Genomic DNA, 121,896 nt, shown 5'->3' with positions numbered 1-121,896 from the left:
ATGAAATGGAGTTTTAGGAAAATTCACTTGTGAAAGTAAGAAAGCTAGGGGGAGACCCCTCACAATACTTAGGCTACATATACATGGTTGCTCCAAATATCTTTTTCCTGACAAAGTTGCCTGAGGTCACCTTCAACAAGATTTCACTTCACCACACTATGAGCGGGAGTCCTGATAGAAACCCACATAGTAGGCATCCATTAAAAATATTTGGACAGTCTCTGCTTGGCCTGGCACTGTGTTAGGCCATAGAGGCTGGAAAGAAGGGAAAAGACCCCACTCCTGCTGGAGGAAACCCTCTGACAGTTAAAACAGAAAACCTGACATGTATTTCAAAGGGGAAAAACTGACAGGCTTTAAGCATAGGTTGGTTCGACTGGATATAGGAAAGAAAGACCCTGTCAAGTTAGCCAAAAGTCTGTTTCCAACCTGAAGACTAGTCAAGTGACCATGGCCCTGAGCAAAGAGAGCCAGGACAAAGCTCTGGTTTGGGGGAAAGGTCAAGCTCACTGTCATTAACAGACAAGTCCTTTGCTTCTTCTCTTTGTGCCACTGTCTGACTGGAGTGAAAGCCCTTCCCTGACCAGAACTTAAGAGAGAGAAGGTTGGTGCAACTATCCCTCAACTCTAATGTCACACCTCTATCAGCTGAGGTCGCTTGCCGGTCTCCCTGAACTCTGAAAGATATAGCTTCAAACGGCGCCCAGAAGGGGGCAGTGGCCAGAAGCACGTTCACCCGCCCTAAAGCATAGCCTTCTGGACTTAAGACTATCATTCGCGATCGGGCTGAGCCCGGGGACAAAGGTCCAGCACTCAGCAGACACCCCCTCCGAACCGAGGCCTGAAAGCGGAGGTCTAGAGTCCCTTCTCTTATTCCAAATCCCCGTTGCTCGGAATCTAAAACCTCGACTTGGTGGGAAGCCAGTCAGAAGGTATAAAACACACACACCAAAAAAATAAATGAGCCCGATTTAAAAGGGGGTGGCCCTTCCTCAACCCCACCCGCTGGTGACTCACCTCCCTCCAAACCAGGGCCTGCCCCTCCCGTGCCCGGTGCCAGGCGAGCAAGGCGGGGCGGGTCCTAAGGTGGGTTCCATCCCCGAGCCCTAGGCGGGCAGACAAGCTCCAGCGTGTCCCCTCGGGTGTCCCTGTTTACTCCGAGTCCGGGAGCGAGGTGGGGGCGGGCCCTCACGGCCCCTCCTCCACCCCGCCCCCCTCCACCGCAGGCCCCAATCCCGGTCCCGGTTTTACAAAGTCTTCAAATCAAAGCTCAGCCTTTCCGAGTATCTCCACCACCAACTGGCGGTCCCTGCCCCCACTCCGGGCAGGGGAAGCACAGTCACCGTTCCCCCAAGGAAATCGGGTCTCGGCCCAGACACCCGCTCCTGGACCCCCCAGCGAGGGCCTGAAAGCTTAGGGTATGACACCGAGTTTCAAAGAGGAACGCTCAGATCTGCTCGCCCACTACCCCAACCAGCCTTAGCCCCTTCAGCCCTCTGGAGCGCAGGGGAGAGGGCCAAGTCACCGGAGAGGGCGCCCCAGGACCCCAACCGGCTAGCGGGCTCCCGGACTCCCACTCTCGGACCGCTTCCCAGAACTCCGAAGCTCGTCGCGGCTCCGATTCCCCCTCCCCAGGGCAGCGCGCCAAATCGACGCATGCGCATTGGCAGGATTGCCGCGTAGCTCTTTCTCCCCCCCCCCTTTTCTTTCCCCGCCCCTTCCCTCCCTCCCTCCTGTCTCCGTCCCCTCCCTCTCCCCCCTCAGTCCCCCCCCCCCCACGGCACTTCAGTCCGAGGAACAGCGGTGCGAGCTCCAGGCCCGTGCACTGAGGAGGCGGAAACGAGGGGCGCCCCTAGAGCTCCATCAGGCCCCCTCCAAAGGCTCCCCACCCGGTCCACGCCCCCCACCCCCCCACCCCGCCTCCTCCCAATTGTGCATTTTTGCAGCCGGAGGCGGCTCCGAGATGGGGCTGTGAGCTTCGCCCGGGGAGGGGTAAAGAGGAGCGAGGAGTAAAGCAGGGGGTGAAGGATTTGGATTTGGGGGCAGGGGGCGCACCCCCGTCATCAGGCCCTCCGGAGTGGCTTGGAACTCTACCTCTTCACCCACACCCTGGTGCTCTTTGCTTGAAGGAAAGAATAAAAATAGAGAAGAGGAGAGCAGGATAAAGGGGGACCCCCCAGTTGGGGGGGCGAGGGTGAGAAGTAGCAGGACCAGAGGGGAGGGGGCTGCTGCTTGCATCAGCCCACACCATGCTGACCCCGACGTTGCTGCTGCTGCTGCCCCTGCTCTCAGCTCTGGTCGCGGCCGCTATCGATGGTGAGTGAGATTCCGCGGCCCCCTCGGACCCCTGGGGGCATCCCCTCCCCAGCCCCCACTCCGGTGTACGGATGGGGAAGAGAGACGCGGGAGGGGGTGCCTTTTGTTATCCCAGTCCAGCTGACACAGCAACGGCCCGACTGGAGGCGGGGATGGGGGTCCGATTTGGGAGATGGGGGCCCTGGGCAATGATGCTTGGGGGGAGCCCCCAGTCCAAACAAAGACCAGAGGCCTGGTTAGGGAGAAGAGGCTCCCCTTTTTCTGATCCCGGGATTGAGAGGCCTTCTCTTCCTATCCCTGGTTGGGGAGGGCCTCCGCCTCCCCTACATCCTCCACCCTCCCACCCCCCATCTGAATTGTGAAGGAATTCAGATTTGCAATGTACAGCAGCAAAAGGGGGCGGAGGGGGGGGGCTTTGCAGTAGCCTCTGGAGGCTGGAAGGGGAAGCCGGGCCAGGGTGCCCCCCTGGGCAGAGGGCAGACAGGCCCGAGAAGGCTGTAGGTGGAGAGAGGGAGGGCCCCCTGCTTGGGTGTGGAATCGCCCCCGCAGCCTTGGAGGCCTGGGTCCATAATTCGGGGCTGGCCGCCTGGGTTCCGAAGTGGGCACTTCCCCTTCTCAAGGCCTCTGTCAGTAGCCTGGGTAGGGCTGTGTTGGGGGGTGCAGGAGAGGGCAGCATGCTATGTGACTTTGAATTTCCCTTCTTAATTCCTGGGAGCTTTGAGATGAAAAGACGTCAGATGTCATCATTGGGGAAGGGGGCTGAAGAATGGCCTGGAAGGCTGGGGTAGGAGGGTGTGAGGAGGCTTTTTTTTCCCTGACTTCTGGCTTGATCGCAGTTTGGATTGGAAGGAGAGTTGGAGGTTGGATGGGGGTTATGGCTATGCTCCCCCCACCCTAGTTCCTCCACTCCTTAAGCAAATATGTTTAACCCCAACCCCACCCCATCTCACACACTGTATACTGCCCTTAGTCTTGGGCTAGAACTGTGACCTTTTGGAGGAAATGGGGTCCCCTCTCCCCTTTTTCTGTCAGCTGTTTTTCCTCTTACTGTGAGTCACCAGTTCAAGTCTTGCCCAAGCTTTAAGCTGGGGTCATGGGGTTGGGCTGGGTTGGGTTCCTGACTTGAAAAGGGCTGGGTTCATCCCTTCCAGACATCTTCTCCCTCTCACCCAGGGACAAAACAGCCTCATTACCATCATACACCCCTCCTCTGTCTTGTAAATCATGGCAGGCTTGGACTAGGAAAATTTTTCTATGAAACCAGATTATCTACCCCCACCCCCATCTCTTCTCCCTAACTTGCTTCAATTGGGAGAAGAGGGCTAGAGGGTCAGGAAGCAGCTGTGCCCAGAAAAACAGTTTATTCAGTGACCCTCAATCATGCCATCTTGGGGACTGTCTGCCTCCCTCCCCCCACCACCCTGAGCAATTATCTGTCCAAGAGAAGAGGCTCTGCCCTGAAAATCCTCCAGACCAGCCCACATACCACCGTCTGCCCTTGACTCCTTCCAGGATCGAGTTCTTTCCTCTTTTGAGCAGCTCTGTGAGGGGAGAAGGGAAACTGAGGCTGAGAGATTTGTGTGCAACTGCCTCTGGGAGGGAAAGAAAAAAAATGAGCAAAGAAGACAATCAGGACCCCCATGAAAAAGGGCAGATGCAGTTAGGCAGTTAGGTAGAAGCAAGGGGGTCTCTATGGAAAGCAGAAGAGGTCAGGAATGAGCTCTAGACAGCTGCCCTCGCAAGGTCCTAAAGGGGTCCTAACTGCCACACTGAGTTGTCCGTGGTAATTAGATGAGGGAGGCTGGATATGTTCTCCTTAGCTGTCTTCCTACCCTTTCTTGAAATCTCTGCCCTGTCCATCTCTGACTTTCCAGTTCAGACAAACTCCACAAGTCCCAAGAAGAGGACCCTTCCTCAAACACACACCAGTATTTCCATCCCTGAAATGGGAATATGAATATTCTGCCGGGTAGGAAAGGAGAACTGTATAGAAACAGATAGGTCCTCCTCTATCCAGAGGCAGCGCCTTGCCCATGTCCCTGTCCTCTTACCTCTGGATGCGCAGCAACTGAACTTCCTTCTAAGCTTTTCAGAGAAGAAAATCTCCCTGCCGAGCTCACCTGACTTAACATTTAACCTCCTTCTTCCTGCTGTCCCAGACCTTGCTGCTTTCCCTCTGTGCCTGAAACTGCCTCCTGGGTCCCTTTCTTTTTGGGAAGAATTGTCATTCCTCCAGTAGACAAACTTTAGTTTACTTGCTGCTGGGGAGGATGGAGAGAGGTGGGCTGTAGAATAGGAAGAGGGATTATTGATGACCCTGCTCCGTGATCAGGGGATATTTTGTAGTGGAGAGGGTACCCCCAGGCTGAAAGAGCTCAGAGAAGAAAGCTGACTTCCTCTCTACCGATCCCACACACCCACCTTGAGCAGATATATTACCACTTCTAGAAAAGGTGGGCAATTGAAGTGATCTATGAGTCTGGGGTTAGCCTCCTGGCTCCCTGAGGAAGGTTCCAAACTATATTCTCCCTGCCCAGACCCATATCCTAAACATCTCTCCTTACCCTTATCTTTCAAAGCAAGGATGGATAAGAAATTCATTGGGGATTATTTTGATATTTGGGGTTGTTTCTCAAGACTTCTTTTCTATCTAATCTTGTTCCTTCTCCATTTTCTCCAAATTCTTTTACCCTCTACTGCTCCCCCATCACTGGGCCTCCCAAAGATGTTGGCCAGGGTCATGGCCCAAGTCAAATCCTGTCCAAATCCCCCTACTCTTCAAAACTCCTTTCTGGGCTGGGGGTGTAACTCAGTGGTAGAGCACATGCTTAGCATACTTCAGACCTTGGATTGGATTCTCAGCACCAAAAAACCCCCAAACAACAAAAAGCGACCCTCTTTCCTTACCTTTGGGAAACCTTTCTACACATGCCTGTGGCCACTCTTTTCCTTCCTGCTGTAGTTTCAGCCTCCCCAGTATTCTAGTCTCAGGGGGTCCTCCCCACCCCTTGAACTCCCAGTTTTTCGGGTGCTCCAGCTCTGGGTGGAGGGTTTGCTGTCCTTGGACAATCTGATGCCATTGAGCCAAACTGCATAAGGGTCCCTGACTTGGTGATGCCAGTGTGAGCACCAGGGAGCCTGCCCCCCCTGTGTTCTGTCCCAGATTTCAGCTTGGTTAGCAGGATCCTGCATTGTTTGGAGAAGGAAGCAGTTGGCTCTGGAGTGTTTCCGGTGCAGTGGCCTCAGGCACCGGTGTAAGGCCTCCCTGAGAATGAGATGAGGGGTGAGGGAAGAGAGGCAGTCACCCCTCTTGTTGCTCCTGGGGAAAAGAGTCTTTCCCAGGCCACGGCTTCCCTGTCTAAAGATCACAGCTTCCTTCTTCCCTCCCTCCCACTCTGTGGGAGGCAGTGACCCCTATTTTTTCTGGGTCTCCAGAAAACCATGTCTGGGTCAGATACTGTTAGTGCTAGGACTCTGCAAGCCAGGATATATGCTGCCCCCCACCCTGCTCTGAATCTTATGAGGTAGTCATTCTCTGGGTTCATCCCAGGACAACTGTGTCACTGTCTTGGCAACCACTGGGCTGAGCCCCCTTCCTATCTCTTTGCCTGTCTGCTTTCCTGTCTTTCTTTCTTTTTTCATACCAGGGATTGAACCCAGGGACACTCAACCACTGAGCCACATCCCCAGTACCCACCCCAGCTTTCCATTTAAGACAGGGTCTCACTAAGTTGCTTAGGGCCTCACTAAGTTGCTGAGGCTGGCTTTGAACTTGTGATCCTCCTGCCTTAGCCTCCGGAGCCGCTGGGATTTCAGGTTGTGCCACGGTGCCAGGCTCTGTCATTTGTTAACACATGTGTGTCATCTTGGCCTTCCAGAACTTCTCTGTTGCCCTTTTGGTTCCTCTCTTATTTGCCTAGGCTTCATGGCATTTTCTGCCCTGACTTTCTGCCTTCTGTTGCTTGTCTTACTTCTTCTGTGTGTCTCCATTCACCTCTATTAAGGCTTGGTATCCCAAAAGCTATGTAGGTAGGATAGGGCGTCTTTCCTACTTCTTCCCTAGCTCCCACATGACCATTTTGGAGTTATTCATCCTCTCTCTGGCCACATCCAGATTGTCCAGGCAACAGTGGAAGTTCTCTCTCCACTTTCCTCCAAGCTCCTTTCACTAATTTTGGGATGGGTTTTAGAAAGTTTCTGGAAGAAGGAAACTTGATACCTTTTGTGGGCCAATAGGGGGAAAGGAGGTATTTCAGAAGAAAGGAGGTTAGACTTATGTCAGAACTTCCTCCTGTCAAGAGAGTCTGAGAACTGAAGGAAAAAGATGTGGAGAGTAGGTCAAAAGCTGAAAGCTTTTACTTCTGGTGAGCAAAGGCCATGTAGGGGTGTGGTGGGAGGGCTTATAACGGCCTGGTGAGAGATAAGCTGACCTTTGCAGGCATTTGAGGGGTCTGGATTTTATTTGTGGGGAAAGGAAAAGATGATAGGGAGGTCATGGGTCAGGCTAATGTCCTGCTGAGTCAATATTGACTCAAGATGGAAGGGGAGACCCTTCTCCTCTCCTGGCGGTCCAAGTCACCCCATCTGTCCATCTGTCCAGGCCGCAAAGCAGAGGCCCAGACTCAGGAATGACAAAAATGTGTCTGAGCCTCACTGAGCTGCAGGAAGGAGCCACCGGGTAACACCCAAAATACATAAAATTCAGTGGAAAGCTCTCCGTTTGGTTCTGGGAGGCCCTTGCTGCCCCACCCCCATGTGTTTGAAAGGTCAGATTCCTGTAGGCTCTGCCCCCCAGCCCCTCAGCACCCCTGGCTTCTCTGCTCTCTTAGATATACATTTGGTTCCCTTTAAAAACACCTCCCACCAGCCTCAGAGGGAGAGCCTCTGTCCCTTCAGCCTTGTTCAGGTCTCCTAGTCCTTGAGGAAGTCTCATCTGAGGCTCCCAAGGTATTTCGAAGACCCAGGTCTCTCCTCTGGAGAAGACTCTGTTGAGGCCTGGGCTCTTCCCTCAGCCTCTTTTGCCTCCCTTCTCCTCCCCACCCACAAGTTCCCAGAGTGGGACAAAGGATGACAGCCAAGGCCCAGGCAGGGCAGTGGGGTCTGTGTTGTGTCTGGACACACACCCAAGCCCACACCTCCTGCCCTGGCTCCAGCTTGGTGGCCCTGGGGGCCATGGCTGGGCTGGGTGCCTGAGTTGGCGGGGTGTGTGTGTGTGTGTGTGTGTGCGTGCGCGCGCGCTTGTGCGAGGGTGTTGGCCAAGTTAGCATGGCGGTCACATTCATCTCCAGGCAAAGCTGAGAACAGACTGGCCCTGTGTCCTGGTGTACTTCCTGCAGCCTCACTTACTCTCCTCCCTCTCCGTCTTCTCCTCTTCTCCCTCTTCACCTCTCTTTGACTCACCCTTGTCCTTGTCTGTCTCCTCCATGCCCTCCTCCTCTCCGAGGGGCCCTGAAGGCCACACTCTTCAGTTGTCTCCCACTCTGTGCCAGAGTGCTCCCTGCCATTTGTTTCCCTTCTTAATCGGGCTCCACACGCTCAGTTACTAATCATTCCTCCGTCTCCTCATCTGGGTTTTGAGGCTCTAATTGCGTTAATACAAAGTGTTTGAGACTTGTGGCTGGCCAGAGCAGAGCCAGCCCTTAAAAGTGTTAGCTCAGGTCATTGGGAAGCCCTTGTTCTCATGAGGTAGGGGGAGGTAGGGGAGGCAATTATTTGCTTCCAAACTTAGGGCAACGTTGACCACTATCAAAGCTGCAGGCCACCAAGGTGGGTTGCCTGGGTGCTGTGTTCAGGGGCAGAAGGCTCCGCAAAGGGCCGGCTTTGCCTGTAAGCAGATTATAAGTTTTCTCCCCCACCCCCACCCCAGCTCCTTCCCAGCTCAGAGAAGGCTTCCCTTGGCTGTGGAGACTGCCCCAAAGTAGGTTATGTGTTTCTTTCCTCCCCTCTTCCCCTGAAGGAAATCAAAGACAGGCCTCAGCCTTTTCACAGGAGATTCCGAGGGCTTTCTCCACCAAGGCTGATGGGAAGGAAGTTCCTTCACTTTTCTCTATGATCCTTGTGCTGCCCTGGAGCTGGGGAGATGTGCACCCACCAACCCCTCTGCCCTGGGGCCAAGGAGATGCTGCTGTGGGACAGGGGCTGAGTCTTCCTCTTCCTTTCACTTGCTCCCATCCCCCACTCCCCTCCCTCTGCAAGAGCACATCTGGTTTGTGAATCTCTCTCATTCCAGCTTTCGGAGTTTGCCAGCTGCTGTTTCCTCTGTCGAGTTCAGGCCAAAAATGGGGGTGGGGGACAGTGGGGGGACTATATGAGGGCCAAAGGAGGGGGGACCATGGCTGGGACATGGAATGGTGGGGAGGTTAGAGTGACCAACCAGTGACCTCAGGCCCTGGCTGCAAGTTCTGCCTTCGGAAGGAGGAGGGGCATGAGTTAAGTTCCAGGTTAGGAAAGGAAGATGTGTCATGGGGTCTGGGGTGGCCTGGAGGTCCCTTTCTGGGTTCCAAACATCCCATCTGCCTCTAAGTCCCACTGTAGCCCCCTCTCCCCCCCCGCGGCTGGCGGCTTGGCTGGCCAGGGAAGTATGGTTCTCCGCATGCTAACTAGGCTGGGGGCTGTGTTTCCTGGGAAGACCTCACAGCTGGCCCAGTGGGGCAATGAACTCGGCATTATCCACCTCCTCAAGGGGCCTTTATTCCCGGCTCAGGGTGGGGGGAGGGAGGGGGACTTCGGAGGGGGGGCCTGGCCTGGCCATCCTTGATGTGTTTCCTGAACTTAGCTCTGGTTCTGGCCAGGGGCCTGAGTGCAGTCCCCTTTGCCAGAGATGGGGGCTAGGGAGGGAGGACATTTTAGTGTGGCCCCCAACAGACTCCCTCCTTCCTTGGAGCCCTGACACACTTTTCATACAATTCTGTCTCTGCCCTGAGTTTGCATTAGTTGTGTACAGCTGTCCTCCCTGGGGACTGTGGCTCCCAAGAGACGGAGTGGGCATATCACCCTTCCTTGGCACCCCTGCACCTAATACAGTGCCTGGCGCAGAGCTGGCCTTCACTGTGTGCCAGTGGCATAGAAATGGACTCAACACAACCAAGGAAAAGTTGACAAGGAATCCGGAGGCTGGGAACACAGTCTGGGGTTGGAGTGAAGGACTTGGTGAATGGCACTGTGTCGGGGTGGAAGAAATGGAGAAATGGCTCCCGAGGACCTGGGGGAATGGAGGCTGGGGTGGACTGCGCTGGTGAAGTCAGCTGAACTAGGTTGAGGACTGGTTTTGTCACTTGCCAGCTGTGTGACCCCAGGAAAGTCTGGCCCAATTTCTGTGAAATGGTGGTGTTAGCTGTCCCTATTTTGTCATCCTGTGGAGAGGATTAGATGAGATGATACATGGAAAGAACTGGTTTACCACAGTTACCACAGTTCCCGGCACATACTTAGCCCACAATATTGAGAATTAACTGTTAACATTCACCATTCTCATTCCTTTTTGGAATACAGGATGGGGGCAGGGACAGGGACAGGGACATGGGTGGGAGGGTAGGGCCAGCAATTCTCGGATGTAGTAACTCTACAGGTTGGCAGGGCCAAAACTAGCTCTTAGAGCTCGTGCCAGCCAGCCCCCTGCCTCTGCTCTCCAAGTCTAACATCCTGAGCAATATTTACCTCAGGATAGCTTCAAAGTCCCCCTCCCCAGGTCTAATTAGCAAGAGAAGACATGACTTTAGAGAGTAGAGGTAGAAGCCAATCTCTCAACCCAGCCTTGACCTTCTGGCCTTCTGCAGATTCCATTCTGAGCTATGCTGTGTGCCAAAGGCACCCCCCCCCACACACACACAGTCCCACCTGGGGGTCTGGTGCTTAAGGTGATGGGTCAAGGGACCAGGAGTGTCCTAGAGGGCAGAGAAGTAGAGAGGTTAGCACACGCTGCCATCACTGTTAGTCAGCAAAGCCAGGGGTGCTGGTGTCTGGTCAGAGTAAGTAACAAGAGCAGCAAGGGCTTTGACCCAGAAGGAGCAGCAGGGACACACTGGACAGGCAGCCTAGGGGACTTGGTGGTGGGGGGGGACAGTAAAAAATCCCCTTGAATCCTTCCCCTCCCCTGCCACAGGTATGCAATAGTGTCATGGAATGCCTCCCAGCCACCCCCAGCCCCCAGGCACACAGACTGCTGATGTCTGGTTAAAAGGAGGACTCCTAGGGAGCTTTAGAGTCTCAGAGTTGGCCTCCACCCTTCATTTGCATTCTCTTTTTTCTTCCTTGCCCCTAGCCCCTAAGACTTGCAGCCCCAAGCAGTTTGCCTGCAGAGATCAAATCACCTGTATCTCAAAGGGCTGGCGGTGTGATGGTGAGAGGGACTGCCCAGATGGCTCTGATGAGGCCCCGGAGATTTGTGAGTACCTTTTCTGGATTCTTCTCCCTAAACCCTTGACTTATCCCTTTCCTTTGGCAGATGTTTGGGATGAGGACAATTGCTCTTTAGCCTGGTGTGGACCTTGTTCTGTGACAATGTTTGTCCATGACACAGCTAAAACTGCCCTCTCCCTCCTCTTCCAGGCTCCCGGCAGGGAGCCGGGTGTGCGTGGAAATGGCACCTTAGATTTCTCCCTTGGCTGCTACACCCTGAAACCTTGTCAGGGACAGAGTCACTTGGCTTCAGCTTTGACAGAAGGAAATGGCGTGGCCATCCATCCTTCCCTTCTAGCTCGTTCCTCTCCTCCCCAGCTTTGAGCCTCCCTGGCCCTTGATGAGTGGCCTTCAGGCCCTGCCCGGTACTCTTTACGTCCTCAGGCTCCCAGGCCAAAGGCCACACATTTTTGCTCGGCCTCTGTACCAGAAGCCCCACCCCCATGTGTTTCCCGACACCCCATCTTCCCCTGCCCCCAATAAATGGTGTAATCAGAGGCAGCTGTTTAAACTGGGAGAAAGGTCCCCGCCCAGCCTTCACCCTGCCAGTGGGGGTGGAGAACTTGCTGGCAGGACCCCAGAGTCCTGGCAGAGTTCTGGGGTCTCCACCTTCATCATCTCCCCTTCTTGGCTAGGCGATCCTAGACGGTTGGTCTCTGTCCTCTCTCCTGGGCTTTATTCTGCTCCAGTCCCATATCTTCTCCCCATGCCCCTACCCATAATTATCAGGAGTAATTTTAGGGCAGAAAGGGAGCCACCAGTTCTCCCTGCCTTACCCCTACACCCTGCCCTGGAGGGCTTGGGGCCAGGGGTATTGGCCTGGAGTCTCTTCTTGTCTGATGACAACTTTGCCCCCACATTTCTGACTCTGTGCTCTAGTGTTAGGAGTAAAGAAAGCCATTCAGAGGGGCTGGATTTGGATTTTTTGTGCATTTTTTTCTTCAGTTTGGTGTAAACCCCACCTTATTCACATCCCTACTGTTCATACTCATGGATGTTCCCGAACCCCTAATGGTCACAACATACCCACCTGACACGTCCAACTCTACTGAGACAAAGGCATAGACACATTCCCACAGTTCATGTCCACACTCTCAAACATGGAGGCAGAAACAACCTGAGCTGGAACAGATGCCCCAGACACATATACTAACAGAGGCACTGTATACTAACCCAGACTCACTCACAGAAGGGTGTGGAAACTCACATACCCAGCACCCACACTACATAGTACAAGCCACTATCCATTGCACACCGCCCCTCACTTTTGTGGATGCACTCCTATCAGGCCCATGTGGATCTGCACTTAGCATGTGCACACTCTGACACCCTGCCTGGCTGGAGGGCACCAACGGGCAATGGTCTCACCATTTTACACATCCTCCTGGTATCTGTGAAAATACCAAAGGTATGACACACCAGTTGAACACATCCTCTGACCCTTCTCAAATCCTTCCATCAAGTTGCCGCTCTGGGTTGGAAGTCCAGGTTAGTGCTGTCCAATAGAAATGTATTGTAAGTCAGATATGCAATTTGGAAATCTTCTGGTAGCTACATTAAAGAAAAAGAAACAGGTGCAATTTATTTTAATATTTTATCCATTGTATGCAAAGTATTATCATTTTAATATAATGTCCATAGAAAATTATTAGAGATCTTTTGCCTTTTTTAATATTGTCTTCAAACTCCAGTGTGTATTTTTTATGTTTTTAACTAATTAAATAGTTTATTGTTTAGATGGACACAATACCTTTATTTTATTTATTTTTATGTGGTGCTGAGGCTTGAACCCAGTGCCTCACACATACTAGGCAAGCACTCTATCACTGAGCTACAACTCCAGCCCTCCAGTATATATTTTCTACTTATAATTTGTGCTCATCTCATTTCAAGTGCTCAGTAGCCACATGTGGCTGGTGCTACATATACACAGTCCAGTTCTAGAAGATTTGGTGCTGCTCCCTAAGCTCCATGCCCTGGAGATCTGTGGAAAGGAGGTGTTCTTTATCATTTGAGCTTATCCATGTTCCCCTTAGCTCAGCAAAGCCTTTCACCTCTGACTTCAGCCTGCCTGCTGAGTGTAGATTCTTGAGGCATGCATTGGGGTCCACAGGCATAGAGTGTCTGTGGAGTAGATCCTTTGCAGAAGGCCTAGTTTTCCCTCTCTACCTGGCTATTCTCAAATGCATTACTATTGTTGGGAATGGTGGAGGAAAGCTCTAGGTTGAAGGGTCTAACCAGCCCCGAGGCCTCTTGAGATCTAAAAAATATAGGTGACTGAAACCCTGTCTCAACTCACCCCACACTCCACCTACCCCCAGTGAACAGCTGGCCAGACAGCTGCCATAGCTAGCTTGGTCATGCCAGCCTTTCCGTCTGCCCCCAGGTCCACAGAGTAAGGCCCAGCGATGCCAGCCAAATGAGCACAATTGCTTGGGCACTGAGCTGTGTGTTCCCATGTCCCGCCTCTGCAACGGGGTCCAGGACTGTATGGATGGCTCAGATGAGGGGCCCCACTGCCGAGGTAAGCACTTTCACATGCCCTTCTATCTCAGGTGAATGCATGAACCCTCAACCTGGCATCGGGTGGGATGAGCCACCTGCCATCAGAGGACCATCCTTATGCCTTCAGTGATGATGAAGCCTGTCCTGGTCCCCTGCCCAGACTTGCCATCTGGGCCTCTTGGGCATGGAGCTTGATCAAACAGCCCTGTGGACCTCAGCAATGGGCCTTGGCTAGGCATTTCCCTGTGGCTGTGTGTGCTTGGACAAGTCACCCCACCTCTTCAGACCCTAATTTCTCATCTTTAAAATGAAAGATCAGTGTTTTTATACACTTTGTTTTCAGAAGTGGAATCTTTTCTTCAAAAGGGTTCCTATGTGATCCTGAGTGTGAGCAAACAGAAGCAGAGGTGCTGTGATGGGAGCTGGGGTCAGGGTCTGGTTTTGTTCACTTGCTGCCCTGCCAGTGCCCTGGAAGGCAGCCTCCAGGAACTGCAGATCTAGGAAGGGTCCGAAAGCTGCTTTGGTTCCTCCTTTCCTGGCAGTCCACATCTTGGAGGTGGTTGATGGATGGGAAACCATCCAATCTGAGGAGGGAACAATAGGATGATAAGTCAGATTTCTTCCCACCTGTGGCTCAGGTCACAAGCTTTGCAGTCTTCCCTTGAAAGTCCCTGGGGGGCATGAAGAGTCTGGGTCATTGCATGAGCAATTGGGGAGGAATCTGAGATGGAGTGACAGAGCCCTTGGCCCTGCCTGTCTGGGAAAGGTGACCTCTGACTGCTGTCCTGTAGGCTGGGCCTGGAGCAGCTGGCCTTGGAGAAGCCCTGAGTAAGCCCTGGGGGAGGGGCATTTATAGGGGTGGAGGGTCAGGCCTGTGTTTTGTGCCATACACATGTCAGAAAACATCTGCCTGTGGGAGGAGACACATCTGGATCCTTTCACTTGGGCAGGGAGTGTGGAGCAACAGAGTTTGTGGAAGATCTTTTTCCTTTCCTTTGGTTGATTTTATCTGAATCTCCTGGGAAGGGATATAGAAAATGGGCTTAGGGGCTATAGGCAATTACAACTCATACCCCCTTCCTACAGATGGTATGTTTCCAAGTTCGCTTCCTTCTGAATACCTTTTTAGTTTTGAAAACCGCCCAGAACCTGTAAGGCCTAGGGTTGAGACTTCTTTCTCTGTTATTACAAAAGTTGGGCCTCTTCACCCCCACCTCATATCCAGAAGAGAAACTCAAGAGTTCTAAGTTTTTCAGGAAAATGACATTCCCCTGCCTGGGGGGAGGCTAGACAAGCAGTGCATTTGGGCTCTCTGGTGGAAGTGGGGAAAAGAAAGAATAACTGGGGCCTGGCCCCCCATCCCAGCTCTTCCTGGCAGGCTTAGTGCCTTAAACGCCTTAGCATCTCAGCGGTTCTCTCTCCTAGGTGGGGAGGGTGGCGGGGGTGTGAGGCAGCTGGACAAAGGGGTCTTTGTGGCCCAGCCGCCTGGCCCCACGCAAGGCCATTAATTGGGTCGCTGGTCTGGGGGGGGGGCAACTGCTCTCCCACCTCTCCCCCCTCCTGTCTCTCTCCCTGCTGTCTCCCTGTGGAAGTGGGTCAGTAGCAGAAGAAAGATTAGAAAGGGATCCTGAGGGAACCAGTTTTGCACCTCCTCTGCATCCTCTACCTGGACCTTGGGTTTTGTCTCTGAGGTCCCTGGGGCTCAAGGAACAGATTGGAGGGGTGCTTCCAGGCCAGCACCAGGACACACGTGATTCCGTGCCAGCCTTTCCCCCTCAGCTGAAGCCAGCATTCTAATCCCTGGGCAGTGCAGACCAAGAGACACATGAAAGGGATAAGACTCACTGTCCCCTCTTCCTGTTGACCCCAGCAAAGTACTAGAACACCTCCCATAGGGACACCAATAGTCCCAAGCAGCCATAGCAGGAAGAGGTGGGTTCTAAACCTTAACTGGCTATGTGACCTTGGGCCTGCCTTAGGTCCTCCTTGGGTTTCAGTTTCCTCACTTATAAAATATGGTACATGCTTCCTTCCTAAGGCCCCTTCCCTCTCAGACACTGCAGCCCTTCAAAGTGGTTTCTGAAGGCTAATTGGAGATGGGGAAGGTTGCCTTGGAGTGGGGGTGGCTGGTTGGTCTGGAGGCCTGAGTGTGTATCTCTCTGGCCCCTATGCAGAGCTCCGAGGCAATTGCTCTCGGCTGGGCTGCCAGCACCACTGTGTCCCCACACTCAACGGGCCCACCTGCTACTGTAATAGCAGCTTCCAGCTGCAGGCGGATGGCAAGACCTGCAAAGGTATGTGAGCTGTGCTTGCCTGCATATGTGTGCATGCTGGGGCTGACCTGAGTGGGGGAAGCCAGAAGGAAGGGGCAAGAGGGGGAGTTCAGGTCATGGCTAACCGTTTGTTTCCACCAGACGTTTGCAAATTCATATTAAAATTATAGATTGTATGGGAATTTTCTTGTTGTAAAAAAGTTAAAACATTATGCATAAAAGCCAAAGTTTCTTTTAACAAATTCTCTTCCATTCTGGTCCCCTTCCCATCTCTTTGGAGGTCATCTCTGCTATTGGTGCTATCTAACTTTGCAGACCCTCTTTTATGCCATGTATCTACACACGCTTATGGAAAATCGAATCGGAAGTATTACTTATGTGTGTATTACTCTTTTTTGCATACATAGACCCCATACCATACTCTAGGATCTTTATAATGTTTTTCACTCCAGTGTGTTCCAGCAATTTTTTTCAATGTTAATAAGTAGAAATCTACCTCGTTCTTTTAAAAACCACTGTGACGTATAACTATTACCACAGTTTACTTGGCCTTTCTCCCTATTGATGAGTAAGATGTTCCCATTTTTCCCCTGTTACAAACAATGCAAACTTTTCTGTTTTAAATTTGCCTCCCTCAGTCTTTGTTGATGCCACCTTCTCAGCGAAGCCATCCCTGATCGTCACGTTGGGAACAGTGCTGCCCAAACACAGTTAAAGTGTGCCCTCTGTGTTCTCTGTCTTCTCTCTTGTGTGTGTGTATGTGATATTGGGGATTGAACCCAGGGTCTTGCACATGCTAGGCAAGGGATCTGCCAATGAACTACACCCCCAGCCCCTCTCTGCTTGATTTTTTTCAACGACATTGGTCATTTTCCACTGCACTAGCATTGCATCATGTACTTTTTCTTTGTTTCCCTTATTATTATAACAGTATTCCATTTATTAGCAGAATATAAGTTTCATGAAGTCAGTGATGTGGGTCTATTTTAAAATTCACTGGTATTAGTACATGCCTATAATCCAGCTGTTCTGGAGGCAGGAGGATTGGAAGTTCAAGGCCAACCTGGGCAACTTAGTGAGACCCTGTCTCAAAATAAAATAAAAAAGCAGGTGAGGATGTAGCTCAGAGGCACAGCATTTGTCTAGCATTTGTAAGGCCCTTGGTTCAATTCCCAGTATTGCAAACAAAATAAAAATGTTGAATTCACTGATGTATTTCCTCTCCCTGGCACATAGTATATACTCAAGAAACCTTTTCTGAATGAATGGCTGGCTGATATAGATAGATAGATAGATAGATAGATAGATAGATAGATAGATGTTTCTCTAGAGTAGATTCCAAGAGTGTACTTTCTGGATGAAAAGGTTTGGACATTTCATACTGTAATTGATTCTGCCAAACTTTCTTTCAGAGTAGCTATAAGAATGGACACACTGGTGGTGTCTGAGAGCACCCGCGTTCCTTCCCTCATTACAGTGGAAATGACCATGTTCTTCTCCTTTTCCTTGGTAGACTTTGATGAGTGTTCAGTATATGGCACCTGCAGCCAGCTCTGTACCAACACAGATGGCTCATTCACGTGCGGCTGTGTTGAAGGATACCTGCTACAGCCAGATAACCGCTCCTGCAAGGCCAAGAATGGTGGGTGAAGTTACTGTGGCCACTCAATGCAGTTCCCTGATGAGTAGTGGCCTAAGAAGTCCAAGGGCTCTAACTTCACTGACCCTTCTCTACCCCACCTCCAGAGCCAGTAGACAGGCCCCCTGTGTTGCTGATTGCCAACTCCCAGAATATCCTGGCTACATACCTGAGTGGGGCTCAAGTGTCTACCATCACACCAACCAGCACGCGGCAGACCACAGCCATGGACTTCAGCTATGCCAATGAGACCGTATGCTGGGTGCACGTTGGGGACAGTGCTGCCCAAACACAGTTAAAGTGTGCCCGCATGCCGGGCCTGAAGGGCTTCGTTGATGAGCACACCATCAACATCTCCCTCAGTCTGCACCGTGAGTCAGCCACTCCCAGCTTGGAGGGCAGGGGAGGGCCGGGGAGGGCCGGGAAGTTGAGCAAGGTGGAGGGTGTAGACAATATGACCCCTGTCCGGGGCAGAAGCCTAATCAAAAAGCCCCTGACTGAGGCTGAGGCAGGGGGCTAGGCACAGTGTTGCCTGTTTGGGACAGGGGCAGAGCCATGGCAAGGCCTCTTCTCCTCTCTCCAAGCTGTCTCTAGATGACTCTCGCATTTCTGGCCCAGGACTGAGGGAGGTCTCTTAGGAGAAGGGAGGGCAGAGGGGATAGTGAATAGTCAATCTCCAGAGACCAGGGACTGTCCCTTCTCTGAGAGAAGAGTGTTCATTAGACCGCAGAGGGGCTTTCCCATGCAGTAGGAGCCTGAGGGAGCCCTGTTAAGCTGTGAATGAGAGGCAGAGGAGCCAGGGTCTGGCTGGGTCATCTTCCATGTGCCATTCTTTCCCTTGGTGACATGACCAGAAAGTCTTCCTGCTGTGGGGTGGGCGCTGAGATCCTAAGGCTATTTCTATTGCGGTCAGTGATTATGCTGGGAGGAGCTATTCCCTTTAGGTTCCCTGGGCAATACTCTGTAGTCTCAGAGATGAAGAAGGGGTGTCATGGCTCAAGCAGGGTTGAGTAGATCCAGTTCCTGGAGTAGTCCCTCTCTTCTCAGAGTGGTTACACAAACAAACAAAAACAGCTTTAGAGTCAACATGTGGTATCATCACATTTCTACCAAATGCCCCACAGGGGTGAGGAGAAGAATATGGCTTATGATTGATCTGCTCCCACCTCCCAGGGTAAACTGATCCGTGACCTTGAGTAAATCAGAATTCCCTCTCTGACTTGGTTACTTAATCTGCATAATGGGTTTGAACTTTTCTGTCTAGATCAGATAAACTAAAGTAAAAAGTCTTCCATGAGGTTTAGAATTGTGAGCCTTGGGCCTTTGTAGAAGATGTTCTGTTTTTTCAGTGTTAGGGATGGAACCCAGGGCATGCTAAGCACATGCTCTACTACTGAGCTACATCTTTAGCCTCTCTAGAAGATCTTTAAGTTCCTTGGTTCAGTTCCTATAATGACCCCCAAAGAAAACAAAGATCCTAGGAGGTTACAAGGGATTCACTCTGGGAGAGAGAAAGGACCCACTTGGGGGTGGTGGAGAGCAGAGGAGCCCTTCACTCTCTGTGGCCTCATCATAGGATTCACACCACTGCCTGTGACTCTTCCAGAGCATTCCAGATGGTGTCTTTAGGCTGTTGGCATCAAAGGCTCATCTTTAATCAGACATGGGTCCTTGGGGTGATGGGCTGAAGGCTACCAAGCTCTTGAGGGGTGAGAAACTCAAGAAACCCTATGGTCATTAGGGTTCCATTAGGGTGGGATTGAGGCAAAACCCCTGGAGACAGCTACCTACCTCCTGCCCTCACCTACCACCCCACTCAATAAGCATGGTTGGGCAAATAGGTCCAGCAGTCTCCTCTCCAGCCCTGCCTCAGTGACACACATTGGGCCTATGAATAGGTGGCTATGAGGTGCCCTGAAGGGAACCTTCTCAATTCTGCTTTGGCCTGGTCCTTCATCCTGACTTCCTCCCCAAGAGATATAGAAAATAACCTTTGGAAGACCCTCCCTCTGAAAACAGATTCCCTTGCCTTCCAGTCTGCTAGGTTCATGGGGGCCCCTCTGGGGCAGAGTCCCCGAGTCTGGAAGAGACCAAGTTTTTGGGGGAAGTGAGGGGTGAATGAGTGGGTTCCCCTTGCCTTCACTTCTGTCCCTCCTTGCCCTGCCCCCATCCCACACCCCTGACGCCAGAATGTCTGGCTGTCACCCTGAGGATGGTTGTTTTGCTCTCATCCCACAAACTAATTATGGGCCCTGAGCTGAAGATGTCGGAAGTGTCTTTCCCTGGCACCCTCCCCCATGCCCAGCTCATCCCCCTCCCCAGGAGGAGGCCTGCCCTGGGGTATGGGGTGGCTGGGCCAAGTACTCACCTGCTGTAGTGGGCTGTTGGCCTGTAATTAGCTCCCCTGGAGGATGAAGGAAAAGGCTACTGCTTTCTCCTGCTTTCCCTGCCCTCCCTGCAATCACCCCATTCTTTGCTGTGACTGTGACCTCTGTGGACCTTCCTCAGCCCCACACAGGAGGTGGGCCCCTGGAGGCAAGAGTCTGACAATTGAGAGGTGTTGGAGCCAGTGAAGCCAGCCTGCTATTGTGGGGAGAAGCGGGAGTCTGCCCCAGAGAAAACTCTGGAAACAGAAATAGAATAGAAAAAAGGAAGGAGGCCAGGAAGTGAGCCTGGTTCACAGGAGTCCTGGGGTGCAGGAGCCAGATCTGCTCTGAGTCCTGAGAGCCCTCAGGAGGCCTCTCGGGGACCCTGCAGAGTACGTGCCCTTGCTTCCCTCTACTGAGGCCTGGAACGCTGACCCTTCTTCCCCCAGCCCCATGGTTTTAACAGCCTGAACTGAGGAGGAGGTCATCTCTTCCCCTCCTACCTGGGATTACATCTTGGGGTACATCCTCCCACTTGCTGCTATGCCGTGGCATGAGGAGACCTATGTGGTTCTAAATCTATGACTGGAGACCTTGAGTGGTCAGAGCTAGAAGAGAAGACCCTTAGCAAGCACCAGGGGCTAGCCCTTAGTTTTTTCTTCTTTCTTTCTTTTGGTGCCGGGGATTGAACCCAGGGGCACTTAATCACTGAGCCACATAACCAGATATTTTTATATTTTATTTTTGAAACAGAGTCTCACACTAAGTTGCTTAGGGCCTCACTAAGTTGTTGAGGCTGGCCTTGAACTTGAGATCCTCCTATCTCAGCCTTCTGGGAGGCTCAGCAATTTAGCAAGGCTCTAAGCAACTTAGCGAGACACTGTCTCAAAAACAAAATATAAAAATAGCTGGTAATGTGGCTCAGTGGTTAAGCTGCTGGGATTTTAGGTGTGCACCACCATGCCTGGCTATCCCCTTAGTTTTCAATACTGCTTCTCCCAAAGAGGCTATGTCTTAATTTTAGGTGGTACACGGACCACCTAAAATATATATTATATATAATATATTATATATAATATATATATTATATATAATATATTATATATAATATATATATTATATATAAATATTATATATTATATATAAATACATAATATTTCATAATATTATTAGGAAATTTCTATAACTAGCATATCTATAGCATCGATTGTTTAGGATTCAGCAAAATCAGAAAAGAAAGTTGATTTGAAGATATAGTAAATATTCATGCAAACCATACATACACATGGCAAGTATTTTGGAAGTGATATACAAAAGGCTGAAGTTCTGGAAACTAAGGCCCAGAGGGATCAACAGACTTGGTAGTTCCAAGCCAGGACCCGGCCTGCCGACACTAACCACACACCCACTCAGGGGGAGTTCTGCAGGGCTGGCCCTGGCCAGGGCTATCAGTCAAGTCTACTGGCTCCTCTCCTCCCTAGCTCTGTCTTTCCTTAGCTGAGCTCCTCTGGCCTGTCCTACCTTCAGCCCTGAGGAAGTTTCCACTATAGGAAAAGTAAGGTAGGGGGGCCCTGGGCAGACGGTGGTATGGCAAGGAAGGATCTGAGGTTGTAGGGGGCTAGAAGGGAATGGGGTCTGCTGAAATCACTCAGCAGGGTTGGACTATGTAAGAGAGGATGGTCTGGAGGGTCTTGGAGGTTCCTGGGCTTTCCCTCCCTGCCCCATGCTACATGGAGAAGAAGGAGGTGAGCGTGGAGGCCCAGAAAAGGCCCCTAAGCTGCAGGCAGCAAGGTTGCGAAATGGGTCCCTAAGTCCAGCTGGCCAACTTCACTTTTCTCTCCCTCCCTCTTTTTTTTTTTTTGGTGTGTGTTTTTTAAAATCACAACAGGAAATGGGGTAGTGATTTGTCTAGAGGGAGGCAAAGAAGGGGCAAACAGCAGCTTCTCTGAGTGGTATGAACTGGAAGGGGTGCTGCTAAAGGCACCCAAGGCCTCTCCCATGCCCACAGAGCACTTCCAGATTTTATGTGAAAGATACCCCCACTTCTATGGCCTTTCTGACCCATGGGGTGTCAGAATACAGGGGAGGAGATGTCTAGCCACCCTACTTTTTGGCCCTGGGCCCCCTGCATCCTGGCGCTTTGGCTTTCCCTTCCTCTGTTCCCCTTCCTAGTTTCCTAATCATCTAACAGCCTTTTCTTGCTCCTCCTCTTCCAGCCAAGGTCGGGCCCTGTGTCTCCAGGCCCAGATCCAGCCCTGTCCTCTCCTCCCCCGCTGTCTCCTTGAAGTTGCCTCTCCACCCAGCCTGCCCCCAGAACCCTCCTCCCTGTTTTCAAGCCAAAGGAAGTAACTTAACCAAGACGGACATGTTTTAGAGGCCGGCAAGGATTTCTCAATAGTGCAAAGACCCTAAGACAGTGGAGTAGAATCCTGGCGTCTCATCTCTGGGATCCAGGATGAAATGCCTCTTGAGGACCCTAGCCAGTCCAGAGGAAGGGAGCAGGGTATAAACTCCAGGCTGGAAGTATGAGAAGGTTCAGAAAGGCTACCCAGGGCAAAGGGTGGCAATGTGGCTAAGGTCTTCATTGGAACAAAGAAGAGCTGAAGCCAGGGCCCAGCAGCAACAGCAATGAAAGTCCATGTCATCTAGCAAAGCTTCCACCAGGCCTGTCCCACAGTCTCCTCCTCCACCTTTGAAGTCCCCAGATTCTCAATCCTCCCAACCCTCTAGGTTTGAGATCCCTGAGTGGATTAGAGACCATCCTCTCCCAGTGTCCTGGGGCAGCCCAAGGTCACAGAAGGAAGCAGAAAGGGAGGGAAAAAGTCATATCCCAGCTTTAGAACAGCAAAGTGAGGACTCTGTATTCAGTAAACATTTGTTAACTGAATCAATATATGTGTGTCCAGTGCTGGGGACAGAGATGAAAGGCAGTGTCCTGCCCTCCCATTAGCTTAGTCAGGTGAATAGGTTGTGATGAAAGATGCCCCTGCGGCCAGTGGAGTCTGTAACAGGGAAAGCTGCTTCCAGTGGGGTAGGCGTCCTCTGGGAGCCTGAGCTGGTGTAGAAGAACAATGACTCTTGGTCCCCAGCTGCTTGCCCAGAAGGCCTGCCTTTACCAGGAGGCCTTAGGGCGCTGGCTAGAAGCACAGACTTAGTAGAAAAGGTGGGACAAAATGGAGTTGGTGTGAGGGAGCATGGTGGCCTGAACCATAACTCCTGTGTGTGGAGTGCTTATTACGTGCCAGGCCCTGATTAAGTGCCATTAATGTACCATCCCATTTTACAGATATGGAAACTGAGACAGAGACATTGAATAACTGGCCCACAGTCCTACAGTTCCACAGTTGAAGGTGACAGAACCAGAATTCAGACCAAGGCAGCCAGTGTCCACAACCTGGTTGGACCCAGCATTGGAAGGGCAGGGGTCCTGGAATCAGGGCTAGAATTCAGTGTGGTCCCTTGGGGTGTGACTAACATGGAAAGTGGATTCTCCCTCCCCATCCTGGACCTTGCGCCATACCCTACAATCTTTGACTGTGTTGGGGGACGTTTTCTCAAGGCATAAAGACCCCATGCTTCCCCCAGATTTCCTTATTTTAGAGAAAATAACTGAGTCTTATAACTGGTAGGGCCTTCTTGGGAATCTGGTGAGGGCCTGTGTTTCTGGGAAAATAGCCACAATTTGGGAAATACTTCTTGAACAGTGTGGGTGCTGGAGAAGTTGATAACAACTGGAATTGTGGGGAGTGCAGCCTGCCCAGCATTGAGCTGGGGGTTGCAGGGAGGGCTTAGCACTTGCAACACACATCCCAGGTCTACTCTGGGACCTGGAACTAAAGTCTTTGGCAACATCATAGACCACCTATGGTCTCCTCTCTGATTCACATTTTTCTCTCCTATTCCCTAGTCTCCTTTTTTTTTTTATGTTGGAATCCCCAACTTCTCTGCCACCAGACCACCACCAAACTCCTCCCTCAGAGTCCTTCCCTCCCCTTGGATTTATTTGAGATTCTCCTGTCTGAAGGACTGGGGCCTTTGGTCAGGGCTTCCCCTGAGGGTAGTTCTCTTCTAAGTTTGTGGAGCCAGAATGCTTAGGGCCTCTAGGCCAAAGCCCAGGGCTCCATCTGGCTCCCAAGCCATCCAACAGTTAGGGAGTTGCCCCAAGTAATCTATGGGGGAGCTCTGGAGGGAAAGTATCCCCTCCTAACTTGACCCTATCTTTCTGTGTTGGCTTTGGCATGGTGGCTGTGTGTGTGTGTGTGTGTGTGTGTGTGTATTGGGGCAGGCAAAGGAATCTGAACTTTAGGAAAGAGGAAAATAATGTGGTGGAGGGGGTTGGATAACAAAGGATTTTTGCTTACAACTAATAGTCTCCAGCTGCAAAAATACCAAAGGGGAGGCCAGGCAGGCCAGGACTCTGGTTCTTGCCAACTCCTCACCGGCCTGCTGAGTGGGGCCCTTGCCTGGCCTTTGGGGAGGTGGAAGGGGAGAACAGCCAAGGGTAAATATCTGAGAGTAGGGACCTTCTCTCCTCCTTCCTTCCTGGAAGTGGGAAGGAATTCAGGTCAGCCACATCCTGAGGCTTGGGAGGATGACTGTGGAGATGGGGGCACCCAGGGATGGGGGCACCAGATCTCTGCAGGTTTCTTCCTTCTCTTGCCAAGGAATGGTGAATGGGGGGGGGGCAGGGGGGTTGCAGGGTGTTGCCAGCCCTAGGGCTGGGCAGTGACTCAGGGAAGCCTCAGGAAGTTGGAGAGGACATATGTGCCAGCTGGTGCTGGGAAAACAGCTTGACTGATGAAGTGTGCACACAGGCCAGCAGTCCCAGACCCCTACCGTGCCCACCAAAGAAAGGGCACACAGCCCTGTTTGACTTTGCGCTGCCTTGCTGGCTGCCTGGGGCTGTAGGCAGGTCCCCCACTTTGGGCCTTCAGTTTCCTTTGGAGGTGGCCCAGGCATTCCTTTTAATCTAGTTTCTCTCTGGTAACAGTGTACAGGGCAGTTTGGTAGCCTGGACCTTCTTTCTCCTTGGTCTGGGCCTTCCCAGGCTAGGCTGCCCTGTCTCCCCAGGATGAGGACAGTACTGGGGGGCCTGCAAGAAAGAGTGGCTGGGTTTAGGGATGTGTCAGCACTTAGGGGGGGTAATACCTCATCCCTGTGACCTCTTTCTCCAGTCATCTTGGGGTGGAGTTTACCAGAGGGGACCTGAAGAGGAAACTGGTTTGATGAAGGCCTACAATTGGCTCTTTCCCTTCCTCCCCACCCCAGCTTCAGTCCTATGACTGTGAGTCAGTTACCCCGCCAGCCAAGTTCCTTGGGAGCCATGTTCCTGTTCCCTTTGCTCCACCTCCTGCCACCCCCCTTACGCTCCTCACCCCCCACCTCCCCACACCCCTGCCAACTGTTAGGAAACAGCCCCTGAATCCCTGTGGAGAGGAGGGGGGATTAGGGAAGAGTTGAGCAGAGCTGAAGTTATTATACCTGTAGCTGTGGGGACACAGAATAAGACCTACTTAGGGTTGAGTGTGGGGAAAATTTCAGTTAAAGGCAGATAGGCCAAAGATTTCTTTACCTGTTAGGACAATTGGTGAAAGTAGTGTTTATGGTAGGAATTTCCCAGTTTGCAACAGGCATTACTTCTGTTGGTAGTAGTTGGAAGGAACAGTGGAGGATAGAAGGCCACTAGTGGGTCCTAGGAGGAGGGGTCCAAAGGAGGCCAGCAGTCCCAGGCTTCCTGCCTCCTAAAGTTCCACTATCCTTGCTCACTCCTCCTTTCTTTGTCCCTTCCGGGCCTCTTCCAAACTCTCCAGAACTGTAGCTCCAAATGAGTGGCAGCACCTGGTCTCCGTCTTCTCCCCCGATTCTCACCCTCCTGAAGCCCCCTCTCTTTCTGAACCATTCCCCAGTTTACCTTTGGTGTCCTTTCTTGACCCTCCCTATAGACTCTCTCCTTCAGGCCTGTATTTTTTCGCCCGTTCCTTCTGATCTTCTTTAGGAAGTTGAGCAATAGGAACATGGAAGAAACAGGGTTGTGGGGTAAGTAGAGGAAATTTGGCCATGTTACTCGTTCCCAACCTTGTACCACCATGAACTTTCCCTTTTCGATGTGAGTGGATCCCATATTTTGAAATATTTTTCTCCCAAACTGGGTTTATTCATGTGTATCCTGCTTTTCCATTTTAAAAATTTATGCAACACGGGTAGCTTCTGGTCAGTTCTTCTGGTTAGCATAAGATAGGTAGACTTACCATATGAAGTGAAGCCAAAAGTCTAGCCAAAAGCAAAGATGTGATGTTTTCATTAGCCTGGATGCTCTTATCTCACGTAAAAGCAGATTTGAAAAAAAAAGTATTGGAATGAGCTAGTGAACCTGTCCTACCTTTTGGTACCCCAGGAAAATAGTTCCTGTTCAAGGATGTGCTAGAGTTGTAGAAGAGTGTTAGTTGACCTCAGCTGGTTTTTACCCAATACCCCTGCTTACAGCAAAACTGAGCCCAACCTGGAGAGTTGGGGCATGTCCAGGCTACTCAGAGTCCAGATGTGTACAAAGATGGCTTAGGAACAAGACCAAGTGTGATGCTGCTGATGGTCCCCATAGGAGCTGAGAGAGAGGAGATGATATTGGGTACCCTGGGCTCTACACCAGTCAAGAGGGGCTGCCTATGGGAGGATCTGCCTTCATAGCTGTTTCATTCACACTCTCCAGACGTGGAACAGATGGCCATCGACTGGCTGACGGGCAACTTCTACTTTGTGGATGACATCGATGATAGGATCTTTGTCTGCGACCGAAACGGGGACACGTGTGTTACTTTGCTAGACCTGGAACTCTACAACCCCAAAGGCATCGCTTTGGATCCTGCTATGGGGTGAGAGTGGCAGGCGGGGATTCTGGCCCTGGAAGTGGGGAGGCAGACACTACAGTAGGAAAGAGGGTGTCCAACGTCCAGACACCATTTAATGTGCATCTGCCTACAGGAAGGTGTTCTTCACTGACTACGGGCAGATCCCCAAGGTGGAGCGCTGTGATATGGATGGGCAGAACCGCACCAAGCTGGTCGATAGCAAGATTGTGTTTCCTCATGGCATCACACTGGACTTGGTCAACCGCCTTGTCTACTGGGCTGATGCTTACCTGGACTACATTGAAGTGGTGGACTACGAGGGCAAGGGCCGGCAGACCATCATCCAGGGTATCCTGGTGAGGGAGCTTTTGTCTGAGCATATTGTGAGGGAACCATTAACCAGGGCCTTCTGGTAAGGAGGAAGCCTTTGCAGGGGAACTGATCTCTAGACCTCCAGGTAAATGGGAGACAGTATGGGAACATGGTTGTCCCCAAGTCCTTTGGGGGAGTTAGGTGGGCAGGAGCACTTCAGACACAGGAAAGGATATGGCTTCCACTGATGGGAATAGTCATTTTAGAGACACCTTTTATTTCCTTTTTCACATATGCTCTACAAAATAGCCCATGGGAGATGAGCAAGCAGGTAGGTTATTCCCCTTTTGGCCAATACAGGGGGAAAAAAAAAAAGCAGGGTTCAAAGATGCTTATTGACTTACCTGAGGTCATACAACTGAGCAATAGTATTGAACTCAGTCAGGAAGGCTTGCTATTCAGAGTTGACATTTCCTTTGTGGATAGTTAGGGTGAACAGCCATACCAGTTTGCCTGGAACTGTCCTGGTTTTAGTCATGAAATTCCCAGAAACCAGTTGGCCACCCTGGGTAAGCAATGTAGGTAGTGGGGGGTTTTATAGGGCTTGCTTGAGGCAGGTATATCTTCTTAGCCCTCCCAAATTTGGGGACTAGAGTCAGGCTAAGAGTGTTCTTAAGAGTTTAGGGTCCATCTCTAACTCTGCCTAAAGTCATTAAATCATCTTCTGCTCACCTAATTCTGTGAGGGATATGGTTTTTGCCATCCAGGGGTTTGGGTGAAGTAGGTGGGACAAGTCAGTAATCACACACCACGCCCTTGATAGCATAGAGTCAACAGAGAGTGTAGAAGGAGAGAACATCTCTTGTTAGAAGGTTTCAGAAGGATGTGAAAAATGAGTGGGATCTTGGTAAACATTAAATCTCCAGAACTGGATAGAGCAACTGGAAAAGACAATAATAAAGTGTGGAATTAGAAACCTGTACGTGGTTCGGTGCAATGGCACACACCCATTCTCTCAGCTACTTAGGCAACTGAGGCAGGAAAATCACAAGCTCAAGGCCAGCCTGGACAACTTAGACCCTGTCTCAAAATAAGATACAGTTTTTAAAAAGGGCCTGGAATATAGCTCAGTGGAGAGTACTTGCCTAGCATGTGCAAGGCCCTGGGTTCAATCCCCAGCACTGCAGAAATAGAACAAAACAAAACTGGAGGGTAAATTTGGGAAAGCAGACAATGGAGTTTGGGTGAGAGCTATGGAGCTATCCAGGGGCAGAGAAGGAGTACCTTCTAAACTCCTGTTGACCACTCTCATCTGCCATCTCAGATTGAGCACCTGTATGGCCTGACTGTATTTGAGAATTATTTGTACGCCACCAACTCAGACAATGCCAACACCCAGCAGAAGACAAGTGTGATCCGTGTAAACCGCTTTAACAGCACTGAGTACCAGGTTGTCACCCGTGTGGACAAGGGTGGTGCTCTCCACATCTACCACCAGCGGCGTCAGCCCCGAGGTGAGCAGGCTCCAATGGCCCCTCCAAAGGTGGCTTCACCCTGAAAGGGTTCTGGGCTCAGGCTCACAGCCTCTCTCTGGACCCTCCCATGGGGACCCTTTATTCTTTCATATCATGAGTGCCTCTCCTAGTCATTCACCCCAGGCTTCCTACCCTGGCCCCTTCCTACCCCCCCACCCCAGACCTTTTCTCTCATTCTGCTCCTCCCAGTTCCCTTACTGGGCTAGAGCAGGAACACCTGGCCCTGGGCAAAATTGGGACTGTCCCCTGACTACTGGAACCCCCACCTGAGAGAAGCCTGAAGGTTAAGTTGTGGTGGGGCAAAGGTATCCCCATTCTGTGGCTTCCAAATCCTAAAATGGAACAACAGCCGCCAAGAACCACAGCAGCAGGAAGTGTTTCAGACTTCAGAAAGATTTCTGAGGATCTGGACTCAGGGTCTTTAAGGGATCCTGACAGCTCTTCCCCCTGCCCCCAGTGCGGAGCCACGCCTGCGAGAACGACCAGTATGGGAAGCCAGGCGGCTGTTCTGACATCTGCCTGCTGGCCAACAGCCACAAGGCACGGACCTGCCGCTGCCGCTCCGGCTTCAGCCTGGGCAGTGATGGGAAGTCCTGCAAAAGTGAGTGACAGGGAAAGGCGGATGCATCTGCTGGGGGTGGAAGGGTGTCCTCAGATGTACCCCTCACAGCCTGCTGCTTCTCTTTGAGATGCAACGAAGTGAAGGCGAGATGGGACTTGAACAGGGCTTTTCCTACTGCCCCACTTGGGCTCCATAGAAGTCTATAAACTGCAATCATTCATTCACTCACAAGTATCTAGTGAGCACTGGCCATGTGTTTGGTGCTATTCTGGAAATGAGGATTCAACAAGGTAGATGTCATCCCTGGCCTTATGGAACTTATAGTGTAGTCAGAGAGAGATAAATAAATATGACTTTAAATAATAATAGATATATGAAGAAAATAAAACAGATAATACCGTTAGTTACGACAGGGAGAGATTTCTTGAAGATGTGGTATTTGAGCCAAGTTCTCTGTAAAGTAAGAAAGCCAACCATGTTGAGAAGAGCATTTCCAGCAGAGAAAATCGACATGCAAAGGCCCTGAGGCCAGTGTGAGCTTGGCGTGCTAGAGGAACAGCACAGAGACCAGCAGGGCTGAGTGGTATGAGTAAAAGGAGATAGGGAGGGAGAGGCTGGGTTTTATTCTAACTGAGATGAAAAGCTTGTGGTGACTGTGGAGAAAAGAAATGACGTGATTGGATTCACATTGTGTAAAACAAAATCACACTTCTGGTAGATGGAGGATGGGCAGTAGGGAAGTAGCCAGGAGGCTATTTCCGTGGTGTAGGCCAGAAGTAATGTGGTTTAGACTAGGATGGTAGCAGAGGAAGTTGTGAAAAGCCATCAATTTCCAACACATTTTGAAGGTACTCCTTTTAGGCCACTAATTTCATTAACAAGTAGTGGATACTTAACTGAAATCATGCTGTCTTTCCTCCACTTCCCACCTGAGCACACAAGTCAAAATCTCAGGGTGCAGTGGCCCTGGACCCAGAGTCAAACTTGTCAGTGTGTGTTCTGTTCTTCTGACATAGAACCCCACTTTTCTCACGTCTCACGACCCTGCACAGCCAAGGCAGTGCATCCCTCCCACTGAGAAGAGTGTGTGTGTGTGTGTGTGTGTGTGTGTGTGACTTCATGCCTATTTGTGCCTTCTCTAGAGCCGGAGCATGAGCTGTTCCTTGTGTATGGCAAGGGCCGGCCAGGCATCATCCGGGGCATGGACATGGGGGCCAAGGTTCCGGACGAGCACATGATCCCCATCGAGAACCTCATGAACCCCCGGGCCCTGGACTTCCATGCAGAGACGGGCTTTATCTACTTTGCTGACACCACCAGCTACCTCATTGGCCGCCAGAAGATTGATGGCACTGAGCGGGAGACCATCCTGAAGGATGGTAAGAGCCTCCACAGTTGGAGGCGTGGGTAGGACTCGTGAAGGACATGGCACCCGGCGGGAGAAATCTGGGGCCTAGGCATCTCTTTCTTCGTGCCCTGTCAGCATAGTGAGTCCCCTGCTGAGCAGTTGGCTGGGCTGGTTGGCATGGAGATAAGGGGATAGACAGGTTGACCCCTGTGTGACCCTCTTCTTGGCTGAATCAAAAAGAGGCAGGAGGATGGATGGGTTAGGCAGCATGGGCCGTCCTCGCCAGCCCTTGGGAAAACTCAGGGTCTCTCTGCCATTGGCTCAGAGCCCTGGTGCTGCACACAGCACACAGCCGGGAGAGGCCTGAGGCCCTGAATCAGAGCCAGGCTTGCTAAATCAGAGCAGGGCACACCCACACGTGTGCACACACAAGGTCTATGCAGCTAGATCTCACAGACACCAAAAACTGTACCCTTACATGTCACTAGAAAATAGTGCTTTGTGAGTTGCATCTAGTTTTTTTCCCTCTGAGCTGCTTGGGCAGGTCCACCATTCACTGTCTCCTGAACACCATGCACATGGAGGCTGCTGTGTTCTATGGGTACCATGCCAAACCTGCACTTGAGCCCCACTTGGGCTCCGTAACCGGTCAATCTGGCTGAGGCCAGTTACCACCCTTTGCCCTTCTCCCCACTCACTCTCTAGTACAGCTCAGAGAACCTCCGTTGTCAGCAATCATAAGACTGTGGGGAAATCAAAAGTAACTCCTCATCAGGAAAAGATTGGGGTTCCCTATATCGGGGGAGCTGCTATTTAAAGGACATTTGAGATGAAACCTTTGGCTAAGTGAAAAATTACTTCCTGATTTATTCATTTTGTTAGTTCAGGAGTTTTAGGCTTAGAATCTGGCATCACACTTGTGCCCCAAACCATGTCACATTGTCTCAGCTGTCCACATAAGCACAGGCCCCAAACTGCCCACATGTGAGAGCCCACGTCAGCCACATAGTTTCCCAGCCACCAGGTGCAGTTTTGAGTGATTCTGCCTAACACAGATGTGGCCACAAAGTGATCTTCTTTGTTCCTCCCTCCGGCCTCCTCTCATCCAGAGCACCAGGTGCTTCCCACCTCCCTGACGGGCTCCAGTTGCTCCCAGCTCCTGTGTCCTACAGAGTCAAAGGCAGACACTTTGGAGCTTCTTTTGTGGCTTCCCCTCATGGCTTCCTCAACCCCCACAGGCATCCACAATGTGGAAGGTGTGGCTGTAGACTGGATGGGGGACAATCTGTACTGGACAGATGATGGGCCCAAGAAGACCATCAGTGTGGCAAGGTTGGAGAAAGCTGCTCAGACCCGCAAGACCTTAATCGAGGGCAAGATGACACACCCCAGGGCCATTGTGGTGGATCCACTTAATGGGTGAGTCCTCCCAGTCTTGGGGTGGGAGGAGCCAGGAGTATGTGGGTCTCAGAGAAATGGGGAAGGAGATGGGGAGGGAAGCCAGGGAGGGCAGCTGAGGTAGGCCACTTAAGCAAGAAGAGAGGTTGAAAGAGGAGCAGATGTCTCTGTCTTCAGGGCATTGGAAGTGATGCTTTCAATACATAAGTAGAAATTTGATCCTGTCCTCTACCAGTTCCCCTTACCCTTTGAATGGGCTCAGAGTCCTCTGCCGGTTCCCCTTTCCCTTTGAATCAGACCCAGGCTCCTTATCTGGCCCGCATGGCCCTGCCCTACAGGGCCCTATAGGTTTGCCTGACACTTGTCTGACCTCATCTGCACCTCGTTTCCTATACTTAGGAGTTCTGTGCCTGCTGCCTGCTGTCTTTTCCTCAAACAGACACCCCAGCAACCCCTGCCTCAGGGCTTTTGCTCTTGGACTTCCTCTGCCTGGAACGCCCAGATTCTTACAGATCTGATTCCTTCTCCATGTCAGGTCTCAGCTCAAACGCTACCTCCTCTGAGAAGTCTTCCCCTGCTAGGGTCCCCCCAGCTGCTGTTCAGCCACTCTCCATCCCATCACTGTTCCATTTCCTTCCTGCTTTTATCATTCTCTGACGTGAACTACTTCTTCTGGTTCTTTTGTGTGTTGTGCTGGGGGTTAAACCCAGGGCCTCACGCATGCTAAGCAAGCACTCTACCATGACATGACTTTCTTGATTGACTTGTTTCTCATGGGAGTGGCGACCTTGGCTGACTTGGTCTCTGCTGCATCTCTGAGTGCCTGAACTATGCCCACTTTCAGTAACCACTCAGCGAATGTTGGTTGAATAAAAGAGATATGAAATGAATGCAATGTGTGGTCCAAGAATGAACAGGGCAGAAGACCCCTAGAAGCGGCTCTGGACACCACTCACGAATCAGGATTGTAGAAGAGGCTGCTGATGGCATAAGTGGCCCATGTGGTGCTGACCAGTTGCTGCCCACAGGTGGATGTACTGGACGGACTGGGAGGAGGACCCCAAGGACAGTCGGCGAGGGCGACTGGAGAGGGCGTGGATGGACGGCTCACACCGAGATATCTTTGTCACTTCCAAGACAGTGCTTTGGCCCAATGGGCTAAGCCTGGACATCCCAGCTGGGCGCCTCTACTGGGTGGATGCCTTCTATGACCGCATTGAGACCATACTGCTCAATGGCACAGACCGGAAGGTGGGCAGGCATGTGTGCATTACTAGACCACATTTATACATGCATGAGGCTATGTGTGAATATATGGGTATCTATGTGAGCAGGCCTGTGTGCTTCATGTATGTTTACCTGTGTCTGTAGTTGTATATATCTCTGTGTGTATGTTTCCTTTATTGTGTTGTCCAAGGATTACTTGTGGTAGTGTATGTTTGTGTTCATCCATCACACACATACACAGCATGCTTCAGTGTGTCTGCACTAAAGTATGAGACCCTGAGAGATGGCATGTATGTATACCTGTTCATTTGGGTGGTTGTGCTCCGTGAGTCATGTGTGTGCCTAGGTGTGTGGACCAAACTCTTAGTACATAAGGCCCTTCATGATATGGCCAATGACTACTTCTGTGGCCTCCTTTCTCCCCTTTGTCCCCATATTGCAACTTTCTTTTAACAAGTGATGCTAGACAGCTTGTAATTCCTAGCACACATGGCAGTGCCTCTGCCCCAGAGCTGTGGCTTATGCAGCTTTTTCTGTCTGAGAATCCACCCCAGCTCCTCTTCCCACTGGATTTCTCATGTGTGCCCTCCATGAGACCGTGGTTGCTCAAACACAAGACCATGTATTTTTCTTCTCTGAATGCCTACCACAGTTTGGCCCTTAATATATCATGATAAATGTTTATTGAATGGAGAAATGAATTCTGGCTCTCTGCTCAGTAGTGTATGTGGGGTAGGGGAATTTAAATGAATATAATGACCCCAAGAGAAGACAGTATGGGCAACCTCGTCATCTTCATCCTTTCTACGTTACCTGTGGGGTCAGGTTCTGGCATCTCACTGTGTGCAAAGCTATCACCCGTATTAGCCAGAGCACCAGGCTAATGGGCAAAACAAGGGCAAGGCCCCGAACATAAACAAATGAATGTATGTAACATTTATCTCCCCGGGCCTCCCTCAGGCATACCCCCTTGTCTCCCCAACTCCTCAGAAACGTCCCCTCCATTTCTAGATTGTGTATGAGGGTCCTGAGCTGAACCATGCATTTGGCCTGTGTCACCATGGCAACTACCTCTTTTGGACTGAATACCGGAGTGGCAGTGTCTACCGCTTAGAAAGGGGCACAGGAGGCACACCCCCGACTGTCACTCTTCTGCGCAGCGAGCGTCCCCCTATCTTTGAGATCCGCATGTATGATGCCCAACAGCAACAAGGTACCCACTTTGGCTGGGGCTGGGGGCAGGGTGGTACCTAGATGGTGGAGTGGATATTGAGACGTCTCCCAACCCAGTTTGACTCTCTGTTCCTGTTTCTCTCCTTGCCCCATGTCAACATGCCCTTTGTTCTTTTGATATTTCTTTCCTCTTCTGTCTCCTCATTTTATGTGTCTCCTTGCCAATCCCCTCCCCTCCTAACCTTTCCTGATCCTGCTGCACCCATCCCTGTTCTGTCCTTCCCATATGCCTCCCTGTGATTCCTCCCCAACAGTGGGTACCAACAAATGCCGGGTGAACAATGGCGGCTGCAGCAGCCTGTGCCTGGCCACCCCTGGGAGCCGCCAGTGTGCTTGCGCTGAGGACCAAGTGTTGGACACAGACGGCGTCACTTGCTTGGGTACAAGGGGCCTGGTGGGATGGATTGGGAAGCAGACCCCACCAGAGGGATGTCACAGAGAGGGCAGGAGAGGCAGAAGGACCCTGTGGGGCCTATAGGAAGCCAGGCATGGGGGTGAGAGAAGGTTCTGGGGGCTGGGAGGGGATCAAGGGGCCTGAGGGATGGCGGAATGTGAAAGGTTATGAAGATCAAGAGAAACTGAGTGAGAAACAGGACAACTATGGAAGGAAGAAGATATTCTTGACTCCTTTTAACTTTAATTCCCCATTATCAAAGTAAAATAATAGTAGTTCAAAATATTGGAAATTAGAGAGCAAAAAAGCCCAAAGCTCACCATCAAATACCCACCATATTGTTAGCATGGTGGTAAATTACACACCATCCTTTTTAGATGGGTTATACTGTTTTTTGTTTTGTTTTGTTTTTTAATGTCATTGTATGTTTATACCTTTATTTACTTATTTATATGCGGTGCTGAGAATCAAACCCAATACCTCACACATGCTAAGCAAGTGCTCTACCTCTGAGCTACAATCCTAGCCCTACACTCTTGTTTTTTACACAGCTATCATCATAGCTATATATGAAATATCTTCTACTACCAACCCCTGCCTTCCCCTTTTTTTTCTGAGACAGGGTCTCACTGAGTTGCTGAGGCTGGCCAGGAACTTGAGATACCCCTGCCTCAGGCTCCTGAGTCTCTGGGATATAAGCCTGCACTACTGTGCCTGGCCTCTTCAGCATTTTTGACTCATGTGTCATAGTATTTTCTGTGTTATTATTGTGTTATTTAATTTATTTTTTATTGCAATGTTGGGGATCAAACCCACCTGCTAGGCTAGTGTTTTACCACTGAACAACATCCCTGACCCTTATTGCATTGTTTATATATCCCTGTTGTTAAAAATAAAAGGGGAGGGGCTGGGGTCCTGGCTCAGTGGTAGAGCACTTGCCTCGCATGTGTGGGGCAATGGGTTCGATCCTCAGCACCACATAAATAAATAAAGTAAAACTATTGTGTCCATCTACAACTAAAAATTTTTTAAATAATTTTTTAAATAAATAAATGAATAAAAGGGGAGTCTGGGGATGTAGCTCAGTAGGTAAGGATTTGATACCTAGCACTACAAAAAAGGTTTTAAAAATAAAAGTGGGCCATGTTCATTGTAGCAAGAAATAAATATGAAGTATATAAAAATGTAAGGCAGAAAGTACAAATCACCCCAAATTCTACCACCCCTAGATAAGCACTGTTGCCATTTTGGGGAGCATCCTCCCAAACATTTCTCTCTGCATTACTTTTACATAAATGGAATTGTGCTGCACATGCTGTTCTGTGTCCTGCTTTTGTCACTTGGCAGTATGTCATGAACACATAAGCAGCATTTTTAATCGCTAAAATATATTTCATTTAGTAGTGTTCCATATTTTGTTCAACCATTTCTCTACTGTTGGATGTTTAGATTGTTTCCAGTTTTTTGTTGTTGTTGTTGTTATAATAACAGCCAGCATTTATTGAGCATATACTCTGTGCAGAGCACTGTTATGAGTCTTTCTCATGCAGTAACTTAGTCCTTAAAACATCCCTGTGGGGAAGGTGTTTTTATTATTTCCACTTTACAGGTAAAGAAACCAAGGCACAAAGTTAGAGCAGCATTCAAACATAAGTCTGACTTAGAGCCCATTTCTTTCTTTCTTTCTTTTTTTTTTTTTGTACTGGAGATCAAACCCAGGAGTGCTCAACCACCAAGCCTACATCCCCAGCCTTTTTAAAAATATTTTATTTAGGGACAGGGTCTTGCTGAGTTGCTTAGGGCCTCACTTAGTTTCTGGAGCTGGTTTTGAACTCACGATCCTCCTGCCTTAGCCTCCTGGGATTATAGGTGTGCATGCATCACCATGCCCCACAGAGCCCATTTCTTTTCTTTTCTTTTTTTTTAATATTTATTTCTTAGTTGTACACAATACCTTTATTTTGTTTATTTATTTTTATGTGGCGCTGAGGATCGAACCCAGAGCCTCGCACATGCTAGGCGAGCACTCTACTGCTGAGCCACAACCCCAGCCCCAAGAACCCATTTCTTAATTCCCACTCTGCCATTACTCTCATCTTGTCTTCCCATATTCTGGATGATTTCTGTACAGCAGACTCCCAGGAGTGAAAAGGGTTAGTGGAATTTAGTGTTCAGCTAAGATGGAGAGAGAGTATCGGCAGAGGAGGGTGAGGCACGGAGGGGCCAGGGTAATGAAGGTCATCTTGGTGGACATTGAGTTCACCAGCAACCTGGGAACCCTGTACAAATAGAGGTTGGCATAGTCTAATAATGTGAAAGTCAACACTGATTTTTTAGAAAAGAGAGAGAAAGAATACACAGGAAGCACTAGTGAGATGCAAGGAGGACACACACCTACCTCCAGGCTAGTGGTTCATGGCATAAGGAGAGAAAATAGCCACCCATAGGACCCAGGGAAAATTTCATAGGTTGGAGATGGGTAGATTGGGTCAGAAATGGAAAGTGCACAGATGTAGGGCCTGGGAGACAGGGGCTGACACTGTGCTCCTGGATTTTTGCACTTACCAATGTGAATGTAGACAAAGGACACAGTGATTTCACTGTTAAGAATGCTAAAACAGATGGTGATGTGTAACAACTGTGTTGGAGACAGGAAGGGTGGAGCCTGCAGAGTTCTGAGGCCTGTCTTCACTTCTGCTGGTGGGGTAGATACATCTGCAAAAAAAAAAAAAAGGTCCAGAGACCAGGGCAGGGTCCTGGGAATCCCCGAGATGACTTCCAAGGGGAAAGGGCAAAGAGCAGGGGCAGAGAGGGCTGCTTGGTAGTGAGAAAAGTATGGGACTCTCTTGGAAGCTGTTTTATGCTTGGGCTATGTCAAAGTACAAAAATTACTAAGTAAACATCAACAGTGTTTCTTGAGAAACAATTGTAGCTTCCATCCAGATAATTTGTTCATGAAGATTCATGTACTAGGGATAATTACTCTGTATATTATTAAAACATAGTAAAGGGCTGGGAAATGTGGCTCAGGGGTGGAGTGGTTGCCTGGCATGCCCTGGGTTTGATCTCCAGCACCACTGATGATGATGACGATAATAATAATAATAATAATAGTTATTATTATTATTTAATAAAACATAGTAAAACAAAAAAACATACAGGGGGCTTAACCTGGGTCTGACCTTCCCCCTCACATTCCTGTGGTGCCCACAGCGAACCCATCCTACGTGCCCCCACCCCAGTGCCAGCCAGGCGAGTTCGCCTGTGCCAACAGCCGCTGTGTCCAGGAGCGCTGGAAATGTGATGGAGACAATGACTGCCTGGACAATAGTGACGAGGCCCCGGCTCTCTGCCGTGAGTGTCCCCACCCCCTGAACCCCCCACCTGTTGGATAGCAGGCAGAAGGCTCTGGTAGCACCTGTCCCTGACTGGGCAGATAGAGAACTGGGGTCACACCCTCTCACCCCACACCTGTCCCCTCCCCAGATCAGCACACCTGCCCTTCAGACCGATTCAAGTGTGAGAACAACCGATGCATCCCCAACCGCTGGCTCTGTGACGGGGACAACGACTGTGGAAACAGTGAGGACGAGTCCAATGCCACTTGTTCAGGTGTGGAATGGGGGTAGGGCAGGTGGGCAGCCAGGCCTGGGAAGACAGAGAAGCCTCGGGGAGAAATGAAAAAGCTCAGGACCTCGAGGGCAGAGGGGATGGATCTTGGGAGAAGGCAAGTCTGCCCCTTCCCTGGAAGGCTGGCAGGGCTCTGCTGTCAGGGAACTGGGGGACAGGGGAGCTCCAGATTGGAGAAGAGCAGCAAGGCAGGGCGATCCTCTTTGTGAAGGACACAAGAGGCCTCTTGAGAGACGAGACATGAGACCATATAGATGGTTTCGAACTTCTCCAAGAGGAAGGGTTTTGAGCCCTGGGGAATAAGGGTCTCCAAAGGCAGAGAGTAAAGGCAAATAATCAGGGAAGAAAAGGACTAAGAGAAGGTCAGGGCTGTAAGCACTCCTACCTGTCCCCGTCCCCCAGCTCGTACCTGCCCACCCAACCAGTTCTCCTGTGCCAGTGGACGCTGCATCCCCATCTCCTGGACCTGCGATCTGGATGATGACTGTGGGGACCGCTCTGATGAATCAGCCTCTTGTGGTGAGAGGGACAGTAGAAAGGCCAGGCTGGGCCTGGTGGTGGGCAGAGGAAGCCCATGAGCCCATGCCCTGGGGTGGGGTCCTGGAGAGATCCTGCACCTTAGTACCTTGGTGGCCTTGAGCAAGTTACTTCATCTCCATGGCCTCCGTGGGTTTCATTTGTCAAGTGGGGCCAATAACAGCACTGACATCACAGCACTGATGTGGGGGCTCAGGGTGCTCAAGCACACAAAGCACTTAGCCCAGGGCCTATAACGGTGCCTGGTAGGAATGAGGGAGCAGTTTCCTGCTGAGCACCTGGCCTTCCTTCCCCATCCGAGTGGCCTACAGGCTGCTGGTTATGGGAGGGCCCCCTGTTTGGTGCATGAATGTTGTGTGATCTTGAGGGCCTTACTCGGCTATCCTTTCTCCCTGACAGCATATCCTACCTGTTTTCCTCTGACGCAGTTTACCTGTAACAATGGCAGATGTATCAACATCAACTGGCGATGTGACAATGGTAAGAGCTTGCCTCCAGTCACCCACCCCCATTCCTAGGAAAGTTAGAAGCCACATCCAGATCCTGGATAGGGAGGAAAGAAGCTTTAGAATCAAGAGCTGGGGCTCCCTCCAGTACACAGAAGTCCTGCTGGGTTGGCTGAAAGCAAAAAGGAGCCAGAAATGCCATAGGAAACCAAGGCTGACTGAAGGGAGGCCCTACCCATCGTCTATTAGCACCATTTCTGCCCCTAGCAGGGCCTGAGCTGCCCACCCTCTGACAGGGCTCAGGGGCCAGGGTGAGATGAGCAAGAAGGACAGAGCAATAAGAGCCTGACTCCTTTTTTCCTATAACCCCCCATTTTCTGGGGACCTTGGTACGGACCCTAGGCTCTGGGCTCCAGGCCGGGAGCCCACTTGGCAGTCAGCCATGGACCAGGTGATGTCAGCCCCAAGTTGCAGGGGCCTCCACATGTGTAAATGTGTGCACAGGTGACTGCTGTCTGTGTGTCATCTTGGGATCTGTCGTGTCTGGTGTGGTGTCATGTTGTGATGTGCTGCCCCAGTGGCTCCAGCCCTGGCTCGCATGTGCAGATGGGTGGGTCGGCGCCATGTTGCCCTCCTCCTTGCTGGGTCTCGTGTGCCAATGGTTGCCCTGGCGGTTTCTGTGTTTCAGAGAAGGATTGTGGGGACGGCTCTGACGAAAAGACCTGTCCTGAGCCTGCCGGTCAGTGCATAGAAGCACATGCACCATCACCCCAGAGTCCCAACTGCTCCCCAGGATCCCCAGGCCCCCTGCCCCAGAGCTAAAGTCAGATATGAAGGAAAAGCAGCAGAGAGGAGAAAAGGGGGGGGAAAAAACAGAAAGAAAACAGTGGATGAGGAGGAAGTGGAAAGGACAGAGGGGACCACTCAAAGGAGAGATGACAGAGAGATGGTGAGGAGAAAGCCAGGATGTGGGGGAGGAGAGAGTTGGGGAAACAAAATAACTGGAAAAGGAACAGGAACACGACCCAAGAGGGACAGCCAAACCCCAGCCTTCCCATGTGTCCTATGGATGTGGGGGAATTTCAGCAGCCTCTAGCCCAGGGCCCAGAAGACAGGGTGTTCATTCATCCAGGCTCAGACACCTTCTCCAGAACACCCCGACCTTCCCAGCTACAGGCAGGCCCCTGAGAGCTAGCACCCAGTCATGGTGCCTGGGGTGCCCACGCTCAGACTGGGGCCTCATGAAACCCTCTTCAGCCCAGCAGAGAGGCCCTATCTACATTCTGCCTACCTCTGCCTCCCAAATCACAGAAACCCCTGCGCGTCCCTCCAAAGCAAGCAGACCCTGTTCCCACACCCCAATGAAAAGGGAAAGCAACGTCTCCTTTCCCACCCCAGCCTTTCTGAGACTGAGGAAGGGGCCCTCCTGGAGCCCACCCTGCCCCTGCCCCACGGGCCATGGTGCATGCTGCAGTCTATGCAGTTTCTGTGTCTTTTCTGTTTGTTATTTTCTCAGTGGGAGGTTGGGGGGTATCTGTGGGTGGGAATGAGGAGGTGGAGGGGGCCAAGCTGGGGTCACAGAGAAGGCTGCTCTGCTGACCTCCTTCTTGCCTCTCCCCTTCTCCCCCCAGACAATGACTGTGGGGACAACAGTGATGAGGCTGGCTGCAGCCACTCCTGCTCTAGTACCCAGTTCAAGTGTAACAGCGGCCGCTGCATCCCTGAGCACTGGACCTGTGATGGGGACAATGACTGCGGGGACTACAGCGATGAGACACACGCCAACTGCACCAACCAGGGTGGGCACCTGGGGACCTGCCGGGGGGGGGGTGGTAAGATCATGCCTACTGCATCAGCCCCTTGGCCCATCCATCCATCTGCCCACCTCACTGTGGGTTGGTCAGCGTCTGGAAACCCAAGATAGCTGAGACCTGGCTCTCTCTGTCCTTCAGGAAGTTCCAGTCCTGTGGGAGAGGGAGATTGCCAACAAATTATTGCCACACACTGCTAAGATCACGGGCTTCGAAGTTGGGTGGCCTTGGGTTTGAGCTCCAGTTCTGCAACTTATTATCTGAGTGGCCTTGGGCAAGCTACTTAATCTCTGTGGGCCTCTGAATTTCCTCTGCAAAGGGGGGTAATAATAGCACTGACATCACAGCGCTGATATGGGGCTTTAGTGAGATTGCATAAAGAGCACTCAGCACAAAGCTGTGTTTGGTAAATAATAAATTGAAAAAAAGGGTGCTAGTAGGTAGGGATGAGTGAGCACAAGGGAACCAGAGCGGGGAGGGGTTGGCTCAGTGAGCCTCAGATGCCCAGGCCTCCAGTGCTCCTGGGAGTGTGGGGGCTGTTTCCTGGAGCTGCACAGGCCCTCTTTAGGTATATTGGTCTCTTAGTTCTGGCTGATTGTTGCCATGGAAGAATGTAGACCAGAGTTGCCCTGGCTTCAAGAAAATCAGAAATGATGATTTTTGTGTGAAATCCACCCAGATTTTTAACACTGGCATATTAGTTTCCTAGGGCGTCTGTCACAAAGACCACAAACTGAGTGACTTAGACAACAGAAATACATTGTCTCACAGTTCAGATGGTTAGGGGTCCAAGATCAGACTGTCAACAGGGCTGCTCCTTCTGGGGCTAGAAGGGAGCACCTGGTCCAGGCCTGTCTCCTCACTTCCACTGGTTTTCTGGTGACTTTTGGCATTCCTTGACATGCAGATGCCTTACCGGCTTCTCTTTACATGGTGTCTTCCCTGTGCATCTGCCTCTGGGTCCAGTTTTCTCTTTATATAAGGATACCGGTCATTAATTAAGCCCCACCCTAATGACCTCATTTTAAATTGATCATTGGCAAAAATACTGTTTCCAAATAAGGCACCATTCATAGGTATGATGGGCTAAATTCAGCCCATAACCACTGGTGGTTGATTTGAAAAGTTTTAAAAAAACACCACAGGCTAAAACCTTTCTGCAGGCCTCATCTGGCCCATAGCCTGCCAGCCTACAAACTCTGCCTTAGGGAGTTAAGCCATGCTCCCACACAAGTAGGAGTACTGAGCAGCACTGAGCACCTGCTGTGAGCCCAGCCTGAGAGGGAGGACCAGGAAGGTCACAGGAGGCTTGGGAAACAGTAACCAAGTCTCCAGGGCCACCTCTGAAAAGGTCTCAAAGATGGGGAGACAGGTGTTAGTGCCTTGAGTTTCTAAAAAGGAGCCCCTAGAGACTGTATGGTATAGGGAAAGAACTCCCTGGCCCTTCCCAATGGCCGGACGAACCTGGACAGTTGGCTTCCTCAACCTAGGCTTCCTCTGCTATGAAATGAGACGCGACTGGTGAGGCCTGGCACATGGCATCAGGGGTGTCCCGACTGGTAGTGATGGTTAACTCTGGTTCTGACCTGGGATGGCCTGGGACCATTTGAAAGGATTTGGTGAGGGATTCAACTCAGGGTAAAGGGACAAGAGGGCAGGACTTCCAATGGGGGAGGGGAGTGCACTGGAGAAGCCAGTAGTTAAAGACTGAGGGGAACCTGAGCACTTCCATAGGGTGATGGTAGGGTCAGGCAGACCAGTCAGGCTGCAGAGAAGGCTCCTGAGGCTGTCCCCAAAGTGGGCAGATTACAACAGCAGGGGAGAATCAGGCAGAGTCTTGTCGGGTGGCACTGGGGACCTGTGGAAGGTGACGTGATGTGGGAGGCATTTTAGGAAGGCAAACCTGGAAGGCGATTAGATTAAAAAGAGATTCAGGGGCCTGAGGAAGGGAAGTGAGCTCAGAGGCTGCTACTGAGATGAGAGCATCAGCCTGTCCTTGGCGGGGAAGGTGGAGGTGCGGGGCCACAGTGGTCCGAGTATGAGGCTCAGCCCAGCCATATGTGCTTCTTACGAGGGTGGTATGTCTGCTGCACTCCTGGCCCCCAGTCAGGTCCCGGCCCAGCAGCCAGAGCCATCCTGATGGAACAGCTAGTCCTGCCCCAGTGCTGGCCTGTGCATTGGTTCCCTACACAGCTGGAATAAATGACAAAGCCCTGTCCATGGCCTGCAGGGCCCCTTCCCCTACCTCTGACCTGTGCTCCTGTCATTGGTCTCCAGTCCGCCTCCTGGGCATTTTCTGAGTACGTGGAGTAGTCCTGTGTCAGGGAGGCACCAGCGGTCCCCTTTGTCTGGAGTGTGTCCAGGTGTCCATGCAACTCGTTCTCACTTCAAGTGCCTCCTGCCCAGAGGCCTCCCCTCACCTTATCTAAACTATCATCCCACCCTGCTGGAGCCCTACCTGGCTTTGTCTCCACAGCATGTGTCATTACCTAGATCTGTGTGCCGTCCTCATTGTCTCCCTCCCCACTGGGACCTGAGCTCCACTGGGGCAAGGACTTTTTGTCTCGGTCACAGCCTGTACCTTGGACTGTGCCTGGTACACAGCCAGCACTCAAGAGATGTTTGTAGGATGAATGAGAGAAACAGGCTAAGGTGGGGGGCATTGGAACTCTGACCTGGCAAATCGCCTATCCAGTTGCCATCACTTGTGTAAAATGGGGACATCAGACAGGGTGGTCGCTGTGTCCTTGAAGGTGTAACATCTGCCTCTGGTACCAAGTTAGTGCTTCCAGGGGCATCAGCATGGCTCACAGGACTCTCCAGGCTGCCTCAACTCAGAGCTCCAGGCTGGGCATAGTGGGAGGGGCAGGGGGAAGCTGACTGGGAGCTCCTCCCCCTCCTGACAACCTCCCCTGTCCCCCTGCAGCCACAAGACCCCCTGGTGGCTGCCACACTGATGAGTTCCAGTGCCGGCTGGATGGACTATGCATCCCCCTGAGGTGGCGCTGTGATGGGGACACTGACTGCATGGATTCCAGTGATGAGAAGAGCTGTGAGGGAGTGACCCATGTCTGTGACCCAAATGTCAAGTTTGGCTGCAAAGACTCAGGTGAAGAGAGTTGGAGAGAACCTGCCCGGGGGGTGACATGGGCAGGAGGAGAGCATCTGGAGAATAGAGCAGTGGCAAGGGGGACAGCACTACTGTGTGGGGTGGGAGTAGGGACATTGTGACACAAAGGCATCATATACTGGAGGAAGCATGAAGGGGCCAGGGCCTGCACAAAGACCCCCCCTGGAACAAAACCCTGACCAGAGTTGAGCTTCAGTACTTCCTGCCTTTTTCGTTGGCCATGTGAATTTGACAGAAAAAGCCTCAAGGTTCCTAGTGGGCCCCCAGACACTGCAGTGATGACCCTATTAGAGAAGCCCACTAGGACTGGGAAGAAAGGCAACGAGGGGTCCCACTCCACTGTCCTGGCTGCTCATACTGCACCCATTCCTCAGCTCGGTGCATCAGCAAAGCGTGGGTGTGTGATGGTGACAGTGACTGTGAAGATAACTCAGATGAGGAGAACTGTGAGTCCTTGGCCTGCAGGCCACCCTCACACCCCTGTGCCAACAATACCTCAGTCTGCCTGCCCCCTGACAAGCTGTGCGATGGGAACGACGACTGTGGAGATGGCTCGGATGAGGGCGAGCTCTGCGGTGAGACCCAGGGTCAGGGGAGTGGGGAGGAGTTTGGGGCTAAGAGCCAGCAACACCCAGAGCAGACACCAATGGCCTGTGTAGATGTAGGGCTCACGGTGCCATGGTGCCAAGTATCCCACAACGTTAACAGCATTTACTCCATGGAGCAGCCCTGGGAGGCAGGGACCATTACATATCCATTTCACTGATGGGAAAATGGAGGCAGGCACAGAGAGGTTCAGTAACCTGCCCACAGGTGCAAATCCCTCACCCACAGTCATACCAAAGGGCAGGGAGGCTCAGGCCTGTGGGATGCAGGCACGGAGTAGCGTGCTGATGGTCAGTGCAGGCTTCTTCAGGAGGTGGAGATTTAACTGGATTCCCAAGGACATTTGGCAGAGCTTCAGAGTGATTAAGAAGGTGGGGGAGGAGGGTGGACATTCAAGTTCCAAAGAAATGAGGTTGGAGGAGTGGTGGTGGGTTAGGAAGTCTGCACCGCGTGACTTGGGGTAAGGAGCAGAACAGCCTTATCTGTCCTCCGAACCAGGCAGGGACCCCGCTCCTTGAAAGAAGAGTAGGAGATAAGGCTGGCTGGGACTGACAGAGAAACTGCTGACACACCAGTCAGGGCTGGCGGTTACAGGGTGTGTCAGAGGACCCAGGGCAGAATATTCCCAGCCACACCCACCCAAATCACCTCAACCAGGAAAGCCAGGGGGAAGGGGACTGGACTCAAAGACCCCCCACCAGGAAGGAAGCATGAAGTTGGGCTCCCAACTGCAAGCCTGAGAAGGGACAAGGAAATAGAAACTACAGAGGGAGAAGTGGGGAGAATTGAAAGGCTGGTCCCAGCTGTTGGGTGCTGGGTCCCAACCCTGACTCTGAGGGAGCCTGGCAAGCGTTGGGACAGAGGCTTAGCAGGAATGGAGAAGAAGGGGCTGTGGGAGGGGTGCCAGGGATTGGCCCTGGGCCCCTGCACAGGGCTTGGGGCCAGCAGGACCTCCTTCCAGTTCTGACCCTGGGCCTGTCCCCTGCCTTCCCTCCCAACCCAGACCAGTGCTCTCTGAATAACGGTGGCTGCAGCCACAACTGCTCGGTGGCACCTGGAGAAGGCATTGTGTGTTCGTGCCCTCTGGGCATGGAGCTGGGGCCTGACAATCATACCTGCCAGATTCAGAGCTACTGTGCCAAGCACCTCAAGTGCAGCCAAAAGTGTGACCAGAACAAGTTCAGTGTGAAGTGCTCCTGCTATGAGGGCTGGGTCCTGGAGCCTGACGGCGAGAGTTGCCGCAGCCTGGGTAAGACACGGCGGAGGGTGGCCGAGCAGGCCAGGCAGGCTGAGGCAGGCCACTGATCTGCAGTGAACTGGGTTTGGGTGGCCACCAAATGCCAAAGGCTGAGTGTTTCATCTGGGCCCTAGTGCCATAGCCAACAGAGACCCTGCTTGCACCTGGACAGGGTGAAACAGGCAGCAGCAAGTCCCTCATTGACCCCATCACATCCCTCCCACCCTAGACCCCTTCAAGCCATTCATCATTTTCTCCAACCGCCATGAGATCCGACGCATTGACCTTCACAAAGGGGACTACAGTGTCCTGGTGCCCGGCCTGCGCAACACGATCGCCCTGGACTTCCACCTCAGTCAGAGCGCACTCTACTGGACTGACGTGGTGGAGGACAAGATCTACCGTGGGAAACTGCTGGACAATGGAGGTGACTCCCTGGCCATGCCTCCAACTGACTCCAGGGTTGCATACAGATTGGACACTTGGGGCCACAGACCCAGATCCAGGTGGCCCCAGGCAGAGGCCTTAGCTCCCCATCCCCCATATTCCTGTTAATTGGGTTAGATTTTGCTGTGGGTCTCAGTGCCTGATGCCCCATAATTATCGTCAGCAGAGCTGCCAGCCTGATAATTAACAAAATGATCAGCCTTTCTTTGGAGTGGCCGGGAGCTTGGCTTCCCAAGTCCTGGAATTGTAAACTTGAGAGGAAAAAGCCCCAGTTAGGGGTGGAGTACCTGAGCCTCTGTCCCATGGTAGCCTGAACCATTGCAGGCTCTGTATTGAGCACCTGCTGTACTTTCGGGCCATGGAAAGACAGCAATGATCAGGTCAGGCTGTTTTAAATTGCGTGGTTAAGGAGGATCCCCTAGAAAATGACATCTGAGCAAAGATTCAGAAAAGGCACATTTTACTAAAGGAATCTGTTGTCCATAATAAAGGAAACTTGAAACCATCTCAGATATCCATCAATAGGGGAATGGCTAAGGAAGTTATGATAATTTTCATACAGTTCAATAGCTTCTAAGTAATGAGGTATATATGTACGTATTAGCATTAAAAAATCTTCAGGACATTCTGTGGGTTGACTTCTAGAAAACACTGTCTTCATATTGAGTCCAGGTCTGTCCCCCAAAACCTCCACCCTCTGCTCTGACAGCCTCCTCTACATTGGCCCTTTAGACAGTTGCATGCAGAAGGTGGCTCCCCCACCACCAGGCTTCTCCTCTCTGCTTGACTTCCTGCCTGGGTGAGGGGAATGGGGGTGTCAGGAAGTCCACTGTTGGATCTGGGCTAATCAGAGGGATTAGCAGAGGTATCATGGTTGAGGGTGAATCATTGAGGAGTTCTAGGATTCACGTGTTTACCCCACCCAACCCAGGAGACTCTAACTCCCCACAACCCTCTTCTCCAGCCCTGACCAGCTTCGAGGTGGTGATACAGTATGGCCTGGCCACACCCGAGGGCCTGGCCGTAGACTGGATTGCAGGCAACATTTACTGGGTGGAAAGTAATCTGGACCAAATTGAAGTGGCCAAGCTAGATGGAACCCTCCGGACTACTCTGCTGGCTGGTGACATTGAACACCCAAGGGCAATTGCACTGGATCCTCGGGATGGGTGAGGACACTGCCCAGCCCCATTCTGGCCCACAGGCCCCCTGAAGTCCCATTCAGCCTAGCCAAAGACACTTGTCTTCTTAGTGCAATTGGCCCCCTTCTACCTTTTACCTGTGGTCCTACCACTGGCACCCAATTTTGGACCTCCTAACCCCCTCCCCATTCCCAGGATCCTGTTTTGGACAGACTGGGATGCCAGCCTGCCCCGCATCGAGGCAGCCTCCATGAGTGGGGCAGGGCGCCGCACTGTTCACCGGGAAACTGGTTCTGGGGGCTGGCCCAATGGGCTCACTGTGGACTACTTGGAGAAGCGCATCCTGTGGATCGATGCCAGGTCAGTGCCCTTGGGAGGCCAAGTCAGGAGCATCAGGACCTGCAGGGACGAGGTTAATGAAAAGATCCAGGGGGTCTAGAACCAGAAGCAGGTGGCAGAGGACCCAGCACTGTAAGAAGAGGATTATGGTGAGAGACAGCTGAGCAGAGGAGGCAGGTTGGAGAGGTCAGAAGCAGGGCTGTCGCCAAAGTCATCTAAGCCTGACTCTCCTCTCATAATCTGTGCTTTCTGCTGGGGTTATGTCTACCCAGAGCAAGGGAGCCTTCCCAGTTAGTCTGCCCGGAAAGGGCACCTTTTCTTCACTTGTACAAAGCCCTGTGTGCTAACCGCTGGCCTGGGGAGAAGGGAGCCAGAAAGTTCCCTTAGGGAATGGGAGAGTAGCAACCTAGACCTGCCAGATTCCCACATCATGGTTCCTATGCCCTCATGTGCTTTTATGGGAGGGCAGTGGGCCTGGCACAGGAGGGGGGGTGCCCCTGAGCAGGGTGCTCTGAAGGCTGTGATCTCAGCCAGCATCCTCACTCTGCCCGACCACACTCTCAGGTCAGATGCCATATACTCAGCCCGTTACGACGGCTCCGGTCACATGGAGGTGCTTCGGGGACACGAGTTCCTATCACACCCATTTGCAGTGACGCTGTATGGGGGGGAGGTGTACTGGACCGACTGGCGAACCAACACGCTGGCCAAGGCTAACAAGTGGACCGGCCACAATGTCACTGTGGTACAAAGGACCAACACCCAGCCCTTCGACCTGCAAGTGTATCACCCCTCCCGGCAGCCCATGGGTAAGGGGCCTGGGGCCTCTCAGGCATGAGATGGGAGGGGTCTGTCAGGACAGCAGGGGTTAGCCAGTTTTTTAGCAACAGATGAAGGTCTAGCAGCAGCAGATGCTGAAACAGGGAGTGAGAGTGGGCAAGGAGGGGCTGGTCCGGCTGAGAAAGGCCATGTAAGGACCAAAAAATCACAAAATATTCTTGCTGCTTTTCTTCCTTCCCTTCCCCCAGCTCCCAATCCATGTGAGGCCAATGGGGGCCGGGGCCCCTGCTCCCATCTGTGCCTCATCAACTACAACCGGACTGTCTCCTGTGCCTGTCCCCACCTCATGAAGCTCCACAAGGACAACACTACCTGCTATGGTAGGGAAGCCCCTTCCTCAGGACCAGGAGTAAACTGAGGCTGAAGGGGTGGTCTAAGGCACCTAGGACTCCTGGTTTAAGCAAAGGTTAAGTCCCTGCCAAGAGGGGTCTCAGAAGGAGGGGCCCAGGTGATAAGCACTGGGAGAAGAAGCTGTAATCCTGTCGGGAGTCTACCTCTGACAGGGCTGCTTCCCCAAAGGCAAGGGCAGAGGGAACCTCAAGAGGAACAGACCCTCATCGGGTGGATGGGCAGCCTGGAGGCAGGGGACCACCTCAGTGACTGGCCTCACACCCACAGAGTTTAAGAAGTTTCTGCTGTACGCACGTCAGATGGAAATCCGGGGTGTAGACCTGGATGCCCCCTACTACAACTACATCATCTCCTTCACGGTGCCTGACATTGACAACGTCACAGTGCTAGATTATGACGCCCGTGAGCAGCGTGTTTACTGGTCTGATGTGAGAACACAAGCCATCAAGCGGGCCTTCATCAATGGCACAGGCGTGGAGACAGTTGTTTCTGCAGGTTCTGTCCTGGCCCTGACCCCTCCACTAGTGGGTGTGGCCCCCCTAGCCTAGCTGCTGACCCTGGTCCCCTACCCCTGCTCACTGGTCTTCTTGATCCTGATATTCCTTTTTCAGATTCTGTTTCCTCTCAGTGCTCCAATGTGACATTTCCTGGCTCCTGTTCTCCAGAAACCACTCCAGCTCCCCTCTTGACCTATGCCCTGAAAATACCCAACCACCAACCCTCTGCTTATTCCTCCAGACTTGCCAAATGCCCATGGGCTAGCTGTGGACTGGGTATCTCGAAACCTGTTCTGGACGAGCTACGATACCAACAAGAAGCAGATCAACGTGGCCCGACTGGATGGCTCCTTCAAGAACGCAGTGGTGCAGGGCCTGGAGCAGCCCCATGGCCTGGTCGTCCACCCCCTGCGCGGGTCAGTCCAGGGCCCAGGCGTGGGGAGCTTGGGAGTGGGGCCAGGAAAGAAAAGACTGTGACCCTCCCCTCTCGACATCCTCCTCCAGGAAGCTCTATTGGACCGATGGCGACAACATCAGCATGGCCAACATGGATGGCAGCAATCGAACCCTGCTCTTCAGTGGCCAGAGGGGCCCTGTGGGTACGAGCTGGCCCTCCCTTTCTCTATAGCCCTTCTGTAATCCTCCATCTAAAGATGCTCACAGGGTCTCTCAGTTTCCCCTTACCCCAACAGTCCCCATCTTAGTGCCTGTCCTCACCAACCTCCCCACCAGAACCACATGCCCTTTACACATACTCCGTTCCCAGCCCTGGGTCCACCCTGGTGCCAGGCTCCCTGGCAGTGACACCTTCCTCTTTCAGGCCTGGCTATCGACTTCCCTGAAAGCAAGCTGTATTGGATCAGCTCGGGGAACCACACCATCAACCGCTGCAACTTGGATGGGAGTGGTTTAGAGATCATTGAGACCATGCGGAGCCAGCTGGGCAAGGCCACTGCCCTGGCCATCATGGGTGAGGGCCCAGGAGGGAGTAGGGATGGATGGGAGCAGGGCTGGCCAGGCCAGATCTGTTGGGAACAGGGTGCTGGTCTGGGGGTCACCCTATGGGATAGGTCTGATGACTTCAGGACATCAAGCCCTTCAGGAGAGCTACGTGTAGGGCCTCCCTAAGGATCTCATTCCCTCCTGCCACCTCAGGGGACAAGCTGTGGTGGGCAGATCAGGTGTCAGAGAAGATGGGCACATGCAACAAGGCTGATGGCTCAGGGTCTGTGGTCTTGCGGAACAGCACCACACTGGTGATGCACATGAAGGTCTATGACGAGAGCATCCAGCTGGGTGAGCAAAGGGAACAAGAGCCCTGGTATCCAGGCTTCACCGGCAAGGGGGTTGGGAGCCAGAGAGAGGCTTCAAGCTGCCACCAAGAGCAGCCTGCCAAAACAGTGGGGCAAAGGGGATGAATGGGGATGAAAGTGGGTTAAGCTCCACTCACCACCCACAGGGTTTCCTTTTCTTCATTCCCACAAAGGTGCCCTATAGGTTTATAGTAGCCGGGTCACAAGGTCCAGGCCGGGGAGGTCAGAAGACCTGAGAGTTGAGTTGGGTGGTGACCCCACCAGGTCCAGGGTAAAGGTGGTGACCATCCTGTCCCTGAGCAGCTGATTCTGGGAGGGCCATCTAACCCTTCTCTCTTCCTTCTGCCTCCTTTCCCCAGACCATGAGGGCAGCAACCCCTGCAGTGTCAACAATGGTGACTGCTCCCAGCTCTGCCTGCCCACATCAGAGACAACCCGCTCCTGCATGTGCACAGCCGGCTACAGCCTCCGGAGTGGACAGCAGGCTTGCGAAGGTCAGTGCTCAACCTGTCTTCCCTGCCTGGGCCCAGGCCCCCAGCCCTGACTCCTCCAATCCTACAGTGGTTACGACTTCCTCTTCTTACCTTGGTGCCAAGACTGTAATCATTATGTATTATCAAGGGTTTTCTGGGCTAGATACTTAGTAAAACTAAGCATGTGCTGGGTGCTGTGGGGAAATCACAGGGACAGGACTTCCTGTCCCTATGCTCTGTAGCCTGAGCCAGAAGATGGGATCAACATGACAGGGAAGCTGGACCATAAAGTGGCTATGACTGCATTAGGTTTTTGAGAAGATGCCAGCAAGAAAGGTGTGTTCTGAGCTGGATTTATAGGACAGATAGGATTGGAGTATGTGGCTCAAAGAAGAGGATACAGCTCAGTGGTAAAGCATGTGCTTAGCATTGCACAAGGCCCTGGGTTCAATCCCCAACACACACACACACATACACACACATACAAACACACACACACACACACACACAGAAAAAAGAAAAGCAGATAGGGCTATGCACAAGGCAAGAGGTATAGCTAAAGCCAAGTAACCAAAGTTCGGGAGAATAAGTGGGTGTGTGCAGAGGCCCTGAGCTGAGTGGCAGGTAGGGTGTGGGAAGTCCTGGTGATAAGGCTGTGAGGGAGGGCGAGTCTCCTATGTGTTCTCTGCCAGTAATGCCTGGAAAGTGATGTTTGGGAAAGATTAACCAGGTGGCAGAGAGCCCGCAGAATGGGGGAGGGAGAAACCGAGGCAGTTAGACCAGTTAGGAGGCTATTAGGAGTAATCCCCATGTGGAGTTGGGGCCTGGTCTGGGCGGAGCAGCTGGATTGAAGGGAAGGGGTGAGAGAGACTGAGAGACATTTCACAAGAACTTGCTAACTGATTTACAAGCTTGCCCCAGGACAGCATTTCCCAAAGTGTACTTCCAGGAACCTCCTTCTTTGATGTGGTGAGATGTTACAGAAACAAATGCTGGGTTGAACCAAGTTGGACAGTGTATTTTTACTGCACAACTTCTCAGAGCCTTGAATATGCTTATGTGCTGAGAATTTTTCAAGAAAGCTCTCCAGTGTCTGAGGTTTTCACTTGACCAACCATTCATTCTTTTTTTTTTTTTTTTCATGGAGCCTGAGCAACCAGGGCCCACTTAGGGATTCATTTGGGGCTACACTGTGTCCACAGGATAAAGACAAGGGATGATTTGGTGATGCCTGGAAGTGGCGCCTCCTGAGAAGTGGGTATAGGGAATGAGACTAGCTAGGTGCTAGGAAGGTTTGAGTTTCAGTTGGGAAAGGGTTAGGCATAGAGCAGAGTCGGGACAAAGAGGAAACTAAGGTCAGTAGAGCACAAATTTGAAGTCCTGATTCTCTGTTCAGTCCTCCCAGACTCTCCCTAAGGCCCTTTGAGGGGTAGTAGGTTTGGTTGTTGGAGGAGGGCAGAGCTCAGGGAGAGAAAGCTGGGTCTCTTCTGCCCTCTAGTGGTAGCTAGAGGTCCAGCAGAGCCCTGTTCTCCAGACTTACTGGTCTGGTGACTCTTTCCCACCAAGCTCCAGGCTCCTGGCCTCATGCCAGAGTGTGTATATATGGTGGGTAGAGAACATGGCTTGTGGGCAATATCAGAAGAGGATGCAGATAACAAGTTAAGAGTGACAGGAGCCAAGCCTCAAGGATGTCAGCAAGGCCCATGCATGAAGTGTCCTTGTGTTTCAGGTGTGGGTTCCTTTCTCCTGTACTCTGTGCACGAGGGAATCCGGGGAATTCCCCTGGATCCTAATGACAAGTCAGATGCTCTGGTCCCAGTGTCGGGGACCTCGTTGGCTGTTGGCATCGACTTCCATGCTGGTGAGCCGTTTGGTAGCGGGGGAGTGGGACATGGCCAGGATCTTTGGGGGGGTGCACTCTGAAGCCCAGTGACAGGCTGCCTGCGCTGGCTTGAAGAGAACTTACTAGAGCTTCCCCACTGCCCACTGCCTCACCTTCCAAGCACCAGGTGCCTACAGCACTTACCCACCTCTACCCTGACCCACTCTGTGACTTTGATCCCCTTCCTTGCCCCTGCCTTGTTGAGCATCTCCTGTTGGCTCCTCTACTTCCAGAAAATGACACCATTTACTGGGTGGACATGGGCCTGAGCACCATCAGTCGGGCCAAGCGGGACCAGACATGGCGCGAGGATGTGGTAACCAATGGCATTGGCCGTGTGGAGGGTATTGCAGTGGACTGGATGGCAGGTGAGCAGTGGGAGAGAACAGGGACTCAGGGTGGGGCAGAGGACTGGGGGGAACATGGGGCCTCAGAAGAAGAGGGAAAGGAGTAGGCAGGAGCCAATGGGGAGCTACATAGGGATCTAAGGGCAGAAGGGTACCAGATAATATGTCCCCACTGATCTCCCTGAGCCCCACCAACTTCCTCCTCAGGCAACATCTACTGGACAGACCAGGGCTTTGATGTCATCGAGGTCGCCCGGCTCAATGGCTCTTTCCGCTACGTAGTCATCTCCCAGGGTCTAGACAAGCCCCGGGCCATCACTGTCCACCCGGAAAAGGGGTGAGGAACTAGAAAGGCTGGCTTGGGTCTGGCACTGTCACTGAAGAGGTCCCTCTCCTGCATGGTCTGGGGACTGACCTTCCACTTTCACCTCTATCCCGCAGGTACTTGTTCTGGACTGAGTGGGGTCAGTACCCCCGTATTGAGCGGTCTCGACTAGATGGCACAGAACGAGTGGTGCTGGTCAATGTCAGCATCAGCTGGCCCAATGGCATCTCAGTGGACTATCAGGTTTGGATCCATACTCAGCCCTGCAGCTAATGGGCTAGATCCCCCTGGCTCTGTGCTCTACCATTCTGAATCTCCTTGTGATGAGCCCCATTCACGGGGAAGACATGGAACAGGGAGAGTCATGGAATCTTCTAGTCCATCCCCTACCCAGAATAGGTTTTCTCTGCCCTAGGGATGATGGAAGGGTCACTCAGAAGTGGGAAGTGGAGGGACACCTAGAGAGTGGCATCTTAGGCAAGTCAGAAGTCAGAGGACCTGGATGAAGTGGGGAAAGCTAAATTAAGGGTTCCGTGCAGGCCACACACTGTTCTGGGATATGGGAACTGGAGGGAAACATGGTTCTGAAGCAAGGTGGGTACTTCTGTCCCACAGGATGGGAAGCTATACTGGTGTGACGCTCGGATGGACAAAATTGAGCGCATCGACCTGGAGACGGGTGAGAACCGTGAGGTGGTCCTATCCAGCAACAACATGGACATGTTTTCAGTGTCTGTGTTTGAGGATTTCATCTACTGGAGTGACAGGTGCGGGCTCTGCCTTGCCATCTCTCATCTGTTCCCTCCCTCCTGATTCCATCAACACCCTGCTCATACCCTTCCCTTCCCCCCAGGACTCATGCCAATGGCTCCATCAAGCGCGGGAGCAAAGATAATGCCACAGATTCTGTGCCCCTGCGAACTGGCATTGGAGTGCAGCTTAAAGACATCAAGGTTTTCAACAGGGACAGGCAGAAAGGTGAGGCTGAGGCCCTAGGCTAGGGAGGAGAGTCCATTGAGGACAGCCAGGTCTAGGAGTGAGAGGGTCTGGGAGAGAGGTTTGACCCACAGGGGCACTTACCAGTGACTCCCAAGACCCCAGGATTGGAAGGAGAGGTTTATCTCCAGGACAGATCTGGATGTTGGGCTCTGGGTCCTGGAGGGTCATCTGAGCTGAGGATGAGCAGGATGGAATTTCCACTGGACTCAGCTGACAGAGGCACCAGTGAGCCTTTTCAAAAGGTGGACTGTGCCCTCTGTAACCCCCTCTCCCCACAGGCACCAATGTGTGTGCAGTAGCCAATGGTGGGTGCCAGCAGCTGTGTCTGTACCGGGGTGGTGGACAGCGGGCCTGTGCCTGTGCCCATGGAATGCTGGCAGAAGATGGGGCATCTTGTCGTGAATATGCCGGCTACCTGCTCTACTCAGAGCGCACCATCCTCAAGAGCATCCACCTATCGGATGAGCGCAACCTCAATGCACCTGTGCAGCCCTTTGAGGACCCTGAGCACATGAAGAATGTTATCGCCTTGGCCTTCGACTACCGAGCAGGCACCTCCCCAGGCACCCCTAATCGCATCTTCTTCAGCGATATTCACTTTGGGAACATCCAGCAGATCAACGATGATGGCTCCGGGAGGACCACCATTGTGGAGAGTGAGCCAGACCCCATGTGCTCCCAGGAAGTGGGGGTGGGAGGGTCAGTGTAGACTTACAGATATCAGCCAGCCCACCCTACCCTGGCTCTGAATTCTACCTGCTGTAGGTCCCTAGCTAAGAACCAGTTGGATCACTGTGTTGTTGTAGTTACTTCAAAGTTTCTCCTTATCTGGAGTCAGGTGGCTCCCTTGGGGCCTAATTCTGCCCATAGGCTGCCCACAATATTCTCCTAGCAGAGCCCAGTATGCAAACCATAGGCTGCAGACTCGGGCCAAGGTGCAGCTCCAGTCCCTTAACATTTCAGTAGCTTGGAAAAGCTTCTCACTCTCACCAAGCCCTAGCTTTCTCACCTGATGGGAGACAGGATCCCAGAGATGCTACATGTGAAAGCTTAGCTCGGCACAGAGAAGTCATGCTCAAGGGTGGTTACACCCATAGGACTGTCCTACTATGACAGACTTTTAGCTCTTTGGAAACTGCTATGTTGCCCCACTACATTTTCTCTGCTGCAGGCTGGTTAGCTCAGTCCTTTTGATTCATTTATTCATTCCTTCATTTAGTTGGTCCATAAAGATCTGCTAGGAGCTGAATGAGGTGCTTTGTATACAGCAGAGCAAACCTGTTCTCGCTGGGACATCTTCTGTATCATGAAGTCCTGTCCACATGTCTGTAAACAGGCATGTGGGTGTAACTGGAGTATGGCTTAGTGGTAGAGTGTGTGCTAAGCATGCACAAAGCCCTGGGTTTTATCTCCAGCACCAGAGGGGGGAAAAAAAGTGTCCAAAGCTAAACTCAACACTCTGAAATCATGGCTTGATCAGAGAGATGGGTAGAACCGCCCCTCCCTCCAGGGTGTTGGGACTACAATGCAGCACAGCCTTTTGGCAGCTGCTCTGTCGTACAGCTGGAAGCCACTAACCCTGAGTCTTCCTTCAGTACCACCATTCGGCTCTGTCTCTCATAGTGCATGTAGTTTAAGATGTCTCCTTTACCAAACGATTCAGTTCAGGTCTTTTGAAATAGGAAGCTCCCCACTCCAGCCCAAGCAGGAGTCAAGTTATTGAGGTCCACATTTAGGTCTGCACCCCAGTGGGCAGAATCGGTAGCTCTTGAAAAGTGTGAGCACACATAAGCCAAGTTGCCCAAGAGTGGGCTGATAGCAAGAAGGGTTAGGCAGGTAGGCCGTGGATCACTTGAATGGGTGATGGTAAGGTGGTCCAGGAAGAGTCAAGATACTAAGATAAGAGTCAAGGTACTTTGGTACTTGGGGCACCAAAGTCTCTGTGCTGCTCCGTACACCCTATACTCCCCATACTCCCCCTTCCAGCCAGAGAACAGGTGCCTCAGGCCATTGGCCTTAGCTCCTGCCCAGGCTCCCCTCTGGCTCTGCTCTTTGGCCCACTCCCTACCGTGGCTGCTCCTGTCTCTTTACAGACGTGGGCTCTGTGGAAGGCCTAGCCTATCACCGTGGCTGGGACACTCTCTACTGGACAAGCTACACAACATCTACCATCACCCGCCACACAGTGGACCAGACTCGTCCAGGGGCTTTTGAGCGAGAGACAGTTATCACCATGTCTGGAGACGACCACCCACGGGCCTTCGTGCTGGATGAATGCCAGAAGTGAGCTGCCAGGCCTGGGGATTGGGAGAGGTGGGCTGAGGGGGCAGCAAAAACTGCTTCAGGTAGCCCCAGGTTGGGGATGGAGGAGTTGTAGAGGTGGGCAGCAACCCAGGTTTCACCCTTCTCTGCTGTGTAGCTTCAGGTGAGCTGCATAACCTCACTGAGCTTGTTTCCTCATCTGTGATATAGTAAAGGATAATACTCAGGTGCTGGAACCAAAGGGAAGGTCAGAGTCGTGGAGGACACTTTGGCTTTTGTGATCGATTCACTCGTCAGACAGCTAAGTTCAAGGCACAGAGTAGGTCCTCTAGTGCTCTAGGACTCAAAACTTCAGGTAGAGAATGTTCACTGAGCCAGGCACAGTGGCGAACGCCTTGTAATCCTAGCAATTTGGGAGGTCGAGGCAGGAGAATCACAAGTTCAAAGCCAGCCTCAGCAACTTAGTGAGGTCCTAAGCAACTTAGAGACCCTGTCTCTAAATAAAATATTAATAAGGGCTGGGAATGTAATGTAGCGCAATGGTTAAGCACCCCTGGGTTCAACCCCCATTACCAAAAAAAAAAAAAAGAAGAATGTTCACTGAACCCCAGGAATGTGAAATCCATAGGCTGAGCCTGTTGTTCATGCCCCCTAGCTGGGCAGAGCAGTCCTATTCATGGGCAGCAATGGCAGCAGCACAGGGCTGTCACAGGGACTGAGAGGCATCATGGAGGCTGTGCTCGGCTCAGGACCTGAAAGTGGGAAAGTCAAAGCCTGCATAGGGAAAGGCCTTTTGAGTCAAAGCCTAGGTGAGGGAAAGCTAAAGGCAGGGAAGGACAGCAAGGGGACCTCCGCAGTTCTTCAGGGTATTGGCAGACCAGGAAGCTGGGATCGGGTTGCAAGGAAGGCAAGAGGGTAAGCCAGAAAGAACTTGAAGAAAACCTCCTATGGGTGGATGCTCCCCAGTTCCCCAGGGTCTACCTGGGGTCTTGCTCTGTGCTCCTGCAGGCACAGCCCTCACCCCACTGTGTGGGCCTCTCATGACCCACCCTGCACCATGGCAATCCTGGCCCACATGTGGACACTTTTTTCCCTGATTCAGAAGCATTTGGAATGTTTTCAAAAAGCTTTACTAGGAAACTAAGGGACAAACAAAACCCAAAAGCCACTACATAGAAACGGTGAGTGTACTGAACTGAGATTCCTCACCCTGATGTAATTCTAATCCAGCCCCAGCCCAGCCTGCCTGGCACAGCTGACCCAGCACAAGGGCCCTCTGTTCCCTCCTGCCTCAGCATGTCTGGCTTGTAGGGACATGACTGATGACGAAGATCCAGGCTTCCCTGCCATGACCCTTGGTGACCCCACCTGTCTGGGGCTGGCCACAGGGCCTGTCCTTCATAGGCCTGGAGCCTCCTTGAAGGGACCATCATGCTGGGCTCCCTGGCCTGCATCCCACCCCCATCCCAGGGGAAGGTCCCTATGGTTACCCACCAAGTTCCTTTCCTCTCACCCCAGTCAGTTCTGTTGTTCACTGAGCAAGTGGCTCCAGAGAACTAGGGATGTGCTGAGGACTCAGTAGGGAACAAGAGAGTTGGAGCCCTGCCTCAGGTGTGTCTAGTTCTACTGAGTCGAGGTGGCAGGGAGCTTTTTGACTGTGTGCCCAGGGCGTGCCCTTGACTGGATGTCAGGGAGCATGTTATCACAGAGGCCGTTCTAAGCCCTAGTCTGAGCGATGGCTGAAGTACACTGAAGCTGGGGAAGGGCACAAGGTACACAAGGAGACAGGGCAGGGCTATCTTGGGGGCCTTTCTTGGCTAGAAGGAGCAGGCACTTTGGGGGAGCTGGAAGGAGCTGTATGGAACAGACGGAGGGGCAGATGTGAGCAGAGGCTCAGATGACCCTGCCTTCTTACCAAGGCTGCCTGGAAGCTGGCATTGGGGCACTAGAGGGCCTGGGAAACTCACAGTCAGATGGGTAGAAGGTCTGCCATATTCCTGGCTGCTGAGTGCTTGTCCCAGGAAAGCCTTCCTCTGCTCCCACTGTACCTTCCCATGGAGCAACTTTACCAAACTTAGAAGCCACCGTGGTGTCACCCATAACCCCACACATGCAAGTTTGTTGACTACAGGAGGAAAGCCACCTCCCACTGTGAATGTGACCTGGGCTGGATCTGAGGGTGTGAAAGTCCCTGGTGGGGACAAGTCAAGTCAGCTCTCACAAGGCAAGGAGGGGACTCTAGCTGCTGTCCCGGGACACCCATTTTCTCTGGACAAGCTGGAGGGAGATGGTACCTCTCTCCAAACTCCTATCCTGATTCCATGGTCATCAAGAACCCCTGGCCCTTCTCCAGGATGAGGCCTTTACAATTGCAGCCTTGTCCTCATGAGCTCACAGAGACTCAGGAGCAGCTCAGCTCCCTGATGGACAAGAAGCATAGTTTTCCTCCATGGCCCTAGCAGAGAAGGCAATAGTTCAGTTGTGGTGGGGGACTTAGTTGGGGGTAGTAAGAAGAGTGAGACTAGAGAGATTCAAAGAGATGAGTCCCCCAGCTGTGTGATAAGAGCAGTAACTAGGCCAAGGCGGGAGGGGGCAAAGACAGGTCCTACTGGAGAATTCAATGACATAACTGGCTTTTGTGTCCTTGGGTGGTTCTCCGAGTCCAGTGTGTATAAGGGTTGTCTGAGCACCACTGGAAAGTACTGGTTCCCCTACACAGCCCAGGCCCAAGTGAGTGTGAATCTAGGAGAACAAAAGCCCAGGACTCACCACCCAATACATATGAACTACACTGTCACACTGTTATGTTAAATGGCCCCTGCAGCCTCAGGAAACTGAGGCACATGGTGGTGAAGTAAGTTGCCTAAGGGCACCTACCTAGTGAGGGGTGGAGCCAGGATTGGAACCTGAGTTCCTGACTCACTTGGCTACATGATTTCTCATCTCAGTAAATTCAGACAGTCATGTCAGAGACACTGTAGTGTGCCTATGTGTGTACACACACCTACACACCATAAATCAGACCTGACCATGTAGTGGGTGAATTGTGTGAGTAGTAGCCAGGCGCTTCCCAGACATCAGGGTTATGTTGGCTTCCATGGCTGAGGTTCCCATGCCCTGCGGTTTGGTGTATTCCCTGACTAGCCCCTGGGTTCTAGTTGTCTTCACAGCTGGCCCATGCTCTCCAAGGTAGACTCTTTGAGCCCTGTGTTCCTCTTCCCCCCAGTCTGATGTTCTGGACCAACTGGAATGAGCAACACCCAAGCATCATGCGGGCAGCCCTGTCTGGAGCCAATGTCTTGACTCTCATTGAGAAAGACATCCGCACACCAAATGGCCTGGCAATCGACCACCGTGCAGAGAAGCTCTATTTCTCCGATGCCACCCTGGACAAGATTGAGCGGTGCGAGTATGACGGCTCCCACCGCTATGTGAGTCTACAGGGTGGGCAGGCGGACAGCACAGGGGGAGGCCAGGGTCAGGGGATAGCCAGTCTGCCAGTCACAGAGCATCAGAAAAGCAGGTGTGCTTCACAGTGGGAAGAACAGGAAGAGATGAGAAGTCCCACTGGGTCCTGGCCCTGGACAGCCCTCATGAGCCCTGTCAGAGCCTGGTTTCCTCATCAGTTAGACAAGGGAGATGGCAGGATGCCTCCACAGGTCCTTCCTGTTCTGTGGTTTCCCAGGCCCTCCTGTCCCTCCTGCCAGCCCAGAGGCAGAGTCAGATAAGAGGCCTGAGCCACACTGTGACAGTGAAGCTGTGGTCTCCATAGGTGATCCTGAAGTCAGAGCCAGTCCACCCTTTCGGGTTGGCTGTGTATGGGGAGCACATCTTCTGGACCGACTGGGTACGGCGGGCAGTGCAGCGGGCCAACAAATATGTGGGCAGCGACATGAAGCTGCTGCGTGTGGACATCCCCCAACAGCCCATGGGCATCATCGCCGTGGCCAACGACACCAACAGCTGTGAGTAGGGCCACCCTCACCAGCCTTACTCTCACTGTGCCTATACACACACTACAACCTGGTCTTGATTTCCTGAGGCCTCCATTGTACAAACACATTTGTACATACCTTTGCCCTCAAGAAATTCTAAAGCATTTAGCAATCCTCTAGTCCAGACCCCTCAAGACATCTGTGCACACACATACACAAACCTGCACACTCCTAGGCCCATCTTATTTAAAGCATGTGTGCACACACACAAATCACCCACACCTCCCCAGGTCTCATCTACATCCTTGGACAGCCCACCACGTGCCCTGGTCATTGCCTCCACCCAGAGCCACCATACACTACAGGACGTGGTGTACTGTAGATATTCCGTCAGTACTAGGCATGCTAGGTGCTGCCTATACCCACCCTCAGCCTGTGCATGCATATGCGCATGCCCATGCTGACCAGGTGTCTCACCCAGATTCACAGCTTTCCCAGGCTTCTCACCTGCTCCTCACACATGCCCTGGGACCACCACTGTACATGTGATCTCAAGGCTCCTTGGATGAGAATCACCCTGAGATGCACCTCAAAGCCCAGAGTGCCCCAACTAGGAGCACATACATCGGCACCTCACCATCCCAACATCCCTTCCTGGCTTCCCAAGGCAGCTGCGCCCCCTACTGTGAACTGCAGTGCTAGGAGGCTCCGGGGCTGAGTGGGGAACCTTGGGTGTGTGTGCAGCAGAGCACATTCTGAAGCTTGTGCTCACCTGTCCCTGCTCAGGTGAACTCTCTCCTTGCCGCATCAACAACGGGGGCTGCCAGGACCTGTGCCTGCTCACCCACCAAGGCCATGTTAACTGCTCCTGCCGAGGAGGCCGAATCCTCCAGGAGGACCTCACCTGCCGCGGTGAGTGAGTGAAGAGGGGCTGAGAAAGGAGCTGCTGGGGTCATGAGCCCATGGGGGATCATCTCCCAGACTCTCCAGCCCAGGCCCAGAGGCTCTTTTGCCAAGGAGGCTCTGACAATGACCCCAGTCTGCAGGGGAGAGGGATATGGGCATTCAGGCAGGGGCCCTGACTTATGAAGCTCCCCCACCTTCCTCCCCAGCGGTGAATTCCTCTTGCCGAGCCCAAGATGAGTTCGAGTGTGCCAATGGCGAGTGCATCAACTTCAGCCTCACGTGCGACGGTGTCTCCCACTGCAAGGACAAGTCTGATGAGAAGCCGTCCTACTGCAGTAAGGAGCCCACACCAGCCCCTCCACTCCCAGGCCCAGGGCCCTGGTCCTCCTCCCCCAGGCCCCTGGTCAGTGTTGTGACCCAATTCCATGGTTTGAGAAGGAATTCTGGGAGCTCATAAGGGCAGAAGCACCATTGGCCTGGACGGAGCTTATAGCTGGCAGTGAACTTATGCTCACAGTCATAGAGGTAGCCTTTCCCCAGCCTACTGTGACACTCCCCCTTCTGCAGACTCCCGCCGCTGCAAGAAGACATTCCGTCAGTGCAACAACGGGCGCTGTGTGTCCAACATGCTGTGGTGCAATGGGGCAGACGACTGTGGGGATGGTTCTGATGAGATTCCCTGTAATAGTAAGTGGGACCCGCCCCCCGAAACCCCAGCCCCAGCCCCAGACCTCACCCTTGCCCTGGCAGAGCTTTTGTTCCCAGGCCCTGGGCATCTAGTTCAAGGCACTCTGAAGACAGGCTGAACAGATGCTTTGGGCCAGGAGCTCTGTCCTAGGTCCTCCTGGCCCCCCTGGAGGGGACTCTGACCTGACAGTACTGGGTGGCGCTGTTCTAGAGACTGCCTGTGGTGTGGGCGAATTCCGCTGCCGGGATGGGACCTGCATTGGGAACTCCAGCCGCTGCAACCAGTTCGTGGACTGTGAAGACGCCTCAGATGAGATGAACTGCAGTGAGTAACGTCCCACCAGTCCCTCCTGGAGCCTCAGCCCATTGGTCTCCCCTGCCCTATGTCCTCTTGGCATTCCTCTGCCCTTCCTGCTCCTGGACTCCCTGGGATTCAGGGAGCGGGGCGGTGAGTTGTCAACGTGGACAGCATTCCAGCTTTCTGAAATACATGAAGGCGCTGGGGGGCCAGCAGCTAGGAAGGTGTTTTAGGAGGACCCTTCATCACTCTCCATCAGGTGCCACCGACTGCAGCAGCTACTTCCGCCTGGGTGTGAAGGGTGTGCTCTTCCAACCCTGTGAGCGGACCTCCCTGTGCTATGCGCCCAGCTGGGTGTGCGATGGCGCCAATGACTGTGGGGACTACAGCGACGAGCGTGACTGTCCAGGTTAGCTAGTGGCAGCTGGGTGGTAGACGGCAGCCCCTGTGGCTAGCAGTGTCTTCACACCTCCCTCGCTCTGCAGGTGTAAAGCGCCCCAGATGCCCTCTCAATTATTTTGCCTGCCCCAGTGGACGCTGCATCCCTATGAGCTGGACATGTGACAAGGAAGATGACTGTGAACATGGCGAGGACGAGACCCACTGCAGTGAGTGACCACAGTACCCTGCTCACAAAGTAGGAGCCAAAGCATCTGCCGGCTGGGGTTTCAACCTACCACCAAGGCTGTGCCCATGCCCCACCTCTTAGTCCTCCTTGGAGAAGAGCACCCAGGGCCTTCTGCCATACCCCCCAACACCTGACCCTCAGGCTCAGAAATGGACCATCTCTCCGTCTCATGTTGAGCCCCACACACAGGGCTGCTGTGGGCATCTCTTCTGTCCTTCCCATGGCATCTGCCCAACTGAGCACCATCCTCCCCTCCCCTCCAGCCATCTAACTGCATTCTCTTCCTATCCCAGACAAGTTCTGCTCAGAGGCCCAGTTTGAGTGCCAGAACCATCGCTGCATCTCCAAACAGTGGCTCTGTGATGGCAGCGATGACTGTGGGGATGGCTCAGACGAGGCAGCTCACTGTGGTGAGCAGTAGCTGGGATCAGGTTGGGAAGGATGTGCCCCACCCCCACACACACCCTGCAGAGGGGCCCCACACAGCTGTGGGGCATGGCCCTGCAGCTGCCTGCCCCTCAGTCCCTCAGTGGCTCCCTGCCCCCACAGAAGGCAAGACGTGCGGTCCCTCCTCTTTCTCCTGCCCTGGTACCCATGTGTGCGTCCCTGAGCGCTGGCTCTGTGATGGTGACAAGGACTGTGCCGACGGTGCGGATGAGAGCATTGCAGCTGGCTGCCGTGAGTGACAGGAATCATGAGGTGTGGGTGGGCAGCCAATGGCCATGGTTTTACTTTGCAAATGGGGGAAACTGAGATACAGGAGAGAAAGTGCTTGAGCAAGAGTCCTGCAGTCGGTCAGTGGCAGAGCCATAGCTACAGCTCAGGGATCCAGACTCCCTGCCCAGCACTCTGCCCATTCTACTACTCAAACCACAGGAGAGTCAGGGGTGGGGGATAGCCATCAGTTGGTGGGGCAGGACTGAGGGGCCCTCTGCCTCTGTCTGCAGTATACAACAGCACCTGTGACGACCGTGAGTTCATGTGTCAGAACCGCCAGTGCATCCCCAAGCACTTTGTGTGTGACCACGACCGTGACTGTGCAGATGGCTCTGATGAGTCCCTTGAGTGTGGTAAGCCCTGGGGTTGAGGTAGAGGCTGGGCACTACTCTGGGTTGTGCTTGGACTGTACCCAGTGAACCAGCTTCATTGTCCCCCACTTTCCTCCCCAGAGTACCCAACCTGTGGCCCCAATGAGTTCCGCTGCGCCAATGGTCGCTGTCTGAGCTCCCGCCAGTGGGAGTGTGATGGCGAGAATGACTGTCACGACCAGAGTGATGAAGCCCCCAAGAATCCACACTGCACCAGCCCAGGTGGGCCCAGTGTGGGGCACCCCTCTCTCTCTCCCTTTCCCTGGATGCCTGTGATTCACTGACCCGCAACCTCTACCCACCACAGAGCACAAGTGCAATGCCTCATCACAGTTCCTGTGCAGCAGTGGGCGCTGTGTGGCTGAATCACTGCTCTGCAATGGCCAGGACGACTGTGGCGATGGCTCAGACGAACGTGGTTGCCACGTCAACGAGTGTCTCAGCCGCAAGCTCAGTGGCTGCAGCCAGGACTGTGAGGACCTCAAGATTGGCTTCAAGGTATGCCCAGCCCCCAGCTGGGGCTTCCACACCCCCAGACCTGACCAGAGCTGCTTGTTCCACCTCCTCATCTATTCATTCATCATCCAATTCATCATCCATTGAGTGTTTATTGAGTACCCACTCCGCTAGCCAGTGTCCCAGGCTCTGGGGATGCAGCAGTGAACAGACAGAAGCCTCTGCTTGGGTGGTTCTCCATCTTCCTGGAAGGTGCAGTGAGCAGGATTTGCTGACAGATAAGATAAGAGCTGTGAGAGAAGAGAGAGGATGTCAAGTAGGCAACAGATAACACAGTCCAGGGAGTTCAAGGGAGAAGCCAGCCTGGAGGGAGTGCTGTCAGCCTACAGATGCTATTTAAATCCATGAGCCTCATCAGATCCCCAAGGAAGTGTCGATGGCAAAGTGGAGGTCCAAGGCCTGAGCCTGTGCCGAATGACACTGAGGGGAGGGAGGTGAGAGGAACCAGCAGAGGGAACTGAGGAGGAGCAGCTGCCAAGACAGGAGGACAGCCAAGTGAAGAAAGCACTTCAGGGAATCATGCACAACTCTGTCCAGTGCTGCTCACCAGACACCCTGGGGGAGGCCCAGGCATCAGTCTTGATAGAGAGACATCCAGGGCACAACCTCTGGCAGGGTGGGTCAGTACTTGTGTGCTGTCTGCCTCCCTGTGGCAAGGGCAAGTCAAGAGGACTTCTGACTGTGGGTCTCCTTACGGGGAGGCCCAGACCTCTGCCACATCCTGAGCCTGAGTCTCCTGTGCCCACAGTGCCGCTGTCGCCCTGGCTTCCGGCTGAAGGATGATGGCCGGACGTGTGCTGACGTGGATGAGTGCAGTACCACCTTCCCCTGTAGCCAGCGCTGTATCAACACCCATGGCAGCTACAAGTGTCTGTGTGTAGAGGGCTATGCCCCGCGTGGAGGTGACCCCCATAGCTGCAAAGCTGTGACTGGTGAGATGGGTGCTTGGAGGATGTGAGGTGGCCCAGGCAGTTGGGGAATGAGGAGGGAGAGCTGGGACAGCAGAGCTTAAGACAGGCTGGGGGACCAGGGCTGCTAGAACATGCTCTAGCCAGCAGCTGAGCCAAGATCCTCTGCCTCCAGAAGAGGAGCCATTTCTCATCTTCGCCAACCGGTACTACCTGCGCAAGCTCAACCTGGATGGCTCCAATTACACACTGCTTAAGCAGGTACCAAAACCCAGGCTCTCCTCACCCCTGTCCAGTACAACACTTCCCACTTGGCCACATGGTCATCTCCACTACTGCCTCTCTAGCCAGACTTCTCCTGACTGCAGGCCTTCCCTCCCCCAATGCCAATGTGCCCCTGATGCCATAATTGACTTCTTCCACTTTCCCTACTCCCCAAATCCAGGGTCTGAACAACGCTGTTGCCTTGGACTTTGACTACAGAGAGCAGATGATTTACTGGACAGATGTGACAACCCAGGGCAGCATGATCCGAAGGATGCATCTTAATGGGAGCAACGTGCAGGTGAGGCCAGGGGCAGTTTTCCCTCAGCTGACATGCTGGGAACCCCAAAGATGTGAACTCAGTCCTCCTCCCCAGATGACTCCCTGTTTTAAAACCCATTTCCTCTTTTCCCCTCCTACCTCCCAGAATTATTTCCCTCTCATCTCTGCAATGAGAGACTTCATGATTCTGTTATCATAACTTCTCCCTTCTTCAAGCCCAGAGCATGAGGGCTAGAAGATTCCTCTTGCCCTTGCTGCCCTTTACAGGTCTCCCTATGCCTGACCTCCCTTACACCTATGCTCCAGGCACTGTGGGGCTTGGGTGTGGTCTTGCTCATCTAGACACTCTCCTGGAGCCCTTGCTGATATCCACTTAGTGTCAGGCCCAGGATGAGCATTTTACATCCATGATCCTCCCAACAAGGCCAGGAGAGGGAGCCCTACCCCATTTTATAGGAATGAGAAGCTGAGGGTCCTACTCACGTCACCCAGGGCTCTTCCTGCCTTGTCCCTGCCTGCAGGTGCTGCACAGGACAGGCCTCAGCAACCCAGATGGGCTGGCTGTGGACTGGGTAGGTGGCAACCTGTACTGGTGTGACAAAGGCCGGGATACCATCGAAGTGTCCAAGCTCAACGGGGCCTATCGGACAGTACTGGTCAGCTCTGGTCTCCGTGAGCCCAGGGCTCTGGTGGTGGATGTGCAAAATGGGTATGTGAGCAAGGAGGGTTGGGGAAGCCCCTGAAAACTGATATCCTCAGGTATCCAGGCCCAGTCTCCCTTCAGGCTCCTGGTGGGACCATGCACTGGACCTCTTGGTGCTCACTGCCTATCAACCTGCCAGGTACCTATACTGGACAGACTGGGGTGACCACTCACTGATTGGCCGGATTGGCATGGATGGGTCTAGCCGCAGCGTCATTGTGGACACCAAGATCACATGGCCCAATGGCCTGACACTGGACTATGTCACCGAGCGTATCTACTGGGCTGATGCCCGCGAGGACTATATTGAATTTGCCAGCCTGGATGGCTCCAATCGCCATGTCGGTCAGTGTGCCACTGAGACTGCCCAACATAGCAGGCCCAGGGGGACATAAGTCTGAAGTGACAGGGGATCAGGTTTGCCCTTCCCCTTGCTGCCCTTTGCAGGGCTCCCTAGTAATTAGAAAGTCCCCCTATGCCTGACAGCCCTTACACCAAAAGTGGGCATAAAAGCCAGAGGTAGCCTAGCACAGTGGTGCACACTTATAGTCTCAGAGGCTCGGGAGGCTGAGGCAGGAGGATCACAAGTTCAAAGCCAGCCTCAGTAACTTAGCAAGGCCCTAAATAACTTAGTGAGATCCTGTCTCAAAATAAAAAAATAAAAAGGGCTGGGGATGTGGCTCAGAAGTTTAGCACCCCTGGGTTCAATCCCCAGTACCAACATAAATAAATAAATAAACAGAGGGTATGGTATAAGGACACCACCTACCAAGTAGGGGTTCAGAGTACCCAGGGAACTCCCCAGGACTGGCCCAGGTATGAGGCCACAATTCAGCTTCTTGGTAAGGAGAAAGAGAGGCCTTTCCCAGGTGTAGCTCAGGATAGCAGCCCTAAGAGAGGTGGGGATTGGAAGCCTGGAGCTGGGAAACACTCCTGACTTCCTAAGAGGAGCCATATACTATGTAGAACAGGAATTTCTAAGGACAGTCTGCCACTCATTAGTTATGAAACCTTGAGAAGCCATAGACCCATCTGGAACTGGGTGGGGCTCATGCCCACCTTACATGGTTAGGTGGGGGCTGAGGAGATCAAGTAGGCAAAGCAGAGTGTCTACACTTGGAGCTGACTGCTGCCGTGCTTGTTTGCTGCACCCCACAGTGCTAAGCCAAGACATCCCACACATCTTCGCACTGACCTTGTTTGAGGACTATGTCTACTGGACTGACTGGGAGACAAAGTCCATCAACCGAGCTCACAAGACCACAGGCACCAACAAGACACTCCTAATCAGCACTTTGCACCGTCCCATGGACTTGCATGTCTTCCATGCCCTGCGCCAGCCAGATGGTAAGTGAGCAAGGGGCAGGAGCAGCAAAGGATGAGCTGGGCAGAGGACCCCAGGGTGGTATGGAAACCCAGAAGAGGCAGGGTGCTCAGGCTAATGGAAGTTTCTGCTCATCCCCACTCCAGCATTGACTGAGGACTCCTTGCTAGGTACTGGGAGTTCCAGAGGGCTTAAATGGAATGTGATTGGGTTCATGAGAGCTTCAGCCCAGCCCAAGTCCAACCATGAAGTCCTGTGGCAATTAGGCCCTGAGGCCAGTCAGGGAATCCAGAGAGGGGTGGGTCTGGGTGCAGAGCACCAAAATGGGGCCCAGGAAACAGGGAGGGACAGTAAGGGAGGGCAAAGATGTTGCAGGATGTGAGCTTGAGACCCAGCCTGATCTTGGGACCTTGAGAGGATCCTCTACTGCCTCAGGCTCCAGCTCATTCCTGAAAGAGGCAGGATGGAGGTCCACCTTATCTCCACCTAGGTAGCCTTTGGAAGATCAGAAACTTCACAGAGAATACTTCCCTCAATGTGCCAGAGGCCAATGACTTGGGGAGTCATAAATCAGGCTGTCAGCTTTCTCTTAACCACCTTTTCTCTGGCAGTACCCAATCACCCCTGCAAGGTCAACAATGGTGGCTGTAGCAACCTGTGCCTGCTATCCCCTGGGGGTGGGCACAAATGTGCCTGCCCCACCAACTTCTACCTGGGTGGTGATGGACGCACCTGTGTGTCCAACTGCACTGCAAGCCAGGTGAGGCTTTCCTCTGGACCCCCATTGCCTTGACCCCTCACGCCAGTACCCCCAATCCTCCTTGGACCCAAACACCTGCTCTAATATCCTCATACACCTGGTTTTCCCATGCTAACACCCCCACATTTCTTACCTACCTCTTGTCTCCCAACAGCAATATTTTTATACTTGTCACCACACACAGACACCTCCACACCCTAACCATGACCCTCCCTCATGAATCCCCCAAGCCCTGACCTCCACACACCTTCCCCCTAACAGACGCCCCCTTGCCCAGCCTTCCTGCACTCATCCCATCTCACCCTCTCATCCAGCTCTACCTCCTCCCAAACACCCTGACCCTGTCACTTCTTTGAAGCATCCTAGCCTCTCAAAAGAAAAACTTCTGAGTTCCCCAGACCCCACCAACCCCTCTTGCCCCCACCTGCCCTCCAGTTTGTGTGCAAGAACGACAAGTGCATCCCCTTCTGGTGGAAGTGTGACACTGAGGACGACTGTGGGGACCACTCAGATGAGCCTCCAGACTGTCGTGAGTGCCCAGGGTGCAGATGGCAGGAGGGGCCTCACTGGCTATCAGAGAGGTGGAGGCTGCAGTGCCCAGGGAGGGTCCTGACCATGCCCACCCCCTGCTCTTCTGACGCCAAGCCTCACCTCCCCGGCAGCCGAGTTCAAGTGCCGCCCAGGACAGTTCCAGTGCTCGACAGGAATCTGCACAAACCCTGCCTTCATCTGTGATGGTGACAATGACTGCCAGGACAATAGTGATGAGGCCAATTGCGGTAAGTAGCTGCCCAGCCACCAGCTACCCTCCTTCCCCAGGATTTGAAGGTTTTAAGAGCAAGGCATATCCAGCCAATGGCAGCTTTCTATCCAGGCTGGATTCCTGCTGCTCAAAGCCCCAGACCCATTCCTGCCCAGTAAGGGAACCGGGTCCCCTCCCTGCCCCTGAGTCCTTGATCTGCCATTAGTTACCCTCTCCTTCTACTGCCTCCACAGACATCCACGTCTGCCTGCCCAGTCAGTTCAAGTGCACCAACACCAACCGCTGTATTCCTGGCATCTTCCGCTGCAATGGGCAGGACAACTGTGGAGATGGCGAAGACGAGAGGGACTGCCGTGAGTGCCTGAGGCCATAGGGGCCAGGGTGGGGAGCAAGCCACACACAGGGTGCACGTTGATTCTCCACTACTTTTTTTTTTGGTACCAGGGATTGAACCCAGGGCACTTAACCACTGAGCCACATCCCCAGCCCTTTTATATTTTATGGTCTCACTGACTTGCTTAGAGCCTCATTAAGTTGCTGAGGCTGGGTTTGAACTCTAGATCCTCCTGCCTAAGCCTCCTGAGCTGCTGGGATTACAAGTGTGCGCCACCGCACCAGGCCCCCCACTGCTTCTTCTAGAGGTGCACCAGTTACTTTATTAGAGGGACAACATCAATCATCCATGTGACCTGGTTTGCTCATAAAATCATCTTTCTTGGAGGTATTACATATTCAGAAAAGAAAATGCATTAAAATTGGAAATAAACTGTTCCTTCCTCCCAAGATATTGCTGGCCAAACCAAGGCCAAGGCTTGGAAGAGGGAGAGGACAGTGACCTTGAGGGGGAGGCACACGACAAGGAGAAGATCCTCATTCTCTCATTCACCCCACAGCTGAGGTGACCTGTGCCCCCAACCAGTTCCAGTGCTCCATCACCAAGCGCTGTATCCCCCGTGTCTGGGTCTGTGACAGGGACAATGACTGTGTGGATGGCAGTGACGAGCCCGCCAATTGCAGTGAGTGACCTGGCACTCCTGGGGAGCCCACCATCCCCCACAGCGTCTGCTGCTGCCATCACCTCCACACGTGCACCCTTGTGCCCACTCCCACCCTGCCACATGCTTCTGGAAGGGCCTCACCCTCTTCCTGCCCTCCCTTGCAGCCCAAATGACCTGTGGAGTGGACGAGTTCCGCTGCAAGGACTCGGGCCGCTGTATCCCAGCACGCTGGAAATGTGACGGAGAAGATGACTGTGGGGATGGCTCAGACGAGCCCAAGGAAGAGTGTGGTGAGCCCGGCCCCCACTCCAGAGGAAAGCAATCTGCAGGGTAGGGGTGTTATGGTGCCCACTGGCAGTCAGAGATCTGGGCTGCGTGCTGACCATGTCTCAGCATGGCCCCGTGCCAGGCTTCCTGTGCCTGCTGTGGAATATTCTCAGCCAATGCCCACCACCTCCTAACCCCTTCTTCCATGCCCCCACCACACCTCATCAACACATACCTGTGCAGAATCTTATCTGCCCACACTAAGGAATCTGTTCATGTCCTCCCCAAAGCAGCTGTCTCCCTACCCCCTACCCAACACACACAAACTCGTGTCTTGTCTCCTAACCGCTTTGTAAACTCCACATCACACCACAGCCCGGGCTCCCCAGAGCTGAGCTTCCCTCAAACCACACCCACCTGTGATCATAATATCTACTTGCCACTCCATCCCTGACTGTCCCAATGTCCACCCCATCTCACTTTCCCTAGATGAGCGCACCTGTGAACCATACCAATTCCGCTGCAAGAACAACCGCTGCGTGCCAGGCCGCTGGCAGTGCGACTATGACAATGACTGTGGGGACAATTCAGATGAGGAGAGCTGCAGTATGTGCCACTCCCTGCTGCCCCCAGGCCACTGCTCGCCCCTCCCCAGGCCTCTGCACCTCCTCAGCTCCCCTGCCCCTACTACCACCCGTCTGGGCTAGAGCAAGGGGCCCCCTCCCAGGGCAGGGGTCAGAGTTCCCTCGCGCCTCACCCCACCCCACTCCATGTTGTGTACTTGAGTTTGTGCCATTTCACCTCATCTCATGTTTCTCTCCATTTTCACACTGTCCTCTTGGGGTTGCAGAGGTAGGTGTCTCTGATGTGCCCCTGCTCCCACCATGTCCTTCCTCTGCCCCAGAGCCCACCCATCCCCTATGTGCCTCTGCCCATCATCCTTCATTGGCCCCTCCCCAGACTCAGTGCTTGTCTTAGTGGTCTTGTCCCCTCTCTACCCTCCCCACACAGAGCCTGCCCTGAGGGCAGGACCAAGGACCTAGTGCTCTCTCCCATGTGTCTGTCCCCACTGGATAAGCACTGTCCCCTGAGGGCAGTCAGTGGCTCTGTCCAGGATAGGTTGAGCATCTTGGTCATTATACCAGTCACCTGTGGCCTTTAAGGACACAGGGATGGGGTTTGTGCTCCAGAGTCTCACTTCCAAGGGCTTGGAGATGGCCGAAGGCTGAGACCCTGTGCCCACCCTGCTGGGGTCTATCTCTCCCCTGTCCCTCCCCAGCCCCTCGGCCCTGCTCTGAGAGTGAGTTCTCCTGTGCCAATGGCCGCTGCATCGCTGGGCGCTGGAAGTGCGATGGGGACCATGACTGTGCGGACGGCTCAGATGAGGTGGGTGGGGAACCAGAAAGAAGGAGGCCTCAGAAGAGTCAGAGCAGGGCCCCATTGGTGCCAAACTGACCAGGCTGCTGGCTCCCATGCCCACAGAAAGATTGTACCCCCCGCTGTGACATGGACCAGTTCCAGTGCAAGAGTGGTCACTGTATCCCCCTGCGCTGGCGCTGTGACGCGGATGCTGACTGCATGGACGGCAGCGATGAGGAAGCCTGTGGCACTGGTGGTGAGCCCTCCAGCCTGTCTTCCCCTGGCCCTCCCACCATCCCCATCCCATCGTGTGGCCAAGTTCTCTCATTCTTCCCCCTATTCATTATTCATGCAGTGATTATTTATTGACCGTCATAGGTGTTGGAGATATAGCACTAAACAAGACGCAGAGCTGCTGTATGCATTTTTGTGCAGGTGGTTCTCTCCCCAATGGCACCTAATTGGGGCCAGTTAGGCTGAAAGCCAGAAGTCTGTGGGTTGTGTCCCCATAACCCCCCAGCCACCAACACAAGTTCCTAACAGTCTGCTGCCCTGAGAAGCCAAGTCCTGGTCACTTTCCTTCCCTGGGACAATGAACCAGAACCTGCCCCTAGCAGATCTTCCTGGGCTCTGCAGAAGAAGGGAATGGTGTAAAATCTGCCAGGAGAGAAAGTTGGGGGACAGGGACCTCATCTTTGAGGGCAGATATCCTGACTCTGCCCTGGTAGTTTGAAGACAGGGACTTGAACTTTTGTCTTCTACCCACTGTTGTGCCTCTGTGCCTGTCACAGAAAAACACTAGGCTTGCCTGCCCTGCCACATCCACCAGAAAGAGTGCCCTCCAACCCCTCTGGACACTTCTTCAAAATGGCCTCTTCTTCTCTATATATCATAGGAGGCACTTTTGCCCCTCTGCCCATCAGGTAGAAAATTAGGAGATATGGGTCTAGTCCAGTTGTGCCACTGCTTTTCTGGTGACCCCTCTGGGCCTAGCCCCACCTGTTGAAGGAGGGATCTGGGAAAGATCCTGCCCGGGCAGCCTGCAGCCCCTGGCTCATTCCTCCCTTTTGCTCCCTCTGGCTCCCAGTGCGGACCTGCCCTCTGGACGAGTTCCAGTGTAACAACACCTTGTGCAAGCCACTGGCCTGGAAGTGCGATGGCGAGGATGACTGCGGGGACAACTCAGATGAGAACCCTGAGGAGTGTGGTGAGATTTGGGGCATGGCAGGGCAGGGATGGGCTTCAGGGGGAGGGTGGGGTTCCCAGGCTCCCTGGTTCCCTGGTGGCCTGTGGTGGCCATCTACCCCTGACCCCAAGACTGATTCTGGCTGTCTCCTGGCTGCTGCAGCCCGGTTCGTGTGCCCTCCCAACCGGCCCTTCCGCTGCAAGAACGACCGTGTCTGCCTATGGATCGGGCGCCAGTGTGATGGCACTGACAACTGTGGGGATGGGACTGATGAGGAGGACTGTGGTGAGCAGGGGGCCAGTGAGGGGGTCCTGGGGGAGCTGCAGCAGGGGAGGATCACTGCTGGGAGCCTGAGAGAAGCTCCTGGGGAGAAGAGGCTTCTGATGCCCTACATCTGCAGGAGGAGGCTGGGAATCTAATGATTAACCGGTTCCCCCTGCAAGTTTAACAGACAGCTGGGCTTGGACCCGCTGGTATCTGCAGGGTCCCTGTGGGAGGAGGGGACAGTATGGAAAATACCCAGGGCCTGAAGCCCCTGTCCTCCCCAGAGCCTCCCACGGCACAGACCCCCCACTGCAAAGACAAGAAGGAGTTTTTGTGCCGGAACCAGCGCTGCCTCTCCTCCTCACTGCGCTGCAATATGTTCGATGACTGTGGAGATGGCTCTGACGAGGAGGACTGCAGCATCGGTAAGACCTGACCATGGGATGGTGGGGCTGGGCTTGGGAGGAGGGGCTCTGGGAAGGAATCCACTCTCGGTCTCCCACAGACCCCAAGCTGACCAGCTGCGCCACCAATGCCAGCATCTGTGGGGATGAGGCACGCTGCGTGCGTACTGAGAAAGCCGCCTACTGTGCCTGCCGCTCAGGCTTCCACACTGTGCCAGGCCAGCCCGGATGCCAGGGTAGGAAATCAGGGTTGTGGGAGAGAAGCCCCAACTGTTGGACTCCCCATGACCCTTCTGTGTATGTAACCCTCAGACATCAATGAGTGCCTGCGCTTTGGCACCTGCTCGCAACTCTGCAACAATACCAAGGGCGGCCACCTCTGCAGCTGTGCCCGAAACTTCATGAAGACACACAACACTTGCAAAGCGGAAGGTACAGAGCCAGGAGAGGACAGGAAGGGTGGATGGGGCCAGGTGCCACCATGATACAAAATAGTGCTACCCTGGAATGGAACATTTCCCTCCACACACCTTTGCCCAGGCATGGACCCCCAGATCGAAGATTCAGTATGCTGGGCACAGTGTGGCACAAGCAGACAGCATAGGCCTCTGACTCTAAAGTTCAATGGGGAGAGCACTCCCATATAGCACACTTGAAAGCTTCCTCTCTCACCACTCTCAGGATGAGAGCACACTCTGGCACACTTACACTGTCACATGTGCACCCCCTACATATTCCCCATATGCTTTGGTGCACACCTGCACTTCCATGTGCTTATATGCAAACACCTACACACATTCCTATGCATACACATACCCTACATGTGCATGATCTTGTAGATACACAAAACCATGCACTCTTACACCTGTGTACACCCATACCCTTCTATGCCATGCACATAAACTCTCACATGCATGAGTACCCACAAGCCCTTGTCAGACAGCATGAGTCAGAGTGCTATGATGCCATCTAGAGGCCATGAGGGTGCAGAAGTCCTTGAGGCTGGAGGGGCAGGGACAGACTTCTGGAAGAACAGGTCACAATAGATCATCTCAGAGAAGAGCGGATGTTCACAGGTTAGGCTGAAGCCCTAGGTCCCAGCACTGGGAGGATGAGCATCCTCTTCTGGCTGGAGCAGATGGTCGATTAGGAGTGAGGATATTGCTGGGGTGATAGGGGCTAAAGTGGGGACCCCCTTCTCCTAGCACCAGACCCAGCACCCCACAGCCCAACCCCAAGCCCTGGCCTCCTTCTGCAGCATTTTACCCCCACCTGACATCCAACCTGTTGCCCTTCCAGGCTCTGAGTACCAGGTCCTGTACATTGCTGATGACAATGAGATCCGCAGCCTGTTCCCTGGGCACCCCCATTCCGCTTACGAGCAGGCCTTCCAAGGTGACGAGAGTGTCCGCATCGATGCCATGGATGTTCATGTCAAGGCCGGCCGTGTCTATTGGACCAACTGGCACACAGGCACCATCTCCTATCGAAGCCTGCCACCTGCTGCACCTCCTACCACTTCCAACCGACACCGAAGACAGATTGACCGGGGTGTCACCCACCTCAATGTGAGTGCCCAGCTTGATACAGATTGGGTGGAAGAGTTTAGTAGAGCAGACAGTTCAGAGAAGAATTTGAAAAGGACAGAAGGGGGCAAAGAGTGAGATTAGAAGGCATGGGTGGTGAGGATTACATTCTAAGGCATGGACAGAGCAGTCAGAATTATCAGGGGTTGTCTGTGTCACGCGCAGCCCACGGCAGCAAGGCAGACTGACCCTCAGCATCAGAGCCCACCTAATTCCTGATCATGTCTGCCACCTGTGTCAGTCTTGGCCCATTTACTCTCTGGCCTCACTATTTTCATCAATAAAATGAGCTAATGATCCCTATCTGGGGCGGGGCGGGGCTCAGTGGTAGAGTGTGTTGAGCAGACAAGAAACCCTGGATTTGATCCCCAGCACCAGTGATAATAATAACAATACCTATCTTGTAGTCTTTTTTTAGTGAGGATTAACTGGCAAAACATGTGAAAGCTCCAAGCCTGGCATATCCTTAAAGTCTAGGACTGGTTGATGTGGGGCAATGTTTCACAGGGGCAGGATGGCAGACCCAGGGGTGGGGATCATGGGAAGGAAAAAATAAAAGTGGTGGCCCCTGAGCCCGAGATCCCTATTCAGATTTCAGGGCTGAAGATGCCAAGGGGCATCGCCATCGACTGGGTGGCCGGGAATGTGTACTGGACCGACTCTGGCCGAGACGTGATTGAGGTGGCACAAATGAAGGGCGAGAACCGCAAGACACTCATCTCGGGCATGATTGACGAGCCCCACGCCATTGTGGTGGACCCACTAAGGGGGTGGGCAAGGGTCCTAGGGGGGAGGCATATGGGCTGGTGGTAGGAAGCCCCTGGGCAGGGGGCATGGGCCCAGCATCCACAAGCACACCCTTCCAGGGTCCTCCTCAGGTACTCCAGTCTTCCAAGATACCCCAGGCCCTGGCCCTACCCAGTGCTGCCTTTGCTAGGGATCCCCAGCAGGGCCTGCTCAGTGCCCAACCTCCACTTGGGTGGCTTCAAAGGTAGCCAGGTTATGGATATCCCCTCTGCTTCAGGGACATCTCTTCCCATTTACACATCTCTGGCTCGGCACACTGTGGTTTTAGAGTAGAAGGTGTTCACCTGGTCAGAAGCTGTCTCCCGTTCCTCTCTGTGGGAGGGAGACAGTGCACCCTCCTCCTGAAACCTAGCAATCCCTGTGCCAGACCAGGCACCCTCTGTCTCTCCTCATTTTGCCTCCCCGGACTCTCAGGTAAGACCCATTCTCACCCCTTCTCCCTCCCCAGCACCATGTACTGGTCAGACTGGGGGAACCACCCCAAGATTGAGACCGCAGCGATGGATGGGACCCTTCGGGAGACACTGGTGCAGGACAACATTCAGTGGCCCACAGGTCCATTGGGCAGGGGTGGGGCTGTGGGAAAGGCAGGCTCTCCAAGGCTAGTGCTGCAAAGTCACAAAAAAGCTAGTGAGGGGCAGGGCTGGGGCTGGAACCAGGCATAGGGCTTGTGGACACTTTTCCTTGATAAGTGGTTGGGAGTGGTCATGTGAGAAGGGTGCACTGTCCTGGACACTGAGTCAAGTCTGTCTTCACCTCTGATGTGGCAGAGGCTGAGCCCTCACAGCACTCCCTGCCCTCCCCCAGGCCTGGCTGTAGATTATCACAATGAACGACTATACTGGGCAGATGCCAAGCTTTCAGTCATCGGCAGCATCCGGCTCAATGGCACAGACCCCATCGTGGCCGCTGACAGCAAGCGAGGTCAGAGCCCAGCAGCAGCCTTGGTCCCCAACTCTACCCTCAGGCCCCCAACCTCCCAACTGAACCCAAAAACCTCACTCCAGTGCTACCATCCTTCATCAGCCTGGCCCCCAGCAATCCTATAGGCTGTGCCCACCTGACTCTGGCCCACCTGTCAATTCATTTACTCTACCACTAACTATCAAGTTGTGTAGAGGCAGTAGAAGTGGCAGTTGGAACTTAAAATGTGGGGAGAAGTAGTAGAAGTCAAGCATGACCACAAAAGCCTTCTATCAATAGTGGCCACAGAGGGGACACGTGGGAAATGCTGGGCACAGTGGCACACCTCTGTAATCCTAGCAGCTTGGGAGGCTGAGGCAGGAGGATCGGGAATTCAAAGCCAGCCTCAGCAATTTAGTGAGGCACTAAGCAACTCAGTGAGACCCATCTCTAAATAAAATACAAAAAAATGGCTGGGGATGTGGCTCAGTGGTTGAATGCTGCCCCACCAAAAGAAGAAGGGACAGGTGGGGGGAATGTTGATATTTTGGTCTGGATGTTTGGAGTTTGAGGTGCCTGGGAGCCATGGGGACTGGTATCCTGAAGGATGTGACTGCAACCCAAGATTCCTCTGATTTCACTTGATTTCAACTCCTCCCCAGGCCTAAGTCACCCCTTCAGTATTGATGTCTTTGAGGATTACATCTATGGCGTCACCTACATCAATAATCGTGTCTTCAAGATCCATAAGTTTGGACACAGCCCGTTGATCAACCTGACAGGTGGCCTGAGCCATGCCTCTGATGTGGTCCTGTACCATCAGCACAAGCAGCCTGAAGGTAAGGGAGAGGGAGAGCCTGGGGTCTGGAAGGGAAGGTCCAGGAGCACCAGGTCTCCAAGCCATGGACTCAGGTCTGAGTGAAGAAGGGAGCATTCTGGGTCCACAGGGCTTGGGAAAGGGTCCTGCTCAGCATCTGCCTCCCACACCTGTAGTGACCAACCCCTGTGACCGCAAGAAATGTGAGTGGCTCTGCCTACTGAGTCCCAGTGGGCCTGTCTGCACCTGTCCCAATGGGAAGCGGCTGGATAACGGCACCTGTGTGCCTGTACCCTCTCCAACACCCCCTCCAGATGGTACGTTCACACTTCTCCCCAGTGCCCCACCTGCGCCTCAGGACCTTCCTCCCTTAGGTCCTTGACCTCCCCTCATCTTTGTTGCCCACTCCTCTCCCCTTGCCCTGGCTTCTCCCTTTGATGAGTCCCTCCTGCAGCTCCCCGACCTGGAACCTGCAACCTACAGTGCTTCAATGGGGGTAGCTGTTTCCTCAATGCACGGAGGCAGCCCAAATGCCGCTGCCAGCCCCGCTACACAGGTGACAAGTGTGAGCTGGACCAATGCTGGGAGCACTGTCGCAACGGGGGCACCTGTGCTGCCTCCCCATCTGGTATGCCCACCCCCAGATCTGCTCCTTGTTTATCCCTGGCTCCCACCCCTCTGGTTCCACCTCAGGCAAATGCCCAACCCCTGCCTACCTCGCCTGGCCTCAGCCTCACCTCCTGCCTCCTCTCTACAGCTCTGGTATCCAGTCCCTCTGGTCTCTGCCTCCCACCCAGGTCCCCCAAGCCCTATACCTCTGTTATAGGACCAGGTAGTTCCTAAAGCCATAATTCCACTCATACATCCTCTCCCACCAGGCATGCCCACGTGCCGGTGCCCCACGGGCTTCACAGGTCCCAAATGCACCCAGCAGGTGTGTGCGGGCTACTGTGCCAACAACAGCACCTGCACTGTCAACCAGGGCAACCAGCCCCAGTGCCGATGCCTACCTGGCTTCCTGGGTGACCGCTGCCAGTACCGTGAGTGAGCCATCTCTGGGCCCCAGGGGAGGAAGGGGAGAGCCAGGACCCATGGAGGCAAGTTCGGGGGAGGGAGGCCATATACAGCTGAGCCAGGCCCAGGCTGCTTGTGCTACTCACAAAAGTGTTGGCACACCTCCCTGAGGCAGAAAGCCCCCTGGACATCAGGACTATGCAAGCAAGAGCAGAGCCCTTCTAGCACGCTCAGGGATACCTTTGTGCCCTGGAGCTTGTGATACGGGAATAGTAGGAGACCCAGGAAGAGGTTGGAGTCATCCATGGGACCAAGGCGTCTTTTCAGGTGCCTAGCCACCCCTTTGGAGGGCCCCATGAGGATGGGGCATAAGGCACTTCCTCTCCACTCCCAACTATAGGGGAGTGCTCTGGCTACTGCGAGAACTTTGGTACATGTCAGATGGCTGCGGATGGCTCCCGGCAATGTCGCTGCACTGTCTACTTTGAGGGCCCAAGGTGTGAGGTGAACAAGTGCAGCCGCTGTCTCCAAGGAGCCTGTGTGGTCAACAAGCAGACTGGGGATGTCACCTGCAAGTGAGTGGGCTCCTGCCTCCATAGTTCTGCCCTGTTCCAGCCATATGCCCTCCATCCTACTGTTGCCACCCCAACCCTATCCTGGTGCTTCCTTAGCATCACATACTCCTTGACCAGCCCCAGCCCCAGCTCTGACTCCTTCCCACAGCTGCACCGATGGCCGGGTGGCCCCCAGCTGTCTGACCTGCGTTGGCCACTGCAGCAATGGCGGTTCCTGTACCATGAATAGAAAGATGATGCCTGAGTGCCAGTGAGTTGAGCTTGAGTCTTACCCAGACATACATTATCCCTCCGTTCCTCAAATCTGAGCAGGAGGACCATGCAATTTCCCTGGCGGCAGCAGCTGTGGAGGTCTTGCCTGTTCAGCTCTGCCCTCCTACCTGCAGGTGCCCGCCCCACATGACAGGACCCCGGTGTGAGGAGCAGGTCGTCAGCCAACAGCAGCCTGGACGTAAGTGGCAGGGGGTGTGACAGGCAGGGCTGCTGGGACCTGCAGCAGTCTGGGCCTCCTGACTCATTCTCTCATGACCTCCCTCCAGATATGGCCTCTATCCTGATCCCTCTGCTGTTGCTGCTACTGCTGCTTCTGGTAGCTGGAGTGGTATTCTGGTATAAGCGGCGAGTCCGAGGGTGAGCCACCAGGAGTCTAGAAAGTTCTGGACATTATTTTGATACCCAGTCTGACCTCCCATGCATCCCCCCCCAGAATCTCTGCCTCCTTAGACTCATGCCTCTCCCCAGGGCTAAGGGCTTCCAGCACCAGCGGATGACGAACGGAGCCATGAACGTGGAGATTGGGAACCCTACATACAAGATGTACGAAGGAGGAGAACCTGATGATGTCGGTGGCCTGCTGGATGCTGACTTTGCCCTGGACCCTGACAAGGTGGGCTGGAGGAGAGATTGGAAGGGCTTCCAGGGTAGGACTAAGAGGCTATGGGTAGGGTGATTTAGGGTGTCAGGTTGGATGATGGGTCAGAGGTGGGGTGTGGGGTACTTGGGCCACAGAGCCCAGCCCATGAGCCCCACCTGAACCCTCTGTTGCTTTACAGCCCACCAACTTCACCAACCCCGTGTATGCTACACTCTACATGGGGGGCCACGGCAGCCGTCACTCCCTGGCCAGCACGGACGAGAAGCGAGAACTCCTGGGCCGTGGCCCTGAGGACGAGATAGGGGACCCCTTGGCATAGAATCCTGCTCCATTGGACTTCCCCCAGAGAGCCCCTGCCAGAGAAGTCCTTCATTGAGCCCCCTCCCCAGCTAGCCCTTCCCTGGCCCTGCCGGATGTATAAATGTAAAAATGAAGGAATTACTTTTTATATGTGAGTGAGCAAGCGAGCACAGTATTATCTCTTTCCATTCTCCTCCTTCCTGCCTGCTCCTCAGTACCTCCCATGCTACCTTGTGAGGGCAGGGAGGGCTCTGGGGGCTCCTGCAAGTATGAGGGAGCCCACCTCCTACTTTCCCACCAAAATGTACCCCCCTGGGAGAGCTTGTGGTGCAGCCCCCCACAAGACACTTTGTCAAGGTCCTACTCTTTCCCCCTCCAGTTCCCCCTTTCCCAAGTCCCTGGGGGCTAATTCTGGGGAGATAGAGTTCTCTGCTGCCCCTGTCTGGAAGATTTGTCTCTGGCTGAGGTAGGAAGGGAAGAATGGAGTTTTTTAGTTCTTGGGGAAGAATGCCCCAAGACCTGACCCCTACTCTTACGGGCACCTCAGAGATGACCATGCTCAGTAACCTCCCAGACAGGCCCCCACTCTAGTGCCCTCACAATGGCTCCCAGGGCTGGAAACCTTCATTGGTAACAGACCCCCAACCTCCCTTCCCCTGGGGATGAGGAAATGGGGCACACCAAGGAAGGGCAAGTGGGCAGCCCCGTTTTGGGGACATGAACGTTTTAATAATTTTTGCTGAATTCCTTTACAACTAAATAACACAGATATTGTTATAAATAAAATTGTAAAAAAAAAAAAAAAAAGAAAAAAAAGAGAGAGAGAAAGAGAAGCTGCTTGTGTCTGCCTGCGAATGTGATTATGGGCTGGGCTGCGCTTTGGGGCTTCAGCCACCAGAGGGAGCCGAGATCTTACTGAAGGCAGGCTTGAGTGTCCTGCTCTCAGTTCCCTTCTCCTGGAGCCCCTTCCTTCTCCATCTTGCTATAGCAGGGAAAGGGGATGGTACTGGACTTGGCAGGAAGGACCTTTTTCTCCTGGATATGTGACTTTGAGCCAGTGACTTCACTGCTCTGAATCTTGTGTGCCCTCTGGCTCTAGGACACTAACTCTGCATTACCACTTCCTTTGGATACCATCACCCCTCCTGCCCCATATTATCAACCACAGTAAAAAATCCCACTGGAAGGAATGAATATATTGGGTTGTGAAGGCTTTCCAGGTCTTCAAGATGGTCCCCTGTGGCGTTCTCTGCCCACATTTGCTCTCAAAGTATTGACATCTGACTTCATAGAGACTGATCAGATGCCAAGAGTAGAACCCTGGATTTAAGTGGGAAGGACTGAAGGAGAGCTGGACACACCAGTTTGCCAGGCCCATCATCCTTCAACAGATCCAGCTCACCAACCATTTCAGACATTCTAGAAATTGACAGAGACAATTTAAGTTGTCCTTGCTCAAAGAGGGGAGCCTCTTTGGAGAAGGTCACACAGCTTCACACCCCCCAGGACTGAGGGAGGATTAGAGCCCCACTCCCCCACAACAGCAAAATCAGAAGAGTGGCTGCAAATGCCTGATGATCTCTTATCCAGCTTCCAAAGGGAGAATATTGCCTTTCATTCCCTTACTGGTTCAACTTCTCCAGGATATGCCTCCCTGGCTTTCTCCTTCCTTGGAAAAGCTTCTGGGTTTAAGCACCTTCAGAAACAAGAACCCATCCCTTCCTTCTCAGTCCTGAAATTCCCATTTCCAATCTCATCCTCCAAGCCAACTCTGAGATCCACTTCCTCACCCCCACCTTCCTGGACACCTAAGGTCCTGGAGGGAGCAAACCTCCTGGGAAAAAGAGGTGTCCTTGTTAATTACTGAGAGACTTGTGTCCCTATATGGCCACCAGGTGGCATTAGAACTCCCGCTGCGCTGTTTATCCTGGAACCTAGCACAGCCCTCTCCTCAACACACTTAATTATGCACCTGTGGGGAACCCAGGCCAGCCTCTCACTTCCCCGCCCCGGGCTATTTTGCCATACACCCCTCCATCCTCTGCCAGCCAGCTCCCCTCTCTATCCCAGCGCCTGCCGGCTCACCAGCCCCACCCGCTCACCCCTCCCTCTGCCAGTCGTGCATCTGGCGCCCCCGCGGGAGCCACTGATTCTCTGCTTGTCGCCTAAAAATCCTGGGCATAGGGAGAAGGGCTCCCAGCTGCAGCTTAGAAAGCACACCCCTCTGGTAATCATCCTCCCTTTGCTGGCCAGGACTGGCTAAGAGAAGATCCATCAAGAGTGAACCTCCCAAACTCCCCATCCAGCAAGGTGGGAGGAGCCTACAAGACAGAACAGAGCCAGGGACAGAGGCTAATACAGACTGATATAGATTCAGAGATGGGAAGATATAGGGACACAGGCAAAGACCCAGAGACAAGGAGTAGTGAGTGTGTGTGTGTGTGTATGTGTGTGCGCGCGCACGCGGGTACAAGCCCAGTCATGTACCTGTATGCATATACATATGTGTGTAACCACAGGGAAATCAGGTGACTTGAGGCTAGCAAAAGGAGGATAATGGGATGGATTGTGCCTCCCAAAGTTCAGGACCTTGGTGATGGGCTTCTGTCATAAGCACCCTAGGCCTGGGTGTGCCCACTGCTGAACTTGGCACTGGGACCCAAAATTCTGGTTGGGGCCATCTGACCTTATGCCTCTCAACACCTCTGTCCCTTCCTTCCTCATTTCTCTGCTCTGTCTGTACCCAAGTCCCTGCTTCCTGGCTTCTGTTTCCCTGAGTGTTACTACTTCTGCTTCATCCTCTCGCCATCCTTGTCTTTTCCCTCTTTTTTTTTTTCTTTTTCTTTTTATGTCTGTCACATCCCATATCTGTCTGTCTGTTTCTTTGCATATGCCTGGTCTTGTCCTTTGGACTGCCAGTGCCAGTGTACACCTGTGTGTACGTCCATCTTTGTGGATATTTGCCTCTCTGCCAAGGCAAGGTGGAGAAGTGCTGAGGACCTGGTTGGGTGTGCTCATCTCTTGGCCCAAGCTTGCATTTGTCTGTCTCTGTTACTGTGAGCTCCTGTGTGTGTGTGAATCAAATGTATCCACTGTGTGTTGATGTGCATCTCTGAGTGCTAGTTTCTGTGTGAATATATTTTGCTCCACATGTCTGTGTTCACCTCTACCTTGTGGTAGGCCATACCAATGCATCTGCGGCATGCCTGGAGGTTGTGTGCATTCAGGTCTCAGGGCATGGACCTGTCTCTCTATTTCTTTGCTTGTTCCCATCTCTCACTGCCTAGGGTTGGTCATACCACAACCTCAGCCTCAGTGCATAGCAACAGCTGACAGCTGAAGATTCCCTGGGCAGGGAAGACAGAGACTAGAGGGAGGAGGGCACTGATGAAGAAACAGCAGAGAGAATGAGAACAGAGACAGATGCTGGGGACAGAGACAAGGACAGAAACAGACAGGAAAGGGGAAAAGGATCAAGAAGAGGTGGTGGTGGAAGATGGGACAGTGGAAGGGAAGGGATAGGCTACATCAAGACTCTGGGCAGGCGGCATTGAGCTGGACTTCCCATGCAGCGCCTATGCAGTGGGGCGCTGTAAGGTGCAGAGGTCAGAGTGGGTGGGGGTCTAGGGACAAAGGTGAATGGGCCAGTAGAGCCTAGGGGTCCTGAGACTGCAGAGGTGCCGTAGGGCGGAGGTGGGGGGCGGCGGGCGCCGTTTGTCAGCCCTATTGACAGACGTGATGGGGTTTCCGTCTGTGATCAATGATTCTCATCTCCGGGCCGAATGAGCCGCGGGGCGCCCATCCATCCCCGTCAGCGCAGAGCCACGGCAGCCGCCTGAGGCCCCACCCCGCCCTCACCCCGGCCCCTGCCCTGCTCCTGGCCCCTGCCCGGCTCCTGCCCTGGGACCCACCTTGGCCCAGGGCATAGACGGGCCCCGGGACATCAAGGGGCCCTGGTCCTGCAGCATCGCTGAACCTCGCCAGATTCCTGCTCCGCGGTGCCCCCTTTACACGAACAGTCCCAAAGCCTCGAGCCCCACGCCCTTTCCTATTCCTCGTCGGTGCACAGACCCGGCATCTCGAGGGCGCGGCCCCTGAGCCCCTCAACCCTCCCCGCTTCGCACCTGGACCAGGGGCGTGTCTGGGGCGTGTCGGGGTGAAAGTCACCTTCGGTGCCCCCAGCTGGGCGGGAGGGGGCGCGCGGGGCGCGGCCGGGATTGGAGCGCCGCGGAGCCCCGCCCCCCCCGCCCGCCCGAGTCAGACCCAACTTTCTCCCCCGCCCGCGCCCCGCCCCCAGCGCCGCGCTCCGCTCCTCTCGTTCAGTCCGCGGGCCGCGCCGCCCGCTCCCGCCGCTTCGGCAGCCACCCCGCCGCCCAGCAGCCCGGAGCCCCGCGCCCTGTCCGGCTGTCCCTGGGACCCGCCCTGACCGCCCAGCTCGGCCGCCCGGGAAGATGCGACTGCTCGCGGAATGGCTCCTCTTGCTCTTTGGCCCTTGGCTTCTTAGGAAGGTAAGGGCTGCAGGGCTGAGGCGCGAGCGCTGGGGGTCCTCGACGCGAAGGTCCCAGAGTACTAGAGGATCTGTGCGCCCGCCCCGCCCCCAGCTCCGAGCGTCCCAACTTTGCGCGGCGTGGGCGAAGCGGACAGACAGACTGCTCGCTTCAGGACTGGCACTCTCCCAGCGCAAGTTGGGTGAGGGTTGGGGCGGGGGGTACGGGTGGAGGCCCTACCCGGATCCGGCTTCAGGCGCGGCGGGGGAGGGGACGAAGCGCGACCCGCGAGTGCGCCAGACAGAGCGGGAGTGCGAGACAGACAGACAAGCCAGCCGGGTGTCAGCCTTGCCGTCTTTCCGCGCCAACCTCGCTCGCCTTTCTCACTGTCTGTAGGTCCTTCCACCCCTCCACCCCCGCCTTCCCATTTCTCTTCTCTGCACTTGTCACAATGCCAGGTAGGCGCTGTGTTGGGAGCATACACGGCCCGGGCACACGCTCATACACGGACCCACACGGACACGGCTGAACTTGGCTACAATCTCCCATAGCATTTCCCGCGGAGACACCATCTCCCCTGTATAGCCTCACAGACACACCCCCCTCTCTCGACCCGCGATGGGGGCTGCTGTCTCAGGGACTCTCTCCTCCCTGCCCCCACGCCTCGCTGCTGCCTCTTTCCCCAGGGTTCTCGGAAAAGGACCCAGAAGCCAAGGGGATCCAGAATCCTGTCTCCCTCTCTACTTTGAAGCTTCAGCTCATGTACACAGTGTGCATGTGTGGGTCAACGTGTGGGCTGTATGCCTGCATGTGTCCAGGGAAGCCAGGCTTGGATGTTTAGCCCTGAGGCCCAGGGTGTATGTGTATGCTGAAGTGTCAGGGTAGTGATGTTGGCGTTGCATGGATGAGTGCAAGTGCCTGCTTCACAGTGCAGCCATCTGTTTGTGCCCAGGTGTGTGTCCCACAAAGGGGGCCTAGGCCCTTGCCCTCTCCTTCATTAGCCTCCCTAGTCATGGTTTCCCTGTTTCCTGCACCTCAACGGGTGACCTACCTGGTTTAGGGGCAAGCAGGTTGCTCTCTAAACCCCCACTCCCTAAGCCCCAACTCCCAGTCCATATGGAGTCTGGAAAGGGTTCTCCCCCAACACTTGGACCCCCACCTGCCCAGCCCAGTTGCCCTCAGCAACTCTAGCAAGATAGGGGCTACTCCAGTGAAGCTACCAATAGAGCTCTCTAATTCCCCCAGACCCACCTGGTGACCTTGAGGAACCCCCTCCATGAAAACCGCTTTCACCGGTGGAAGACTCTTTTGGATTTGCTGCCCAACACTAAATTAGAGGTCTACAGAAGGGTGTCTGGCCCACCACCACCCTTGTGTGAAGGCACAGGGTCAAGAGGTGGTAGGGATGACACTGCCCTGCCACTCATTTCTACCTCCTCCCCTCTCCTCTTCTCCTCTCCTCTTCATTCTCCCCATCAAATAAACTCCCCAGTGGACAGATCTGGTTTAATTTTCTTCGCCCCCTGAAGGGGAATGAAACATCTGGTGGAGACTTGAGGGAGAGTGAGAGTGAGGATATGAGCGATGGGACCTATCTGAGCGTATGTGAGAGCTGCAGCTGTAGGGCCTCTGTGTTGAAGTCAGAGGGAGAGAGATATCTGCCATTTAGTCCAGTTTGTGTGCATGTGAGGATCTGTTTTATGCGTGGTGTGTGTGTGTGTGTGTGTGTGTGTACACACTGTGAGTGTATGAATATGTATAATTGTGATGGAAAATGTGTGCAGAGAAGTGTCTACATGTCTAAATACCTGCCTATGTGCTTATGTGTATTGGTGAATAGAGTGTGTGCACATGTGTAGGCCCCAGGGACTTTGGTGCATTTCATGCTGGGGCACATATGTCATCTGTATATGAATCTGGGGTTTTTGAGTGCATCTGTGTGTTTGTTTTGAGTGTAGTTGAATATAGGTATGGGGTTGTAAGCTGCAGATGTGTTCATATATGTGAATGTGATTTATGTGTGGGTATGCCTTCAGGGATGTCTCAGTGTCAGCACTGGGAGTGGGGAAAGGTGAGGCTGACACTGGATGAGAGGCTCGTGGGGACAGTTTTCACAGTAGCTCTTTGGAAACCCCTAACCATCAAGCACTACCAGCCCTCTTCTTCACTAGTCCTTTCTTCAGGAGTTCTCTGTCTTCTTCCTTCCTGCTCTAGGATCCTGGTCTCTCAGGGTCTGGGACTTCTGGCTTCTATTGCCTTACTGCCAGGGCTGCTTCAGGATCTTTCTAATATAGTGTCCGACTCCTTTCCCTCTGTATCTCTGATTCCCCCACTTTTGCCAAAGCAGCTGCCTACTGGGAGAAGCAGCAGGCGATCAATAGTCACTAATCACTAATCACTAATTACTAATTAGCTGGGGGAGGGCAAGGGAGGGGCCCTGTGGGACCTTTCAGCTCTATCCTGCCTCAGGGAAGGATTAGGCCCCAAAGCCAGTCTTTCAGAGCTGGCTGGCCACAGCCCCTGGTCCAGCCACCACCTCCCATCTCCTTACCCTCCTCTAGCCCCCCCAGCTAATCTCTGGCTGGGCCACTTAGGCACGCACAGCCTGGGCTTGGGCCCAGAGCTGCCGGCAGGGATTTGGGGGTAATCAGGGGTGGCAGCTGTGCTAGGGACACAGGGAAGGGGGCTGCTGTGACAGTTCCCTGGGGCAGAACCTCCTGTGGAAGCCCCACATCCTGAATGGGAGGGGTGCGGCTGGAAGGAGAATTTAGAGGATCATGGGTTGGGATGAGTGAGGAACTAGAGATCCAGGAAGAGATGACTGACAAAGAGGTAAGGTAAGAAGGACAGAAACAAGGCAAAGAGGGGCCACTGGGGTCAAAAATTGTGGAAGGGTAAAATAATTCCTGAAAGCCAACAGCAGGTGAGGGGGGGGGGGTGTCACTCACAAGGGTTAGAGATGGAGTAATTGGCCAGGAGATGGGGAACTTCACACAGAGCCCCTGTAACTCAAGGCAGGCATGCGGGAGGGGAACAAGGTAACAGAGAGGGGTCCTGTCATGGGGGGAGGGATCCTCCCTTGGGTGCAGGGAAGTCGGAGGGCTTCCTTGAGGAGCGAGCTATGGAGCAGGGATGGGGAGCAGGGAGTGCGGCCTTGAGCGTAGGAAATTGGCAAATCTCACCCTCTCCCCCGCCTGCCCCTCCTCCACCTCCACCCCGCCCACTCCCCCTCCGGCTCCGGCTTCGGGAAATTACATCCCCGCTCCGCGGCTCCCCCCCACCCCCACCGCGCCCCCGAGCCGGCGCCTTTATAGGCACATTTATTGCAATAATAAAGTGAGGCGCGGGGCGGGGGGTGGGGGGCGGCCGTTCCCGGGGGGACCGCGCCGGCTCTAGGAAGCAGGGAAATAAAATAAAATAAAATAAAATCAAAATTCAGATAACGGTGAGCCTTGCGCGGCAGGCCGCGAGCAGGCGGGCAGGCGGGGCTGAGGGGGAAGGGGCGCCCGGCCCAAGGGCAGAGCCCACCCCACCCCACCCGCAGTCCCCCGCCCCAGCTAGCTGTAGTAGGGTCTGGAATAAGGTATCTTTGCCTCCACCCCATCACCCCCGCCACCCCCGGCCTCTCCCAAAGCCTGATCCTGCCTGGCCTTCTGCCTCTTCCTTTGGCTTCTCTCATACCTGTCCTCAGCTTCTATCTCTGTCCATGTCTCCAGTCACTTTCCTTGCCCTCTATTTCCCATTCCAGTCCTCACTGGCTTCCTCCATCCCCATCTTAGGTCTCTGCATCTACCCTTATCCCTGTTTCTGCTCAATAACCATCCTTCTCCATTTCTGTTCTACCCCTACTCTGTCCCCATTACCATCTCCCCATTCCCATCTCCCCATTCCCAGTCCCATCTCATTCCTGTCTGACCCCAATGCCCATTCCTCATCTATCATCCCTACCCCATTTTGGCTACCATCCTTTTCTGTACCCTTTCTCCATTCCTCTGATCCACACCCCATCTGCATCCACATCCGATGTGTCTCTGTCCAGTGCCTGTCCACTATTTCTGTTCTCCTCCGCATCCCTGTCCCCATGTCTATCCTTGTTGCATCCTTGTCTCTGAATTCTGTTGCTGTGCCTTCCTAGTCCCCAATGTCATTCCTGTTCCATCTCTGTCTCAGTGCTCACCCCATCCTGTCATGTCTACCCACCTCTTGTCCTAACTCCCTTCTGTATCTGTGATTCCCAGCCAGACTTCACCCCATCCTGATTGTGATGCCCTTGTCTCTTTCTAGGAGCAGGGGCTTAGTATGCTCTTTCTCCCTCCCCACTTCAGGCCTGGATCATTCTTTTCTCATCCACAGGGCACTGTTCCCTCCCCCAGCCAAATCCTGAAAACCCTGACCCATGCAGAGAAACGACTGGCCCAGGGGAGGTGCACCCTGCAATGCGGCTGGGGGCTGACAGACTATCCCCTGCCCCAGCAATCTCATCCCAAAAGAGCCCTCTCCCCCAGTGGAGCTTGTTCTGTAGCCAGAGATGCCTTTAACTCCCCTCAGGTGCATGGGCTCACTGCCTTGGGGGCAATGCGCCTCTGGCTTGGCTCCTACCCTCTTGGGCCTGGAGAAGCCTGCTGAAGCACCCCCCCCCCAGCTACCACACACCTCCCCCCCACCATGTGCTGGCAGTGGTGCTAGCCTCTCCCCTCCGCAAATGTCACCGCGCCCAATTAGCTTAATTAAACCAGCTCTGCAGCGTGAGGACCCCACCTCAGACAACACCCTGCTTCCGCCCCTAGTCGAGGAAGGGGAGAAGGGGTCTAAGCAAAGAGGAGCTCCTTTACCACCTAGTTACACACACACACACACACACACACACCACTGCTACAGCCTGAAGAACAGAAGACTGCCTCAGTTAAAGACAGAAATGGGGGAGGGGGGACAGAATCCTGGAAGATAGAAATTAGAGGCAGAGACAAAGTGGAGGAAGAAACAGAAAGAGTGAGAGAAGGGTGGGGAGAGAGAGAGATGAAAAAATAGTGGAAAAGGGAGAGCAAGAGAGGGAGAGAGTGCTGGCGATCAAAGAAGCCAGAGGGAGGATTTTATTTTATTTTATTCCATGTTCCCATTTCTCGGCTCGTTTCCTCACAGACTCTCCAGCGCTCCCTGTCTAACCCCCACCCAAGGTCGCTTTGGCTGCCTCCCCTCAACTCTTCCCTTGTATCTGGGCTGTCTCCAGCCCCTGATGTGTGTGGGGGGGTGTAAGTGTCCAAAGCCCAGGGATTTGCCAGGATCATAGAAGCAAAGACAGCAATTTGTCTGGTATCAGAGGTGGGGGTACCTCTTGGCACCTTTCCCTATCCTGTCCAACCCCATTTCCTCCCCTAGTCCCTGTCTCTGAGGAGTCACTGGACTGAACCACTCCTGGCCAGGTCTTGCTGCAGGACATAAAGCATGCTGGGGTGTACTGGGGTGCATTTGGAGTCACAGCATGTGGGGAGGGGACTTGGATGTCTAGACTTTCCTGGAAAGAGCAGCAGTTGGGTTCAGAGGGTTAAGATTAGGGGTCAGAGTTCAATAATGCACATCTTGACTTTCTCCCTAGAAGCTTGCCCACTCCCTCCTCCAATGCCCTTTCCAGGGCTCAAGCCTACCTCTTGGATTTTGGTCCTTTTCCCCTGGGAAGTCTCTTCTCCCTGCCCCTGTATGCTAAGACTTCTTCCCCCAGCCCTTCTCAACCCCACCAAGCCAGCTCAAGCTTGTCTGTCTGAGTCAATCATTCTTGCTGCCTCCACCCCCCTCACCTGGGCTGGGAGGAGGGTTGCATGGGAGGAAGGAGGAGGGGGGCGATAAATATGTATGACGACCGGGTGGTGGCAGCATTAATAACCTGGGATCGCAGTGCTGCAGGGAAGGGGACCAGGCGGTAGAGATTCTAGCCCAGTAGCTTGGCTCTGCATTCCTGTCCCCTGCGGACACGTATTGTGTACACATGGGTGTGTGCAAACAGAGGGGGCACCTACACTGTTCAGGCCTCCTTATGTACCCAAAACTCTTCAGCCTGCAGGCCAGTATGTCTCCCTCATATACAATTCACATACACACACACACAAGAACGCAGACCATACTTGTACTGTCACTATGGGTACACCCCCTCTAGAAAGAGCTTTAGACATGGACAGAGGATGATAGGAATTCACACAGGAAAAGTGACAACCTCCATACCACCAAAGGTAGGCATATAACAAACCCAGACACACAACACAACCACCACAGACATTACTACTACAAATTGACACACATAGCCTCACTGGTATCAACACACAGACACACAGCCAATCCAAGCACATATACACAAATCACCACAACTGATGTACATCCACTACAAGCAGGCATAGACACACACAACCTCCTCAGACTGATATACACAGACATACAAACACACAGACTCACCACAGCCACACCAACCGCCACAGACTGATACATATACAGTCTGTATCAGTTTGACACACCAGAGCAACTCTGGGTAGAAAGACACACACCATTTCAGGCTAACAGGAACACAGCCATCCCAGACCGACACAGACAGTACTGTTCCCCCACCCCCAGGACCTGAACGAAGTCAGGGCCACACCAAACAGCACAGTGGTGGCTAGCACAGGCTGACTGACACACTCTGACACGCTCTCGGTTCCTCTCCCTCCCGCTCTCCCTGCTGGAGCGGCATCTCCATATTTCTTCCTCTCGCTCTCTCCCCTTCTCCTTCACTCTCGGCCACCCCCCACCACCACCACCCAGATAATTGATGGCCCGGGCCTGGCCCGGACGCTCCCGCCTCTCGATCCATCTTGTACTAGCGCCCGCGCTGTCTCCCAGATCGGCCGCCACCTGAGACACAGAGACGGTGAGCGGGCGGGGGCAGTTCCTCCAGTCCTCTCCCAGCCCAGGGAAGGGCGGTCAGGCGGCCTCCACCACAGCAGGAGCGCTGCGGATTGAGAGGGGAGCCCGAATTGAGAGGGGAGCCCATTTAGCCCCAAGCCTCAACCCACCGCACGGGGACTCTTCTCCATAGCTCAACCGGTTCTCAGCGGCCCTTCCCCGCTGAGCAGTCAGGGCTGAGGCCAGGAAGCGAGCTCTAGTCTCCGCAGAAGCTGGGAGGTCTTCCCACCTCTTTCTTGATGCTGTATGTTGAGATGGTCACGGCCTCACATGCTCCACTCCAACTCTTCCGTGGCCTATTACTTGGAACCATCCATGGGCCAGGTGAGGAAAGAAGGAGCCCTCCTGGACCCATTCCCTACTCACACCAATGCCCACACTGGATTTGGCATTTGGGTTCATTTTGGAGCTCAGTGGAGAAACACAGGGATTCTCAGGTCATCTCACAGATACTGGAAACTGAGGGCTGCAGATCTATTCCAACATCCACTCCTGAACTACCCGCGGAAGACTGCATGTGGTCTCCTTGTGGCTGCAGAAAAGGGCTGCCAGGGTAGGGCTCAGGCAAGGTGGCCAGGGCCCAGTCTAGCATCTCTCTCTTCCCTCCTCTTTGTTCCTACACAGGTCGTCAGTGCCCAGATACCAGAGTCGGGAAGGCCGCAGTACCTGGAGCTGCGCCAAGCTACTCCAGGAGGGGGTGCCCCTGGCCAACAGCTCCCTGCGTCCAGGTCTTCTGACGGCCTGGGGCTGGCCGGCGCCTGGAGCTGGGCCTGGCCTGCTAACCACACGGGGGCGCTGACCCAGGCGGGGGTGGCCGGGGCGCTGCCGGCTCAGCGCACTAAGAGGAAGCCGTCCATCAAAGCCGCACGAGCCAAAAAGATCTTCGGCTGGGGGGACTTCTACTTTAGAGTGCATACCCTCAAGTTCTCGCTGCTGGTGACCGGCAAGATCGTGGACCATGTGAATGGTACCTTCAGTGTGTATTTCCGCCACAACTCCTCCAGTCTGGGCAACCTCAGTGTCAGTATTGTGCCACCTTCTAAGCGTGTGGAGTTCGGGGGCGTCTGGCTGCCTGGGCCTGCCCCCCACCCACTACAGTCTACGCTGGCCCTGGAGGGGGTGCTTCCTGGGCTGGGGCCCCCTTTAGGGATGGCGGCAGCTGCGGGACCGGGGCTTGGGGGCACCCTTGGGGGCGCACTGGCAGGTTCACTAGGCAGCGCTCTGGGAGTGCCCGGGGCCAAAGAATCACGCGCTTTCAATTGCCACGTGGAGTATGAGAAGACAAACCGCGCTCGTAAGCACCGCCCGTGCCTGTACGACCCGTCGCAGGTGTGCTTCACTGAGCACACGCAGAGCCAGGCCGCCTGGCTCTGTGCCAAGCCCTTCAAAGTCATCTGTATCTTCGTCTCCTTCCTCAGCTTTGACTACAAACTGGTGCAGAAGGTATGCCCAGACTATAACTTCCAAAGCGAACACCCTTACTTTGGATAGCTCCCCTGGCCCGGCCCTGAGCATCCCGCCAAATCCCAGCCTCTGTAAGTGGGACTCCTCCCGATATCCCTCCGCTCCTGTGGTCTCCTCCACTCCTGCTGCGGAGTGCGGCGGAAGGGGACAGCCCTCATCAGCCAGTGTTTCCCTTGTCCTTATGGGGAGTGCCCATGAGGCTGTAACCCCCTCAGATACACCTTAACGTGGAGAGATAAGGGCGCAGCCCTAGAATGGGCGGGGTTTGGAGGTGGTACCAGGGTCCTCTTAGTCCACACTGGATCCCCTTTTTGCTTCTGGCGCTGGGCTGGGCACTCCCCTTGCCCGTAGCTTTAATAACAGCTTTAATAACACCTGGCCTGGCACCCTTATCCCACCCAGACATTCTGGCCCCCAAGCGCTTGTTCTCCTGTGCCCCTGGTAAAGACTAAAGGTCTATTAAACCCCTGGCCTATCCTTATCCCTCTCTGCCTGCCGTTTGCCTGTCCCTTTTTCCTCCCAACCTCGCAGAAGCAGAACTCCTAAGCAGGGGCACTCAGCCCGGCCTCTGCCCTCTGCTTGCTTCCCTCTTGTCGGTGCAGTCCAGTTCCACCTGCCCTCTCTGGCTGCTTCCTCTCGGTGATATTTTTTTTTCTACACCAAAACAGACGGGAAAGGGAACAAAATAAAGTGAAATCCAATACGTGTCTGTGTGAGACCTTTGTAGGGAAGAGGAAGACAGATGTGAATTTCTGTCTGATAGAGACCTGGCCAGGGCCTCCTCCATCCGTGACTGACGGGGAAACTGAGGCAAAGGTGACAGAGCTAGCACCCTGGAGGTCATCCAAGACTGGATCACAGAGAAATGTATCAGACCCTTGGAGTAAGAACTCTACCTGGGGTGGGGATTCCCCTCTCTGCAGAGGGCAAAGCGAAGCTGTTGCAGATAGAATGAGTGTTAGACCTGAGTGGGAACTACCAACGCACTATTTGGGATGACTTGAAAAAGAGGGAGATTCAGGGACAGAATGGGCAGAGCGCTGACAACCTGCTAAGCTCCGCGGAGCTTGGAGGAGGAGGTAGGTTGGAAGGGAGGGGGAACAGTGTTTGCGGCATCTGGAGTCATCGATCTTCCTTTTCCTTCCTAATTTCGTGGGCGCTGAGTTTGCAGACGGACGTAGAAGGGAGGGAGCGTTGGGATGACAAGATGGGGGAAGGGATGAGCGCGGGTTTGGAGGGCGGGGCCTCGTAGCCGCTGCTAGCCGCCAGCAAACACAGCCCCTTTCAGCCAGCTGCCCACCCTCTCCACCCGCGCCTTCAGCTCCCTCCTGCAGCCTCTGCTGCTAATTTTATCCGCCCCCAACCCTGGCCCGGGCGCTAATTGGCTGCGGCTTCATTAGCAGTTCTCAGCTCAGCAGCCCCCCTCCCCTTGGGACCCCCATGACTGGGGTAAGAAGGGGTGCAGACAAGCTGAGGCACAGAGGAACAACTCCTCTTCATCCTGCTTTCTTTCTGAGAAGTCCGGGGTCAAGATGCCCACAGGCAGAGATCAGTGCTCACCAAGGGATTGCCCACTGGCTCTGGCCTGACAATGACTCACCAACATGCCTGAGAGTGAAAAGTTGGTGAGCAGAAAGTATATATCAGATGGATGAATGGATAAATAATGGGATCAAGTGAAAGACGGAAGATGGAGAGAGGTTCTGGGTTAGAGATTGGAGGAAGAATAGCAAAGAAGTCTCCTTACACAAGGCTTATTGCTGAGAACACCTGGAAAAGCTGAGAGCCAGAGTGGGAAGGAAGTTAGATCTAGGGAGGGACTCTGAGGCCTGATATGAAAGACAGGTATGAATGAATGGAATCAGCAAGTTAGCCTATCTAGGCCTCAATCTCCCCAACTGTAAAGACATAATAAATAAAAAAGTCACATTGCACCTGTTGAATTTTGTCATCTGTTCACTTCTTGATGTCCCAGTAGTCAGTGAGCTCTTCTGGAATCTCAGGGCAATGGCATGCTGGCATGAAGTAGAAGGTCAATATGTGTATTGAATTAATTTATGTGTAATGGTACTGTGTAATGCAATGGTTTTTTTTTAATATTTATTTTTAGTTTTCAGCGGACACAACATCTTTGTTTGTATGTGGTGCTGAGGATCGAACCCGGGCCGCACGCATGCCAGGCAAGTGCGCTACCGCTTGAGCCACATCCCCAGCCCATGCAGTGGTTTTTAAAACTAATGCTTATCAGAATCATTGAGAAGAGGTTTGAATGTGTCTTTGAAATTCATTTAGAGCACCCTTCCCCCCCCCCCAGTCATTTGGAAATCTTTTGTTGAAGATATCAATTAGGGCTGGGGTTGTAGCTCAGTGGTAGAGCACTTGCCTAGCACGTGTGAGCATGTGAGCACTGGGTTCCATCCTCAGCACCACATAACAATAAAAGAAATAAAGCTATTGGTCTATCTACAACTAAAAAATTATTGAAAAAAAAAAGATATCAGGGGCTAGGGATGTGGCTCAAGCGGTAGCGCTCTCGCCTGGCATGCTTGCTGCCTGGGTTCGATCCTCAACATCACATACAAAGATGTTGTGTCCGCCAAAAACTTAAAAAAAAAAAAAAGATATCAATGAGTACCTTACTCAGGGGTTTTATCCAGATACAGTAAGGCTAAAATTACTCAGGGGTTTTATCCAGACACAGTAAGACTAAAAGGAAGTTCTCTAGCCAAGCACAGTGGCCAACCCTGTACCTGTAATCCCAGCTACTCAGGTGACTGAAGCAGGAGGATCGCAAGTTTGAAACCAGCCTAGGCAATTTAGGGAGACCCCCATCTCAGAATAAAATTTTAAAAGGGCTGGGGATGTGGTTCAGTGGTAGAGCCTCCTGAGTTCAAGCTTCAGTACCATAAAACAAATAAATAGATAATAAATAAATAAATAAAGATGACTCACTGAGTACAGGATATCAAGTGGACAGGTAACAAAATGGAATAACTGCAACAGGAGGGGACGCCTCATTCTCCTTTAAGGTGTCTGAGGAGGAGAAAATAGCCTTGGAGGAGGAAGCAGTTTTGTGACTCAGAGGAATAGGAGGAAGACAATCCATGGAAGCTCATGTTTACATAAGTCTCATTTCATCCCCACCGCATGATATTTTATTATGACTTTACAAATGAAGAAACTGAGGTACAGCAAGCTAATTTCCTACTACCTGGGGTTGAAACTTGAACTCAAGTGTCCCACCCTTTCAAACCACAGTGATTTCCACAGCACTACCCAATCTTGTATGGGAGTCTCTGGATTTCCCAGAGAGCCTAAGAATACTCGATATTCAGTAGATATCCAATAAACTCTTGTCTTAACAATTGACAGGAAAAAGAAATCCCGGATATCTTCAGGATAGTTAGAATATGTAGCAGTCCAGTATTCTTTCAAGCAAGGTTCTTTAGCCTTGGGGCTACAGATGTGGAATGAAGCGGAAGAAAACTACAATTCCCAAAAGGCCACAAAGGTGGCACCATTGCGCACGCGTGTTCTCCTTCCCTTGCCGGGCTTCTCGGGTCGTTCTCGCGCATGCGCTCTCGGAACGGTGTTTTCCAACCTTTTGCTACTCTCCGACCAGAGTTGGTGGCTGTACCTCCTGCGACGTGGAGTTGCGATGCTGCCCTTTTCTTTCCTCCGGGTGGCTCGGGTAAGAACGGGGCTCCGGAGACTGGATAACCAGTGATTAGCCCTACTTCCTACCTTTGCCCATTCACAAACTCTCGGATTGTCCTGGCTTTTACACTGCACGTGTTCTTGGGCCTCAGCGGATGTGTAACTAGGGAATCCCTGAAACTCCCGGGCGCGCGTGGGGTGAACTGGGTTCTCTCTTCGTTCTGGCAGTCAGATGCCCCAGGGCCTCGTGACCGCCCATTTAACGTGGCATTAGGGGAGAGGACTGCGCCGGCTGCTAAACAGACACTGTGCTGGCTAACGAGTGGGTTCTCGTCTTCGACCCGCAACCCGAGCCTTTCCCGCCAGCTCTGGAACCATGCAGATGATGCAACCAAGCCCCACAGCTTTCATCAGACAGGGGTCCTGCGGCAGTGTGGGCTAGAAGGAAGTGTAAAGGGCGGGGGGGGGGGGGGACGACGGTGACATGGGGACAGGATATGTGTTGGGCCTCCCTGCGGATCCACCCCTTCCCCACACATCCTCCCACCCCCAATACCTCTTTCCCAGGGACTGCTTCAGGTCTGCCCTTCCACCTCCATTGCTCTGGAAACCACCTCTACAGCCTGTGGCCTTAACCCCTGTCAGTTTGGTCTCTTCTCCTGACTGGGGTATCAGTTTGTGGAGGCCCTGAAGAAAGGCCCCTTTGTTCCTATGGGTGGGGAGGTTCTGGAATCTCTGGCTCTCTCCTGAATTTGGGAGACAGGGGCTTCTGGAGAATAAGCTTTGCCCTGTGGCTTTGCAGAGTGGCTCATGGGTTGAGGTGGAGAGAGAGTCTGAGGTGAGGTGAGTGGAACGAATCAGAATTACCCCTCTGGACATTGATCTCAACCTTGGATCTAGAACTGGCTTTTAAAGGTGGAGATGGGGGTGGAAAGAACTGGAACAGTCTGGCTGGACAACTGGCTGCCTGGTACAGAGCCAGAGGGCTGTATAAGCATGGCTGGGGGTGATTGGGAGACTATTTGTTTGGACAATTTTTTATTTGACCATAGCTTTTCCTGCCCCTAGCCTCTGCAGAGATGTGACCAACTGGTCAGGATGGCTACTCGAGCTCAGCACAGCAAGGTGGCCCAAACTCAGACTGGAGAAGCAACCACAGGTTGGACAGGCCAGGAGAGTCTGTCAGACAGTGACCCTGAGATGTGGGAACTACTACAGAAGGAGAAGGACAGGCAGTGTCGTGGCCTGGAGCTCATTGCCTCAGAGGTGGGAGCTGGGGAGACAGGGTAGGGGGGTGGGTATAGGTAGTAACAAGCTATCTTGCCAATATTTCTTCAGATTTCCTTGTCAGACTCAGGGCCTTTCTGCTGGGCTTTATTTCCCTCTCTTTATTCTCCTCTGAAGCAAAAGCAAGGCCAGTTTATGGATATTTGGGCATTAGGAAGTTTACAGAGCCTTCCAGAGTCCCTACAGCTTCAACTATTCCCTCTCTGCCTCCCAAGAGGAAAGAGGAGCCTGGAAACACAAATTTGAGTGGACAGGTGACCTTACTGGGAACAACATCATGGCAGCTGAGTTTCTGAGAATGCTCCTTCTGGCCCTGCCCCATGCTTGGCAAAGAACCCAGAATTAACAGCTTTTTGTACAGCCTGACTCCCCCTGCAGCCTGCAGGCTCTGGCAGGGCGGGGCTATGGGGGTCCAGGGGAAGGGACTCAATACCTTCTGACATTGCCCCCCCATCACCCCAGAACTTCTGCAGCCGAGCTGCGCTGGAGGCCCTGGGGTCCTGTCTGAACAACAAGTACTCGGAGGGTTATCCTGGCAAGAGGTGAGGGCTAGGCACCAGAGGGCTGGAGGGCAACATCAGGGATGGTGCTCCCAGTGGTGGAACCTTCCTGTACCCTCCAGTATTTATGGAGCAGTGGCCTTCCCAGTCCTTTGCTGCTGGTCTAGAGTCCTTTTTCTGTGCCCTTATGTACCTCTCTTCATGGCAGATATTATGGGGGAGCAGAGGTAGTGGATCAAATTGAGCGGCTGTGCCAGCGCCGGGCCTTGGAAGCCTTTGACCTGGATCCTGCTCAGTGGGGAGTCAATGTCCAGCCCTACTCAGGGTCCCCAGCCAATCTGGCTGCCTACACCGCCCTTCTGCAGCCGCATGACCGACTCATGGGGTTGGACCTGCCTGATGGGGGCCAGTGAGTATGGATGGGGCAGATGCTGGGCTGTAGACAGTACTAATGTGGCAAAGGAGTTATTGCATACCCACTGTATTCCATATCATACCTCTCCCTGTCCTGCATGTTACAGTGGATGAGGAAGATAGGATCGCAGTCACATCAGTGTCCACCACAGAGTGGACAGAGCAATGAGATGCAGCAAGCTCAGGACAGACATTGGAGATGGGTAGGAAGGGAGTGAGGAAGTTGAGTTTTTACACTCTGAGACCTCCTTATTTCGTCTCACTTCCTAGTCTCACCCATGGCTACATGTCCGACGTCAAGCGGATCTCTGCCACATCTATCTTCTTTGAGTCTATGCCCTATAAACTCAATGTGAGTGCTCTAGGGTGTAGGAGGTAGTTGCCCAGGCCCTGGTTCTGCTGGGCAGTGGGGGGGCTAGAGCTCTGGGCAGCCCTCAGGGTTAAGGAGGGACAAGCACTATTGCCATCTCAGGCCTTTAGCTGTTTATCTGTCTGTCCAGCCCAAAACCGGACTCATTGACTATGACCAGTTGGCAATGACTGCTCGGCTTTTCCGACCACGGCTCATCATAGCTGGTACCAGTGCCTATGCTCGCCTCATTGACTATGCCCGCATGAGAGAGGTTGGTGGGGGGCTGGAGTACTGGCACTGTCTCAGGGTTTGGTGGAGAGATTGGGGGGTAGCATTGGGTATGCCTGTCTGGGCCCTCCCCAGGCTGAGGCTTATCTCTGTACCTGTCCAGGTGTGTGATGAAGTCAAGGCACACCTGTTGGCAGACATGGCCCACATCAGTGGCCTGGTGGCTGCCAAGGTGATCCCCTCACCTTTCAAGCATGCGGACATTGTCACCACCACCACTCACAAGACTCTTCGAGGGGCCAGGTCAGGTTCCCTGAGATCATGCCTTGCCTTTCCCTGCCTTCACACCCTGCTCTAGGCTGGATCTGAGAATTCCTTCCTACCTATACCCCGGAAGACTTCCATTTAGTCTGTGATGGTTCTCCTTTTCTTGCTTTTGATGGCCATTCCTTGGCAGGGGATTTGTGAGTGGGAGTGAGGGGCTGATTCCCTCCACCACTGGAATCCACTGTACAAAGGACAACTGAGGGGACTCTGAGAGGCCTCGACAGCCCAAGCCAGCCAACTTCCTCTGATCTCCCCAATCCTTATCTTTTATTTTTAGCTTAGATTCTAACCACTCACCTTCTGCACAGGTCAGGACTCATCTTCTATCGGAAAGGGGTACAGTCTGTGGACCCCAAGACTGGCAGGGAGATACCTTACACATTTGAAGACCGAATCAACTTTGCTGTGTTCCCATCATTGCAGGGGGGCCCACACAATCATGCCATTGCTGCAGTAGCAGTGGCCCTAAAACAGGTTGGGGAGCCTGCCCTATGGGGGTGGGGGGGACATTGTTCCTGAGACTTAAATGCTTCTGGTAACTAAAGTTGAAGCTGATGGAAGGGAACTGCCAGGACGGGAGGTGTCAAAGCTGGGGTCCTGGAGCCATGCTGAGTGTGAAGGGGCAGAAGAAGTAGGACCTGGGGCCTGGAGTCACAGGTGCTACTGTCTCATTCCCAGGCTTGTACCCCCATGTTCCGGGAGTACTCCCTACAGGTTTTGAAGAATGCTCGGGCCATGGCTGATGCCCTGCTAGAGCGAGGCTACTCACTGGTGTCTGGTGAGCCAGGGGGCTGGGTGAGGGCTTTTATAGCCTCAAGCAGGTGCACCAGACTCTCCACTCCCTGATTATTAACCCCCTCAGGTGGCACTGACAACCACCTGGTGCTGGTAGATCTGCGGCCAAAAGGCCTGGATGGGGCTCGGGCTGAGCGGGTGCTAGAGCTTGTGTCCATCACTGCCAACAAGAACACATGTCCTGGAGACCGAAGTGCCATCACCCCTGGGGGCCTGCGGCTTGGTGAGATCTGGGGCTCAGGGAGGGAAGGACGCCCACAACGGGTGACCTTAGTTATACTAATCCTTTTTCCTGCCTCTCCAGGGGCCCCAGCCTTGACCTCTCGGCAATTCCGTGAGGATGACTTCCGGAGAGTTGTGGACTTCATTGATGAAGGAGTCAACATCGGTTTGAAGGTGAAGAGTAAGACTGGTAAGCAGACAAAGAAAGAGCCCCCTAGCCAGCCTCTTTACCTCACTGTGCTCCCTCCCCCAGCTGATTTCACTGCCTTCCATACAATGCTAACCTTTTTTTTTTCCCTCCTCACCTCTCTAGCCAAGCTCCAGGATTTCAAATCCTTCCTGCTCAAGGACCCAGAAACAAGCCAGCACCTGGCCAACCTCAGGCAAAGGGTGGAGCAATTTGCCAGGGCCTTCCCCATGCCTGGTTTTGATGAGCGCTGAAAACACCTGGGAATCAAGGCCCACAGACTCGAAATTACTACCCCTGTCCCCCGCCTGCCTCACCTGGGCCAGTGGAAGGGCATACTACTTACCATTCTATTTTTTGGTGGAGGAGGTATAGTCCCCCTTGCCAGAATTTGTAGCTGATGTTTCTTTTTTGTAACTAGATTTAGAAGGAGCCCCACTCTACCTCCAGCTTTCTGCCCTAATCCTCTGCCATTATCAGTATTATATAGACTCTTGCTCTTTCTTGAGGTGGGAGAGTTACCCAGCTGAGCCAGAGGAAGGAGTGGGTGGCACACTTCCTTTTTTTTAATGTAATAAAATGCTCACCTGCCCAGGAGTTTCTATTACTGTGGGAGGGGTCCCCTGGGCCAGCAGATGATTTGACTCCTTCAAAGTGTGTTCCTCCCTTCCCTACCACCACCACCACCACTACTACCACCACCACCACCACCACCACAAGGCCCCAGGAGGCTGCAGCCTCCTCTGTGTTTCTGATCAGAGCGGACACCAGACGTGATTAGCAGGCGCAGCAAATTCAATTTGTTAAATGAAATTGTATTTTGCCCACGGCTGCTTCTGTTTGATCCCCTGGGACAGAAGGGAGCAAGGGAAGGGAGGGGAGAGGAGCAGTGGGAAGCTGCTGGGGGAAGGCCAGGTGCGTACAGGGAGGGGGTGCTATTGGTGTGGGAGGCAGCAGGCTTGGGCAAGGGAGGAGCATGTAACATGGCATGGGTGCCTCAGCCTAGGCAGGCTGGGCATAGGCGACGAGCCCAGTCGAGCCTGAGCAGCACCACCCCTGGGCAGGCACCCAGAGCCTGGGTTAACATGGGGCCTGCCACGTCTCTTGGCACTCAGGTCCCTGCTTGCTGTTGGCTCACGTAGGCCACGCTTAACACGTAGCTTGCACCACACCCTGCAAGTACAGGGTAGGAGAGCAGAGGGGCTGGCTTGGGCCCTTTGGGTTGGACCCAGCTGCTGCTTGCCGCCCTGACTCCCCTCCCCCATGTGGGACTCAATCCAAGGGTCAGAGGCGCTTCCGCTGATGGGAATGAGGGAGGATGGTGGGGGTTGGAGTTGCGTTCTCTGCGTGGGAACCAAGCCTGTATAAGCAGGAACTTGACAGAATGGCCAGACTGATGCCCCAGGGTCTGAGAGCAGGGAATGGAAGAAATGAGTGTGTGGTTTACATCGAACTCATGAACCCAGTCTGTTTAGAAGTCTGGCCGGTCCTTCTTCAGCTTCTTATAGTCAGTGGAAACCGCAAGGAACTAAGAGGAGAGGGAAAGGAGAGTTGTCCTGACAGAACCATTTTGCCCCATAGGGGAAGCACCAGGAGATGAGTGATGGGCAAGCAGCCCTAGTCACCTGGAAGTACCTTGTATTGGTCATTGGGGCTCAAACGGTTCCAGGGTTCTGGGTTGTTCTTCCGGTCCCAGCTAGGGAAGAGAGGGGAGTGTTAGAGTCTCTAATCTGGGACTGGGTTCCAGCTAGGGCTCTACCCCCACCCTAGCACCCCCTCCGTGTCTCCTACCTTGGGGGCCCATTTCCTAGAGACCGATGGGAAGGAGCATGTTAGTGGGTGCTGACAAGTGAGACAAGAAGCTTGTCACATTGTCAGAGTGAGGCTTGGTGACAAGACAACCCAGTCCAGGGACTCCCTACCCCTTGCTTCCTGCTACCCTAGGTTAACCCCTCAGAGCAGAGTTTTGGGAATTGGGCAGATCTCAAGGGGCAGGGGTTTCAGTCCTTGAATTTGGACAGTGCAGTGGGTAGGTGCATCTTTTTATGAAAGCAATCAATCTTTGCTGCTTCCCAGCAGGGTGTTAAGTCTTAGCACCTCCCCAGCCCCACTGACACCCCCAATAGCTCACCCAGCCATACCCCCAGTCTACCTGCAAGGACACAGAGGTACCCAAAAGCCTGCAGCGACAGCAGAGCAGCGTTGCCAAGGCAACAGGGCCTTGGAGCCACACAGGTTCAGCTGGCTCCAAACTAGCAAGTCTAGCAGTCAGGTGGGATAGAAGGAAGGCAGGGGTCTCCCAAGTCAGGGTTCCAGCCCCAAGATACCAGATGCCTTGGGATTCCTGCTAGGGTTACGGATTCTCATTGTTCCAGAAAGGTCCAAGCCTTCCCACTCTACCTTGCCACACCCAGGACCCTTGCTTGCAATCCCAAGCCCAGCCTTTACCATACGTCCGGGCTGCGTAGGGCCAGTCTCAGTAAGTAGAGTGCAGCGCTGCCCATGCCCAGGCCAATGAAACCGATCATTGGGATGAGCTGCAAAGAAAACAGGGCAGGGTCAGCCCCCTCCTCATAGTTCCCATTAACTTTACAAGTTAAATTTTTTTGTCTGCCAAACCACCCAAGGTCTGGTTCTGTGGTCTTCCTTACCCCTCAGCCAAACTGTCTGAGGTAATTTCCAGGGATATGGAGGCATATTGCAGGGATAGATTGAGGAGGGGTGTCTCCAAGGGAAGATTTGGAGCACTGGGGGAACTGGGCAGGAGGCAGGGCTCTGGAGGACTTGCAGGGTAGGACAGCATGAGAGTTAGGAGTTAGAATCCCAAGTTCTGAGGACTGAACTCACCCCCGGATGTCTTTTGATCTGCCGGTAGAAGCGGGCCCCTAGACTGGTTCCTGCCATAACGCCTTTCCAGTGTCTGGTGCTCTTCTGTGGCTCTTCTCTATTCCTTCTCCTGGGGTCCGCCCCCCACCAGGGAGGGGTCAGCCTAGCCCAGCCCGCTGGCGTTTTCCGACACCACACCACACCCAGCTCGCTTAAGCCCGGCAATCCCAAAGCAGACATGGGAATTGTTGGGAAGTCAGAAAGTATCTGCTCCCCAACTCTCTCCTCTATGTGCCTGCACCCTGACCCATGGGACACTATCATACTTGGGGCTTTAGGTCTCTCAGAGAGGGGCCCCACAGGCACCAAGAGACTGACTGAAGGGTGATACAAAAGTGGGACAAACTGACAGACCTGCAACAAGCACGTGTGAAGTATTCACAGGTGGGACCAGAGGGACGAGGGACCAGTGAGGGCATCTGCAGAGCTTTCCTGACACCCCTCACCCCTAGAGCCACCCAGGAGCTACCAGTTACTGATGATCCTGGTTCTGCCCTATATCAGAGTAGTGGGAGAAGGAGTGGGATGGATGGCCTCACTAGAGTTGCCCAGCCCATCTTGTGAGCAGTTTCTCCAGGTTGTGGTTGCCCTGGAAAGATGCTTGGAGGCTGGATAAGTCAGGTGTATCTGAGTCAGGATAGAAGGTCAGTTGTGGCAGTTTGGGAGTCTGAGAGACTTGACTTCCTTGGCAACCTGGGGTAGAAGTGAAGGTGGAGCCCCACTACCACCACCAAAGAGGCTACCCTCCACCTCTGTCTCTGGCTGTAGGACAAGAAGAGAATGGAGTGAGGAAGCCAGCAAAGATAGAAAAGATGAAGTAGGAAAAAGAAAAAGGCACAGAGACAGAATTGCAGAGTGATTGCCTCTTGTTCAGCCAATTCAGGTGTATGCTACACTGCCAGGATGGAAAGGCTCCAACCCCCGTTTTTTTGGAATTTGGAAGTGTTGGGGAAGCAGGAGCCCGCTTCGTCCGCTTTTTCCCACTCCCACGCTAACCTCAACCATCAGCTCCCGCCTCTGCCGCTGGGATCTTGCCGAGGTCTCCCACTTCTATTCTCTGGTACCCGCGCTATGGCTGCACGGGCAGGGGCGAGCTGTGCACCCGCCGCTGGGCCCCTCAGGGGTACGGAAAAGGAGAAGGCTGTTCCTGAAGACCCCCTCCCCTTCTCTCACACTGATACCTCCCCCGCCCTGGGCTGACAAGCGCAGCTGTAATTAGGCTGCGGGGTCCCGGGCTCTCCGCCTCCCTCCGGCGGATAATGAGATAAAGTGTCAGAGACATGGCGAGAACAAAGAGACAGAGACTCGCTGCGATGTGTGTGTTGGGGGTGATGGTGGAAGAGGGGTGCTGACGGGAATGTCAGAGCCTCCAGCAGCGCAGAACCCTCCCTGAGCGCCCGCACCTCCAGGGCTGGGCCAGGGAGGAGGTGTCCTGTCACACACAGAGCCCCTCAGCCCGCTGGGCTAAAAATCTCGGAGCTCTAGCTAGAGCGGCTGCCCAGCTGGGCTGCACATCTGGCGTTCTGTGGCACAGCTGAGGAGTCAGAACACCGGGAGGGATCCTTGGCTCTTGCCCGGGTTCCTTTGCTCTGAGGCCCTCACTTTCTTCCCTCCGCCCTTTCTTCTGAGTTCTGGTGACACAGACCCTTGGTCCCGCTTCTTTGCTACAACTGCTACTGTTTATCCTGCTTTGGGCTTCAGCCGGCTTTCTGACCCTCCAATATTGGCTTTCCGTGACTCCTTGGCTTTTTACCTGCTTGTGGTCCTAGTTTCTGTGAGCCTATTCTTCTTTGGTTCACATCCCTGGACCATGATCTCTGGGGCTGAGCTGGAACACAGAATTTCTGGGTTCTCTTCCCCCACCTTCCTCCCTCTTTCTCTCCCTACCCGCCCCCGCCCCCTTCCCTGCACTTTCTCACCACAATGACTCTGGAAGGCCCCGCTGGCCTACCGAGGTGATGGACCGCTGGAGACATTAGCCATGAATTAGGCGCGTCCTGGGGTCGGGTCCGGACCAGACTGAACACTAAATTCCACTAGGACCCAAATCCTCTAGCTGGCAGCGCAACGCGTCAAACACAGGCTCGCGGGTGCTACCCTGTTCCCGGGATGGTGGTCGCGAGCGCCCCCTGGAGGAGGAGCGGCTCCCAAACTCCGGGGAGAGGCCTTTGGCTCTCCGGTCAGGAAGTGCCGGCCCTTACATGCCCAGTTTTCGGGCAGGTAAGTCTAAGCCTGCAAACGTATAGGTTCACTTCCCACGGGTCACTCCCGCTACGCCCGCCACGAAGACAGTAGGTCCCTCAGCTTTCACTCTTCTGGTGTGAGGTGGGGCCACAGACCGCAGAAGGGTCTTGGAGGATTGCTGCGGAAGATTGCTGTAAGCAGCATCCCAGCTTCAGGCTGGTTCCTCTCACCATGCCGGACTGGGACGCCCACTCTGGGGCTATAGGTCCCGAAACTCACACTCTTGACTTGGCCTGCCTCTGCCCTTCTTTCTTCTTTGAGTCATTTGTCTGACTACCTCTGACTCTGAGTGTGTCTCTATGTGTCTGTGTCTCTCTGTTTCTTATATTCTGGTTGTGTATGTCTCCCTGCTGCTCTCCCTTTACCTGGCTTTGTCCTTCTGCATGTTTCTCTTTCTTGTGTGTCTTTCCTTTCCTCTACATTTCTCTATCTCCCTGTGTCTATCTTTACAAACGCCTTGCTCTGTCTCTCTCTGTTTTCCCCCTTCTCTCTATTCTCCACCTCTATTCCTATTCTCTGGCTTGCTGCTCCTGTGAGGCGGCAGCAGTCCAATGGGACAGCCTGGAGACACCTCAGTACACTGCTCAGGGTCTCCCTCCCTGGTCACCTCCACATGCCCATCACCTCGGAGTGGCCTCGATCTTCCTGCTGCAGCTGTGGGATGTGGAGAGGGCGCCCGGAAGGGAAACAGTGCCCAACAGCTGTTCGGGAGCCCCGGGCCCCCTGACCCTCTGTGCCACTATTAAAGGCGCGGGGTCCCGAGGCTCCAAGATGATCATGATTGCATCAGTCAGACAGAAGCGGAGCCGGGAGCTGCGCGGCGAGTGAGCAAGAGAATGAGACAAAGACGCCGGTGCCATCTGTTTATGCAAAGCGCTCTCCGCCAGGGACCCCGGCGTCCCGGTGTTTGGCTCAGCTCGGAGCACAGGGTCATGATTCGCTCCCGCCCGGCGCCCCCCGTTGCGTCTGGGCTTTCCCCCTCCACAGCACCCAGAGGGGCCACCAGGCGAGCGGAACGGGGAGGGGGCTGGGGTGTTGATGTGATTGGAGCGGACGCGGCTGTTTCTTCAATAATGGATGGAGATGATGCGGACGGCGGAGCCGAGCTGGTCGGGAGAGGAGAGAGGAATAGAAATAGGGAGAGGAAGGAGCGGGGGCGGGAGACTCACCCAGTCACGCGCGCGTGCGCATATTCACATACACGCGCATCGCACTGTCATTCGGATGTATACCGCCGCCGCGCGGCTCACACCCAGCACACGCCCACTCACTGTCACCGAGACACACACCTGCAGGAGGAGATGCTGGAGCAACACACACTCACCAGTGGCTCTTCCTGATTTTCACACATACAGGCCTGAAGGCAGAGACAAGGAGATGCTTGCACGCAGCTGGGGCACACCCAGGCGTGAAGAGCGCATAAACACAGACACACCAAAGCACATATCAACATCCAGACACCTAGACACCCTGGGGCTTGGAAATCAGAGATGAGCTTGGGAGTGGGAAATAGGCAAACCCAACAATACCTACTTTCAGGGACAGACACAAAATCAGAGCCCATAAATGGACATAAATCTGGAGCTCACACACCCAGGGCACAGACAACACACACCAGGAGTACCGGTGCTCATAATTGTCATGGGCACAGAAAGACCTTACCACCCACAGCCACTCAGAGACTCAAACCTACACATATTCAGGAGCTGCCATCTGTGCTCCTCTGGGTGAAGTGTGGCTCAGAGGTCGCCAGGGCCCCCAGAGCAAACCTTGTTAGCCCAGCAGTGTAATGAGATAGTGCTGACAGGAGGCACCTGGGGCTGTGGACTCAGAGGCCTGTAGCCCCCTCTTGGCAGCCTGGAAGCTTCCCTCCCTGGTCCTCAGAGAGGGTGGTGTGGTCCTTGGATATCCACTGCAAGCAGTCCCAGTGGGTTGCTGCCCTGACTCCTGCAGTTGGCAGGGTGCAGGTGAGGAAGGTGGGGTAGGACCACTGGAGGACAGTGGCAGCTGCACTGGGAGATTCCCAAGATCCCCCAAGAGGGCTTCAAAGTGAGAGTCCCACCTCTTTACCCGACCTTCACATCCTTGCTGCCCAATCTTCTAACTTCAAGACTGGACAGTAGAGAGGGGTAGGATGCAAGTTGAGTCTTGGACCCTAGTACCCTGGCCCTTTCTCTGATCTATTTTCAATTCAGTCTGCTCCTTGGCCCAGACTTATGACCTTTGCAGTGTGAGGCAGCATCATCCATCACCCAGGCGGCTGCTGTGGGAATGGGAGGCGCTGGGGGCTCAAACAGGGTTGCTGTCTTGCCTGACGCCCCCTCCTGGGACTTGCTTCTGGCCCGCGGGCCAGGGCTCAATCGGCCTGGAGCTTACTGAGCAGAAGAAGGGAGTGATCTTGGGGCTCAGTTGTGATACTGTGTCTTCTCTCCCCACCCCTGGCACCCCAATACCCCTCCTTCCAGCTCAGCACAGTCTGTTTCCCGGCTACTCCCGCCCCCCTTCTCTCGGGCCCTTTGCTTAATTTCCTATTAACTGCTGATAAATCCAATTAAACCACCGCTCTAATTAGGGACAGCTGCCGGCTCGGTAAGACGAAGGAGGGGGGCGCCCCCCGAGTGTAAGGGGAGAACAGCCGCTCTCCCTGCTCCTCGATACCCCCATACCAGCATCGCCGCCCAATGAGCCAGTAAATTGGTTTTGCTTCAGCTGTGTGTGTGTGTGTGTGTGTGTGTGTGTGTGGTCCCGGGAGAGAGGGCCTCCGGTTTTGAGCCCCTCAGACCTCTTGATGAATAGAGGTGATCAGAGCCCCGCTGCTGTCTCTCCTCTCACACACTTGTGATAGGCGGATCCCGAGGAGGGATGGGAGTAAAAGGTTGACTTGTGATTGTGGTGTGTGCGTGTGCCTGTGACCTGTCCCTAACCTAACCCATGCGTGATTAAAACGGGTGCTGCCTGAGTCTTCCTGAATGACCCTGCTCCCTACCCCCGCATCCGGGACAGTCAAGGGCAAAGGGAACAAGAAACTGAATCCAGTCCTGCAGCGAGTCTTGCGTGTTTCCCTACCCCCATCACTTCAGCCTTCTGTAAGGAAGAGGCGGGGAGGGGGAGAACGCCCGTCCCGGGCCCTCCACTTCCCCAGCCCAGCTGAGCCTCTGCCCTCCCTCCGCCAGGAGCAGATGGTGCCCGAGCTCCCGCTGCCAACCTTGCTAGGCGGTGCCAACCTCAGTCCTGGCAGACAACGGGCTGACGAGAAGAGGAGCTTCTGGCTGGCCAGGCTGACCCTCCCCCACCCGCCATCAAGCCCAAGACCCTCTGCCTGCCTCACTCCAGCGACCACCCTAGGCTGCCTCTCACTGGTCGGTTCCCAGGTCCCCAATCTCCTCGTCTCCTTCTGCTCTCTTCCCCACACCTTCCCGCTCCTCGCCACCTGCCGCCCTGACCAGGGCCGGCGTATTTGCATATTTGCATATGCAAATAATAACATTTGCATACAGCGCGCCGCAGGGGGTCTCAGCGGAAAGCCAGTTAGCTGTCTGCCCCGAGTCCTCACACTCAGTACCTGTCGGAAAGGACTAGGGCAGGGGCCGCGAGGGAGGGGTTAGGCCCCCCGGCCTCGCTAACTGGGTTCCCGGAGGACTTGAGGAAGTGTTGCCATGGAGACGGCACGCACCCCACCCCCTCCAGGCCCAGGGTCTCGGGCTTGGTGTCTCTCGTTTTCTACCCTTGTCCACCCGCTACAGCCTGTCCCTATCCTTCGCTCTCCAACCGAGATCTTGCATCGCCCCCTGGTGGCCTAACTCGGCGCTGAGCCAGTTTCTAAAATGCAAAGGGCCGCCCGTGGCTAAACCTTCAAGAGCTGAGATACCTATCTTGACACGCAATCCTGCTTCCAGCAGTGGGGGCTCTGGGATGACGACTCCAGTCCAGCTCCCCCACCTATCCCCCTGCCTACCATCAGTCTCAGCCCAGATAAGTTTGATACCTTATGGGAGAGACTGGGGACAGCTGGAGAGGATTCCCACTCCATTGCAGGCCTTCTCCTCGTCCCCAAAGAACAAACTTTTCTAACTTTTGTCAAAACTTTATTTGGTACCGCGGATTAAGCCCTCGAGCATTTTACCACGAGCTACATCCCCAGTTTTTAAAATATTATTATTATTATTTGTTTTTTGAGACAGGGTCTCACAAAATTGCTGAGGCTGCGCTCGAATTTAGGATCCTTCTGCCTCAGCCTCGCGATTTGTTGGGATTACAAGCGCACACTACAGCGCTCGGCTTGTCAAAACTTTAATAAATTTGCAGCATTCAAATAAGTTCGTACCCGCAATACCCCTGGACGCCTCCTTAGTGGAGATGTCTTCTCTCTCAAGATGGGCGAGAAGTTGCGGGCTGCTCGAGTACCAGGTATCCGAGGCCCTAGGCCAGGGGTGGGGAGGGAGGCAGGAACCAGTCCCTTCCCAGAGCCTTCCTAAACCCCACGCCCCCAGCAGTCCAGTTGCTTTTGTCTCTTTTCTCCCCAACCTCCACTGGGCCCGCCCAGAATGGGGATGGGTGTCTCCCGACTGCAGGCGCCCTCACGCCTAAATCTCCTCCAGGAAGTCGGTGGGAAACAGCCCCACCTTGCGACCGGTGTAGACCTTGACGTAGCCGCCGGCTTCGTCTCCTTTCTGCACCACGATCTAGAAATTTAAGTATTAGAGACTAAGACAGGAATTGAGGGAAAAGGCAGAAGATGAGAGCAGCGGATCTTGGGGTACAGAAGCTCGTCCTAGTCTCATTAATGGGTTATGATCTCCAAGGAGTGTGACCCGCTGAGGAGCATTCAGGCTTGGGATTCGGTTGGAGCACCAGAGATACCTGGTCCTTCTTGAGAGTGATCTGCCCTATCTCGCGGTTCCCCACGAAAGATCTTGTTACACGGTGCACGCGTTCTCCAGCCCGAACTCGAATGATGAAGTTTGGAGGGAAAAATCCAACCTTCTCCCCGATTTTCCCCTAAGGAAGACAATGGGGAGATTCAATCTCTCACTTCAGGTTTTATATTTAACACATACCCCACCCCTAGCCCCTGCCATTTCTCTTACTCGCCACCACTCCTCATTGGAGTCATCAATGACTGTGATCTTCTCTCCGGGCCTGGGAGAGGAAGGAAGAGGCCTTTAAGATTTAGTCGCCTGCCTCATATACCACTCCTTGGGTGTGTCCCGAAAAGTCCAGCCCAAATAGGATCCAAGCTTGGGGTTCCCCCTTTTCATTTCCCATAGGGAGTCAAGCTCTCCCTTCTTCATTCCCCAGTACTCCCCACCCTCTCCTCTGAAGGCCTCTCACGGAAAATCCAGATCGTCCTTTTCCAGGGCTTTGAACCGATAGAGAGCCACAAAGTAATGAGACTGCTGGAAGCCAGGCTGCTTGTGCTGGGGATGAAAGGGGGTGGGGGTAATGCGTTTCAGGGCTCCTCTTTGTACCCCACATTGAGGAGCATTCTCTAGACATATTACATTCCAACTCCTAAGTCTTGAGCTTAGTGTGTTTGTGTGTGTGTGGGGGGGGGGGGACTGGATGTGGCAAAGCAAGGAAAAGGGTGATGGGAACTTCTGCTGAGGCCATACATGGTATCAGACCTGGGCTGGGGAGAGGACTGGGATCCTTACAGGGAGAAAGGATTCTCACTTTGTCATCAGGTGTTTTCTCAGCCTTCTTGTTCCCTTCAGGGTTACCTGGGATGGGAAACACAAATGTTTTTGCCTCCTGGAGTGTAGGCCTCATTTTCTTTCCCTTGTGTTGAAAGGCAATCTCTCTTTTTTTTTTTTTTTTAAGCCTGGTCCACCCCTTGCCTCTCCACTCTCTGTGCCACACATAACTGAACCCCACACATAAACCTACCCCATTTCTGTAGATAGAGGTGGTTAACACTCACCATCCTGGGGTTTGCCTTCTTCTGGCCTGGCAGACTCTGGCTCCTCCTCCATCATGGCTGCTAGAGGCTGAAGGGGATACCAGAGTTAGAGAAATATTACCTTTGGAACCCATGCTTACCCTGGCTCTCCAGTCAGGCCAGAGAACTATAGAATAATAGGATCTCAGGGTTGGAAGAAGGAGGAAACATCTAGTCTAACCATCTGCTTAATGCAGAGACTTCTTCTGAAACAGCTGGCAGGTAGGTCACCTACCTGTGTTTGAATGTAGCTAATGGCATGGAGTTTACTACCTTACAAAGTAACCCTGTGCAATTTTAGGGCAGTTCCCTGCCTTGAGCCTATGTTATTCTACCTGTAATCTTCAGTTATTAGTCTTGATTTGCCCTCTGGAGCTATAAATGTGAAACAAATATGGCCTCCTTAAATAGCTGAGGAAAGCTGATATGTCCTTTCTGGCTTTTCTTCTCTAATAATTTTTAGTCCCTTCAAATCATCCCCATGATTCCAGGTCTTTCATTGTACTATCTGCCCTTTAAAAGTATTCCACTGTGTAAGAGAAAAATAGGCTGGTGCAGTGGCACAGGCTTATAATCCCAGCAATTTGAGAGACTGAGGCAGGAGGATCACAAGTTCAAAGCCAGCCTCAGCAACTTAGTGAGTCCCTAAGCAACTCAGTGAGACCCTGTCTCCAAATTAAAAAAATAAAATAAAATAAAAAGGGCTGGGGATGGAGCTTAATGGCAAGCCCCCTGGGTTCAATCCCCAGTACCAAAGAGTGAGGACGGGGGAGAGGGAAGTGGGCAGCACAGTTTTTTTTTTTTTTTTTTTTCCTGAATTAATTTAAAAGAACAGAATCCAAAAGTATGCTATCCTTTCTGGAAGCAAAGCTAAGGTTTTGTAAATTATAGTTCACACCACAGAAATCCCTAATCTGTGCCCAACCTTCTCAAACAGATAAGTATATTTTTCTTAAAGAAATTTAAAATTATAAGTTTTGGCTCTTTTAGTTTGTAAGAATTTAAAATATATTACTCATTATATGTTTTCCCTCTTAGCTTTCACACAACTTCATTTTTATCAATGAGAAAAAAGGTCATCAATGAGGACCATGGACCAAATCATGTTGTAAGGCCTCAGAAATCTCCCTTTAGTTGGAAACTCCTAAAGGACCTAGACTCTTTGGTATACTGCCATTCAATCAATCTGAGGAATTGATCCAACTGTAACTATCATCCATATTAGTCCATAGTGGTTGTTTAGAAAGATATAAATTCCTTGCAGAACTGAACACAAGTCTATATTACCAATCTAGCAACTCTATTATAAATGGAAATGAGGCTGTTCTTGGCCAATAGCTTTGTGCTTCAGTTTCATCATCTGTAAGATGAATGGGTCAAACTGAATGATCTTCACAGACCCTCTTTGTATGGCTCTAGAATTTTCTGATTACTTGGAAATGACAAATTCTTTTCCCCAAATCCAAAAGCACAACTCATGCCTCTGTTATCCAGCAATGCCAAGGACATGGAGCCTAGCCTTCTGTGGTATTTAATCTGACAATTTCAAAAGGGAGTTGAGAAACACACTATATGACAGTAGTTCTTAACCAAGGCCCATGGTGAGCCACAGCATGTGCATAAAGTCCTCTATATTTGCATGCAAAGATGTGTCTGTTAGGAATTGTGCCATTTTTGGGGAAAAGGATTTATAGTTCCTGTCAGCTTTCCAAAGGGGAAAATAACCTGCCCCATGGAATTCCTAGTAGGGACCCAGTAGGAATGTATGAGGCTCACATTTTTTTTATCTGCCTGGCCCTTCTTCCGTTCCTTGTTTGCCATGATTACCCCAGTGCGCAGAGTTTCAAACACAGGATCATTGCGATTGGCAGCAGCTAGTGAAATGGAAGAGAAGGAAGACATTATAGGGGAGGCAGAGAAAGGCTTGGAGAAAAGAGACCTCCTAAAGAAGAGAGAAGTGGGAGATTGGGTAACTAGGTATCCATGGTGACTGTGTATGTGTGTGTGTGAGAGAGAGAAAAAGAGAGAGGGAGAAAGGGGAGGGAAGGGTTAGAGAAGGATTAGCTGCATAACACTAATCTATAAAGGGTAAATGGTCCTAAAAAACATCACTGGAGCCAGGCATGGTGGCACACATCCAGTGACTCAGGATGCTGAAGCAGGAAGATTGCAGGTTTGAGGCAAGCCTCAGCAACCTAGCAAGACCCTAAGCAATTTATCCAGACCCAGACTCAAAATAAAAAATGGAAAAGGCTAGGAATGTGGCTCAGTAGTAAAGTACCCTGGGGGGGCTCAATCTCTATACCAAATAAATAAATAAATAAATAAAATAACTGGAAAAGTAATATAATAGAGAAAAAATATTGATCAGAATTCCTTCCAGACAAATTTTTTTGGGGGGTGGGGTACCAGGGATTGAACTCAGGGGCACTCAGCCACTAAGCCACATCACCAGCCCTATTTTGTATTTTATTTAGAGACAGGGTCTCACTGAGTTGCTTAGTACCTCGCTTTTTGCTGAGGCTGGCTTTGAACTCAAGATCCTCCTGCCTTTGTCTCCCAAGCCACTGGGATTACAGGCATGCACCACTGTGCCCGGCCAACCTTGTACACTTTTTGGGAGTTAGGGCATACTTGGAATCACTATTCTCCTAAGGTGAATGCTCCCTTAACTGCTGCCTTCTGCTTTGCTGAGAAGCATGTACAAACTGGGTGTCACAACCAGTGGGCTCTTCTTTTTCACCCATGCTTATCACACTGTTTGGTGACATTGAACAAATTATCAATGAATTTTTTTTTTTTTTTTTAATTGGTGGTGGTGCTGGGGATTGAACCCAGGGCCTTGTGCACAGAAGGCAAGCACTTTACCAACTGAGCTGTATCCCCAGCCCCGCAATGAATAATTTTTTAAGGATTATCAAATTAGGAACTTTCCAGGTTGTCCACAACTTTTGAGTCTGGTCCTAAGTCTGGCATGATACTATAACAAGGATAAGGACAATCTAGAAACCTTGTTCTTGTTTAGAAATGGTTTTGAAGGCCTGGGGTTGTGGCTCAGCGATAGAGCGTTTGTCTAGCACGTGCAAGGCCCTGGGTTCCATCCTCAGCACCATATAAAAATAAATAAAAATAAAGGTATTATGTCTAACTACAACCATAAAATAAATATTATAAAAAATAAATGGTTTTGCATGTGAAGAACACAGATTTTGAAGCGAAGATTAAGTTCTCAGTCTTGACTCCACCTCTGCTAGCTCCATGTAGTTCTAGCTAAATCTCACTCCTCTTAGTTTACAGTTTTTTTTTTTTTTTCTCTTGGAGAGCAGAGGATTGAATCCAGCAACAACTGAGCATCATCCTAATTTTTTTAAATAGAGTCTCATTGAATTGCTCATGCTGGCCTTTGCTTCAACTTCCCAAGTAGCTGGAATTATAGGTATGTACCACCACCATGCCCAGCTAAAACGGGAATGTTGACTGCAACCAAAATGACTCCAAAAATATTAAGTGAAAACTATGGGAAATAGAATATTTCTGTTTCAGAATCTGGCTTCTAAAGCTAAAAGTGGTGTGAAACCATCTCTGGGTCTTGCCCACTCCCTCAGGTTCATTATGAGGCACTTACAGAGATCTTTGACACAAGCATACTGCTGGTTGCTGTAGAGTGGGGAGCTATAGGCCCGACGGAAACCAGGTGGCTGTAGGATGGGATGGGGGGCAGCATTAGAGATAGCAAGGTAGGGCCCAGCACCCCACTTCTCCCATGAGTGCTTACCCCTTATCAGAGTAAGAGAGATGAGCCGAGAAAGCAGGAAGATGTATGGGATGACTTGAGGGACCAACAAGGGGGTAACTGGAAACATGTGCCCTCCCTCTTACTCTCTCATTCCCCAGACCCTACTCACGATCTTGCCGAAGCATCTCTGCATCTCCACATAGGATTGACAATGTTCATGGATGTTGGTTTTGCAGTTCTTACAGCGGAGCCCAAATTTGTTATTGACTTGGGAGGGGGAGAACATTGGGTAAGAATCCAGCTTGCCCTTTCCCTTTGTACCCCACAGTTACTCTGTGCTTCCCTCTAATCATATTTTCATAAGCTGAATCTTGACACAGCCCATCTATCCATTGCAAATATTTTTCTCCTACAACCTGTCCCCACCCCCTGCCTTCAACATCACATTCTCTCTACTTCCCTTTATAACTCACGCACAATCATCCGGGCACAGACATCACAGAACTTTGGCTTCTTGAAGAAGTGATCTTTGAATTTGTGGGGCTTGTCATTGATAAGCTTAGGAGGTTCTGGGGGTGGCTCCTCCTCTTCTTCTTCTTCCTCCTCTTCCTCATAGATGTAGTAGATGGGCCCACCCCCAGCTCCTACTGCCTCCCCATTGACCTGGGGCTCTGGGGGAAGCTCCATCTCCTTTGTCCCTGGAGACCCCTTCCTGAATAACTGCTTCAGCCGCTGTAGCTGAGGGAAGGAGTGAAGGAAATCCAGTGTTAAAAGGACTTTTGCTCTTTCTAGGGTAGCTGGAGTCAAAGCCAACTGGACATTTTCCTAACTTGGGTCAAGCAATCTGCCCCAGGGTTAGGGGTTTGGGGTACAGGTGCTGAATAGCATTCTAAAAATAAATGAGTCATACACAAGTGGGGTCATTTTAAGCACTTTCTTGTAGAAGCTGTAATGGCTTCCCAGCCGCCCACACCCAGTGGTGAGAGGCCCAGACTCACCCCACTTTGCGGAGTCTCTGTTGGGAAGGAGGGCTTAGGGGACTCCAACACCTCCTTTTCTGTCATCCTGCAAGAGGTTGGACCCCACTATGAAATCTAAATTTTGACTGCCATTCTTCCCTCCCTTATTTCTATCCCTTAAAGTACGGTGGTCCTTGAAGGGGAAGCTTTGGGAGAAATTTGGGTAGACAGAGATCTTTCAGTAGGGCTTATGAACAGAAATATTTCATGAAGATCTAGAAAAAAGACCAACAGGCTAAAGTTTCTCACACTAATACCCATCCTTCTGCCCCAAGGGGTAGCCCCAGAGTTTACAGCCCCAACATAATATTTAAGGCTGTCTGGTTTCACGCATTTTCCTATTCATGGGGAATAGAAATGTGACACACCTTTCCACATCCCCTCTTCAAGAAGTTTAACATTGCATTCTGGAGTGCACACATGGAAGGATGGACTGAGACATTTCCTTCCCCTCTTTCCTGAACCCTGGGGCCCATGCCTAGTTCTGTCCCAGCTTGCCTTAGGCCTCAGCTATTTTAGGTTTTCAGAGTAATATGAGCCTTTCCTTCCCTTACTTTATTCCCTGGACCCCACCCCACCCCCACCTTCAATCCTAGCTAATCCTGGAGTAATAATTTCACTTCTAAAACCCAACTACTCACAGATAAGGAGAGAAATGAAGAAGCTGAATAGACTATGGATTGGGGAGAGCAGTCTTGGAAATGGAAAGAGGATGAAGGGGAAACTTACGTTTGGGATTCCCTAAACCAGTCCACCGTCTCTGGAGGGAAGAGGGAGACCCTGAGGCCTGAGGTGGTGCTGGGGAAGGACTGGTCCTCTTCCTTGGGGGCTAAGCCCCCCCAATACCCTCCGTACTCACACCAGCCACCCAGACGGTATTTTGTAGGCCGCTAGCCTCTTGTCTTGGTGTCAGTGTGAGATGACAGGGCTGAAGGAAAATGGACAGCTGAACGGCACAGCTGACACAGAGAAATTGGACACGAGAGGAGGTCTGGGGCAGGGCTGGACCCTAACTCCTCCCATCCCCCAGGGTTGTCCTTCCCTGATTCTTATGGTGAGTAGGTCAGTATCCGCTAGTCAGGAAGGGGCAGTTTCTCTTCATGCCACATACTTGAAGAGATTGTATTTGGTGGCGTGGGTGGGTACTGAAGATTGAAACCAGTGGCACTTTATCATCTAAGCTACATCCCCAATCCTTTTTTTTCTTTTGAGATAGGGTCTCACTAAGTTGTCCAAGCTAACCTCAAATTTGCAGTCCTTCTGTCTCAGCCTCCCAAATTATAGGCATGAATCACTATGTCCAGACTTGTTTGAGGGGATTTTAGATATCTGAAGGTGAAGTCAAGATGAATTAAAAAACAATTTTCCAAAGGTCCCAACAGGTTCCCAATTCTACCTTCCCTAGGCTACCTAAGTAGACATATACTCTCAGCCATTGTCTTCCTGTGGCCACGTGTTTATATACCCTCAAACATTGATCTCACTTCAAGCCCTTAGTCTAGGAAAGGCCTGGGAACTGGTGAGGAAAGGATAATTTGGATTCTCAGAGCTCTCTTATCAGCCACATTAGATTGATTTCTCATCTGTGGTGGTCAGGGGCACGTACTGTCCTGTAAGGGAATGAGGAATAAGTAGTACTCTTTGTTCCTTTCCACTGCTCCTAGAGACTTCTTTCTCCCTATTCCTCTAAAATCTTGTCCTCAGGGTGAAGGAACTATAAGAGTTACTGAAAAAGAGCTGGAGCCAGTATAGTGGCTCACAGGCACATACACACAACTCAGAAGGCTGAGGCAGTAGGATTCCAAGTTCAAGGCCAGCCTCTCAGCAACTTAGCAAGGCCCTAAGCAACTTACTTAATGAGACTGCCTCAAAATTTGAAAAAGGGCTGTGGATATAGCTCGGTGGTTAAACACTTCGGGGTTAAATCATCCACAGTACCAAAGCAAAACAAAAACAAAAACAAACAATAAAACACCTAAAAAAAGGGGGGGGGGCTGGGACTTTTATCTGAGGGTATCTGGGGAGTAAGAGTATAAAACCCAGGTAGAGGCAACCCTTGACAAGTTTAGGGAGTGTTTAATCATTTGTAAGTAATATTCTCTTCCCCCCCCTTTTTTTTTTTGTGTGTGTGTAGTGCCAGGGATTGAATCCAGGGACACTCACTGTACCTGACTTATACCCCTTAGCCCTTATTATTTTTTGAGACAGGGTCTCACTAGATTGCCTATGCTGGCTCAAACTTTTATTTTTTTTTAGTTGTAGATGGACACAGTACCTTTGTTTACTTATTTTTATGTGGTGCTGAGGATCAAACCCAGTGCCTCACACGTGCGAGGCAAGTGCTCTATGCTGAGCCACAACCCCAGCCCCTCCCCGTATTATTTTTTTTAATAGTTTTTTAGTTGTAGATGGACACAGTATCTTTATTTATTTTTATATGGTGCTGAGAATTGAACTCAGTGCCTCACATGTGCAAGGTGGGTGCTCTACCACTGAGCTACAGCCCCAGCCCCATATTTTGTTTGTTTATTTTTAAATATTTATTTTTTAGTTGTAATTGGACACGATAGCTTTATTCTATTTATTTATGTAGTGCTGAGGATTGAACCCAGGGCCTGGCACATGCTAGGTGAGTGGTCTACCACTGAGCCACAACCCCAGACTGTTGTTTACTTTTTTTATGTGGTCTGAGGATCAAACCCAGTGCCTTGCACATGCTAGACAAGCACTCTGCCACTCAGCTACAGCCCCAGCCCTGGGCTCAAATTTTTGATCCTCCCGTCTCAGACTTCTGAGTTGCCGGGAAAGCACCATTGCACTGGCAGAATTATAGCTCTTTTTTTATTCCCTGATTCTACCTCTTACCTCTGATGTCCTAATATATGGCATTTTTCTCTCACAAAGATACAGCTAATTGGACTGTGACATGGTTGAAAGACACTATCTTCAGAGGGTAATGGAGGGCTGGGGATATAGCTCAGTTGGTAGAGTGCTTGCCTCTCATGCACTATCCCTTGTATTTGTGAGACAAAAGACCACATTGGAGGTTGGGTTAGACAATCTCTAGGAGGAGCTTGACTAGAGATAGAGCTACCCAGGCCTAGATTTCCAAGGCAATGTCATTTTTACTCACTGCTCTTTGCTCTCTTTAAGAGGTAGATGAAATTGAAAAGGGAATTCTGAATGGGTGAGTCTAGTTTTTTTGGGGCGGGGAGTGGGATTCAGGGGAGTGAACCCAGGGGCACTTAAGCACTGAACCACATCCCCAGCCCTTTTTTATTCTTTGAGACAGGGTCTCTCTAAGTTGCTTAGGGCCTCACTAAATTGTAGAGGCTGGCCTTTAACTTGTAATCCTACTGCCTCAGCCTCCCAAACTGCTGGGATTACAGCATGCACCACCATACCCAGCAGTCTACAGCCTCTTTAATGGTTCTCCTCTGAAGGGTTGCAGAACAGTATAGCCCAGAGGGTCCGTAGGTAGAAAGTTCTATCTTGCAGGCAGGTTACTTCTGCTCTTCATTTTTCTTCAGCTGCACAGGACAGAGACTGCTGAACACACATGGGCACTACAAGTTCAGTTGATATAGCTTTTATTATAAGAAACCTCTAGTTCTGTTTCTGCCAAGTAGAACCCAATCTTCTGGGCTTTCGGACTAAAGGCCCAGGTTCTCCATCTCTGAAAGTTTTCAGAAGATTAGATAGATAGGAATGAGGATAGCATCTCAACACAGTTCTAGACTTCACTCATCCCTCCCCAGATCAGTTGCAAAGGCTCTAAATGAGAATTAACAGGATGGAAGCAAACTCTTGGGACACAGAGGTTCAGAGTAGAGAAGTGACATGTTT

The 121,896-nt window shown here is 52.9% G+C and overlaps 6 protein-coding genes across 20 annotated transcripts in view; 3 read left to right on the top strand and 3 right to left on the bottom strand.

The window, feature by feature from the left end:
* The first annotated feature begins 1,797 nt into the window (after positions 1-1,797).
* Positions 1,798-81,535, top strand: Lrp1 (LDL receptor related protein 1). 2 transcript variants are annotated; one of them, XM_071609742.1, is made up of 89 exons: positions 1,798-2,316; positions 10,577-10,699; positions 13,100-13,237; positions 15,393-15,512; positions 17,005-17,133; positions 17,238-17,501; positions 26,203-26,365; positions 26,475-26,697; positions 27,978-28,167; positions 28,646-28,789; positions 29,893-30,129; positions 31,337-31,517; positions 32,525-32,747; positions 33,735-33,936; positions 34,211-34,336; positions 37,564-37,704; positions 37,837-37,962; positions 38,383-38,499; positions 38,917-38,997; positions 40,595-40,762; positions 43,701-43,883; positions 44,279-44,479; positions 45,514-45,759; positions 45,977-46,174; positions 47,159-47,363; positions 47,532-47,696; positions 48,240-48,484; positions 48,704-48,835; positions 49,134-49,361; positions 49,605-49,779; positions 49,868-49,962; positions 50,184-50,333; positions 50,519-50,659; positions 51,036-51,170; positions 52,879-53,010; positions 53,265-53,399; positions 53,586-53,715; positions 53,820-53,946; positions 54,319-54,470; positions 54,557-54,681; positions 54,981-55,358; positions 56,796-56,985; positions 60,191-60,395; positions 60,737-60,929; positions 61,686-61,811; positions 62,012-62,140; positions 62,373-62,492; positions 62,704-62,817; positions 63,050-63,199; positions 63,276-63,398; positions 63,712-63,828; positions 63,968-64,096; positions 64,366-64,488; positions 64,588-64,728; positions 64,814-65,004; positions 65,771-65,954; positions 66,106-66,191; positions 66,376-66,495; positions 66,998-67,185; positions 67,319-67,524; positions 68,338-68,526; positions 69,115-69,263; positions 69,699-69,792; positions 69,926-70,042; positions 70,260-70,379; positions 70,920-71,042; positions 71,189-71,314; positions 71,781-71,897; positions 72,571-72,677; positions 72,774-72,906; positions 73,738-73,857; positions 73,999-74,121; positions 74,385-74,525; positions 74,606-74,740; positions 74,817-74,936; positions 75,804-76,072; positions 76,682-76,860; positions 77,346-77,452; positions 77,705-77,821; positions 78,463-78,639; positions 78,794-78,934; positions 79,072-79,245; positions 79,496-79,657; positions 80,032-80,206; positions 80,355-80,456; positions 80,593-80,657; positions 80,746-80,836; positions 80,948-81,092; positions 81,259-81,535. In XM_071609742.1, exons 1-89 carry the CDS (start codon positions 2,250-2,252, stop codon positions 81,397-81,399), a joined length of 13,635 nt encoding a protein of 4,544 aa, XP_071465843.1. In that variant the 5' UTR covers positions 1,798-2,249; the 3' UTR covers positions 81,400-81,535. The 2 variants fall into 2 exon arrangements, with proteins under 2 accessions (XP_071465843.1, XP_071465844.1); XM_071609743.1 differs by lacking the exons at positions 76,682-76,860; positions 77,346-77,452; positions 77,705-77,821; ... (8 more) ...; positions 80,948-81,092; positions 81,259-81,535 and adding an exon at positions 76,498-76,674.
* A 4,296-nt stretch (positions 81,536-85,831) lies between these two features.
* Positions 85,832-95,285, top strand: Nxph4 (neurexophilin 4). Its single transcript, XM_027941909.2, has 2 exons — positions 85,832-85,888; positions 93,419-95,285. The coding sequence occupies exons 1-2, from the start codon at positions 85,832-85,834 to the stop codon at positions 94,283-94,285; spliced, it is 924 nt and encodes a 307-aa protein (XP_027797710.1). The 3' UTR covers positions 94,286-95,285.
* A 2,544-nt stretch (positions 95,286-97,829) lies between these two features.
* On the top strand, positions 97,830-102,819 carry Shmt2 (serine hydroxymethyltransferase 2). The gene is made up of 12 exons (XM_071609741.1): positions 97,830-97,949; positions 98,984-99,181; positions 99,665-99,744; positions 99,911-100,111; positions 100,387-100,468; positions 100,617-100,739; positions 100,860-101,004; positions 101,337-101,497; positions 101,702-101,801; positions 101,886-102,041; positions 102,123-102,230; positions 102,354-102,819. Exons 1-12 carry the CDS (start codon positions 97,917-97,919, stop codon positions 102,479-102,481), a joined length of 1,515 nt encoding a protein of 504 aa, XP_071465842.1. The 5' UTR covers positions 97,830-97,916; the 3' UTR covers positions 102,482-102,819.
* A 202-nt stretch (positions 102,820-103,021) lies between these two features.
* Positions 103,022-105,168, bottom strand: Ndufa4l2 (NDUFA4 mitochondrial complex associated like 2). Its single transcript, XM_027926403.2, has 4 exons — positions 105,075-105,168; positions 104,676-104,764; positions 103,863-103,923; positions 103,022-103,755 (listed from the first exon to the last, which is right to left on the bottom strand). The coding sequence occupies exons 1-4, from the start codon at positions 105,129-105,131 to the stop codon at positions 103,699-103,701; spliced, it is 264 nt and encodes an 87-aa protein (XP_027782204.1). The 5' UTR covers positions 105,132-105,168; the 3' UTR covers positions 103,022-103,698.
* Positions 105,169-111,910: 6,742 nt separating this feature from the next.
* Positions 111,911-118,095, bottom strand: Stac3 (SH3 and cysteine rich domain 3). Its single transcript, XM_027929432.2, has 11 exons — positions 118,030-118,095; positions 117,505-117,769; positions 117,201-117,298; positions 116,921-116,993; positions 115,072-115,169; positions 113,278-113,344; positions 113,031-113,077; positions 112,689-112,774; positions 112,445-112,496; positions 112,218-112,355; positions 111,911-112,039 (listed from the first exon to the last, which is right to left on the bottom strand). Exons 1-11 carry the CDS (start codon positions 118,093-118,095, stop codon positions 111,941-111,943), a joined length of 1,089 nt encoding a protein of 362 aa, XP_027785233.1. The 3' UTR covers positions 111,911-111,940.
* Positions 118,096-121,623: 3,528 nt separating this feature from the next.
* The window catches only part of R3hdm2 (R3H domain containing 2), a 149,792-nt gene continuing 149,519 nt past the window's right edge, over positions 121,624-121,896 (bottom strand). For all 14 annotated transcript variants that reach the window (XM_071609733.1, XM_071609734.1, XM_071609731.1 and 11 more), the window contains one exon: positions 121,624-121,896. This exon is cut by the window's right edge and continues 1,292 nt beyond it. The gene's annotated coding sequence lies outside the window, so the exon portion shown is untranslated.

This window comes from Marmota flaviventris, chromosome 3 (assembly GCF_047511675.1).
Source record: "Marmota flaviventris isolate mMarFla1 chromosome 3, mMarFla1.hap1, whole genome shotgun sequence".
In the NCBI taxonomy this organism is placed as follows: Eukaryota; Metazoa; Chordata; class Mammalia; order Rodentia; family Sciuridae; genus Marmota; species Marmota flaviventris.
This window is presented reverse-complemented; position numbering and strand designations above follow the sequence as displayed.

Excerpts from the sequence above, each read along its gene's own strand:
- Lrp1 (XM_071609742.1), top strand. The coding sequence starts at position 2,250 with ATGCTGACCCCGACGTTGCTGCTGCTGCTGCCCCTGCTCTCAGCTCTG. Across the intron at positions 62,141-62,372 it reads TGAGAAGCCGTCCTACTGCA|ACTCCCGCCGCTGCAAGAAG; the intron begins GTAAGGAGCCCA and ends CCCCTTCTGCAG. Across the intron at positions 77,822-78,462 it reads GGCCGCTGACAGCAAGCGAG|GCCTAAGTCACCCCTTCAGT; the intron begins GTCAGAGCCCAG and ends ACTCCTCCCCAG.
- Nxph4 (XM_027941909.2), top strand. The coding sequence starts at position 85,832 with ATGCGACTGCTCGCGGAATGGCTCCTCTTGCTCTTTGGCCCTTGGCTT. Across the intron at positions 85,889-93,418 it reads GCCCTTGGCTTCTTAGGAAG|GTCGTCAGTGCCCAGATACC; the intron begins GTAAGGGCTGCA and ends GTTCCTACACAG.
- Shmt2 (XM_071609741.1), top strand. The coding sequence starts at position 97,917 with ATGCTGCCCTTTTCTTTCCTCCGGGTGGCTCGG. Across the intron at positions 97,950-98,983 it reads CTTTCCTCCGGGTGGCTCGG|CCTCTGCAGAGATGTGACCA; the intron begins GTAAGAACGGGG and ends TCCTGCCCCTAG. Across the intron at positions 100,469-100,616 it reads CTATGCCCTATAAACTCAAT|CCCAAAACCGGACTCATTGA; the intron begins GTGAGTGCTCTA and ends CTGTCTGTCCAG.
- Ndufa4l2 (XM_027926403.2), bottom strand. The coding sequence starts at position 105,131 with ATGGCAGGAACCAGTCTAGGGGCCCGCTTCTACCGGCAGATCAAAAGA. Across the intron at positions 103,924-104,675 it reads CTACGCAGCCCGGACGTATG|CTGGGACCGGAAGAACAACC; the intron begins GTAAAGGCTGGG and ends TCTCTTCCCTAG. Across the intron at positions 103,756-103,862 it reads GCCCCAATGACCAATACAAG|TTCCTTGCGGTTTCCACTGA; the intron begins GTACTTCCAGGT and ends CTCTCCTCTTAG.
- Stac3 (XM_027929432.2), bottom strand. The coding sequence starts at position 118,095 with ATGACAGAAAAGGAGGTGTTGGAGTCCCCTAAGCCCTCCTTCCCAACA. Across the intron at positions 113,078-113,277 it reads AGAAGGCAAACCCCAGGATG|GTAACCCTGAAGGGAACAAG; the intron begins GTGAGTGTTAAC and ends TTCCCATCCCAG. Across the intron at positions 112,040-112,217 it reads TCACTCTCAAGAAGGACCAG|ATCGTGGTGCAGAAAGGAGA; the intron begins GTATCTCTGGTG and ends TTAAATTTCTAG.